Source organism: Notamacropus eugenii, chromosome 6, assembly GCF_028372415.1.
Source record: "Notamacropus eugenii isolate mMacEug1 chromosome 6, mMacEug1.pri_v2, whole genome shotgun sequence".
Taxonomy (NCBI): Eukaryota; Metazoa; Chordata; class Mammalia; order Diprotodontia; family Macropodidae; genus Notamacropus; species Notamacropus eugenii.
In genome coordinates this window covers 303,053,658-303,193,503 of record NC_092877.1, presented here as the reverse complement: position 1 = coordinate 303,193,503, position 139,846 = coordinate 303,053,658, and the positions used below count along the sequence as shown (strand labels likewise).

The following is a 139,846-nucleotide window of genomic DNA, read 5'->3' as shown; positions in this document are numbered from 1 at the left end:
CTAAAAACAATTAGGTGCCCATTGATTAAAGAATGGATAATAAGATATGGTATGTGAATATAATGAAATATTCCTGTGCTATAATAAATTATGAAAACAAAGATGTCTGAAAGACTTCAATGAACTCATATAAAAAGAAGTAAACAAACCCAAGAAAACAGTATACACAGAATACGACAATCCAAACTGGATGTTGCAATATTCTAATGAACAAGTTAGCCTCAAGGAATAAATATGAGAAGACAATGCTCCCTGCCTCCCCACTTTCTTTACAGAGAATCATAAATGCCAAGCACTGTATATCATGTCAGATTTTTTAGATAGGTAAATTAGTTTGCTGAACATTTTTCTTTCTTTTTTTCTTTTATTTTACAAAAGGGGCTCTCTGGGAGAAGTTTGGGGTAGAAACAGTGGAAAATGTAAAGGATGTTAAAAAAAGGACACCAATAAAACTTAATTTTTAAAAGATGTGTAGAAGATGGAGCGAAGGCAAAAAATAATTAACAATCATATGTTCTCTTCCATGCATTCTATTCCATGCATGCACTCCAAGCAAAATTTAATACACTGTATTGTATGTTTTGGGGGAGTTTGTCCCCATTGCCTGAAATGCATTCTCTCTCTACCTCTCGCTCTCAAAATCCCTGGCATAGTTAAATACTTATGGATGTACATCCATAGAGGCAGGTTTTTCTAATGCCTCTAATTGTAGCATTCTTGCTGTCATTATTTTGTATCTATTTCTCTGTGTATGGGCCATATCCCCTTTCCGATATAAGCTGCTTGAGGGCAGATAATGCTTTTGTATTTGCCTCTAGTGTCCGTGCTTTTTATAGAGTATATACATTTTATAAATGGTAATTTTATTGAATATAATGTTGAAATCTAAGATCAGTAATATGATAATATAACCTTTATGTTCTTGATGAGTTTAGTCACTACAGCTCAGAAAAATCCATCCCAGTATTCTGAAAGAAATAATGGATGGTATTGATTCGTTGCTTTTAAATCACGTTTGCAGAATGGGAAAGGTTTTAAGAAGCACTAATGTTCTGCTGATTTTTCAGATGAGTAAAGAGTGGAGTCAGCAAACTTGAGACCAGTGAGTTTGACTTGGATTCTTGGTAAAATTCTTGAACAAGGCTTACTATTGGACATTTAGAAAAGGACGTAGTGATCACCAAGAGCCAGCCAGCACTGTGCATGATCAGCCAAACAACTAAAGAGAGAGAACAGCTCATGCACATATTTGTAGCAGCTTTTTTGTAACAGCAAATAGACTAGAAATAAAATAGGTACCTATCAACTGGGGAATGACTGAACAAACTGTGATATATGAATATACTGGCACAGCTTGTACTTAAATGATGAATATGGAGAATTCAGAGAAATGTGGAACAACGTGTGCAAAGTAAGTAAGGCAAAGTAAAGAAAACCAGGAAATCAATATGCAGAAGGACCACAGTAACGTACATAAAAAGAACTCAAAAAGGAATACAAGATTTAGTTAGTTGTAATGACCCATTTTGGTCCTAGAGACAGATAAAGAAACATATCTCCCTTCTTTCATGAGAAAGGAGAAGGCTATAAGGATATGTTGTATGCATTAGAAATAGTCACCTTATTGGTTGTTATTGAGGTATTTCATTGGGGGGAGGGGAGGGGAGTATGGGAGAGGGCAGCAAAGTATATCTGGAAATTACTCTAATGAAAAAGCAGTAGCATCATTAAAATTTAATGTAAAAAAAAGAGAAAGAACAAGTCATTTTAAAATCACCTAATTTTTAGGAAGTTTGAGGAGGGGGTATTTACAGAATTAGAAAGGAATGCTTTTGACCTACTATATCTTGATTTCAGCAAAGCATTTGACTAAGTGTCTTATGATATTCCTGTAGAAAAGATGAGCAGATGTACATAGGTAGACAACAGTGCAGGTAGGTAGATTCATAATTAGTCAAATAAGTAGTCCCAAAAAGTAGTGATTAATGGTCGATTGTCAACTTGAAAACTGTTTCTAGTGGAATACCCAGGGACCCATCCTTTGTTCTGTGCTGTTTTGACATTTTTGTCAATGACTTAGGTGAAGGCATAGTTCCATTTTGCAGATGATACAAAGCTAAGAGAGATAGTTAATGTGTTGGAGGACTGTCAGGATCCAAAAACAGGCTAGAATATTGGGTTGAATCTAATAAGATGAAATTTAATTGGGGTAAAGTATTACACTTAGACCCTGTGAAAAAATCAACTTCACAAATACAAAGAAAAGTATACCTAAAAAGCAGTTTGCTTGAAAAAGATATGTGGGTTACAGTGGACTGCAAGCTCAGTATCAATCAACAGTATTCAGCAACTATAAAACCTAATGTATATCTCAGGCACACACTATTCAGTACAATAATTATTCTGCTGTCCTTTTCTTTGATCTGATCATATTTGAAATATTGAATTTAGATTAGGATGCCACATTTGAAGAAAAACATTAATGAGCTAGACAGTAACCAGAGAAGGATGACCCAGGATGAAGAAAATTCTCAAGATCATGCATTCAAGAATCTTTTGAATTGGGAATATTTAATCTAAAGAAGAGAAGATTTAAGAATTACATGATAATTGTCTTCCAAGTATTTGATGAGTGGTCACAAAGGAAAAACAACTTACAAAGTTAAGTAGAACTTGATGTAAATTCAGTGAAAGCAGGATCTGTTGAGTTTGGTTTTTTTTATCTGTAATATCCTGGTACTGAGCATAATTCCTTAAATATTGTAGGTGCTTAAAAACTTAAAAATTGACTCAGAAAATCTTAAATTCATAACCCTCAATCTGGAGGACCGCAGGAATTCATAGTATTCTCCACTTCATTTTAGAGCCACAGTCAGGGGGCTCTTCTTTGGGACAAACTCTAACTCCATTAGGAGATTCAACAATCTAGTCTACAAAACAGAAGATATATTTTACCTCCCTCCTACAAAAAGATCAGATTCCTCTTCCACCTTATCTGTCTCTGACTCCATGGTTCTCCCAGTCCCTGAGGTTTGAATTTAGCAGTCACCTCTGAATCATCTCTTCTCTTCATCCACCCTATCTAATCTGCCAATTCCTATCAATTTTTTCCTTCCTATGTCCTACAGATTAATCCTTTCCTCTCTATTTGTGTGTGCTCTCAAGTTTAGCCTTTCTTCCTCTAATGTTGAATCCATTCTTTATATTATCACCTAACGAATCTTTAAGCACCACATACCATATTCAAGCCCTTCAGTGTCTTTCTGTTTTCTATAGCATAAAGTCAAAACTACTGTAGTGTGCTTACTTTTCAAAGCTGACTAAAATCTGGCCACACTGTACCTATCTCATTTCTCAGCTAACATGCACTCTCTGTTCTAGTCAAACCAAACTCTTCATTGTGCCACAAACATGCAGTGTTTATTTTCACTTCTGTACCTATACAGGGGATCTTAAGCTGGAAGGGAAATTGAAAACCATCTAGTCCAAAGCCTTCATTTTACAGATGAGGAAACTGAGGCTCCAGGAGAAGAAGTTTCTAGCCTAAAATCACTCAGGTGGCAGAGTTCAGTCTTTCCATTATACTGCCTTGCCTCTCACAAGAGAGTTTCCTAATCACTCTCCTAGGCTGAAGCACCACAATATCTCTCTCACCCACCCTCTTCCCAATATTTAAACTCAGACTCAACATGTCCAAAATAGAATTAATTATCTTTTCCCCAAAACCCTTCACTCTTTCCAAGGGTACCATCATCTTCCCAATCACCCATGCTTTTGCCATCTTGGTGTCATCCTAACTTCTCACTTGCACTAACCATGAATATCCAATCTGTTGTCAAATATAGTTTCTACCTTCACAATATTTCTTGTTTATGTCCTACCTTCATCACTTCTCAGCTGGACTCTTTCAGTAGTCTCTTGCTTGGTTTTTCTGCTTTAGGAACTCTACATTTCATACCGTGCCCCATTCAGCTGCCAGTGGAATTTTTCTAAAGCAAAGATCTTACCATACATATCACTCCTCCTCATTAAATTCTGTTGACTCTCTATGATCTCCAGGATCAAATACAAAATATTTGCTTTGCATTTAAAATCCTTCACAATCTGGGATCTTCCGACCTTTTCAGGTTTACCTTCTACTAGTGTTTTACCCTCCACTACCTTCTACACACTTTGCAACTCAACTGCACTGATTTACACGCTATTCTTTGCACACTACAATTCTTCTCCCATCTCTGGGCCTTTGCATTAGCTGTTCCTCATGCCTGGAATGCTCTCTCTCCTCATCTTCAACTCCTAGCCTCCATGGCTTCCTTCAGTTCAAATCTTACCTCACCATCTCAAAAAGGCCTTTTCCAGTCTCTGTCCCCTCCTTTCCACACATACCCCAAATTTCTTCCCTCTGAGGTTAACTTCCATCCATTCTGTATCTACCTTTCATACACATAGTTTTTTATGTTTTCTTTCTCATTATGTGAGCTTTTTGAAGGCAGGGACCATGTTTTTACCTTTCTTTGTACACTTAGTGCTAGACAAAGTTATGGGCACATAGTAAGTGCTTAATAAACATTTGGTGAATGACATTCATACAGCCACCACTGTATTTTAAAGCCTCATTACCTGGACTATTATAATCACTACCTAATTATTCTCCCTACTTCCAGTCTTTTTCCTCTGAGAATTATAGAGGAGAAACAATTCTGACAAACTGATATTCTTTAAAAAAAAAAAAAACTCTGATCATGTCAAACATCTTGATTGGCTTTCTAGTTTCTCTAGGATAAAATATAAAATCCTTAGCCTGGCATAAAACTCTCCAAAATGTGGCTTCCACTCAGATTTTTTTCTCCACCTAGACTTACTTTATTTTGCTTTATATTGTTTCCTTCATGCACTCTCCAGATTTATTTTATATTGTTTTATATTGTTTCCTCCCAGTTCAGTCAATGACTGTTCCCCTTATAAAACATTCTGTGCCGTGCTTGAGTACCTACCTGTACACAAGCTATGCTACTCAGTAAATGGAATGCGCTCTTAGAATCCCTAACTATCTTCAAGGCACAGCTCAGAAACCACCTCATCATCTTATCTAACCCACTTCATTCCCAAACTGTTCATTCTCTCCCCTCTTGAATTATTTTGATTTCCTTTAAGTTACCTATCTGTGTACAGATTTGTATGTGAAATTTATCGACCTTGATATTCTGGCTATAAACCAGGATATTGAAGTTAAATGAAAGGATGGCTCATGGGTAAAGGAGTTGGTACAGCATTCTTTAATGGAATACTTGATCACCATGTACTACAGTAATAATGATAAGTATTTGCTTATGTATGAACAATAGTTGCTGAGGATGAAAAAACGAGAGAGGAATTCTATAAAGAATTTGCTAAAACTCTCCAAATCAAACAAGCAATAAACTTTGGTGCTTGTTTACTTCAATCCAAAGTTTAAAAAAAAAAAAAGATGAAGGAAAAGGGGAAAGGCGAGGGTTGGGAGAAATATATAAGGAAGTATGGTTCAGGAAGGAAGAATGAGAGAGACCAGAGAATTGTAGATTATACAGAAGCTTCACAGCTCCCTATCATGATTTCTTTCTTAAAAAAAAAAAAGTCAGTGGAATACAGGAAGCACCAAATAACACCATAAACATTAACTAGTCAACTTGTCAAAGTTAATATCACAATTAATTTTTAAAAAACAAGAAAAATAAATAATAATAAGGCAAAGATGGTGTATAATTGACAAGACCTTACTGAACTTCTCAAATAAGTAACTGAAAAAAATGGGAAATGAATGACAAACTCTTACTACAAAGCATCTCCCATCCATTCATCAAAATCATTCAAGATTCCTTGGAAGATAAAACAACAGAAATAAGCCTGTTTAGTAACTCTCTAATTATAAATATATGATTAGGAATAAAACAGGGAGATGCGTGCTCACCAAAAGGTTTTGCCGCTGTGATGGAGGAGATCCAATGTGGATTCCAGCTCTAATAGTGATTCCCTGCGGATGGTGAAATCTTGTAGATACTCCTGTTTTCAGATGACGTTGTGCTGAATCCCGGAACATTTCAGAACCTCCTGAAAGAAATTTTTAATCATTACAAAGTCTGTCCTGCCTATCCATCTAGGTAAGACCAAGTAAATGAAGAACATCTGTTATTTGGATTTTGCCATGCATTTGGATGGACACCCTATAGAAATTGTCCAGCAATTTCTATCTGAGAGAGACAGTTCAGATGAACAATGAGTTGAGCCCAGAGTTGAACATGGCTGGATGGATTTCAGAAAACAGTGCTAAGTTCTTTTTCTTCCCATGAAAGCAAAAAACCATCTTTTCAAAGCTAACATTCTACTGGTATTGCTCCCTGGCAGCAACACATGGAACACAACTACTTCTGTACAACCAAATTACAGGACAATGAAGAGGCTCATTACAAGTGGAAACAGGGTACAACATACAACCAAAGAAGGACTGAAAAAGAGTAAAAGACATTATCAAGAAATCATATGATAGGAAATTTGTCTAGCTTACCAACACTTACTTGTTTTAAGGGAGGGTTTGGGGGAGAAAAAAGAATGGTTAATGATAGTAATCCAAAAAAGAAAGAAGAAGAAAAGGAATTGTATGATAGGAAAAGAAGATGATCACATGGCAAGAGTGAGATATGACTTGTGAAATAAACAAAATGCGCCATTGCTGCTTTTTCAGGATAAATTGTGGAAAGCCTCCAGCATACTAAGTGGTCTTTCTGTGTTGAATTTCTAAAAGAACATGGACAAGAGTAGCACAGGATGAGCAGGCATGAATAAGTTGAGATTTGCAATTTTGGAGAGAACCAACAAATGGTTGAAATCATGGATCTATTTGATTATCACTATCCTTGTTGTGTGCCCCAATAGAATGTAAATTCCTTGAGGTCAGGGATTATTTTGCTTTTTATAAATTCCTTACATATAGGAAGCATTTAATAAATAAGTGTCATTTCATAATTTAATATAAAAATATATATTAATATAATAATAATACTTTAATTTAATAAATAGTGTCATTCCTAACCCAATTGCTCAAAATTAATAAGTAGCAACTTTTTCTCATGGTACAATATAAAAACATAAAATGTGCCACAAGTAAGGCATATTTACCAAACAGAAAAAAAGAAATTGTTTCCTAAGTTCTATAATTTGAGTTTTATTTCCTTTTGACATCTATAGTTTAAATTTAAACTGATAACCAACTACCTTCCCATTGAGTTCCTTAATAAAAGAAACAACACAAAACTAGGTCTTGGGAACACAAAAGCAAAAAAAAGAAACCACCCTGCTTTCAAAATGCTCTTACAGTTAACATGCCATGCCAATCTATTTGCTGCCATTCTGCCTCACCAGTCCCAATCATCCATTCTCACCACCTTACATACAATTATCTGTCCTCTACTATCTTCTTCTGAATCCTCCTTGCTCCTCCCAGGGCCCACTCTAAGCAATCAGGCTCACACCTAAAAAACCATCATTTTACACAACGATACCACCTATAATATCTTGGACTCAATCACATTTTCTAATCACAATCTCCTTCTCATTCCACCTTTCCCACTCCCTCATTTACAATAAATCTGTCCTTCACCTTGACCATGACCTCTGTTGTCTTCTTTCCTTCCTGTTCACCTAATTCATCTCCCCTATTATGGCTTCACTTGCCTCTGTAACCCCTCTGAGCTTGCCATTTTAGTGAGCATTTCCATGGAAACAGGAGACGCCTGGGAGTATCTATGGCAACTGAGCAGGCTTTTACCCAGTTTTCATAGGATCTGTTATGCCGAACTTGGAGGAGAGGACTCTGGGAAGAAGAAGGAGGCGGAGAATCCATCTTGGACCATGGTGAGGGACTGGGGGAAGGTGGCAAGTGAGCGACGCGGAGGGAGGGAGGCAGGCAGTAATTCAGTGTTGCTATTGACCCCCTGGTCACGGACACACACACAGCTGTTCAAGTTACTGTCTGAAACAATAGGAGAAAAGGCTCTGAGTCACAAGGGACTGAATGGGGAATAATGCACACACCAAGTCCTTGACATCTTTCCTCCTTCTCCATCCCCAGGCAGCAAGTGGCCCTCCCTTGGCAGTCTAAACTATTTGCCTCCTGGTTCTCCTTCCTCCTAAAAAAGGGGAAGGTTTAAGGGATAAAAACCCATTTTCTTCCCTACCAGGTACAGACACAGCCAGTCAGCATTATAAATGATTGTTCTCTGTTTAATCATCTTTTGTTACTTCTATGTTTGTTCTCAGTGATTGAAAAGAAAATCTAGTAGCCCTGATGGACATAATTTAATGATGATATTTTCAGCAAGATTTGGAAAGAGGATTTGAATGAGAGAGACAGAGGGAGGGAGGGAGACAAAGACAGAAGAATAGACAGAGAGAGGGAGTGTGTGTGTGTGTGTGTGTGTGTGTATGTGTGTATGTGTGTTTTAATTGTCACTATACTACAGACACTTTTAATAAGAAAAACCATTGAGGCAAATATGAGCCAGAGAGGAGACTTCAGTCAGAGTGAAGGCTGCAAAAGGAATACTGCAGTTACCGACTGACACTGTCTGACTTTGGATTGATGTAGCTAGTCAACTGGTACCAAGAGAACAGATAAATGTATTATCATTACACTCAGGCCATCATTACTATTACATATAAGATCAATCAAAAATAAGAATTCTCTTTAAACGTAGGAGTCCATCCTTTACATTCAAAAACTTCTCTTGGAAGAATAAATGTAGAAAACCACATGCATATACTATACTACACATGTATATTTATTATACTATTATATGTATGTCTATTTATTATACCTCTACACCCAGACTTGATCCCATGATTTTCTGCTTTAATAATTCGCTAGCCAACCATCCTTGAATCTTTTCTATCCTTGTCTTTTGCTATTCACAAACCACTAATTCTCATTTCTGAGTAATTCCCATCACCCACGTTCTCTGCTCTAGGTCCCGGCATTATGGGCTTCAACATATAATCATAAAATTGAGATGATTTCACCCGATAACCTAGTCTCCTCACCATAACTCTGCAATCCTCCCAATGTACCTTTTAAATTTTTTTTACTTTATTTTTTTAAATCAGCAAAAACCTTCTGAGTCTTTCATTCCCCCCACCTCACCCCAAGTGAAAAATAAAACCCATTACAAACATGCATGGTCAATTAATCACTGGCCACATCCAAAAGAAATTTTGTCTCATTTTGCGCTTTGAATCTTTCTTTCACCAATAGTCCTCTGGAACCACAGTTCCTAGTTCTTTCCCAGTTGTGTACCATTACTATACTGTTGTCATGGATAAGTTGTTCTCCTGGTTCTCTTCACCCTACTCTGCATCAGTTCTTACAGATCTTTCCAGGTTTCTCTGAAAATATTCTCTTCATCATTTCTTAGAACATAATTGTATTCTATCACATTTGTAAGCCATAGTTTGTTCATCCGTTCTCCAATTTGTGGGCACCTCCTTGAATTCCCATTCTTTGCCACATCAGAAGACCTATGATTATTTTTGTACATCCTTGGAGCTTGTTTGGTTTAGAACTAATTTCTCCCTTAATCTATTTTCCTCCGAATTTCTTCTCCCCCTTTTCTCCTGTATCCCTGTTGAGTGAAATTTATTTCTGCTTTCAACTCTTTGTGGTGTGTGTGTGTGTGTGTGTGTGTGTGTGTGTGTGTGTGTTTTCTTTCCTTTAATCAGTACAGGGGAGAGTGGGCAGCTAGGTGGTGCAGTGGATAGAGCACCAGTGCAGGAGTCAGGAGGACCTGAGTTCAAATCTCACCTCAGACACTTAACACTCACTAGCTGTGTGACTTTGGGCAAGTCACTTAACCCCAATTGCCTCATCCTGGGTCATCTCCAGTCATCTGATGAATATCTGGTTACTGGATTCAGATGGCTCTGGAGGAGCCCTCCCTCACTCAAAACAAAGTCAAGTGCAAGTCATGTCATCATTTCCCTGATGGCATGGTCTTCTTTGACAGTGAAGGATGAACACACACATACAGGTGAGAATAAGGTTGAGGTGCCAGCTGCTTCCCTCTTCATTTGTTTCTCTCTTACCCAGGAACCCTGAGGGTCTTCTCCTCTCAGTTTGATTTTTTTTTTATTAAAGGGGCCATCCCTTGAGCAACTACTTAAAGAAGCCTGTTCATTGAATGGGTGTATCTCACTCAAAAAGAATGCTGTAAGACCTTAGCCTGAAAGGACCAAGGTCTCACATTGCATCCTGGGCCATCTCCAGCCATCCTGATGAGTATCAGGCTACTGGACCCAGATGGCTCAGGAGAAAAAAGTGAGGTTGGTAACCTCGCACAGCCCTCCCTCGCTCAAATCAAAGTCAACTGCAAGTCATGTCATCATCCTCATGTCATGGTCCTCTTCAAGAACAAAGGACCAACACACAACAACCACATCATTTGTATAGTTGTGCACCACTATCATGTGAAAGACAATTCTCCCTAACCTTCCTTTTTCTTCTCTCTCCTATCCTAATGTATTCCATATCTCTTCTTTTTCTGTTCTTCTCTTAAGATCATCAAGACCTAATAGAACCACTCCCCAGCTTTGTCTAATTAGACCTCTCTATGACCCGTGAAGACTATAGGGTTCAGAGAAACATATGTATCATCTCTCCATGTTATGATGTAAGCAGTTCATCATTGGCTAGTCTCTTATCACTGCTAATTCATGTTTATCTTTTCATGTTTCTCAGCTCCTTCGTTTGAACTTCAAAAATTCTATACAGCTCCAATCTTTTCATCAGGAATGTTTGGAAGTCCTTAAAGACACATTTTTCCCCTCTTAGCATGGTATTCAGTTTTGCCTAGTAAGTCATTCTTAGGTGTAAGCACATATCCTTTGCCTACTGTAATGTCATATTCTAATTTCTCCACTCCTATATAGTGGTGGCTGCTAAATCATGTGTGATCCTGACTATGGCTCCTCAGTATTTGAATTCTTTCTTTCTGGTTGCTTGTAGTATTTTTTCTTTGATCCAGAATCTCTGGATTTGGGCTATAATATTCCTGGGAGTTTTCATTTTGGATTTTTTTCAGGAGGTGACTGGTGGATGCTTTTCTATTTCCACTTTGACCTCTAGTTCTAAGAGAGCCAGACAGTTGCCTTTTAAGAATTATTGAACTGTGCTATGTAGGATTTGGGGTTTTGGTGATGGCATTCAGAGAGTCTAATGATTACCAATTTTTTTCTCCTCAATCTGTTTTCCAGGTCAGTTGTTTTTGCTTTGAGATACCTTACATTTTCTTCTATTTTTACAGCTTTTTGACTTAGTTTTAATATTTCTTCCTATTTCATGGAGTCAAATGTACCATGACTTACTTTTAAACTTAATATGCATTATTAGAATTTTCTTCATCACTTTCTTAAGTCTAGAAAATCGATAAAACAATAACTCAAGCCCTGATTTTGTAGCACTTGCTGATCTCCAACGTATAAATGATCATACTGATCATTTTAACAGTTGCTTTTCCCTAGCCCCATCAGTTCTGGCTTCAGCACCACCCTTCCTAGAACCCTGAGAGAGTGATGAAGCATGTCTGACCACATCACCCTTCTATTCAATAAACTCCTGTGACTCCCTATTACTTCTAGTATCAAATATATGTAACACAGACCACCCTGACCCCACCATCTGAAGGACAAATAAGTTAGATTCCACTCTTATCCTAGGGTTCTCCAGTACCCTTAAGGGGATTGGGAATGTCTAAACTCTCTCCCCATGGCTCTAGCCCTTATCAATGATACTCCCTCTGAATGTAGCGGGTGGTCCCCTTATCTGATTTCCCTTTCGCCACTAACAGTCAGATTAGCTTTTACAAAGTAACGTAGGCCTCAAAAAGTAAAATCACGAAGATACAAATTTGTCCACCACCCCCCCCCAAAAGGTGGGAGGCGTACTTTCCCTCTCCCCCATACCACCTCTCTGGGGAGAGTAAGATTAGACTCATGGGTTAGCTCACTTCCTATAGAGCACAGTCCCAGCTTCCAAGTTCAAAAATCCCTCTCAGGCTCAAGTGCCAAGTACCCTGGCTTCTTCGGGCTTCTATGCCAGGTTGCTGACCACACCATCCTCCCTGCAGTTTTGGCTCCAAGGTCATCATGGCTCAAAATCCCAGGTCCCATAGGGATCACTTCCAGCACCTGAAACTAGGGAGGATATAGAACAGTAACAAATACCCATTTCTCAGTCAGGGTAAAAGGGTAATCAGGGGAAGTAAGTCCTTCACCTATCTCCAGTTTAGTTCATGGCACTCCTGCCATGGGTGAACTGGGATAGTCATCTTCTGGACACAGGAACAAGGAAAGACTGAAAAGAGTGATTAAAAAGCAAGCAATGGGCTCAATCTCACCAGTTGTAATGGTGCAGTCAGCCAATCAAAGTAGGCTCCTCTGACTCATGGTAGGGGACACATTGGCCATTAGGTTAGGCAATCTGTTCATGCTCCAAAGGGCTGCTGTTGAATGCACATACCCCAAAGAGCCTGAGTTGTAACTATAAAATCCTGTCTAGTTTTTGAAGTCCTTTATAAGCTGGCCCCTTTCTACCTTTACAGTCTTCTTATACCTTATGCACTGCCACATACTCTGTGATCCAGTGACCTTCCTTGCTGTTTCTCAGACAAGACACTCCATCTCCTGACTGAGCATTTTCACTGGCTGTTCCCCATGTCTGGAATGTTCTTCATCTCCTTTTCCTGACTTCTTGGCTCCCATCAAATCTCAAGTAAAGTCTTACCTGCTGCAAGAAGTCTTTCCCAAGTCTTCCTTGATTTTAGTGTATTCTCTCTGAGATTGTTTCCAATTTATCCTGTATTTATCTTGTTTGCACATAGTTATTTTACTATCATCTCCTCCATTATACTACGGTCTCCTTGAGAGCAGGGACTATTTTGTGTGCGTATGTATGTATGTATGCATGTCTTTTGCCTTTACTTGTATCTCCAGCACTTAGAACAGTGCTTGACACATAGAAGGTACTTAATAAGTGCTTCTCGACAAAATCCTCTGCTCAAAAAGTCTGCCATGGTTCCATATTGCCTACCAAATAAAGTTCATACTCCTTTGCCTCACATTCAAGACTCTTCCTCTTTTGTTGCAACCCTACTTTTCCAGTCATATCTCATAATATAATGCTACTTGCAATGTACCCTATACTCTAGAAATATTAGCCTATACTCTTTACTCCAAACAAGCCCTTTTCTTCCTCTGTGCTTTTTGTTTACACCATGCCCTATGCATTAGCTGTATTCCACCTACCATTTGCTCTCACATATTGAATTCCTACATATCCCTAAAATTAACTATTAGCACCTCTAGGAAATCTCTCTGGATCCCTCCCATCAGTACTAGCTTTCCTTCCTTGAACCTCACATAGATTCATGCTTCACATCCCATGCATTCAAAAATCTATTATTTTACAGTATATTGGAGGCAGAGCAGAACAACAGTGACAAATGGCTCTGAGATGCACTGAGGGAATTATAAACAGAAGAGTTCTGAAGAAATGAAGCCCAGCTGGTTGCTAGGAGACAGAGCCAGAAGAGGGGTTCCTGCCATGGTGCAACCATTCCTTGTCTCAGAGCTTGTTAGGGAATACATGGAAGCCTAGACTTTGAATGTGTATGTGGTTTTTTTCCTTCATTACTTATTTATTTACTTTGCTATTTTGTCTCAGTTAACTACTTCGCTATTTAAATTATGGTTCTTGTCAGCTCTGCTAATGGAAATTGGACTGGATAAGGACCAGAGTCATATTTGCATAATTATGATTAACCAAAATATACTACCCTGAACCTCAAAGAGAAAAAAGTTCCAGAACAGAGAGAGATCACTGGTGTATTTATAGGGCCTCGCTTCGGGCTGCTTATGATTTTTAAAGACCTGAAGCAGCCCTGCTGCCTAGACTAGAAAATATACCCTGGAAGCTTTAACCCTTTATTCTCTGCAATTTCTGCCCTGGGGCCCTACTGTCCTGACTGGTGACTTACTTACCTTGCCTACTTTTTTGGAACCAGGCTTCACTTCCCTCCATATCGATCTTCTTGACATGCTCCCCAATAACCTTGCCACCTCTCCAAAACATACCCTTCTGTCCATTTTTTGGAACCAAATCAACTCTGCCATTGTTTTGGGAAAGGATATGTCAAGTATCCTGTAATTTCTTAATCCCTTTATTCCCCTATTACCTTATACACCATCCCTGTAGCTTTCTGGAGAAAATAACGCCCTTAAATGTGTTGTCACTCCCTTTTAAAATGTAAGCTCCGTGGGGGCTTTTGTGTTTTCATCTTCAGAACTTAAAGCAATTCCTGCCTTAATAAATGTATTTGTCATTCATTTATTCATCTCATGATGTTGAAAGTTACCTGAATTTGTATTACTAAAATTTAATGAGAACATTTTTTCCCTTCAAGATCTGAACTATAATTTGGCAGCATTTTTTTTTCTAAAAAAAGTTTATGACCTAGGAGGTAAGTTGATTCAAACTTCTAATGTAGAATTGTATTGAAATTTCATTTAATTTTGCATACTCATGTGTTGGAATTAATAAACACAGTCTATTCAGGAGAACTAGCATTCAGGGGTAGGGTTAGACCCTTAGAGGAAAATTGATTAAGACTTGTGAGTGTGATGGAATTGCCTCTCTAATACCCAGAACTGATCCACTCAGTCTGGAAAGTAGAGAAAGCATATAGACGGATAGAATGCTAAATCAATAGCAAGTTTCACAGGATCCAGACAATCTCAAGTGTCACCCACTGAGACTGAAATAAAGGAGAACCTTGTGATGCAACCAAGATTCTTGTCTGACAGGCTACTGTTTAAAGTCGTTCCTTCCAGTGGGCCAGAGGAGGCTTGGGTTTAGATGATGAGGCAACCCATCTCAAGAACCACAACAAGGGACAGATAAAGAAACTGAGTTGTATTTGTTTCAGCTGTGAATAAAATATACACACATATCTGAGAGGGGAATCCAGCACTTCTAGATTGGCATCAATAAATAAAATAGTGCCAGGGATGGGACTGCCCCAGATCCTTAAGAGATTAATCCCTGATTAAAACCTTTCTGGGTTTGGTTTTGCTTCCACCTTGGTTCACAAGACCACGTCATAGAAATAATGAGAGTCCTGCTACACTGGACAATGGATTCCAAGGGATCATTATATTCTAGCTATTTCTACTGGATTAGAACAGCAGTGGTAAGGGGAATTTTCATGTGGTCATGTCTTATCCTCCTTTCTGAACTGTAAGATATCTGAGGGAAGGGGTCATAGAATCATTGATTTAGAACTTTAGGGACTTCAATTTTGGGTTTTACCAAGTGCCTTGAATAGTATTCTGCACATGTGAATTGAATTGGGAAAATAAGGTGAAAATACCACACAATAATGACAAAGTACCAATAACTGATGGAGATAATAAATACTTTGGAAGTTCAATGGGAGAAAAAATGCTGATGGAAATCACAGATAGGATTATTTAGAGCTAATATACATATATATATTTTTCAAATCTTCCTAAAAAATAGGACTCTCCAAAAGTGAAAAGGTTACCCTTTTGCCCTTCAGGCATACTGCAGAGATGCTTTCTGGTCAGGAGGTGGTTGGAGTAGATATCCTCTGAAATCCCTTCCAAATCTGAGGTTCTGTGATCTTGTCATTTTTAGCTAAGGTTGTTAGGGAGGAGTAGAGGGCAGATTTCCATGTAACAGAGACAGGAATTTTGGTGAGGGAACTTGCTAGGATGGGGAGGTGGATAAACAATTTGGGGAGCAAAAGGACAGAGAGAAAGGAATATAAGACATACCCCAGAGACAGTGACTTGCTCCCTTTAACAAAGAATTCATGTGTGTGACTAGTGAGAAATAAGAATGGAAAGTCATGGTTAATATGGGGTGGAGCCTTCTGAAGTATAATTTTGGTAACAGAGTTCTAAATTATTTCTTTCACTACATAAAATGTACATACTTTGGAAGGAGTCCTGGTTCCCAAATCTAACGCAATCTCACATCATAGGAATGGTGAATGGGCTTAGGGATGATTATCCCTGAAGAAATTCAGGTTTATTTAGAGATTAGTTGACTTTTTGTAAGGTAAACCAAAGTTTTTAAATTAAAGTATTTTCTTTAAATCTTTCTTTTCAAAAATGTTGTTGTATGTTATTTTTGTGATATTTTATAGCCTGATTAATGGAAAATATTTGAACATTATGCCTTTAGATACTTAAAGGTACATCTGACTTGAACCACAATCTTTGTTCTTATTCCTGTACTACAAAAGAGGAATTGTCACATAAATCACTGTAAAAGTTTAAACAAAGTATGTTTTCCTTGGCCTGTCCAGGGGCCAAAATCCATATTCTGGAGAGCTGCCTAGAAAGAGTGGGAGGTAAACGGTGGAAACAACTGGAGATTCAATGGACTATAATGTTTAAACTCAAAACATCAGTTCTATCATTTTATTTCAATTATGTAAGTGTGAAATAAGTAACATGTTAGTGTTTTCCAGTGTTTCTTTGGCTTTAACCCAAAGACATGAAATTGAAAAATATGTCCAAATCCATAAAACTGTTATAAGTTAGAATAACCAGGACCATAACTTGTGTCTGGCAAGTGGAAGGGAAAGAAAGCAGCGTGATCTAGTGAATGAGCCCTGGACTTCGAGTCAGGAAGACTTGAATTCATATCCTGCCTCAGATATTTAATAGCTGTAATGGTTCTGGGCAAGCTTCTTGTAGCAGGTGATAGATGAAATGACTGAAAGAACAAAGAATTAGTCTTCCAAATATATCAATTTATTAAGCAATGAATGCTAATTGCCTAACAAAGTGGGACCAGACTTCCTCAGCTTAGGCCTGACCCTAGAATGTAGGAGAAGGAAAAGTTTTGTAGTCAAAAATAATTAGTTCAATAAAGCCAATCAATTAAAAAGAAACAATACAACATTAGATAATCTGATTTCAAATTAGATGAAAGACTGGAGATTTTTCAAATTGAGAGGGAGTACAATTTGCTGAAATCAGAAGAAGAGGTATCCCACTCCCTCCAAGTGTCTGTAGACAATCAAAGGAACATACTGGTTGATCCGTGTGGGGCCAGTTTTCAGATAAGACATTTGGGTTGCTTGAAATGGACAGTTGAGAGAAAACCCCTTGCATCAGTCAAGTTTTTGGTCAGCATGACGTTGGTCCTTGGTAAGGGTGTCTAAGTAGAACAGAGAGTAGTTCACTTTCCTGGTCACTTAGGACTAAGTTCAAGCAATACGATAATATTTTCTCCCAATTCCCACAACTGAAAGTTTTCTTACAAAACAGAAATTGGCTCGGACCCATAATTGAATAGAAACTAAACTAGCTTCTGAACTGAGTCACAAGGTAGAGTCAGTGTGGGTCACTCAATTCCTACACTTAACCACTCGCTATCTTAATCCCCTCAATTCCCTCAATTTCCTCACTCTTAACCTTTCAGCTTCCTTTTCCACATCTGCAAGATGGGGTAGAATAAGAGCGTCCTCTTCGAAGAGTTATTGTGAGCGTCAGACAATGTATATAAAATGATTTGCAAACTTTAAAGAACTATATACATTTCTGCTATTACTATTATGAAAATGACAAAAACAAAGGAAGGAAAACTGAGTTTCACAATCAGCATATTGTTGCTACCCTCATCTTAATCAGCTCATCCTTTCCCAGTGCTCTGGACTGCCCTAAGATCTGATTGGCCCATCTCGTACTGTCTTCTCCTTCCCTCCAACACATACATAGGGCACACATATGCATACACACATACACACACAGACACATGCAAAGGACTGTGAGTCAGTGGCAGGGAAAACAACCTAGCTATTTATTAAGAAAATAAAATATTTTGCATAACTTTACATGGAATTCTTATTTTTTGTGAAGAAAAAAATCGAGGAATTCCAATATAAATATAACTCTAATTGGAATAACAGGTGACAAGTGACAAAAAGCAGAAAATTAACCCTGATTCTATTCTAAATATTCAAAGTTCTCAGTTTCTAATTCTATAGTCATCTCTACCCCTGAAGAGATGTAAGTATTTCACAGTAAGACAGTACATTTTCAGAGTGTCAGGTGCTACTCCATCTCTGTAAGACAATCTAAGGATTGGGATACAGGAACAAGTCTACAAATAGCCTGTTTTACCCCAATGAAAATGTACATGCTTAGAAGTAAGATCAGTCAAAAAATAAACATTTATGAAGAGACTACCATGTGCCAAACATTGTGCTAAGTGCAAGGCTGCTTGCAAAAAATCTTTTAGTAAATATCTATGGGTTTTAGAATCTGTTTGGAAGCTCCACCTTTTCCACTTACTTAGTATGCCTCCTTTCAAAAGACTGTAAGCTTAACGTATATATGGACTTTCTAGAAGCGCTAAATGCATCAGTATCTATGTAAACTATTGCCCAAAATACTTCTGGACTCTCACAGACCTGAATTCAGGCCTGGGAGCTTCTCAGTAATTGTACCAATTGATTCTAACTAACATCTAGGTTTTTCTTTTTTAGCTCTTTCCTAGGGTCCTTCACTTTATGCCATCAGTGGTGGCTACCAAAGGATTTAAAATTGGATTATTCAGGAAAATAGTGATCAGTAGAAGGACTAGAATCCCAGCCACTTTAACAAAGAAACAGTTCTATATTCCACCTCCACTTAAATGCCATTGATTCCTGCCTCCCTTTATTCCTCTTCCTCCAGTAGCTCAATCTAGGTCTCCACAAAAGAGCACCAGTGGAGTATATCTCAGTAGGATGCACTGAGCAGAAAAATTAACCCTAATTCTATCTAAATATTCAAAGTTCCTATGGCAGGTTCAGGTCCTTCATTTCCACTGGACGTTCACCTCCTTTTCAGAGCTTTCCGTATGTACAGCAGTCCCCACCAATGTCTGTCTTCTTATGGATCCCATAACAATGTTTCTATCTTCTGGCAGTCTTCAATCTCCCCTGCTTTGTAGATCTTTACTGCTTGTCTCAGATACTTCTGACCACTCTACTAACTACAGCCATTTCTCTATTCAATAGTACACTACTGCTCCACCTCTCAGAAGTCTCCTCCTTCCCAGAACTACTCAGTTTCTAGAAAGCTTTGTTGCTGTATTTTATGCATGGACATCACCCTCATGATGTCACTGGGTCCTCTTTGAGAGTGAAGGATGGACAACAATGGCAACAGCATGTATCTCAGCCCTCAGCATTATGGGAAAATAAATTCTTTTCCTATCAGCACATGGGCCTTCCTTCTTCCTTCCCCTAGTTCTCATAACAGTAGGAGTATGGAGGGAAAAGAAGGAAAAGCTAAGCTAACTACAGCTGGCTCTCATGCATGCTTGATACTTTTACTTTAACAGATCTGTGATCTCATCAATGTGGACATTCCTTCTATCCATGTAGATCCTAACCTATCCACAGCCTTTCATTTGTGAAATTCTTGTCCATGTTGTCCCACTGGTCTCAAGGACTTTTTAAGTTTTTGTGGGTACTGTCCTAACTGAAAGGTAAGGGACTAAATATACCGAATGATATATATTTGGGGGCGTGGCCCCTGTGGGAATTTGTTTTGCTTGACTATTTATATTGTTTACAAGGATTTTCTGTGTCTATTTTTTCTAGTAAGAGGGTTGAGGAGTGGGGTGGAAGCAAAAGACAAATGCTTATTAATTGAAAAAGTAAAATTTAATTTAAAACTATCATGGATACCAGTGCAACACTGTAGTGCCAATTCAATATTCACAGTGCCCACAGCAGCCATGCATATGACCCCGCAATTCAGAATCACAAAATACCAAAGACTCTCCACATGGATGGCAGAAGCAAAACATTTATTCAGAACCAAATCCATCACAGCAACATGTTAACAATGCAGAGGACAACCCCATCCCCAAGCCTTCCCCCTGCTAACCAGGTCCATTACACTCATCTCAAGTAGGCTCTCTTAAACAAAATCACAATCACAAAATCACTCACGCTACTTCCTAGCTCTGACTACTCTCAAGACTAACTTCTTCTCCTTTCTGCTCTAGCTCTGCCTCTTCCTTCTCCACCCATTCGGCAAACTCCTCCCACCATAGGTTCCCTGTGACTTAATGGACCTAGTAATGAATAGGAAAGATTTTCCAATTCAAATTACCATTACACTCAGCCCCAAGATCTTTCATATTCATTACATAAGTTGGTGGGGCAACTGGTGTCAACACAACTTTACAACAATATAACTGGGATCACACAAGATGAGCACATAAAACATATCTTAGGGTGGGGTTTGAGCGCAAGCACCCCATCTTTCCCTTTCAAACAAATAGAGCCCAAAATCTTGGGGTAAGGGGCAAAGGTCTCTTCTTCCATTGCTACTTACCAGTGAGATTGGACATAGAGCTGTCCCTGCCTCAACAGGTCCCATTTGAGGGGACAGTTCTTTAGCTGGTACTCAGAGCTTGGTTGACTTCAGGTCCAGAGATGACACAGCACAGTCATGGATAAGGGGTGACATCCAGCTTAAGTGATCAGGCATCCGCAGGTGGAGGATATTAAGCCTGCATTTCTGCAAAAAAAACCCCAAATCTGACAAACAAAGTGATTAACAAGAAACCAGAAAGAAACAAGGAGACAATCAGCAGAAGCAGGGTAGATGTAGGGTCAGCCATGCTTGTGGAGTCCATGAACCTATTATCATAGCCTCATTCACGATTGTTTCCTGTTTTCCAATTTGCAGTCCCCGGGGGAATTATTCTGGCTAGAGGTACATCGTCTTTAAGCTGGAGGGGGCCCTGGTGCCCCCCATTCTCCCTGCAGGTGTGATGAACCTGGATACAATGTTTCAGAATGATCTACAGGGGCAGCTCCTACCTCCCTGCTCAGTCTAAAATCAAGCCTCTTTCCTCGATACATTTTATATAGTTCATTAGTTGAAATGCCATCTATTCTTCCAAAATCTACCCCTGCTCAACAGAGCAGCAAACAATTCTTTTCTTGTCAATCCACTCTGACCCTGAATCCACTGGCTATTCTTTTCTCTCGCCAGAAAACCTGTCTTTTTCACTAATTCTCACCATCCAAGGTACCAATGATTCTCCCCTCTTTTGTCTGAACCAACTCAAAAACATCTGTGACCTTCTGCTGAACAAAATCCTCTATTACCTCCCCAAACACTATGGGGGGCCCCCTGATTCCTCTGCTTCCTTCTTAGTACTGGTCAAACCTCATCCTCCTCACTTGTTTCATTCTCCTCCCACACAACCTCCTGGCCTGTGTTGAGGCCCCAATCAAGCCCGGCCTGAGCAAGGGCTGCATTCACTTTCCTATTGTTAACTTTTAGCCTCCTGTGAGACAAACCAACAACAACCCTCTCTTCTACCCCCGAAACTCTCCAGCCTGAACACTGCAGGACCAGAAGCCTCTCCTGCAAACCAGTCAATTCTCTTTACGTCTGGGCCTTCTCCTCCAGCAGCCCATCTCCTCATTGATATACAATTCAAAGCAAAAATGGCTTTTTCTTTTCTGAGTCTCCCTGGCCTTCACTGGGTCCTGGTTCATGAGGCTCCAGCCATCTTCTGGGGAGCAAGTTCTTCCTCTATCCAGAGCTTAGCAAGGCCCAGCCTCTCCTACATAACCCTGCCATCTCTTTCCCTGGTTCCATTGTGATTCTATGCAGACATCTTTCTAAGTCTCTAGGTTCTCCCTTCTGTAGCCTCGGTTTCCAGTTTTCACAAAGCCCTGTGCCTTCAGCCTATTTCTAGGGAGAACAAAAATCCTCCCACCCTGAGATATTCATTTCTTCCTCTAGTCTCCTCTGCCTTTCTGTCTCCAAATAGCGGTCTGATATTTGACTATCCCATCCCTGTCACCATTTGTAGTGCCAATGCAATATTCACAGTGCCCATGGCAGCCATGAGTATCATGGCACAATTCAGAATCACATGGAAGGCAGAAACGAAACATTTATTCAGACCCATATCCATCACAGCAACGAAAATCTGTATGATGGGGTGCTTGGGTACATGTACTTGGGCCCCAATTCTAAAATTACATTTGTCTTTAAAAATCACATTTCTCCCTTGCCTTAAAACACTATCCCAGGCAGTTTCTCCCCAACCCCAGGACACTGCCTGCCCCAGCAACAACCTTTATCTCCCTTCCTGATAAAGCAGCCAGCTGTACCTATAGAACTTATTAGTCTGAACCAGCTGTGTACTGACTGAGCTGGCTGTGTACTGGGTCATAATGACATTTACTACTCACTGGCCAATCATATGTATCCTAAACTTAGATATACATATGCTCCTTTACATTCATCTTGTCCAATGACATTGATGAGAGAAGCCTGATTTTTCCTGGTCAACCCTGACCATTGGTTGACTTAGTGACATTTCAGGTCTAAAACCATACCTCCAGGTAGCCTCCCTTGGGCTATTTTCTGATGAACTCTGGGTAAAATGCCTGCGCAATAGATACCAAAAGTGCACGTTCCTTTAAGAACTAACCACTCCCTAATCCCACACCAAAACACCTAGTTAGCATATTTGGCACAAGCGATACTATAGAATATCCTATATAAACTTTAGGTTCCCAAAGAACTCTTGCCCACTGAAAAGTTGATAAGTCTTTACCTTGACCTTAAGAATGCTTGAGTTCGAGAATCCATTCCAGGAAACCTGCCCCTGATACTCTGGTCTTTGTGGGGGTCTCACCCCCTCCCCCTTCCAGCCCTCATCATATACACAATAACAATGCAGAGGACAACCCCATCCCCAAGCCTTCCCCCTGCTAGGCTTCCCACAGACTAGGTCCATTACACTCATCACAAGCAGGCTCTCTTAACAAAATCACAAACAACCACAAAATCACTCATGCTACCCAGGAGCCTGCATCCTTCCTAGCTCTGACTGTTCTCAAGACTAACTTCCTCTCAGCTCTGCTCTAGCTACTCTTCCTACTCCCCTCATTCAGCAAACTCCTCCTACCACAGGCCCCATGTGACTTAATGGGCCTATTAATGATTAGGCAAGATTTTCTCATTCACATTACCATTACAAACACTTAACCTGTCCATCTTGTATCTCTTACTGTAGTGTGCAATCAGCCCATCTTCTTTCCCAATTATTCATTTCCTGATCATTTCTTATGCATAGGTCATCCTTGGTAATATGCTATAACCTACATTGCCTTTCAAGTCATCAGCAATTTTGATTTTTCAGAAACTGGTATTCCAAGATTCACAATCATACAGAATACTAGGAGAGAAATGGTGTTAAAAAAAGACAAATGTTGGGGAGCAGCTTGGGATATTTAGAAGCATTGTACAACTTCCCAAATTAAATCTAGTCTGTTTGCTCCAGTTTGATTCTGACATGCAGTTAGTGTATCAGTAGATATATCTAGGATGGACACAGGGCTGTGGTAGGAAATGTAAAACCATTGACTCTCCAAAGTAGGACCCATTTTAAGTTTAATCTTCATTGTTAATGTTTGCTCCATCACTGTCTTAAGTATACACAAAACAAATTCATTGCTGATTTGTGGCCTTTGCAGACTTCCAAGTTTAAAGTCTCACACTGAAATTTTAACAATTGACTTTCTGACAGGGTGCAAAACTCCTAGGTAAACACCATACATGGACAGTTATCTGAGTCACAAAGGCTGTAGTAATGTATTTAACTTCTTGAGACAAATCCATATGAAATGTCTAACTCACTTGTTTTGTAAACAGATTACTGGGTGGGCTGAGGGCCAGAAGACCTTGGTCCTAGTTCCCACTCTGATACTTACTAAGTATGCCAATTTCAGCATGCTATTTAACTCTTATAGAAAGTAAAAAAGATAACATATCTGAAAATGTGTTCTGAACATGTCGAAAACATTACCTATTATAATTATATCTGTATTTTATATTAAATTCTTTCACGTACCCAGGATTCACATCACACTCACACCTACCGTCATTCTTTCTACCAACTTTCAGGTTATTAAAAAAGAAAAGCACCCCTTTATTATTGTTTGATGGCTGCTTAAAAGAAATTGTCTCATTTCCATGTCCAGTGTTATGATAAAGGACATGCCTATTTAGCCTAAAAATAGTACTGGCCTGTTTTATTCTCATAGTATGATGCAGCATGGCGTCATGGAAAGATGATTGACTGGCCTAGGAATCAGGAGGCTTAGCAATAGCATGAGATAAGGCAGGAAAGGGAGGGCAGCACAAGTTTATGGAGAGCAATCAATGTCAGGTTAAGAAATTAGACTTTATTTGACAGGCTGGAGAGAATGATTGAAAGGTTTTGAACAGTGGAGTAAAGAACTTAGATCTTTGTATAAGGAAGATTAATCTGGAAATAATGTGAAAGATAGATTTGGAGCAGAAAGAAACCAGAAACAGGAAGACTAGTTAGAAGACTGATACTAATGAAAACCACATACTATGGTAGTAGTGCCAAAAGTGATAGAAAAAATGGGGCAAATTTGAAGCATGCATTAAAAACTGGAAAGGACATTCAATAAAAGGTAATCTAGTCCAATACCCTGATTTTATAAATAAGGAAATTGAGACCCAGAACTCATTAAAGTGACTTGTGCAAGGTCACACAGGGAGTATGTGCCAGAGCTGGATTTCAGGCTCAGATCCTTTAACTCCAGATCCAATGCTCTATAAACAACAGGAGACTTGAGAAGAGTTAAAAATGCCTCTGAGGTTTCAATTTTGTGTGAGTGGGTTAATCACTCAGGGTATCATCTGTAAAAGTAGGAAACTGAACCTGATGATATCTGGAATCCCTTCCAACAGTCTGCTTCAGTACTATCACTCCAAAATACAGTTCTCTATGATTCTAGCCATGAAAGTACAACGTAGTGACATGGGTTATAAGAGCAAGTAGGTTCATTGCATGAAATAGAAATGTATTACTTGGGGTATCCCTTCTCTCACGCATGGGCTCTCAGAATAGTTACTACAGGTTCAAAGTACTCTGTGGGGCCACATCCATTTAAAACCATAGCTTGTGAACTCCTACTGAGATATTTACTTTTTTTTCTACTCAGAGGATGCAATGAGTCCAAAGAAAGATATTAATGGAACTACCTAACTAGAAAGTACCTAACAAGAAATTTTTTTCTCCATAAACGTAGTCATATTATCCCAGGAGTACACAGTGGAGAGAGTTGTATGCATAAGGGTCACACATATTAAACAGAGTTGGAAAACAGGGACAGGGCACATGAGCAGAGGCACAATTCATGCCTTTGACGCTGTAGAACCACAGAACTGACAATGTCTGTTATTATGAAGCTCTAAGTCGCCTCCTCACTGAGTATGGCATTTCCACTTGATGTATCCTCAACTGGTGATGGGCATGGAGTCCATCTGGATCATGCTTCACTTGTTGCTAGTTGTCTCTTGGTGGCTGCTGGGAACAGAGTCTCTTCTGGAAATGGCTCCCTGCTTCTGGACTCCATCTCTTCAAAGCTACTTGTGACTATTTCAGCTCAAGTCTACTAAGGTATAGTAGGTACGACTTTTCTCTGGCAAGGGTAAACCAACAAGTCTTTAGTCAATGTCATTCATATAACTAACAAAAGCCATATAGTCTACTCACATGTGAAAGGCTAAGATGGTCTTTTCTTTTTTACGCTTTATGACTAGCAGAGATGATAGCTCTTTGTTCCAGATAACTGTATCACTTAGGGTTAGACATTAACAGGTTCCTCTCTTGAATCTGAGCCAAAGCAAAAGTTGAACTGAGGAAGCATGGTCATTCTTCTCTGCTTATGAACTCCATATTCTTCACTTTATTATGTAGATCTGTTTCCAGAAAAATTTAGTTGACTTGTTGCTATATTTTGACCAAAAGAAAAACAAAATTTGTTTCCCTGTGGAAATACTGAGACAGCATTCTTGATATTCTACTCAAGAATAGCCATGGAAATTGTGAGAAAGGGACTTGTTAGGTATTTAATCTCCCTGAGTTTTAGGCAACTCTTTCTAAGGCAGTTTTGCTCAGCCTTTTTTTGCTCATGGCACAGTCATCTTTGCCACAAGGAAATGCAGCACACTGAATGTTTATATAGGAAATATTACAGGAGACTTGGGAGACTTAGGCATTCATGGCTTTGTTTTAGCATAAGCAGTCATTTTTGCTGAATTCTTTGCAAATTCAAGGTATGATATGTTTTGAGGTTAGCGTGTAAGTATAATAGTCAAAATATATTTATTTTGCAAATGATATGCTTACCATATTATATAACATAGGTAAGTAAAATTTATATTAAAAATTATTTACAAATTTTATTTTATGTGAATATCCTTTAAGAATCATTCTTTAAGAGTGTATTTTTTCAATAACAACTATTTCTCTATCTTCCATTGAAAAAGAAAATAAGAAACAAAAAAAAAAGACATTTTTGCCCATTTATCTCCAATGCCTAGCCTGACACATAGCAGGTGCACTTAGTAAATGTTTGTTGATTGATAATAACAAGTCAGTTGATCAATAAGCATTTATTAAGTACCTACTAAGTGCCAGGTACTATACTAAGTGCTGGACAAATCAAAGATAACACCAAACTTGAATATGAGAGATAAGGCAAATGGCAGTATTGTTGATAAAATAGTGAAATCAGTAGAAGGATCAGTTTTTGGTGAAAAGATAATTAGCTTGTTTTTCTACATTTTGAGTTTGAAGTGCTAGTGGGCCATCACCCAAAGTACCCGCATTTCTACTTTCTGTCAGTCAATAAGTAGTTATTAAGAAACTGTAAGAAGTGCTAAATATTCAAAGAAAGGCAAGAACACAGCCCCTAGCTACAAGAAACTCAAATTCTAATGGGTACAACAATACGCAAATAACTATACACATATAAGACAGAGACGGTGAATGAAAGGCAATCTCAGAAGAAAGGAAGGAGCGGTGCGAGCAGATTAAGAAAGATCTCTTGTATAAGATAGAACTGGATCTGTGTCTTGAGATGCAGGTGTGACATTCAGAGGAGATATCGGGATTGGAAATATTGATTTCAGAATCTTCTTTGTAGAAAGGATAGTTCAAATTGTAGAAGTCATTGAGCTTGCTAAGGGAGAGAATATAGGCAAAGAGCAGAGGAGAGGCCAAGGACAGAAGGCATGACTTATAAGGAAGGTAAAGGAATCTGAAGACAATAGCCGGAGTTCCTCAGTGGCCTTTTTGAAATCACGCTCATTTCGAAATCAAGTAGAGAATTCCAGATGGTGGTTAGTTGTCTCCATGTTTTTCACTTTGTTTATGCTGTCCATTTTAACTAGTCAGCCTATGTAAACCCACAAAAATAAATGCAGGGTATATTTAACTTTTCAGAAATGTAGCTGTTGCATACATCAGAGCACACCTGCACTTCTATTTCAGGCTGTCTACTTAATAAGCTTGACCCAGAGAGTCATACATCAGGCCCTTCTTGAAGAACATCAGAATTTAGACTTAATGTTTCATTTTCAAATGTTGTAGAAAAACACAAGTACAAGTATTCCCTCTAGGGACTGGTAGGGGACATATCTTTGAATGCAGGAAATGTTTTCATTTTATTTTTCCATAAAGTCTAATTAAAATTTTTCATTTAACAAGTAAGTTAAAAAACTTCTTAGAAACCAAAAGGGAACACAACTTTGGACTACATTACTCTTTAGATCATTCTTGACTTTCTGACTCTTCTGCATCCTTTCTCCCTAAAAAAAAAAGTCTCCCTTCAATATTAGGAAAACTATTAGCATTATCGATCACATCAACAACAAAGCTAACAAAAAAAAAGTCTCTTCTACTAAATCCAACATTTTTGTTGTATTGTAGATTTATGAGATCATGTCCCTAGTCTCCTGCCAGGTCTAGTTTGTAGTAGAAACTTACAAGTTGCAAGATGATGGGTCATGTCCCTGGATGTTTCCAGCCAGCTGTTTTTCAATTTGTGGTTTGGCAAAATTGTACCACATACTACATCCTGCCTTTTAGATTAGGATGAGAAAATACATCCAGTCTCAGATAAATTTTTTAAAATGTCAAAATGTCAACAACTGAGGTAAACGTAAACAATTTTGTCTCCCTCAGTGATCCTGAATTTGCTGCAACATAGCTGCACTGCAATTAATGGATTAAGAGTTAGGTTTGGTTCAGGTATTTTGAGTTGTTACTGTAGTTTTTTAAACAATATAAGGTGATCTAGAAGGCACCATTGGTTCCTGCTGTTTGACAGAAAGCATGCCTGAAAACCATGTCTAAATCACCAGATGCAGTTACTAATTCAAAACAGATGCATCTTTTCAAATATTCTGAGCACTATCCAACTCCCATATGCAAGAATTTCAGGGTTCTGATTATAGACCCTGCTCTCTGAGTAACTTTTTGTCCATTATTTTCATACGATGGACAAAGTTCTCAAGCTGAAAGTATAGCTGAAAGAAAGAATGACAGAGAGACCCACACCTGTGAAGACTTCTTTCTTCTCCGTCATTCTTCTAGTAGCTTCTCTTGAGGTGTCTTTAAATGATGGAGCTTCCTAGGTGAAGGTAATGTGTATTGAGATGTCTGGTTAAGATCCAAAAGGCCAGTGTTAAATTGAGCTCAGTTGTAGAAGATTTTAATAATTTCTCCTTTTTGTAGCATAGATAATTCTATTAAAGAAGGAAAAAGGCCAGGATACAGCTTATTTTCCTCTCGTAACTCTTTTAACCCTATCACAGATAAGGTTTATTTGAAGGGCTTAGAGATCCTCTTCACCAGACAGTTCTGACTGAGTTAAGGCCTCTCTTAGGTTATGGTGTCCTGAAGACTTTACAAACCTCTGACTTCTGGGAAGACAGACCCATCCAAGAAATACTAGATCAGAATGACTTAGAGTGCACTAATTGACCTGACCATTCCCCTCCACGTCTGAATGAACCAGTCATTTCAACTCCATGTCAGTATAATATCCACCTGGTGAAGCATGTGATATAGAATAATATACATACAAGTACATGAAAGCCCTGTACAAAAGACCAGGTGTGATGTATCTGTTTCCACGCTCAGCCATCACCTACATTGAGGACCATGACATCAACCTGAAAGAGAGCAAACAGAAACAAAGGGATTTGGAAAATGAAGGAAAATGCCAATAGTAACAGCTACCATGTATGTAGCACTTCAAGGTTTTCAAGACACTTGATCTGTTATCTTTTTTGTATCTCGGTACTTAACAAAGTGCCTGGCACACAGTGGGTGCTTAATAAATGTTTATGGATTGAGTTATTTGATGCTCTCAACTCTGTGAAGGGGGTACTAGTATACTTTTTTCTGTTGAAAAAACTGAGCCTGCGAAAGTTTAAGGGACTTACCTAGGGCCACATAGCTAAAAAGTACATAAACAGAATGTGAATTCATATTTTCCTCACTCAAAGGCTAGAACTCCTTCGGTTACGTACTTTTCTATTTTTTTCCACCTTCTAACCCTTCCCTGAAGATCAGTAAATTAGTTTTGTTTGTGACTCTTCTTTTCCCATTATTATCCTTCTCCTAACCACTCCCCTCCCCTCCACCATCCCTCCTTATTTCCCTGTTTATTTTGATGTAAATCCAAACTAAACTCTGTATGTTTGTGTCTGTGTGTGTTCATCCCTTATGCCTTGATCAATGACTTCAGTGTCTCATTCAGTCTTTTTATCTAACCCAACTCATGCTCTCATACTAGAGGACTTTAAGATACATATTAATTCTTCCACAAACACTTTAATTTCCAAGTTCCTCAATTTACTTGGTTGTAAACCTATCTCTTTTACCTTTTAAAATATTATACTTGAAGGTTTTCTCTCACTTACATTAGCAACCCAGGTTTTGTGTAATCCTGATTGTAGTTCCTTGGTACTTGAACTACTTTTTTTAGCCGCATTTTAATATTATTTAGTATTTTATTTTTCATCAATTACCTGCAAAAACAATCTTTTACATTTATTTTTGATAAATGACTTCTTTATGAATGTTTATAGTCTTTTTTCTTTGACAAGGAAAATTTGGATTTTGACTATAACATTCCTTTGAGGGTTCCTTTCAAGTAGTGATAGGTGGATTTTTATTGTCTTTACTTTACCAGAGTTCTTATATAGCTGGACAGTTTCCACTTATGATCTTTTAGAATTAGTATCTAGGCTTTTTTTTTCAGTCATGGTTTTCAGGGGGTCACAGTGATTCTTAAATTTTCTCTCTTCCTTGAGATATCATCCAGGTTAGTGTTTCTGATATTTGATATCTTACATTTTCTTCTATGTTTTTTTCAGTTTTTAGATTTTGTCCTGATATTTCCTGCTGTTTCATCAAATCGTTGATTGGTTTAATCTAGTTCTCAACCAAGCTCATATTCTAATGGGGGAAATCACATACACACAACTATGAACATAGTAAATATAGAGAGAGCAAATTCGAGGTAATCTCAAGGGGATGGTCATTGCATTGATCCAAGTTCTTACAGCTTTCAAAGCTTTTTTGTCTTTAAAATGTTATTGTATCAACTAATCTCCTGGTTTGGTTCATTTCATCCTTCATTAGTTTACAGAAGTCCTAAAAACGGATTGGTTTACAACACTGATATTATAGTATAAATTGTTCTTCTGGTTCTGCCCCATTTTACTCGAGATTGGTTCATACAAGTCCTTCCATGTCTATTGGAAATAATCTATTTCCTCATTTCTTATCACACAATGAATTTGTAATTCGGCTAGTATTGTCCTGGTAGTGAAAGGTACATTGGAGATATGCTGGGTGCCTTAGGTTGTTTCAGGGAAGAAAGTAAATAGCATTTATTAGACATCTGCTCTACCAAGAACTGCATGAAATCATTTGCAAATATTGTCTCATTTACTGGAACCACCCTAGGAGATAGACACTATCATTTTCCCCGTTTTACAGTTAAGGAGACTGCAGTAAACAGATGTTAAGCAACTACCCCAGGGTCATACAAGTAACTGCCTAATTTATTCAAGGACCATCTGTAGAAAAGAACATCTTGAAATTTTGTCCAAACTTCAAGTTGGATTCACTGTGTATTTCAACAATCCCTGTAGAAATTTTCAAGTGTCCTATATTATTTCAGGGAACTGTAGCATTATGGGGTGAGGGAAGGGACATTTTGAGAATTTGTCTTGACCTCCAGCTGGATTCACTCTGTGATTCAGGGATCCCCGAAGAAAATTTGGGTGTCTTATGTTGTTATAAGATCCCAAAGGAATTGTTTGTGAGGTGGACCCAGAGCGGAAGGGAATCCCATAGTGGAAGAATGAGAGGGCAAGTACCCCAATGCCCCCTGGGATTTAGTACTAGTTTGTTGTAGCACCTGGCACTTGACAGTATGTTGCTACACAAACAAGTCAAATATGTTTGGTTTCATACCTTAAGGTAAAGAAGTAACTTCCAGTAGAACCCAGGTCCTAAATCCTTGTAGCAATAGCTCCATATGTTGAAAAACTCCGTAGGGACCAGGTTTGCTTCTAAATGAATGAAGCATTTAAACTATGTACAAAGTACTGTGCTAAGCTCAGGAGATACAAATAGAAAAGCAAGATGGTGCCTGATCTCAAGGATTTCACATTCTAATGGGGAGACAGCTGCCAGTCAGATGGAAAGGTTCAACTGTCCTTAAGGGGCAACAGCAAAACAAATGTTAAAGCTTCTTCTTTCATGTCATTTCCACTGGAAAAATTTATCAGTTTCTGATATTGAACCAAAGTGCCAAGACCTTTTTTTGGGGGGTCATTCATAGCTATGGCTATAGCACCTACAGCAACAGTTGCCAGGCCACATCAATCTTCACAGGGCTTGTTTCCTGATATGATGAAGGAGGGCATTCAGCTGAAAGCATTGCTATTCCCAATGCTCTTGAGTTGAAGGCCCTGGGCTGTTTCCATAAATGGGGAGGGGAGATGATGGTCAAAGTGGTGGTGGTGGTTCAACATGCCTGGCACACATGCTGCCTTCTCTCTCTCTCTCTCTCTCTCTCTCTCTCTCTCTCTCTCTCTCTCTCTCTCTTCCTTCCCCTTTCCTCTCCCCCTCTCCCTCTCCCTCTGCTCCTCCTCCTCCCTTGCTGCTTCATCTAGGAATCTTGATTTTCTTTTTGGTTGTTTATTTTAGTTGCCTTTGATTTGGGGGATGCTCTTTTAAGCACAAAAGACAGTCTCTTTTAAAATACTAATCAAGCAGTAACTTCTGATAAAATTTTGTAAAATATTCTTTGTTGATCTGTCTAATTCTGTATTTGGAAACAATTGTAAGTTCATATATATGTAGGACTATATAAGATCTGCACCATATTGATATTGAATGATATGGGGGAGTACATGAAAAGACAATGCTTATGCCTTCTTGGGATGCCAAAGAACTGTTATGGGTTGGAGAAATGGACACTGTGTTCTAAATGTATGCCAGCATATTTGCTTAGAATGACAAATTTTTTTTAATGATGGGAAGAATATAATGGGGAGACTAGTCACTGAGGATCCATTCCTTTTTTTTTCTTAGAACATGTGCAGTATGCCTTATGTTAGTGTCCATAGAAAGGCTTGATGAGCCTGCTTCTGGAAATAGATAATGAAGGGGTATAGAGCATGAACAGGTATTCCCTGTTTCTTGGTAGCTTACTGACTGGTGACCAAAAGTCTTTTAATTGACTGCTGAATTGAAATTGAGTGTGCAGTTCTTTCTTCCCTGGTGGTAAAGAAAGGAAGATCCTTTTTCAGCCTCCCACAGGGGGAGGGATCACTGTCACCCAGCTGCCACATGGCCATGAATGCATGGCACTTATGTTGCCTCCGTCTCTGTTGTGCCTGTTCTTACTTAATCCCAGATGAATATTAGAATCATATGGGCCAGTTTCCAACATTGTAAATTGTCAAATATTTTTAATTTAATTCAATTCAACAAGCATTTATTAAGTGCTTCCATGTGTAATGCACCATTTCTGGCCCTGGAGATACAAAGACAAAAAAAGTAGTCCTTGACCTTGTGAAGCTTACCTTCAACTGGGAAGGGAGGGGAGAGATATTTTATGTATACACACACATATATATATGTATAAAGATGTATACATATATAAATATGTATCTATGGAGAAAGTAATTTCAAGAGGGATTGAATTCCAATAAGTGGAGGAGTCAGATAAGGTCGTACAGTATAGGAAGGTACGACATCTGTGCTTTCAATGCAGCCAGGGATTTTATGAGGCAGGGGAGATAAAGGAGTGCATTCCAGATATGAGAGATTGCTTGTGTAAAGGTATAGAGTGGAAGAAAATTCGTATTTATAGAAAGCAGTAATCGGCCAGATTGATTAGGACAAAAACTTCAAGAAGCGAGGGGTTTAAATGCCAGGGTGAGGATTCTTCTGTTTTATCCTAGAGACAGTAGAGAACCATTAAAGTTTTTAGTGCCTTACCGATGAACCTGGGAACCCAAAATGTGTGTCTGTGCTTCATTTTTTCTGGTCCTAAAACAAAGTTGATTAACTTTTCTTTAGAATAACTTCTGATTATTTTAAATCTGCCTGAGTCTTAGAAAAGGAATGAAAATAACTTGCCAATAGAAAGGAATAAAAGAGAAAATGTTTGAAATATAGAATTCCTAATAGTTAGTAAAGAAGCTATAACTGGTCCTAATAAGGAGGAAAAGGACTTGGCAATTCAACAACTCTAGCAGTCTAGGTATAACTCATGTTCAGAGTGAAACTTCAATTTGTTCAAGCAACAAGCAGGTAATTAGCATCTCTAATTATAGATGTTACCCCCTTCTTTACTCTGAGTTTTGCTTACTAAAATATCAATTGTTTGAACTCAAGACTATCTTTTGATTCTTTATAAGGAATTATTATGTATTCTTAATAAAGACATCTCATTCTTGAAGCTCATATACCCCTTCTCAGAATAATTTTAAATGCATAAAATAAGACACTAGATTCCAAATGAAACCACTTACATTGAAATCGAACTTTAAAAAAAAACCTGACAAACACGAAGTTTAAGAACTCCCAGGTCAAGAACCCCTGTGATCATATTAGTTCTACCTCTTAACCTTCTCCCAGGATCTAAATAAGCAATCTGATATCCATTAGCTTATAGCAATTAATAATTTGATCTTTAGATTACAACCAAGGTATTACAACAGCTTCATCAGGTGATTTACAAATAATACAGAGTAGTCATTCTACTTCCTAACGCACATCAACCCTTTTCCTTCAGGATCCAAGCCTCAAATTGCTTTCTTCTCTCATCATTATTTTTCCATTGAAGAAGGAACTAACCTGACAAAATGAAAAACTTCCAAAGTATACAACTGTCCTAAAAGTTAGTGGAATGCCCTGGGAGAGAGTAGGATCCTCCTCACTGAAATTCTTTAAGGAACACACTACCAAAACCATGATTGACTCTATAAGTCAATCTAAAGTCACTGATGAGCCTACTGAACAATTACTAACAACCACTTTATCATTTATTTATCCTAACTGCCCATTTTACATAAATAATATAGACCAAATGATAAACATCTCAACCACCTTTTTTTTTTTTTTTTAACAGAATGGAGATCCTTAGGAGAAACAAAATTTCAGGGTTAGTTATCCAAGTTGTCTGAATCATGCCGTTCTTAGTGGGGGAGAAAAGGCTTTCAATTAAGTCCAATAGGACTTTGGACTTCTCAGTCATCTTCTACATCTTCTTCTTCCTCTGACCCAACAGGGTTGTCCAAAAGGCTCCCAATGACCCCTTCTCATCAGTTTAGCCTCTCAAAACTCTGTTGCAATGGGGATTACTGGTAACTTTGAGGAGAGCAGTTTCAGTTGAATGATAAATTTGGAAGCCAGATTGCAAGGGGGTAAGATGAGAGCGAGAAGAGAAGAATTGCTTATTGAAGACCACCTTTTAGTTAAGATTAAATCTATTCTTTCCACTCATTTTTTTGCATGGTATAGTCTTTAGATAGCTGTCTTCCAGTTAGAAGATGTTTAATTTCCTTTTAAACCCCAGATTGTTGATTTGTGTCCCTCAGATCCTATCCAGCAACTCTACACAATAAAACTGAGAGATTGGGGTGAAGGTCCCTTCAAGTTTCATATTGTTTCCTTACTGTTTGTTGGTGTTCAGTTGTTTGGTTGTTTCAGTCAAGTCCGACTCTTCATGACCCCATTTAGGGTTTTCTTGACAAAGATATTAGAATGTTTGCATTTCCTTGTCCAGCTAATTTAACAAATGAGGCCAGCCGGGTGAAGTGATTTGCCTAGGGTCACACAGCTAGTATTTGGAACCAGATTTGAACTCAGGAAGATTAGTCTTCCTGACTCCAAGCATGGCACTGTGTCCACTGAGCCATATAGCTGCCCTCTATCTCATTGGTATAAAAATAGAAGCAGAGGCAAAAACAAAAGAGATAACTGAAGGCTGGAGGAATATGCCACTGCCCTGGAATGGAGATTTCTGCTTTTATTAAGCCTGCTCCTGGTTTGCAATAACAGTTGGATATTTAACAAGCACCTTGGCCAGAACAAAAGTTATTGCAGATCAATGAACAATGAGTTTTGGTGGTTCTTGGTTTTTCTCACCTGATCCCTCACCTACTCATGCCTCTCACAACTCACAAGACATGTTGGAAAAGGGGGGGAAAACAAAATATGAACATCAAATTTGTTTTTAATTAGTGACCATTTCAATCCACGACTCGAGAAATACTAAGACATGAAAATCACAATTAGCTCTAGTAATATAAATCTTACCCAAAAGTTGTATGTAAATAAAATTAAATCATATATTTTCATTCATATAAATTTTAGTTTTAGAAAGGATCCATTCTAATTGATTTTCACTTAACAATACCTTCTTTCTGACTGTAGTCTCATCAAAGAATGTTTTAAGTCAAGTCAAAAAGTATTTGTCAAGCACCTCCAGCTAGGTGGTGAAGTCATTAGAGTGCTGGGCCTGGAGTCCAGAAGACCCAAGCTCAAATCCAACCTCAGGCAATTCCTAGCTGTGTGACCCTGGACAAGTCACTTAACCCTGTTTGCCTCAGTTTCCTCAACTGTCAAATGAACTAGAGAAGGAAATGGAAAACTGTATCTATGACAAGACCACCTCCCCCCAAGAAAGGGGTCCCAAAGAGTGGACACAACTGAAAACGACTAAACAATACTCTGGCAGGCATTGTACAAAGGGATACAAAGGCAGAGAGATACAAAGAAATGCAAAAGACAATCTTTGGTGTCAAGGAATTCCCAGTCTAATGGGAGAGACAATATGTAAATAGCTATGTACAAACAAGAAATGTGTGTGTGTGCATGCATATATATATATATATATATATATATATATGCATGCACACACACATATATATATAATGAGTTAGAGATAATTTCAGAAGGTAGACACTAAAAATAAAGAGAAATAGGAAAGGTTTCTTGCAGAAGATAAAACTTTCATTGAGACATGAAGGAAGCCAGGGAATCTAGAAGATAGAGATGAGGAGAGAAAATTGCAGGCGTAGGGAGTAGCCAATGAACAAACCTGCTAGAGTCTGTAAATATTGTGGGAGGAATGTAAAGGAAGCCAGTAACACTAGATTGCAAAGTACCTAGTGAAGTGTAAGATATAAGATCAAAAAAGTAAGAGGCTGGTTGTGAAGAGCTTTGAACGCTAAGCAGAGGATTTTATTTTTAAAAATTATTTTATTTGTTTTCAGTGTTCTACAATCACTTTCGTATATTTTAGATTCTTTTCCTCTCCTTTCCTTTCCTTCCCCCCTTCCTCCCCCCTCCCTCCCTGAGACAGCATACAGTTTTATATAGGTTCTACACACGCGTTCCTATTGAATACATTTTCACCTTAGTCATGTTGCACAGAAGAATTAAAATGAATGGGAGAAATCATAAACCAAAACATAATGCAAAAGAAAATGATCTGCTACCTTCTGCAATCGAATTCCATAATTCTTTCTCTGGATGTGGAAGGCATTTTGCCTCAAGAGACCATTGGAAATTTTTTAAGTTCTTGCATTGCAATGAAGTACTAAGTCTACCAGAAAAATCCCTCACATACTGTGGTTGTTGCTGTGTACAAAGTTCTCCTGGTTCAAGCAGAAGATTTTATATTTGATCCTACAGATAATACTGAACCACTGAAGTTTATTGAAAATGGTGGTGATATGGTCAGACTTGTATTTTATGAAGGTCAGTTAGACAGCTGAGTGGAAAATAGACTAGCGTAGGAAGAGCTTTGAGGCAGAGATACCAACCAGCACGTTATTTAATAATCCAGAGGATCGATGATCCTATTATCTTGACCAGCCAAGGGCAGTTTTCTTTGGTTGATATAGTATTCTATAGCAGACTCCATCTTTAAAGAAAGTTATAGGGAATACAAAAGCCTACTGTACTTATTGTTTGTTTGCTGTCATACAGAAAGATGAGTAATTTTTTGGCTGACAGAGATATACAGCAAAAATCACCCGTGCCACCTGGCCCTTTTCAGCATCACTCCTGAGCTTTTTCAGTATTTTCAGCATACTCCTTTTTACTCCAAGCTACTCCACTGTACAGCCAGGACAAAAATGAGTTTAGAGGAATCTCTTCATCACAGTTCCATTCCATCCTTTATAATTTTGCTAAACAGAATCCATGGGATAATTTGAAGGGGACACAAATTTGTGATTGGAATTCTAAACCATAACTCAGATAATAATTTAGGCTGGGGTACCTCCCCCCCAAGAAGCAGAAGGAGGAAGGGAGCTCAAAATGCAGGCTTAAACAATTCTGTAACCAGCTGACTGGGTGCAGCTGGCTGGAGAATTTATGTCACCAAGGAGTTAAAGATGTCCTCTGGAACTATCACACTGAAGAGCTGTCTGGATTGCTCCCGTTGAGAGAACATAGTGGCCAATGACCAGCAGATGGTACCAGAGAGCAGCAGTATTAGAGTTAGCGAGGAAGAGTGGTGTCCAGCACCAGTGGATCCTTCCAGCCAGAGTAGTGCCACAGAAATAACAGCTGGGAACCTCAGCTCAGCAGAAGCAGCAGTCCTAGGACATTCCCAAAGGACAATGGCAGTTCGGCAGCTTCAGAGAGCATTAGCTGCTGCTGCTACTTCTCTGTGTAGCCTCAGAGGGAAGGATGCCTAGTATATGTCCAGAAGCCCCAGAGAAAGAGAAGATATACAAAACTCTTAGATATAGGACTGAGGGATTGGTTTGAGAACGAAGGACCACAGTCAACCAACCCAAAGGCATCTCAAACTCAACTCGCAGAACTTGGGGTTACAAAGGAAGGCAAAGGACAGATCCTGACCTCAAGTAGCTCACAGTCTAAGGGAAGAGACAACACTTTAAAAAAAGATTAAAAATGGAGGTAGGGAAAGATATCCAGCATGGGGACATAATGAAGTCCATGAGTACAACTAGGTAAGAAAGTATGCAATTGCATTCTTCTCAAATGGAAACTTGGGGAAAAACTCTCCACTGTCCATTCTCCACCTCTCCAATTACAGGGAAGGGAGGACCCTAGGAGCAGGGGTTACTATGGAGGTTCTTTCAGGGTTGATGCGATCTTGCAGGATGAAGAGTGCAGAGGGCATAAGGAAGCCGGGAGTGCAACCAGGTAGGAAATAAAAAAAGAGGAGGTTACACATATCCAGGAATGTGTATGAGATTGTTTCCTTGTTATTTTATTTTTTATTTTAGTCCTGACTAAATATTTTCTTATTCTAATATTAGCTTTTTTAAAGTCCTATTAGCAGCGTAGGCAACTGAATATTTAGAATGACTTTAGGAGTTCCAGTTTTCAAAATGGGTCAAAAGAAAAAAATCATAAGAATGAAGCATTTGACAAGCATTCACTAAATGCAAAGCACCATGTCAAGAGCTGTCAGTACAAACTGAAAAGGAAGACAGTTCCTACTTTCAGGGAGCTCACAGTCTAACAGGGTGAATATGAGAAGAATTATTCCCATGATTTAAACCTTAATAATCCATGTGAGTCCAGAGGTTCACAGCACATAGATTATGCAAATCAAGAGGATTTATTCCCCCTATCAAAGAACTTCTCCATGATGGTGGAGAAGTGCCCTGGATTTCTAAAGGTTATGGCAGCAGCAGAAAGGCAGTATGGCCTAGAAATGAGAGTTGGCCTCAAGTTCAAGAAAACATGGGTTTGAATCCCACCTCTGATGCATACTGGTTGAATGACCTTGGCCAACTCACCAAACTTCACAGTGCTCCAAGCAACTCTTGAAGAGTAAGAGGCAGAGCAGATTTTGTGCTGCATCAGTAGGGGAAATTTCTCCCTGGAAGCTCCCTACATTGATGAAATCAAAGGTCTAGTCCTTCAGAAACAATCCCAGTGGCATGGCATACAAGCTCTCCCAGTTCCTACCAAACCAGAGAAGCCTCAAGTATCCTTAAGAGAAACAGAAAAGTTTAAAAGAGGGATAAGTTTTGGGGATAATATGATGAGTTTCATGTTTCTTGTATTGAATCTGATTTGAGAGGGCAGCCTGCTGGGGATGTCTAGTAGGAGGTTGGCAATGTGGGGCTGGAAGTCAAGAAAGAGGTTAAAACTGTATATATATATGTGTATATATATATACTGTGTGTGTATAGATAGACAGACAGACAGATAGATAGATAGATAGATAGATAGATAGATAGATAGATAGATAGATAGATAGATAGATCGATCTGGGAATTATCTGCATAAAGATGATGATTGAATCCATACAAGCCAATGAGATCAAGGGGAAATGTAGGCCAAGAAGAGAAGACAGCCTAGGAAAAATGTTGGGAAGTTCCCACGTTTAGTGAGGAGAAGAAGGTACAACAGAGGACACTGAGAAGTACCTGTCAGATAGATAAAAGGAGAGCCAACTGTAAGTGGTGTTACACAAGCTACGAGAAGACAGAGCATCCTCAAGAAGGAGGTAATTGATGTGTTAAAAGCTATAGACCGATCCAAGTTCTTTCCACTACTCCTGAATTTGACCATTGGCTTAAATGATAATGGAAACTGTTTATCATGTGATAAAACTGTTTTTATTGAGACTGTGATTAGAATAAAAATCTACTACTTGTCTTGTATGCCTCCATTATGTAAAATAAGAAGTTGTCTAGATTACCTGTAAAATAGTTTTGCCTTTTAAATTTCTTCAGGAGTATTAGGGAATAGAGAGTAGAAAACACTGTATTGTATATTTTAAGAATTTAACTTTTCATAAGCACAAAGGTTGAAACATTTCCCTATGTGTAGTAAATTATGAAACACTTTCCAAACACGGGGAGAGAGAGGAAGCAAGAGCTTCCAAGATTCATCATCACAGAAAAATAACAATTTCTCTATTTTTCTTCAAACAGTCAGTCCCAGGATGCAGCTTATTTCCTAAGTGAAAATAAAAGTTTTCTTTATTCTTCTCTTCCTACATCATATCATTTCCTAATTGTACACAGGCCAATAGTTTCATCGTTGCTTTTAAAACAAAGAGGAAGCATTTATTAAACCCTTACTGTGTGAGACACTATGCAGACACTCATTCTTTTGCATTGTTAGTTGTCACGTGGAATCTTCCTCTCAATGTATTTTGCTATTTCATTAACACACACATAGACCTTCTTTGAACATTGCTTATCTCCAAAACTTTGCAATTAATTTGACATTATTTGACAAAATTTCTCCTCCAGTAGTTCTGATTCTAATTAAAGAGGCAACCCAATGTGGTAGGCAGAGGACCACTCTTGGCATCAGAAAAACCTGGGCTGATGTACTGCCGCTGCTACAACATTAGCTATTGGATTGTGGGCAAATCATTTAAATTCTCAGTTCCCCCCCTCACTCCGTTGATTCCCTAAGACTCCAAGTTACAGAGGGGTTTTCCATTTGCAGCAGGGGATGGAGTTTCCACACAGAGAGTTCTTTACATCAGTGGCAATTATAAGTCCAAAACAACAAAGAAAACCGCTTCTGTTATCACTGATGTTCTAATGAAGTTCTAATTCTACTTACTGGTTGGAAAGTGGTCCTGGACTATGACAGGTAAGAACTGAAGCACATGACATGAAACTAAATAAAGCTGTCAATTTTTAATCCTCTTCTACTTTTTCTCAAGATTAGTAACTGAATGCTACTTACAACTTGTATTCTGGGCTTATGTTATTCATATCAACACTTCTACTCATTTCTTTATTTGCTGTGACTTTGGATCTATATATAAATAAATTTCTTAGAAAGATTACCATAAATGACAATCTTTTCTCACTGCATTTTACCAGTGTTGACTGAGTGATGCGAACATATCTACTCCTCCATGGAAACACTACTTCACTGAAGTATAATAATATGGACTACTTTAGCCCGGCAGTCTGAAAAAATTCTTTTGATGTTAGTTCACTGGGTAGTACTTCTGGGTAGAACTTCTATTATTTATTCTAGAGAAGTGATGATGTCTCACCTCCCACCCATCAGGTTGTCAAAGAGGACAAACAAGGAAAATGGAAATTATTGGAGGAAATATGGGAAAACAGGCATATTAATGCACTATTGGCAGAACTCTGAATTACTGGTTCAGTCATTCTTGAAAGCAATTTGGAGCTCTACTCAAAAAAAACCCAAAACCAAAACTAAACTGTGCATACTCTTTGACCCAGTGATAGATACTTGGCCTAGGCCTCAAAGAGACCAAAGAAACAGGGAAAGGACTCATACCATACAAAAATATTCATAGAGGCACATTTTGTTTTTGTAAAGAATTGGAAATGAAGGAAGTTCTCATCAATTAGGGAATGACCAAATAAAGAAGGGTATATGAATGCTATGGAATATTATTGCTCTACAAGAAAAGATATAAAAGGATTGATGCAGAGAAACTAAAAAAGACTTGTATGAAATGAAAAGTGAGAAGAGCAAAAGAACGATTTATAAAGAACGTACAACTCTGGACAAACTCCTCCAGACATATCTAGAAAATGCACAGACTGGATCCTGGTGGGGAAATCCAGAAGAAGACACAGTGAGTTTTTTGTCTCTCCCCACTTGACACAGGAAGACAGACAGGGAGGTCTGGACAAGGTGGGCCCTGGAGATGGGTAAGCCAGAAGCACTCTGTGTATACAGAATATTCCAGCATCCAGAAAGATGCAGCATGCCAGATACAAGAGGAGATCCTGGGCCTTTACCAGGGGCAACCCCATACCCACACTGGGGCACCATGATAAGGGCAGGTCCCAACTGGCAGCTTTGTTGCCCACTACCCAGTTCCTGATTATAGCTCCAGGGTGGAGTGAAAAGGGACTTGCACAAAGGTTTTTGGTTAAGGAGGCCCTGAGTGGTGTATGGAGAAAGGAGGAGGGAGCTTCAGAAGCCAGAATCAGCAACAGTGGTATGTGGCTCAGACTTCAGGCTCACAGCAGATTCTCATTTCCAACTTCTAGCCCAGACTGCAGAGGAATAACCAGGGCCAGAATCCCAGACCAAAGGGGAACCTACAATTCCTGCCACTCTGAGCCAAAAGAGCTTTCCAGCTGGTTGTTACAGACAGAGTCCAGCAGCCGTCTACTCTTGCACAGACCTAAATCCAGGTCAGGAGCTTGTAGAGCTCATTCCAGGGGGATAGCAAGTAGTCTTTGCCCTGAATCAGACTGCTTTGAAAGCCTGCAGATCTCCAGCCTGTATCTCAGGTCCATGCTTCTCAGGTCCTGAGATCCTGGAATAACACAATGCTCAATACCACCCCCACCTCACCCTAATCAGTAACAGACCAGTCTAGCCCTTTATCTGGAAGATCCCCAGAGCCCAGCTCTGACATCAAGTCTAAAGTTAGGAAGTAAGTTGGAAGAATGGGCAAATAAAAAAATAAATTCCAGCATAATGATCTATTATGGTAGACAAAAACCAGAGAATGAATGATTCCAAAACATCAATAAGCATTACCACAGGGAAAAACCGCTTGGGCAGAAACGCAACTAGAATTCCTGGAACACATGAAGCAAGAGCTCTTTTTTGAAAAGTTAAAATGATTTTGTATATTGAATGAGAGTGCTTATGGAGGGGAAAATGGAAAAGAAATGAGAGTCATGTAAGAAAGAATTGAAAAAGGAATTAACAGCGGGGCACAACAGGTACAAAACTTTGTCCAAACAAACTCTTTAAAAATTAAAATGGACCACATAGAAGCCAGTTATGTTGAGAGTCAATATTAAAAACAAAGCCAAAGGACTGAAAAAAAATAGAAGAAAATGTCAGATATCTCATAGTAAAAACAACAGATGTGGAAGAAAATTGAGGAGAAAAAAATGTAAGAATCATTGGACTATCTGAATATCATAACTAAAAAGCAAAAGGGCCTAAACATCATATTTCAAGAAAGCTGCCCAGATTGCTCTGAACCAAAGGTCAAAGTGGAAATAGAATCCACCAGTTATCTCCTAAAAGATATCTCAGAATAAAACTCCTAGAAACATCATGGCCAAAATTCAGAGCTTCCAAGTCAGAGAAAAAAAATACTGCAAGCCATCAAAAAGAAAAAAAATCCAAGTACCAGAGAGCCTCAGTGAGGACCATGCCTTATTTGGCAGCCACTATTATAAAAGAGTAGAGGACCTGGAATATGATATTCCAGAAGGCAAAGGATATGGTCTTACAATCAAGAGTAAATCAACTTAACAAAAGTGAGTATAATGCTACAGTGGAGGAAATAGACTTTTAAATAGAGGACATCTAAGCATTCTTGATGAAAAGACCAGAACTATGGAAAAACTTTGAAGTACAAATACAGAAGTGAAGAGACACGTAAAGAAGGTAAACATAAATGAACAGTGATAAAGGACTAAACAAGGAAAAGCTACTTACAATCAAATATGTAAATAAATGTGTCCCTTCTGATCCACATCATCATCAGGATTCATAGAGAGAGTCCAGTTAGACAAGGGCTAGAAGTGATTCTGATATATCTTGATAATCTTAAGAATGGAAAGAGAGGAAGAGCTAGTGATCATGATACCAAAAGAAGGAAATAAAGAAAAGAGTATATTTAAGCATTTTTAAGAAGCACAGAAGAGAACAGAAGGAAGGTGAGAGAGAGAAACAGGCAAGCAAGGTAGTTTTGAAATTAACATGTTAAATTTATTAAATTTTTTAAAAATACAATCTCTACGTAATAGAGATTCATGGTTTTCTGTACAATTCTCTTTTTTGCTGTTCTTTATATAATGGAAATATTCATGTTTATTGGTATTCATAAAGTTTATGATAACCAAAAAGAAAAATTACAAAGAAAAAAAGACAGCAAGGGGGTAACTTGTGAAGAGTTTTAAATGTCAAACAGAGGAGTTTAAATTTGATCCTAGAAGTAATAGGTAGCCACTGGAATTTACTGAGATGGGATTTTATATGTGTGTAGATATATATATGTATATACATGTATGTACATATGTGTGTGCCTGTACAAATGTATGTGTATATGTGTGCGTGTATTATGTGTGTGTATTTCCCCCTGCTGAATATATTTACATGTATGTGCTACCTTTTTTCTCCTATTTCACTGCTGAGTAAAACGTATTTCTGTGCCTGAATCAGTGTGTGTATGTCTGTATCCTTCTCTCTTTTGACCAGTTCAGATGAAAATGAGGTCAGATATCTAGTTTAGGAAAATCACTTTAGTAGATGTTTGGAGGATGGATTGGAGTGGGGAGAAACTTGGAGCCAGGAAATTGATTGGTGGCTATTCCAATAATCCAGGAGAGGAAGGATGAGGGCCTGAACCAAGGTAATGGCTATGTGAATGAAGAAAAGATGTTGCAGTTGCTGTATGTTGTAAATAAAACAATTTAAAAATTTGGCAATTAATTGGATACATAGAGTGCGAGGGAGGAATTGAAATGATGCCAAAGATGCAAACCTTGGTGACTGGGAGAATGGTGGTACTCTTGATAGGAATAGGAATGTTCAGAAGAGAGGTTGATTTGGGGAGAAAGATTAATTCTGTTTGAGATATTCTGCATTTAAGACACCTGTGAGATATCCAGTTCAAAATGTCTAGTAGACAAACAGTTGGTGATCTGGGATTGGAACTCAGAAGAAAGACCAAGGTTGGACACATGGGAGTCATTTGCATAGAGATGATAACTGAACACATGGGAGCTGACGAAATCACCAAATGAGGTCATATAAAGGGAAACTAGAAAAAGGCACAGGCCAGAATCCTAGGGGATACTCATAGTTAGTGGGAATGAAATGGGTAAAGTTCCAGCAAAGGAACCATATGAGGAGACAGAAACAGACAGTGATGGAGACAAAGAGAAAGAGAGAGTGTCACAAGTATCCAGAGAGAAGAGAGTCTCCAGGAGGAGAGTAGAGTCAACATTGTCAAAGGCCACAGAGAAGTCAAAAAAGATGAGATTGAGAAAGGTCACTAAATTGAGTAATTAAGAGATCATTGCTGTCTTTGGAGAGTACTGTTTCAATTGAAGGATGAGGTCAAAAGCCAGACTGAAGAGGATTTAGAAGAGAATGAAAAAAAAGTAGAGGCATTGAATATGGATGACTTTCTCAAGGTGTTTAGCTCTAAAGGAATGTGAAGATATAGGATAATAACTGGCAAATATGGTAGGATCTAATGACGATCTTGTTTTTAAGAAGTGGGAAAACAGATATTTTTGTAGACTACAGGGAAGGAACTAGAATATAAGGAAATATTAAAGATTAGACAGCTGGGATGATAATGATTTCAATCTGCTGGAGAAGGGACACAGGATAGGATCAAAGGTATTGGAGAGGGGCTAGTTTTAACAAGGAGAAAGACCACTTCATCAGAGATTGAAGAGGACAGGTTATAATATCAAAGGGGTGATGAAGATGAAGGTGAGGGAAAAGTGGGAATTCTTGAGGAAATGGCCTTGATTTTTAACTTGAAGTATGAGTTAAGGACCTTAGCTGAAAGGATGGTAGGAAGGAATGTTAAGGAAGGCCTATGGAGAGAAATGAAGATCTGGAGTAGCCACTTGCAGTGTAAATTTGGAGTAACCACAAATAGTCACAAGTGAAAATTTGGAGTAGCCACGATGTAGTGAATGGCAAAAAGAATCACTTCAGGAGAGGAAAAGGGATTGTGTTGCTGCAGTAAAGACCCATTCAGAATTAGCTAAATAAATGGTTATTGACTGACCGACTGACTGCCTAGGGCCCATGGACACCAAGACATTAGTGCTCTACAGATTTTCCTCCCCTTTCTGTTCCCTACATTCCCAAACCAGAGTCCTCAAAGCCATCAATGGGCAAATATTTCTGTTAACTTTGAAAGGATCCAGTTAATTGCTTATCTTTCAACCTAGCACAATTTAATTCAACAAATGAGGCACCTGTTCATTACAAAACACTGTGTTAGATGTAGGGATGAAAGGAAAGGAGAAAGAGAAAGGGAAAGGAAAAACTGAAGAGGAAAAATCTCTGCCCTCAAGGAGTTTATGTTCAGATGCTGTGGTGGAGAATATGTCATGTACAGAGATGAGCAAATATAAGAGAATTTGAGACGAGAATAAATAATCAGGGAGATCAGGAAAAATATCCCATAGAAGATGGTCCCTGAACTGAAACTTGTGGCCACTGAAGACTTTGGAGCTTGGTGGAAGATATATTAGAGGGTGGAGAAACTAGTTGTAAGGAGACCAGTTCGTTGGTTATTACAGGAAAAGTCTATTCATTGCTATGCATTTATAGGGTTACTATTCATTTTTTAACAGAAATGGCTACAGGATTTTCTCAAAATCTTTTTCTACAACTATTGATATAGCATTTTATTATTCTTGTTATCAATATGTTCTATTGTATTTATAGTTTTCCTAATATTGAGTCAACTCTGCATTCCAGGTATAAATCTAATCTGGTCCTAGTGTATAATCTTTTTGATTGGGTCCTGTAGTCTTGGCCATTTTACTTAAAATTTTTGTGTCAGTGTTCGTTAGGGATGTTGATGGATAAGCTTTCTTACTCTGTTTTGACTCCTTGGTTTTGGTAGGAAGGACATATTTGCCTCATAAAAGGATTGTAAGATTTATTTTCCTATTTTTGCAGAGTTTGTATGACATTGGAATTAATTGCTTTGAAGATCTGATAGAATTGGCTTGTAAAGCCATCTGGTCCCTGGGTGTTTTTCTTTGGGATTTCATTTATGGTCTTGTTAAATTTCTTTTTCTGATATTATTTAAAATTTCTATTTCTTGTTCTGTTCATCTGGATATTTTATATTTTTTAAATATTCATTTCATTTAAGTCATCAGTTTTATTGGCATAATAGTTTCTAATAATTTCCTTTATTTTTTTATTTGTCATGAATTCTTTTTTTATTACTGATACTGGAAATTTGGTTTCTTCTTTCTTTTTTTAAATCAAGTCAGCTAATCATTTACTTATTTTATTGATTTTTTATAGCCAAAAAAAGGAAATAATCTACATTTCCAACAGTACGGAGATGGCTGAATCAATTGTAGTCTACTAATATAATAGAATTCTCTAGCATGATAAAAGAAATAGAAATATGGAGGAATATGAAACAGAAAAAAAATGGATAGAGAACTGACCTTAGAGTTAGGAAGACTTGGATTTAACTCTGCCCTCTACCACATACTGCCCATATGATTGTGGGTAAGTCTCTTAAGGTGTTAGTGCTCCAAGAAACTCCTTTAAGACTATAAGTTGCAGCAAAGACACCTATCTGCATTGATAGAAGTTCCTCACTGACAGTCCCCAATAACCAATAAAATTATAAGTCTGATTCTATCTACCAGCACCTTCAGTAGAAAAGCATACAAAATAATGCAAACTAAAGAAAAAAATTGGAAAAATGTGTATACACATTTAATATAACTATATTTTTTAGGTGCTCATGAGTACAAATGGACAAAAGAAGAGAGAAGGAAGAGATTTTGAAGAAATAATGGAAGAACTGTTATTACAAGTTCTGAAAATTGAAAATAGCTTTATGCATTGTTTCATATTAGCTTGCTAAGTGTAAAAATTAAATTATTCTTTTAAAAGTGTTATCTGGCTAAATCAAAATTAAAATTTAATTTGCTTTCATGAAAAATAAAAAGATGTTTTAGAGGACATAGAGAAGTAGCAAGATTGAAAACAAGCGGTGGTGTGCTGGACTCAGCTTGAATTGGTTCGTAAGAGGCTGTAGTTAAATTTTTAGCGTGAGCATTTACACCTCAGACATGAGCAAACACTGTATATCAGGGCTTGATCTATTGTTTTTGATTGAAGAAGATAATGGAAAAACTGGTAATAATGCACATTAAACCTAAAACGTTCCCAGCTACACTTTCCCCCATGGTTGTTAACATTGATATTATCAGCACTCCCCTTTAGATCAGTTTCTTAAATCTGATAGAGGAAAAAAGAAAAGATGAAAAAGTAACTGCAAGTTAGACTTTTACTTAGGACCTCCAAGACATTTATTGTGTTTTGTATATTTCATACAAATGCATTATTTATATTAGGGCTTTGGCAGGAGTCTTTACAGACCAAAAAAACTGAGCCAATTGGATTCATATTACTAGAAAAGCCAGGTAAACCCTCTATAAATAATGCCTTACTTAGGAACTGTCCACCCTGGTTAGCAGGCATAGCAAAGAGCCAGTTTCCCCAACACTTCTCTATGAGAGTGATCCATAAGAGCTACCAACAATAGGGACAAAAGACCTAGGATCTCATTTTTTATCAAATATGAAGTCAAAGGGTTATTTTTCACTGACTTTGTGAATGTGATTTGCTTGTTTTTCTGCTAATGACAAGTAAAAACTACATAAGCAAAGGCCAGGTTGGTCTCTTTTGGTGAGATAACTGACAACAAAAGAAGACTCGCAAACTATTAACAATTATAAGAAAGATTGCTCCAAATCACTAATGATCAGATGAATGCAAATCAAAATAACACTATGATCTCATATCACATACTGGAAATTGCAAAGATATAAGATGGGAATAATAGTTCGACAGGAACTGTGGGTAGAGCTGTGAATTGATCTAACCATTCTGGAAAGCAATTTGGAATTATGCTGAGTAACTAATATGCCTATACTCTTTGACCCAGAGAGCCATCCTACTCTTAGAATTATACAAAGGACATCAAGTTAGGTACCATATACAACAAATTATTTATAGCAGCATACTCTATAGCAGCAAAAAAAAAAACCAAGTACCTACCTAATCATTGGGGAAAGATTAAACAGATGGTGGTACACAAATATAACGAAATATTATTGCACTGTAAGAAATTATGGATATGAATACTATAGATAAGTATGTGAAAACATATGAGCTGATGCAAAGAGAAGTCAACAGAACCAAAAAATAATATACACAAATAACTTTGTTGTTCAGTCATTTCAATCATGTCTGACTCTAGGGGGGGTTTCTTGGCAAAGATACTGGGGTAAGTTTGATACCTCCTTCTGCAGCTCATTTTACAGATGAGGGAACTAAGAAGTGACTTACTTGGGTTCATACTTCTAGTAAGTGTCTGAGGTCAGATTTGAACTCAGGAAGATGAGTCTTCCTGACTCCAGACCTGGCACTCTATGTACTACACCACCTAGCTGCTCCTACACAATGACTACAACAATGCAAATGGAAATAACAAGAAAATGAACTGAATGCTATGTAATTCTGATGGCCAAGCTTGGCCACAAGGAAGAGATAAGAAAATGTAACTTCCTCTCTTCCTTGCATGTACATCTTTTCAGGGACTATAGGACTTAGTTGATGTGATGTTTGTTTTTACTCAACTGCTTCTTCCCCTTTCTTTATAACAAAGGATGGCTTTCTGGGTAAAGGAGGGTGGAGGAATGTATTTGGAGATGAAAATGATGCTAAAACAAAATACATCAATGACATTTAAAAATAGAATAATGACACAAGTGATGAAGGTCAGGATCGTCTAAAGTTGGGGATGGACAGTAAGGATAACAAAAAAGAGGTTTAGTTGTGTTTTCTTTTTAACCTGTGTTGAAGGAAAGAGCAAGATCAAAGAAGTGACATTACCCCTGCACTAAAACAACGTGTGAAGCTATAACAGATGACACAGACAGAATTCTTGAATTTCATCTAGTGTCTGTTTTCTATACCCAGAAGAAAAAAATAATTTTGGACTAGGGACGAGAAAGGAAAGAACAAAAATGATTAATAAAGACTTGAAACTCCAAGGTAAACAAAGAGATTGCAAAAGAACAGGCCATTAATTAGCTTGAGTCACCAGGTCCAAATGAACTTAGCTATTGAAAGAAACAGCAGATTGCTGGAAAATCAGGAACACAGGATGACATAGATTTCCTGCTTCCTGACAAAGAGGTGGCAGCCCCAAGATTCAGGATGAGACATACATTTTTGGACATGGAAAGTGTGGGAATTTGTTTTACTTGAATATGAATATTTGTTGCCAAAGTTTGATTTTTCTTTATTTCAGGGTGGGATGGTGGTAGGGAGAGAAAAAATTGCTTTTAATTGACAAAACTTTAGAACAAACTTTTAAAAAAACTAAAAAAGAAAAAAAGGAAAAGTCATGTAGAAAAGAGGTGTCATCGAACTAAACAGGGGTAAATGTTCCTTTTTTTAAAAAAATGGGGGGGGGCAAAATGAATGGAGTCAAATTGTGAACTCAACTTGGATTCTGGGTAAAATTTTAGAAGCTATCATAAACCACATAATTCAGCTGTGGATTCAATGTGCAGGTTTTTTTCCAAGTATAAGTATACCTCCTTTATCCCAGCTTAGTTGGGAACCTCTAATATCATCTGACCTCAGTTCATATCTAACTAGCAGACTAAACAAGGAATATGTATTGTGACAGGAAAACATCTATTGGAGACTAAAACAATTAGCAAAGAAGTTGTTTAAAAAAACAATACACACACACATACACTATGAGAGTTAGTGCTTCAATCCCAAACAGACAGTGGAGAAATTAATATCCTCTGATACTCATGCTCTAGTGTGGGAATGGCATGGCAATAGAAAAATTCACTCATATTTTCTCTGTATTTCTGCTCAGGATGTTCACTATCTTATCCAGACCAATCACAGCAGAAGATCTTCTGTCTCTCTTTCAGCTTTTCTCAGTAGCCAGAAGCTGTGTTACTGCTGTCTCCCTTTTTGTACCAGGTACTTCCATAATCATTCTCTCCACATACTTACTCTACCTTCCTCTGTTCCCTAAATCTGTCTCTCTACTGAAGCAATCACCCTGAGACACATAGTCTCATGGGAAATGAAGTTCTAGGAACTTTATTCAGATCCAACCTTGAAGCCTATCACATTCTAGAAGATACAGTTCTTTTACCTCCAATGTTTCTCTATTGCAATATTACTTAAGAAATAGGTTATGAGCATTTGGAAAAGGGAGTAATGATCAGTAAAAGCTACCATGGCTTCATCAAGAACGGGGAGATTACCTAGCTTGGTATATTACCTATAAGAAGGTAGCTGGGAGGAAATCCAAGGACCAGAATAAGGAAACATGATAGAAAACATTTTGGTGAAGATCATCAGAGACAGAAAAAAAAGAAATTATATTGTCATTGAATATACTACAGACCACCTAGACAGAAAGAGGAAATAGATGAGGAGTTCAAAAAACACAAATTTAACTCAGAAGCATGACATAATAGCTCTGCAGGATTTTAATTATCTAGACATCTAATGGAACCCCATCATTGTCCTCTTGGGTTGTTGTTTTTTTCTTTTATTCACCTTAATAACTAATTCATTCTTCAAAATATAACAAAGGAAAATCCTATTCTAGATGAATGTCTGATCAACGAGTTGAAACTATTCACTCATATACGAATGATGGCTATAGTAGAGAGAAGTGACCACTATAGCTAAGAATTTGTCTTATAGAAGAGAAAAATAGGGTATGGTATAGGATGCACCCTATATTTGAGAACAGATTTCCAAGTGTTCAAAGAAAGTATAGTTAGGACTCTATGAACTAAAAATCTAATGTGAGAGCTCTCAAGAATAAACTTCTAAAGGCATGACTAGAAACAATTCTAATGCAAAGAGAAAAGAATTGCCTAAAGAGACCAATGTGGATGAATAGGGAACTCATCAGCCAACTTAGATTTTTTTGTTTAAACACATACATATGGAAGGAAGATGGGTAACCAAGACATGAAGACAACAGCGTGACTTGACCCATTCACTTCTCTTCAAGTTCTTCTGCTTTATCTTATTTTTTCTGCTCCTATTTTTCCTTTTCCTCTTTTGTCTTCACTTTCCCCTTCAGTACAATTTTTTCTTTTGTTTTCTTTAAACTTTTCTTCTCCTTCAACTTATTTCCTTCTTCAATTTCTCCTTAATACCTCCAAAATTTTCCTCCCCAAATCTAATTTCTGATCTTCTTTGCAATTCCAAAGCCCTTCAAGCTACTTTCTTGATTTGGTTTTGTCCTTCACTTTCTCTTTACTTCAACTCAAGTCATCTTATTCTTTTCCCATAGAAACTAGAAGAAATAGGGTGCCAAGCAAGATTTTATAAAAATCATGAAGTAGTATTTGCCACTTTCTCCAGGAAAAAGATCACTGATATTAAGCTTTGATCCTATGTGGTCATTTGATTATTCTCCTTACTTGGCAGTCCTACTTTGTCTGTTGAAACCCACCCCTCCTTGATGATTAGTTATAAGACTTTGTGTTTGCCAAGATAGAGTAGCATACCAAGGATAGAACACGTTGCCATGGATGCCCACCCAGAAGGTACAGTCATGCTTTGCCCTGACTCTAGCTATGCTCTCATCCTGCTTGCTCCATAGGTATTACTACCAGGTCTGGCCTACCATAGGTGAGGGCTAGGCTTCTCTGAGGGAATATGTAGGGCAAAGGTCCTAAAACCTCTGATTGGACCATGTAGAACACATATCTGAGCTGTGGCCCAATCATAAGAGAGTGGGTAGGGGTCTCATTCTAGTACCAAGTCTATAGGAATGAATAGTCCAGACTTGACCTCAGTTGATTACAGTGGGGATGTAGATGGTAATGATATTCATATTTTAGAAGGTCCTGAACCTAAGTACAACTCAGTATTATAATTTGGTTGATAACTTTTAAAAACAATTAAGTATTCAAAAAGCTGACATTTTAAATCATTACTTTGGAGGGGAAAGAAACTGGTGGGGCAGCACCTTGTTCACTAAACTAGCCTCCAGTAGGGAATCACTGGTGCTCTAAAGATGGGATTTTTCTTCTTCCTACAATTCATTTCCTCAGGTATCCTTTTTGTCCCCATCAGCCAGACTATCATCTCAGCCCTATAATTTGTGCCTCATATCCTAATGGTCTTTGGTGCAATGGAAATTTTTTTTTATTCACTAGGCAATTTTCTGAAAATGGTGTTTATTGCATAGTTTGGTGGGGTTAAAACTTCAAGAACAGAAGCACAATGCTAAACAGACGCTTGATTTTAAAGTACGCTAAATTTGTATCCACTGGAGACATTTTGTTCATTTTAACTGAGATTACATGTTCCCGATGCTGTTGCTAACTGCTTCCAGGGAGTGCAAGGCAGGTCATTATTATTCAAGTTCAATCTGTTCATAAATCAATGCAAATTCCAGCATCCAGATTCATGGACCTCTGTAAAATCAAATGGAAAATAGTGGCCAAACCAATAGCAGAGCCACACCAAATAGCATTCTTGGCATTGCTTTGAAAAGTTGAAATATGATGGTTTGTTATTTTAAATGTCTCATTATAGTAATTACATTTCATCAACTGTGCCTGAATCTTCCTATCACATCATTATCTAATTTTATGGAAAAAATTTTCTAAATAGGATGCTGACACATGATCCCAGATTCTATGTCTATGTGCCAATTTCTCAACCTATAAACAAAGTCTAAGCAACTATGGGTTAGATTTTAGTTATAGTTAAAGAATTCTGAAACTAAAAATTGTCGTAGCTGATCATATGAAATCAGATTTTAACTTTTTTATTTCAGCTTGAGATTTCATCCTATAAAAAGAAGACTTAACAAGGTGTTTTTATGTCCATTAAAATGGTAATAAAATTTTCATGTTCAAGGTAACTTCGTATCAGTGGAATGAACATATTATGGTATGTCATTGTCAAGAGGAAAGCCTAATTTTAAGGCCAAGGGTTTTCATTCCTAAGATCATAAGTTCTCAAATTTTTTGATCTTAGGACTCCTTTACATTGCTAAAATGTATTGAGGACCCTAAAGAACTTTTGTTTCTAGTCATTGTATCTATTGATATTTACCATATTTAAAATTATAACTGATAATTTTTAAGATTACTTATTAAATCGTCTTAAAATAAGAACAACAAACTCATTACATGTAAGTAAAAATAGAATATTTTTATGAAAATAACATTTTTAAAAAAACAAAAGTAACTTAATGAGAAGAATAGCATTACTTTACATATATCTGCAAATCTTTTTAATGCTTGGTTTAATAGAAGACAGCTGAATTTACATATTTGTTTCTGCATTCAATCTTTTGAGCTGTACTGTTCTGGTTGAACTATATTATGAAAACAACCCAACTTCACACAGCTGTGTAGTTGGAAAAGGAAGGAGTATTTTAATAGTCCAATAACATCTCAGTATTATTATGAAAATAGCTTTGACCTCACAGACTCCCTGAAAGCATCTTAGGGTCACACTTTGAGAACAACTGTCCTATACCTGTCAGTCATGATCATGCTAAAGAATTTTAGTACCATATTTATAGCAGCTTTTTTATAGTGACAAAGAAGAAGAAATTGAGGAATTCCCATCAATTGGAGAATAGTTGAACAAGTTGTAACATGATTGTAATGGAGCTCTACTCTGCTATAAGAAATGATGAACAAGCTGACTTCAGAAAATCCTGGGAAGACTTATGTGAACTGATGTAAAGTGAAATGAGCAGAACCAGGAGAACATTATACCCAATAACAGCAATACTGTATGATGATCAACTATAAATGACTTAGCTATTCTCAGCAATACAAGAATCTTAATCCGAGACAATTCCAAATGATGAAATTCCATAATTAAAAATGCTGTCCACTGCCAGAGAAAGAACTGATGGAGTCTGAATGCAGATGAAAGCATACCATTTTTACTTTCTGTGTTTTTTCCTTTTGTGTCTTCTTTTACAACATGACTAATATGGTAATATGTTTTACATGATTGAACATGTATAGTCTATATCAAATTGCTTACTATCTAAGGGAAGGGAAAGGTAAAAGATGGAAGGAAAAAAATTTGGAACTCAAATTTTTTAAATATATTCATTTTATTTATTTTTAATGCTTTATAATCGCTACCATAAAACTTAGATTTTTTTCTCCCTACCTACCCCCCACCACCCTTCTCTCTCCCCAAGATGACATACAATTCTATATAGGATCTACACATACGTTCCTATTGAATACATTTTCATTATAGTCATGCTGTGCAGAAGAACTAAAATAAATAGGAGAAATCATATAGCAAACCAAAACATAATACAAACATACACAGACACACACACACACACACACAAAATGATCTGCTACATCCTGCGATTGAATTCCATAGTTCTTTCTCTGAATGTAGAAGGTATTTTGCCTTAGAAGACCATTGGGAATTTTTTTTTTAACATCTTTGCATTGCTATAAAGATCCAAGTCTACCAGAAAAAACTCTCGCACACTGTGGTCATTGCTGTGCACAAATTTCTCCTTGTTCTGCTCCTTTCGCTCAGCATCAGATCATATAAGTCTTTCCAGACCTCTCTGAAGTCTTCTTGTTCATCATTTCTTATGGCACAATAGTATTCCATTACATTCATATACCATAATTTATTCAGCCATTCCCCAATTGATGGGCATCCCCTTGATTTCCAGTTTCTGGACACTACAAAAAGTGCTGCTATAAATATTTTTGTACATGTGGGACCCTTTCCCATTTTTTTGATCTCTTGGGGATACAGTCCTAGAAGTGATATTGCTGGGTCAAAGGGTATGTACATTTTTGTAGCCTTTTGGGCATAGTTCACCAACAATGAATTAGTGTTCCAACTCTCCCACATCCTCTCCAACATTTATCATTTTCTTGTTCTGTCATGTTTGCCAATCTAATAGGTGTGATGTAGTACCTCAGAGTTGTTTTGATTTGCATCTCTCTAATCAAAAATGATTTAGAGCATTTTTTCATATGATTATAGATATCTTTAATTTCTTCCTCTGAAAATTGTCTGTTCATATCCCTTGATCATTTATCAATTGGGGAATGACTTGTGTTGTTGTACATTTGACTCAGTTCTCTATATATTCTAGAAATGAGGCCTTTATCCCTGAGATTAGCTATAAAAATTTTTTCCCAATATACTACATCCCTCCGAATTTTGGTTGCATTGGGTTTGGTTGTGCAAAAACGTTTCAGTTTAATGTAATCAAAATTATCCATCTTGCACTTCATAATGCTTTCTATCTCTTCTTTAGTGAAAAATTCTTCCCTTCTCCATAAATCTGATAAATATACTATCCCTTGCTCCTCCACTTTGTCCATGATATCAATCTTTATACCTATTTGTACACCCATTTGGTACTTTATTCTTGTGTAGGGTGTCAGGGTCTATGCCTAGTTTCTGCCACACTGTTATCCAGTTTTCCCAGCAATTTTTGTCGAACAGTGAGTTCTTATCCCAGAAGCTGGAGTCCTTGGGTTTATCAAACAGGAGATTGCTATATTCATTGCCTACTGTGTCTTGAGAACCTAGCCTATTTCACTTGTCTACCCTTCTGTTTCTTAGCCAGTACCAAGCGGTTTTGATAACTGCTGCTTTATAATACAATTTGAGATCTGGTAGTGCTAGGCCACCTTCCCTAGCATTTTTTTTCATTCGTCCCATTGATATTCTGGACCTTTTGTTCTTCCAGATGAATTTTGATATTATTTTATCCAGCTCTAAGAACTCAAATTTTTTTTAAAGAATGTTAAAATTATCTTTACATTAGTTGGATAAATACTAAAATATTATTTAAAAATATCTTTGGCATCTGTGGCAAGATTTCTAACAGTCACATAATTCTTTACAAGAAGTGCCAAAATATGTTTACATCTAACATATATGTATATGTGCTGGCCTCAAGTCCTTAATCAATTCTATCCCTTTCTCACTTCTGTCTTTCCTCATTCCTTCACAGTCTTGTTCCTGAGCTCCTTCAGCCATCAGTCCTCAAAAACACTATTTAATAATGTTGTCTTAACTAGGGTCAGAAACTTATATAGGTCAATTGACTGCATGACCTGTGGGAAAATGTTCTTTTTCTGAGAATAGACTACTGTTAGCTATTTCTCTCACCTGGCAAACCCTTCTCACCTATCTGAAGTCTACCTATTCTCCCAGGCCCAGCTGAATTTCTGTTTCCTCTAAGATTCTTTTTCCAACCATTCCAGTTCATAATTCTGACCTCTTCCTATAACTTTTGTCATCCTGAATTATCCCTTAACACAACATAGACTATTTCTTACTGTGAGTGTCTTGTTTCCCCAACTAGATTTGCCAGTCCAATTAATTTATTTTGCAATTCATTCAGTTGCACTTATTAATGAACTATGTACCACAAACATTAACTTAGTATCTGCTTTGTGGGAGACACTCTGATTGGGGCTAGAATCATATAATCCCAGAGTTGAAACAGACCTTGGAGAACATTTGGGTCAGTCCCTGGCTGAGGGATATATTCTCATGGATGATACAAAGAATATTCTAAAATCTTATGTATAAGATATAATCCCTGGTCTCAAGGAACTTAAAACTTAGATTGTAGGCATAGTATTGTATAAATAGTAGACATAATCATATTTTTTGGTTAATAAATTATGGAATTATGGGGATTCAACTGGTCTACTAGTGGAAGTGGTCTGACTGGCTATAGTGCTAAAGAAAAGATAATATTCCTACGGTCAGGAAATCGGCTCAACTAGTTGAAAAGAGGCAGGGAGGGAGATAGTGAAGATTTATCCTTTTAAGACAAGACAGAGAGTTCTAGCAAAATAGAATGAGTGTCAGAGAACCTAGACTGTCTTCTGCCTTTATGGTTCACTTGTGGAGTTACTCTGACCATCCCTTTGTGGCACAGGTCTCCTTTAATAAGATGAAAATGAGAACAGTTTTTATTTTATACTGAGGGCTTTGTGATGAAATTGTACATATGGACTTCCCTCAATAATACATACCATGTCTAAATCGTTTCTGTATATCAAATCATATTTTATATACCATATTATCTCTGGAATGCCTTGTTCATAGATTATAATCTAGCTTTCATTTAAACTTTCTCCTTTCCCAGGACTTCTATCTTCTTGCACTTATGACTTTCTTGACCTACTCCTTCCAGAACTGGTTACAATTTCAGACATACCTGTCTGACTTACTGGTCATAGTAGGAGAGTTGGAATATGCCTTGCTCCACATTGCCACTTCTAGGTTTTCCTTCTCATTTAAGATTCCTTAAATCCACATTTATCACCCAATCAAGATTCTGGTGACTGTTTTGTACCAATCTCTAAGATGTTCTCCTTCCATCCTCAACGAGTTCAGTGCCTGGTTCACAGTCTTTCTATCCTTCCCAGTTCTTGCCCTCATACTAAGGGACCTCCATGTACATGTTGATATTCCCTCAAGTATTCTACCCTCCAGGTTCCCTAACTTACTCATTTTCCATGACCTATCCCTCTACTCCACTTCAGTTACACACAGAAACAGTGACACCCTTGATCTTGCCATCACCCACAAATGTATCACTTCCATGTTTATACTTATTGGTTGCATGATTTTAGACAAGTCACTAACCTCTGTTTGCCCCAGTTTCCACAACTGCAAAATTGGAATAATGATAACAGCACTTACCTCCAGGGGTTGCTGTGAGAATAAAATGAGATGATACTTTTAAGGTATGTAGCACAGTGCCTGGCACGTGTTGAGTGTTATGTCAATGCTAGCTATTATTATTCATCGTAATATTTTTGTGAATTTGGAAATTCCTTTATCTGATCACAATCTGTTGTCATTCCACCTATCCCTCTATCTTGCAATTCCTCAAATCTGGTCTTTGTGCTCACTGTGACCTCCTATCACTCCACCTCCTCATTTCTTTCCCAGGCCATCACTCCAGCACTGGCCACACTATTCTCCCTTTAACATCTTGTCAACTTGATGAACTAGTTCAATTCTACACCATCCTCTCCTCTCCATTCCCTTGTCCCCTTGTCTTACCAAAGACCTTACCCTGCAAAAAGTCAGCCTTGGCTGAATCCCACCATGTGTTGCCTCTGATCCTTCTCACACTGCTGGATGTAAATAAAGACAACAATGAAACTACTAAGTAGGCCCACTACGTATTTATATCGTATAAGCTTAACTGTACCTTCACTGCAGCAAGGTGATCCTTTCATTCTTCTCTAACTAAATCTCTACCCCACTCATCATAGGAGCTTTTCCAAACCTTTCATCCTCATTGAAACTTCCCACAGCTCTCTCACACCCTACTCTCTTAACTGAAAACTTGCCTTGTATTTTACTGAAAAAACTGGAGCCATTTGCCAAGAACTCCCTGTTGTTCCCTTCTCATATCACATCACTCAGATGCCTTCTGTCACTTTCTCCTTCTTCATCCCCATCTCTCATGAAGACGGGTCCTTCTCTTTGCTAAAACAAACCCCTTTACTTGCACAAGTGAAAGTGAATCTATTCCATCCTATCTTCTCTAGCAGATCATCCCCTCTGTCATACCCACTCTCACTTTTCTTCCATCTCTCCTTGTCTACTGGCAGCTTTCCTAGTCAACAAACACTCCTATGTCTCTCCCATCCTCAAAAAAAAGTTCAGTTCATCTATGCATCTTGGCTAGCTATGATCCTATATCTCTTCTCCCTTTTGCGGCTAAACTCAGCTAACTCAACTCAAGGCCAAAACAACTCATCCAAGTAGCTATTGCTCTAAAGATTTTGCACATGAGAAACAATTCACTTAAGTCGGGCAAGAATACAAGAAGAACTCTGTTCTCACTGAGAAATAAGAGCTTTGTGGTACTTTAGAGTTATAATTAGAAAGTTATTGAATTTTGATAAAGAATGTCCAGTAAAATGCATTCCTACCGACTTCCCTCACACCTCAGACACTTTTTCTGAGAGAAAAAGGAACTAGTAAATAAAATCTAATATTATATTTGATAATACATTAAGCGCACTTTGTAAAAAATCTCATCTTCCTGATGCTGTGTTTCCGGAGGCATGAAAACTCCAGTGTGGAGTTGCTGGCACATCTCATCCCCACTTCACCCCCTCCACCTCACTCCCAAATCCCAAGAGTTGCTTTAGTCATTAGGGCATTACAGTGCTGAGGAAAGTCTTGGCATCAGGCCAGTACCAGTATTCAGTGGGATAAAGACCTCAAAGTCTAGCTTCCTGACCATGCCTGCCCTGAAGAAACAAGGCAAAGAATGGCACTTACATAATGAGGTAGTTGTCCTGCTGTTGTGCCAGGAGAAAAGAAAGAAGTCATTTTTTTCCATTTTGACAAACCCTTTAAGATAAAGATAGTTCTTTTTTTTTTTTTATAAAATGATCTCTTATCCCATGTATAAATTTATGCCAAGTACTGAAGGTAAATAAACAGGAAAAATGGAAATGACTTTCATTAATAAAAATAATTTAACCTACATAAGTATTTCTGTAATGTGATACAGGTTTCAGGGCATTTTGAGGAAGAGTATTATTTTAGTGTTGAACAGTAAGAGGGGAAAGTAATGATTTATTTGGGATCAATATACTGAAGCAAGAATTAGCAGGGGTTCAAGAGTGGAGGGTCAAGATGCAGCCCCCATTCTTCTTTCCCTTGGAGGCAGAGTCTGGACCAGTCTGGACCAATGCAAGGGGTGCAGAAAATATTCCCCACCTCTAAAATATTCCCCATGCATATTGTCAATCAGAAAAGTGCTATGATACCAACCTCTTCTTTAAAATATTCACACAATCAAAGTTAAGCATGTCAGCTATTTCACACCTTAGCACTGAATTACTTGAATCAGATACTTAGGTTGTTTTTCTAGCAAGATCAGCTACATAAAATACTGGAAGATTTAATCATGGGGAGACGAGAGAGAGAGAGAGAGAGAGAGAGAGAGAGAGAGAGAGAGAGAGAGAGAGAGAGAGAGAGAGAGAGAGAGAGAGAGAGAGAGAGAGAGAGAGAGAGAATGAGAAGCAAATTTGAAGCATGGGTTAGAAGACAAGTTTGGGTGGAGTGCCAGAGTGGGAGGCTGTGAATACCCAGAGGGTAACATGACAGCATCATGGGAAGAAAAAGTACCTGGAATTACAGATAGGCTCAAAAAGAGAGGATAGCAAACATACAAGGTAGGAAAAATTATACCACCTTCGGTCTTTGGCTCAGTTTAGAATACTTTCTCTATCACACTTAAAAATTTAGATTAAAATTTTAAAATTTAAATTAAATTAAAATTTCAGATAAAATTCTGACAAAAAAAACCATGGATATATTCTCGTGTCACATCTATGGCTCCAAGATCTGTTCAATCATAATGAAAAATGAGTCTCAAGATAAAATTCTCCTAAGAAACACATCTCTTTCCTTTCTCCCTTTCTTTTCTTCTTTTTTCCATTCCTTTTTACCTTTCATTTCTTCCTCTTTTCCTTTCTCCCTCCCTCCATTAGTCAGTAATAGTATGAGAGATATTTCTGTGTGTGTACGTGCACATGTGTTCAGGACTTTGTTTCTGAAATCATCCCTGAATCTAATTTTAATATGAAAATGAATTTCAATGACCCATATAGAAAAATAAATAAATTAGTTTTGGGGAGAAGGGTGATGGTATATACATTGGTGCTAATGCGTTCACACTAAGAGAAGGGTTTACCTGGCTCTTACTGATAAACTGGTGGAATACTACAAGGTAAGATGAAAGGATCCCCTCAGGGAGAAAGGATACCATCTCATTGGATGTCACACCCAGGGGCAAAGCTCCATTTCCACAGTCTAGTTATGGCTCTGGACTCAGGGCACAAAAAGTTGAATCTGCATGTTCAATATGAGTTTCCCTTTGATTCCCTTAATCATTGACTATAGAAAGGAGAAAAGGATCCAAATGAACAAAAAACATATTTATGGAAGCTCTTTTTGTTGTGGCAAAGAACTAGAAATGAAGAGAGTGCCAATCAGTTGAGGAATTATTGAACAATTATGCTATATTAATTTAATGGAATACTATTGTGCTGTAAGAAATGGTAAAAGAGATAGTTTCAGAGAAGTCTAGGAAGATTTGCAAGAACTGAGGAAGCATGAAGTGAATAAAACAAAACAACTTACAGCATAATAGCAGCATATAAAGAAATACAACTCTGAAAGACAAAAAAAATCTCATTAATCCAGTGATCAATCAGAATTCCACAGGATCAGTGATGAAGTATGCTATCAACCTACTGACAGAAAGATAATGGACTCAAGGTGCAGAATGAGATATGTACTTTTGGAAATGGCCAATATGGGAATTTATTTTTTGTTTGATTATAAATTTTTTGGTTACAAGGCTTTGGTTTTTCTATTACTATGGTAATGAAAGGAAGGAACAAATAGTTGTTAATTAAAAAAAGAAAAGAAAAATATTAACATTAACTATCAATCTCTAAAAATGAATCTGGCCTATACTTTTTAAAAACCTATTATCTTAAAAAAAAAAAAAAGCCTGACTTTTGAAGGAAAGAATGGATTCTTTTAGGTCAATGCAAACAATATGATAAAGATGTGTCTTTCTATTAATTTATTAGTTAATAGATTGTGGGTTCAAATACTTAGATGGAAACAGTCACTCTTCCTGTTTGAGTTTTTGCCTTCTCATCTGTTTACAAGGTCACCAAAAAGCAGGAAACAGGAGATGTTCTTTTTTTTTCTCTTCACAAAATTCAGAGAACACACATGCAATTTAGGTAGGTTGTCTTTGCCTATAATGGAGTTCTCTGACTTGACTTTAAGTACCTATAATGGAAAGGCTATGGAGCTAGCATTCATTGGAGTAAAGCAGAAGACATTAGAATCCTAGGAGACTTGTGCCTGGATGATGGAATTACGATAGGAGGCATAACATTGGAAAGAAGACGGAAGTTAGCAAAAAAGGGAAACTACAGAGAAAGAGGGTGTTCCTAAGCTGCCCTAGATAAAGTGCTGAACTGGAGCAATATGTTGTTGTGGGACAAAGTGTCACGAGTCAGAGAAGATAGCATTTCAGCTTATGTTCTGCTTGTTTGTGCTTTGGTAATTACAGAGGGTGGGAACTCAGCAGATTTATTCCATATGAAAGGAGCTAGTAACCCAGAAGCCAGGCCAAAGAAAATATATTCCCCATTAGCTGTATTGGATCTTCTTGCTGGTCATGGAAAGTGACCAGCTAAGAAGAGGTGGGGAAACAAGTGACTTTCCTTTTCCTGTTCACCAAATTGCAGGAGGGATAAAGTTTTCCTTGAGATTTTTCCTCCATTCACCACCTCTGGAAATGTAATTGTTTGTGCCTATGTATAAATAGGGAGCTAAGCAAATCTACTGCCTGATTATTTCCTTTCTTATCTATTTTTAATGTCTAAAATTCAATGTTTTAATAGTGAATTTGGGCTTACTTAGTCTCTGAGTAGATAATATTTTATTGATGGGGGTTCAGGTCATGATTTCTGTGACTGATGACTCAAATATCCCACACTGAACTTGAAAAAAAATAGCAAGAGTTTGAGTGTAAAATCAGGACTACAGTTAGTAGCTTGGTAATTTAGTCATAGATACTAGGATTGGATACAATAGAAAATTTGGTCTTATTTCTAGGTAGTGTTTTCTTTTCTAGTTCTCTGCTTTCTTTTTAAAAATAATAATTTATTTCTGTAAATCACTATTGATTAGAGAAATGCAAATTAATACAACTCTGAGTTATCACCTCACATCTATCAGATTGGCTAATATGACAGAAAAGGAAAATGATAAATGTTAGAGAAGATGTGGGAAAATTGGAACACTAATGCATTGTTGGTGGAGTTGTGAACTGATCCAACCACAACAATGCCCAAAGGGCAACCAAATTGTGCATATCCTTTGATCCAGCAGTAACACTAGTAGGTCTGTATCCTAAAGAGATCATAAAAAAGGGGAAAAGACCCACATGTACAAAAATATTTATAGCAGTTCTTTTTGTGGTAGCAAAGAATTGGAAATTGAGGGGATGCCCATCAACTGGGGAATGGTTGAACAAGCTGTGGCATATGAATGTAATGGAAATCTATAGTGCTATAAGAAATGATGAGCAGACAGATTTCAGAAAAACCTGAAAAGACTTATATAAACTGATGCTGGGTGAAGTGAGCAGAACCAGGAGAACCTTGTACACAGGAATAGCAACATTGTGCAATGATTAACTATGATAGACAGCTCTTCTCAGCAATACCATGATCCAAGACAATTCCAAAAGATTCATGATGGAAAACACTCTCCACATCCAGAGAAAGAACTGTGGAGTCTGAATGAAGATTGAAAAATACTATTTTCACTTTTTTGTTGTTTTCTCATGGTTTTTCCCCTATTGTTCTGATTTTTCTTTCACAACATGATTAATGTGGAAATATGTTTAACATGATTGTACATATATAACCTAAAATAAAATAAGATTAAAATTTATTATAATCTTAAGGTAAAAAACCAATTAGACTTGCTTCACAACTATTTTAATTTGAAGAACTTAATTTTAAGGTTCAAAACGTCATAACTTTTCAGTCAGGATTCTTTGTCCTTTCATTTCTATATTTATTTTTCCTCTTACATAGTCATATTTCTTGTGTATTCCATTCTCTCATTCTTTTTCACTTTGCATTATTTCATAAAACTTTTGTATATTTATTTGTATTTCTCATACTTATGGATATGAATCAAATGACAGATAATATTTCATAAATTAATGTACCCCAGATTTATTTAACCATTCCGTGTTATTGGACTTTTAGGTTACTTGTAACTATTACTTGGGACTGACAGATTATTTTCAAAAAAGGTCTACTAGCTTGCAGTTTTACCAACAATGACTTCTTTTTCCACAACTCTATCAGTATGAAGTTTTTATTACTTTTGATTAGGTGTGCCACTTCAATAGTTGTGAAGTGGTACCTCAGTGCTATTTTCTTTGATTTTAATGAAATTGAACATTTTTTCCATGGCATTGCTAACATTGTACTTTTCCTCTTTAAAATTGTTCATACAGTGTCATGTCATTTAGTGATTCATTAAGGAGACTGGATCTCTCAATAGAATCAAAAGGGAGAATGAGGTAAATAATTATTAACAATCAACTATTAATATGAGGGGAAATCCAGTTTTTTTTTCATTTCTATTTCTTCATTTAGTTACTAAAGTCAGGGTCTCTGAAGGACAGAGCTAATGATGAAATTGGGTTCAATCACACTCCCTGTTTAGTTCTGATTACAGGGTAGGGATCATGTTATCTAGGTGAATTCTAGCCCATTGTTTAACTACAAAAGTGATTTGGGTGAATAGATCCTTTTGTATAGATTGCTGGAGGCAGAATCATCTGAGTGGAGATAAGTCTCTTTGCCCAAGAGTGACATAATTGGTAATCCCCCAGTTTCTCATTAAAATAAACCCACCTCTCTTTATATTAATCATTCTCTCATTAATTGTTAACCCATCAGAGTTGCTTTCCATCTATCAAAAACACCCACTCTTCCAAGGATATTTATGAGCATTCAGGGGACCCCAAGGTTTATCTTTGCTTTACAAGAAAAAGACACTGACTTCTATTAATTATTTGCTAACCATAATTAATAAATTGTTTATTAATTACCTAGAAAAAAGAGAAATTGTTCATAACTTTCAAATATTTATCCATTATAGAATTATAGTTTTTAATAGCCCTACAGCCTACAACAAATTTCCCCTATAACTGATTCTGGTTTTTAAAAAGCCTCCTTTTCCACTTCATCCCTAGCTACAGATTTACGTGATTAAAGTGAAACAGAGTCAAACAATTTTGAACTTAGGAAATATGGATAATTCACAACAATAACAAAAAACCACATCTTCACGGCCTGAATCATTTAATCAGGGCTTACTAACCTTTTGGTGTGTCAGGTACCTTTTTTGGTAGCTTAGTAAAGCCAATGAACTCCTTTTCAAAAGAAAGTTCTTAAATGCATAAAATGAAAGATATAGGATTACAAAGGAAATCAATTATATTAAAATAGTTATTAAAAAAAATTCAAGTGCATTGACTTGCAGGTTAAGAACCCCTGACCTAGAGTGACTGATGATGCTATACAGCTTAGATACAATGGGTAAATGCCCAACTGTACAGCTTGCTTCGTAATAGTAGATCCTGGGAACAATCAATGATAAAAATAATACCTTTGTTGTAGCCCTTCTCTGAAATCCCAAAATATTTGAAATCTTCCTTGCTGTAATTCTCTACTGAGGAATGTCAATGATTGATGGCTCCTTGCTTATGACATCAGAGGTGATGCCCTCCCATCCTTCCCTATAAGATACCTTTGCTGCCTTGGGTATCCCCAATTAAGCTACTTGGATCAGTCAGTGAACAGTGCCAACAACAAAAACTCCTTCAAATTTCATCATGCCCCCAGGAACCTCATCATTCAGCCTTAATGGTACCTCACCAATACCCTCAGTACCCTCTAACTGGAGGACCCAGCAGAGAGCTCCTCCCAAATCCTCCACTTAAGGAATGCATAGGGCAAGCCATCTGTTTTCCATCCAAGTGCACTCTTCTGGATTTCTCCATCCTGCCTTCACACTGCATACCTTTTCCCTTTCCTTTCAGCTTCCTTTTGGATATTGTCCTTCTCCATTAGATTATAAGCTCCTTGAGGACAGAGATTATTTTTCTTCTTTGTGTTTGTATCTCCAGTACTTATCACAATGTTGGGCAGATAGTAGACATTTAATAAATGTTTATTGGCTGATTAACAAGCATTTATTAAGCACTTACTATGTATCAGGCACTGAGCTAGATAAAAGGGTTTATTGCTTTCAGCAATGGTTGGGTTGTCTGGTTCCATCTGGTCCTTATAACTGACCAAATAGCTGTCAGCCTTGTAATATATATCCAGCCTACTACTTTTACCACTTTCTTTAGGTTAATATTTTAGATATTTAGATTTTCTTTCTTACAAAACAATTACAAAGCACAGTGCCTGACACACAGTACAGGCTTAAATGCTTATTGGCCAACAAAGGTACTGAGGTCCTTCCTTTATGGTAAAGGTAGTGAAAGAACAGTCAGTTTGGTATCAGAAAACCCAGATTTGAATCCCAGATCTATGACTCATTACAAACATGACCCCAAACAAATCACTTAATTCTGACCCTCAGTTTCTCCAAAGAACCTTAAAATAAAAAATAAATTTATTATTGTTTCTATTGTTAGACATTTGTAAAGTAGGCATAATTATATTGGCACTCCCTACCTTATAGAAATAGTGTGAGGATGAACTGAAGTAATATGAGCAAAACATTTTGCAACTGTGGGTGCTATACAAATATGAGTGGTTATTATCATTAGACCCCCTAGTTATCTTTAAAAAAAATGTTCACAAAAACCCTCTAGTAAGGGGGCTCAGCAGGGCCAGTGCTCCACCCCATCTTACTGCAGACAGATGTGCTGGAAGGGTAGGGATGGAGGTGGGCATGCTCAGCAATGAAAAGTGAAGTTTCAATTTTTCCAGAGCAGTAAATCGTCCAGATCGCCCAAAGCTAGTCTTAAAATACACAAGGCAGTTCCCTAGAAATGAAACCATTTCTTGCCCCTATGTATTGGCATTCTTTCTCCAAAGAACCTTAAAATAAAAAATAAATTATTATCCTTGTTTCCATTGTTAGACAACATCCTAGAGACAGATAATTAACAAAATTAATATTTCCTTTACTCATTAATGGAACACAAGGAAACCCTAGACTTGGTTGGGAAATCTGTAGGTATATTTTTATCACTACCTAAAACAACATACCTGACTTAGAAATGATTTCCTGCGATCTGCAACTATAAATAAAACTCATTTCAAAGATCATTTGAAAAAGCCCTGTCTGGCCTTTCTAAAACACTTTGCCACCTGGTTACTCCTTATGTAATGTGATTTTTTTCAATGGTTCCATACATATATGCATAAATGTATGAGTATGTATACCTACATATCTTTTCCCCAAACCAGAAATGCAAGTTAAAAAGGGAAACTTTCTCCCTAGTTTAAAACTGCACTGTGTAGCCCACAATGTCAATTTCCTTTCAGAAAGTAAACCAAGGTTACTCATATGCACAGGCACCCTGACCAAAATTATTCCATTGTGCAATATGCGTGCTGCCTGTCTCCCAGCATAGATGATTATGGAGAGCAGCAGGGGGGAGGGGAAGAACCACATTCACAGCTAGTTCCAGAGAATTGTATAAAAGCTGCAGAACTAGCATCCTTCCTCATCCACGGTGTCATTTCAAAAGCCAAGTGAGGAGGCTGGGAAAGCTGTGCACTACTGTTCTTCTGAAATCCACACTGTTTTTCATTCTGGACTCCAGAGGTTACACCCAGGATCACAATAACCTCTCTTGCTGACACAAAATTAACTGGTAAGTAGGTTCATTCTTGTACTTTCTTGTTAGCTTTCTCCATAAGTTAACACATTTGCATTTGATTTGATAATGACTTTTGGAGACGATTTATTTACCTAACAGGATTAGAATGGGTAACAGCTGGCAAAAAAGGGCTCATGATACTTAAAAAGAAAGAAAGAGAAAAAAGAATTCTCTGTTTGCAAAATCACTGCTCACTCATACGCTTGGTCTTCTGTCAAAAGTGTTAAGAGATCACACAGGGTTTGCAGCAGCTGGAAATTAACTCCGAAATTTCAGAAAAGAAAACAATACAGCAAGGAGAAGAAAAAAATTACACTTCAAGCCATTTTCTCAGCCTTTCCATAAGTAAGAAGCCTATAAGTTTAGATTTAGAATACTTGAAAGCCCAGAAATAGTCAGATAACTTTTGTAAAGCTTATTGTTGTAATGTTTAGCACAATTGTTCATCTTCACTAGATGATAAAATAGCCAAGAATCTAAATCCAATTAGAAGGAAGAGGTTTTCCAAAAAGACTTCACTTATATTTCTTTCGGCGTACCTGGATTTATTAGATCTTACAATTAATAGCATGCTGAAATAATCATGCATACAAATGATGTGAGTAGTTCAAGTCTAGGTTCTTCCTAATGAAGAGCTAACAGTTAATTATAAGATCTTGGTTTATGGGGTTAGCTGAAAGTTAAATCATTTTTACATCCAATTCAGTTAAACTCTACAAACCTCTGTGGCCTCACTGTGTTCAAGGCATTTGCAAGTAGTTGCCTCTTCTTGGTTATAAAGCAAGATTTCACCTGTAATTTCTCACACTCTTTCCAGGTGAAGATCTGCTTTCCCAATGAGGAATCCACAGACTTGTTACAAAATTTCTTTCAGGATATTTTTACCAGTATACCGGTCTATTTTTTCTTCTAAAATCCAGTGAACTGCCACTTTCCTGTCTTAGCTCTCAGCAATAATTCCCTTCTGAATAGTTCAAAATAGTTTTAAGTCATTAAATGGCTTTTAAAAATTCTCAGAATCAGATGAAAGCCTACAAGCCTATTTAGTTCCTAAGAGAGCTTCAAGCATTTTTCTTACCTGCCCTTCTTTACTAAATAAAGCTATCCTGTCACTCTTCCAGGGCTTTACAACAAAATATCTCAACACCCTCCCATCAAAATCTGTCTTTCTGCATGCTTTTCTCTTTTAGTGCTAAAGTTCCAGCCTTCAGGTCCTTCTGATGAGGAAAAACATAATGGGAACTTTCTCTAGTCTAGACTTAATGTTCATTGAACCACTCAGACATTAAACCTTTAGACTTGAGTAGACGTTTCAGTCCTAATTCACTTCTACTTTTTTCTGGATGACCCTTTAAATCAGCTCTTTGTAACATTTATTTAATCATGGAACTCTGGCAATATGGTGTAGTCTAGGGACCCTTTACATCAGAATCATATTTTTAAATACCTAAGAGATAAAAAAATACATATGTAAACTATATAGAATTATAAAGGAAACCAATTATATTGAAATACAATTATCAAAATATACATACATATGTTTATATGTATACATACATATACACATACATACCATATACACACACATACAGACCTTATTGGAGTACTATGATATATATGCATGTATATGTATCTGTGTGTATATATGTATATATAATACGGTGTATAATATCATATGTGTATATACATGTATAAATACATATATGCATAAAATACTGCTCCAATAAGACCTGCTCCCTATTCTTGTCTGTTGGACATATGGTGTGGTCCAGTTTCAGTTGAAGTCCTTGATTATAGCTCCTTCTGGTCCTCAAAAGAAGAGCAGACTCTGCAATACACCAAGGCTTAAAAAAATAGCTCTCAGAAACAAAAATAATAACATATAATTGGGGTGAAAATATATTAAGTTAGGGGGGAAAAAACAAAAATATCTCTAGCCATGGATCCAAAAGAAGTCCCGAATAGGAGGGGGGAGGGAACCTTTCCAGTTGTTTTTCCTTAAGGAGTGGCCTGTATTGACTCCTGAGGTCCCTTACATCTCCAAATCTATGACCCCATACTGTCATTATGGACCAGTTGGAAAGATGTGAACCAGATGCCAATACAGTGTATTAGCTTTAAAAGTGGTTGATTGATTGAATCCAAAGTGAGTTAACAAATGAATTGATGCCCATAGGGACTGAAGTCTCTAGTGTATTGCCACAACACCCTGCCCTTTATATCATTCAACAATTTCATTCAACAGATGGCATATTTGTCAAATTTGTAAATGAAATGAAACTGGAAGTACTAGATAATATATTGTATCTGAGAAGAGACATTTGAAAGAATATTGACAGGTTAGACTGAAGCTAATAAGATGAAATTTTTTCTTATATGTAGGTTTTTAAAAAAAACCACATGCACACGATGGGAAAATTGTGGCTAGAAAGTAATTCACATAAGTTTGGAACTGAAATGGTCTTTGGGATTGCTTAGTCCAACTTTTAAAAAAAAGTGACATCTTGTTCCTTTCAGAATCTTGGCTACAAGACCTTCTGTTTCCAGCAGAAGATTATTTGTAGCAGGTGCCAAACTCCCTAAAACATAGAGCAAGATTCACCCAGCTGGTTGATACCCTCGGGTTTAAATTCCTAGAGCTAAGGTGTCTCTTTTGTAGACCTCACTTAGCTTAGGTTGGTTATTTCTTGGGTAACCAGACTCATACTGAAATCTGTTGTGTTTTGTGTACTAACTGCTTAGGCATAACTTAGTTGAGAGAATTGTTTGTGCAAAATTGTGTATATAAGTAAAGGACAGAGTTGATGAGAGAGGTTTAGGGAAGAGGAGAGGGCATTTATCTTTGAGAAAGGAAACAAGGTGCCAGACTCGTTTTAGGACCAACTCTAGACATATGAAGAGAGAAGAAAGATTTTGGAAGTTGCAGACATGTAAAAGAAGCCACCTCCTCAGTACATCCTTGATTTCCTCCTATTCCCCATTCCCACCCCAACCCAGAGATTTGGGGAATTTTCTTCTTGGGTGAGATTATGATCTTTAGCTTGGTATCTCACTCTGTGTATTTTTTTATATGCTCTAATATGTAACTGCTCTGATTTCTGTTAGTTATTCTGTTAGTTATTTGTTTGAATAACAGGTTTACTTGCAATCCATTATTTGTGGTGGTTTTCTGTGTAACCAGGATTTGGGTAGATGTATGTAAGAAGGATTTTGTTATCTTTTTAGTTTAGTTTTTTGGGATCCATGGCCATGGGAATGTCTAGTTTCCAGGTATTTGATAAAAGCTCCTAGAATAGTTCCAAGGATTCTAGATAGTAATTCCCAGAATTGTAGTAACAGACAGTCCTACTGAGGCTGCTATGTGAGATAAGGGGTGATGTAATTGATATTTACCAGGTTGTACAGAATGACGATATTGCTAAAGTTACCTGTGAGTTTAGTTGTTGGCAAGATACCTTCTTTGTCTATTACTCTGTAAAGCAGGTGGGCACTGGTCAGTGAGTGAGAAAAACCATGGGGAACCCATAGGGGTATCTGTGTGTGCCTCAACCAGCCCCCATTGAAGCTTCAGGGGATTCAGGGGTGTGCACAAGCTGTGCCTGTCTCGATTGACCCTATCGAGACATAGGGTTAGTTGTCCCCCCTTCTCGCTGGCCTCTGTGAGAAGGGTAAATAGGGAATGCTGTAGGAGCTGGTTCTCCCACAACTCTTTGAGAAGACTAGACTAGAATAAAGCTGATTATTAACCCCTCTGAAGCTGTCTGCCTGTCTGACTAAATCAAAAGCGAACCTGTTAGAGGCTGGAGTCCGGAACCTTCAGTGTCTCCTGTGTGTTATCTGTGAGACAGTAGGAAAGAGTTAAACCTACAGGTATAAGCTTGGGACAACCTTTTCCCTAAGATTCTTAAATGCATCCAGGAAGCAGCTTTTGTTTTGAATCAGTCATTCCTCTAGACTAGCAATATGTATGTGTTCATCCTTCGTTGCCAAAGAAGATCATGCCATCAGAGAAATAATGACATGACTTGCACTTGACTTTGTTTTGAGTGAGGGAGGGCTGTGCAGGTCACCAGCCTCACTTCTCCTCCAGAACCATCTGAATCCAGTGACCAGATATTCATCAGGACAACTGAAGATGACCCAGGATGAGGCAGTTGGGGTTAAGTGACTTGCCTGAGGTCATACAGCTAGTGAGTGTCAAGTGTCTGAGGTGAGATTTGAGCTGAGGTCCTCCTGACTCCTGCACTGGTGCTCTATCCGCTGCACCACCTAGCTGCCCCAGACTAATAATATATAGATGGACAAATAGATACAATTCAGACTTCAGGTGGATATACGTATCTTACATGAGCACACAGTACACACACCTTTCAATCATGCCTCCCATTTTTAACCTCTGATGACAAGACTGCACTTAGCCATCTCCCATGCCCATAGGGCCTTTATTCTTAACAAGTTGCCAAGGATTCTGCAGTTGCTAAGTTTGTCAATTCCAAAATCCTTTCCGCTCCCCCATACCAATCAATGGGTAGGGAGAAAGGCAGAGAAACAAAGCTAAGCCCTGGGAGCAAAGATATTATCTCCCTCCAGCCTAGTTTTTCTTGACTTTTTATATGTATGTATGCACATATGGAAAAAATATATATACACACATATGACATATATCATAAATATATCACATACAGACATATATCATATGTGGATATATACTGATATACATCAGTAAAGCCTTAAAAAGCTTTAAATCTCCAGCACAAATAGGTAGGATTGTTTCCAAATGTGCCCCCAATGCTCTTTTGACTCTCTCCCACCAAACTTTGCCAGTCACTATCTTGTCAGTTTTACATCAATAATCAATAAATTGTATTGATATTACATATGTAAGTTATATATAATCAATAAATTACATCAATCATCACTTACATCAGTGATCAATAAATTATATTGATAGAGTATACATAATATGAAAGTTATATATCAAATCAATAAATGACATCAGTGACTATGTCTGTTCCCTTGTCTCAGTCCACACAAATGCCAACACCCTGGTGGAGCCCCCATCCCCTTTCTCCAGGACTGGTCTCCCAGCCCACAGTCTCTTTCCTCCCCAATCCATGCTCCCCACAGCTGGTTGGTAAATAGCTGTTCTTCAAGCACAAGTCTGGTCATGTTGCTCCCGTACTCATGAAGCTTCAGTGGTTCTTAGGATAAAATATAAACTCTTTTGTTTGCCATTTGAAAGCTCTTTTCAGCTTCACTCCAACCTATCTGTCTAGACAGATTTCGCATTACTTCCCCTCCACGCTCTACCTTCCAGCCAAACTGGTCTTGTTTGCTTTTCCCTCTGCATGATACTCCATCTCCTGCCTGCACGTCTTTGCCTCCTCCCCTTGCCCTTTTTGTGGGAGGATCGTCTTTCTCACCTCTGACTCTTGGAATCCTTAACTCATTTTAAGGCTTACCTTAGTTCTCCCCTGCATGAAGCCTTTCCTGGCCCTCTCTCTTGTTATGCTGCCCACCTCTTTGAATTTACTTTGTAGTTATTTCTCTGTGTAGATGTCCTGCCCCCTCCCACCCCTCCAAAACATGGCAAGCTCCTTGAAGGCAGTTAGTATGGGGCCCAGCATGTAGCAGGTCATCATCATTGATAACATTAATGTGAAGCATTTTAAGGTTTACAAAGCACCCGACCTATATTATCTCATTTGGTAGTGAATACTTACTGAAAAATTTCAGTGCACTCTCACAACTTGTCATTTGGTGTTACAATGTGGCATCATTGGCATCGTTCTTACCACCAAAACAGAACTCCCAATATGACATGGCATAGAGGAGAAAGCACTGAATTAGTGGCTGTGTGACCTGAATTCTAGCCTATATTTTGCCACTTGACTAAGGTGTGTCCCACCTCTGACATACTAGCTGTCACTGAGCTTCTCAAGGTTCTAGGCCAGTAACAAACTCAGAAATTTGTGTTGTTATTGTTGAGTCATTTCAGTGTGTCTGACTCTTTTTGAACCCATTTGGGGTTTTCTTGGCAAGATAGTGCAGTGCTTTGCCATTTCCTTCTCCAGCTCATTTTATAGATGAGGAAACTGAGATGAACAGGGCTAAGTCACTTGTCCAGAGTCATATAGCTAGTAAGTGTCTGAGGCCAGATTTGAACTCAGGCCTTCCTGACTCCAGGCCTGGCATTCTATTCACTATGCCACCTACATGCCCTCAGATTGAGACGAGGGTCACTAAACAGTACATAAAGATCCCTAAGCCATATATAAGTATTTCTGAAACTGCATATTGATTTAGAAAATCACATATTAAACATTATCCATGTTCTATTGTATTTTCATTTATTTAATTATTTCAAATTATATTTTAATCTGATTCAGCCTAAACCTGGAAGTGTTGTGGGCCACAGTGTAGTGTTTGATACCTCTGCTTTGGGAAGCTCTCTAATGCTGTAAAATATAGAGAAGATGCTGACCTTCACTGGTGGAGGGAGTTTCCTCCCCTGGGAGTTCCCATACCAGTGAAATCACAGGTCTGGTTCCTATCTCTATAAAACAAAGGAACTAAATTGGATAATCTCTGTGGTCCATTTCAACTCTAAAATTCTACATTTATGTTGGTCTGTGTGAAAATTTTTTGAAAATAACAAAGTTACCAGGGATGGGCAGAAAAGCTAAAGGCCACAGCCAGACTTGAAGACTCTTTGCAAAGGCCAAAAATAAGGGAAGATCTGGACTGATAAAAAATAGAGCATTTCTACCAAAGCATCTTTGTATAAAGCACTCTTAAGTGTGGCTAATTTTAAGCGATTTTTAAAGTGCATTATTGAGCTTGCAATGACTAAGTACAAAACAAAGAGCATTGTAACGTTGTTGATTAAAACTCATAATATTGTCCTGCTCTCATCCAATTTCACATTAATCTTGAGATTCTTGTCATGATTCCTATGCTTTTTAGATATTGATCTTTTACTTTGGTAAAGAAATTTGGTATGAGGAATACAATTTAGTTTACTTTCTAAATTTTATAGCTTTGGAAATGAACATGTAATTTGGTTGCCCCAAGAGAAGGAATTAAAAAGGTACTCAACGTGCAGCAGATGTAAGGGATGGGTATTTATTTCTTCACACAAAAGGAATGATGATAAACACAGAACATTCCCAAGATGAAAACCAACTTAAAACAGGTTTCATTAACTTATGACTACAATTGCAATTCCCTGGGAAGATACTTAAGCCTTATCAGCGCATAAAGCCATTTGTGAATACTGATTAGGCATTTCATGTCTGCTCTACACTGTCTAAACTAGCAGTCAACAAACTATGGCCAGACAACCAAATTCATTTCTGTATGGCCTGATAGCTAAGAATAGTTTTTTTTATATTTTTAAATACAATAAAACTTTATTTAAAATTGTTTTTAAAAAAAATCCTTAACTTCTGCCAGCTGTTCAAAATCAGGTAACAAATTGAATTTGTTTTTCAATGCATGGACTAAACAACTCTGGGTACATGTTTGCTGGAAAAATAAATAAATAAAAGACCAAGCTAAAGCTAATCCCGATGTAAGTGTCCATGTTTTCTAATTAGGAATCTTTTTCTGCTAATTTGCTGTACTTTCTGGACTCGGGACTTACAGGACTCTCAAATTTATAGAGTGACCTTCAAACCTAGTTGAAAAGGCAGCCCAGAGCCCAGGAGCAACTCAATAAATTCTGTGGGAGCAGTGGTGGGATTCCCTGACCAAAGGTATTAGTCAAAACATACAACACCATAGGTTGTAGGTGGAGGAAAAGAGCACAGCCAATGTGCTCTCCTCCCCTCTTGGAAAGACTGGAGACAAAGAACTTTACTTGGTTTGTGGGTGAGCAGAATCAACAGAAATCGAGATGGAAGGATTCTCCCCTTTTAAAAGGTCCACTGAGTCATCAGCTCCTTTAGATCAGCAGCCAATGATTGTATCATGACCCCAAAGTACCTACGCCCTTTGGCACTCAGCTAGCACAGGAAGCAGCCAGAAAGAAGTTCATCATCTCTTATGTGCCCAAATACTGAGTCATTTTATCCTCAGAGTCCCCAGAAGTTTCCAAGCGATACCCTGTTAGATATCTAGGAGGGGCCCTATAGGCCAGTTCAACTCTGCAAAATGGTATTTTAAGATGCATTTGGCAGCTGGGTATAAGCTGGAGGATGATATGGTGTTGCAGGTAAAAACAATTTAAATTCTTTTAGGCAAGCAAAATGGGAAGGCATGGACCTCCCGGATCCTCAGAGGCATGCTTCTACTACTAAGCAAAACCAAATTACCCCTTGGATATATTATCGTTGCAGATCCCTCACTTGTTCCATCTCAATATGGCATCCTCTTTCATAAATCTCTTTTTAGGTCTAGGCAGAAGTTTCTGCCACAGCCCACAGACTTCCACCCAGCTCACCATCTTACTCTTCTCCTTCCCTGGTGCATCTCTGATGCACCTATCTGATTCAGCAGCCCTCTGCTTTGAATGCTGTTGGGGTCCTCAGCCTTGTCTTTTCGGCTATTTGCTTCACTGACAACAACCTATAGTGTTGTGTTTTTGACTAGCCTTTGGCCGGGGAATCACAGAATCTCACAATTGAAAAAGACTTCAGAGTTTGTGAATTCAACCCATGATTCACATGAAAACCTTTGAAACACTCCCCAATACACCTTAACAGCTGTAATTGTTAGGAATTTATTTTTTTCCAAAACAGTATCATTAAAGCTGTTTCTTGCAGTTTCCACCCGTCTTTTCTAGTCCTTTCCTCTGGAGCTGGGCAGAACATGTCTAATCTCCTTTCCACGTGACAAAATACTTGAAGACACCTGTCGTGTAACCTTCAAGACTTCTCTTCTCCAGATTGAATATCTTTAGTTCCTTCAACCAACTGATTCACAAGTGACATAGGTTCCAGTACACTCTACCCTCTTGATTGGCTTCTTTCAGAAATTGCTTATCCTCCTGAAATGGGATGTCCAGAAAATGAATATAATATTACAGATGTTTTTCAACTAGAGCAGAACACAGTGGACCTATGATCTCTTCTCCAGGCACTCTTTTAATGTAACCTAAAATCACATGAAAAGCAAAATGAAGGACTAGTATCTGACATTGGAGTGGAGAAGTCTTGATGTGCTAGGAGCAATGTTCTCTGCCTCTCTCACCCTTAACTTTTCCTAAGACCCTTCCCCATGCAGAGGAGGCTAGTTTCTCCTTACTGTTGTTATTTCAGTCGTTTCAGTCATGTCCAACTCTCTGTGAACCCATTTAAGGTTTTCTTGGCAAAGATACTGGAGGGTTTCTCTTTAAACTGTATTAAAGCTATCCCTAGATTGGGTCAGGGGAATAAGGCTCAGCAATTTACCTGGCTTCTTGGTCACCCAAGAGTATATTAGAAGCCTGCCAACAGGAAGTAAGGGTCTGATACATTTGGCAGATATTCCCAAGTTACACAAATGACCACACCCTTCCCTACTGACCAGATTCTTGTCCATATGGAGACCGGATGGGCCTCGTGTACCCAAGCTAAGTGTTGTATTATTGTGGTATATCCCTTCTATGCTATGGCTAAGTAAATTTTTTGCTAACCTATATTGTGTAGCAGAGTTCATCGTCTTGGGAGAGACATATCCATCAGCAAGGGTATGATGGCCATGGATCAGAAACAGGAAGACAGACTGAAAATAAAGAGATTTGTTAACATCTTAAGGGATCTGCTCTTGCTGGTAACAAATTCAGATTTCTGGATTTGATTTTTACAACCTTTCAGGCAAGCTTGGAATGCACAGCCAATCAGCAGCATTCAGTGGCAACTTGGAATGGAAAACTAAAGCATTTCATAGGAGAACGATGGGTGACAAGAAAGGGGAACCAGACAAGGTAGAAAAGGAGAGTATTTGAAATGCAAGTGGCAAGATTTATAAGCATATAATAAGAATAAGAAGAATAAGAATAAGAAAACATTCCTTGTTAAAGGGCAGACAAGGGACAAAGACCAAATACTTTTACAATTGTGAAAGCAGCTCTTTTATCCAAGGACAGTAAGTAATAATTAAAAACAGTGGATAAGAGATCCCCTTTTACTCTGTCCTTGCATAGTAATTGGGGACTTTCTAATATTAGGCCAGTCAGTAGTTGGGGGAATTTTTACACTGTTAGTAAGTACATTAAGACATCACAAGATAATTGTAGTTCCTATTTTACCCCCAGAAGTGTCTCTCTTTTTTTTTTTTTTCTTCAAATTCACCACTATCAGGCCTAAGCTACCTGGAGACTAACCTAAATCAGGCCTTTGTTAAAATACCTGGGATTCAATTCCGACTCTGGTATATACTATGTGTCCATGGGCATTAACTTCTCAGTACCCTAGCAATGCTCTTTTTTTTTTTATTAAAAAAGTATATTTGATTAACAGAAAACTTATTTTCACTCCCTCCCATCTCTCCTCACTCCATTGGGAAAAAAAAAAGAAAAAAGAAGTCTTTGTAATCGATAATAATAGAGAAGCAAAACAAATTTCTGCGTTGGCCTTTTTCAAAAATGCATGTCTGCCTCTGCACCATGAATCCACACCTACCCGGCTAAGAGGTGGGTGCTCTGTCACTGGTTCCCTGGAATCATAATTGGCAATTGCAACGGTCAGAATCCTTAGATGTTTCAAAGTGGTTTGTCTTTATAATATTGTTACTATATAAATTGTTCGCCTGGTTCTGCTCACTTTACTCTGTGTCCATTCATGCAGGTCTTCCCAGGTTTCTCTGAAATTATCCTTTTTATCATTCCTTACAGCAAAAAGTATTCCATTAAATTTATATAGTATAATTTGTTCGGCCCTTTTCGAATTGATAGACATCCCCTCAGTTTCCATTTTTTGCCACTACAAAAAGACTTTCTTTGTTTGTTCATGTGGATCCTTTTCTTCTTTCTTTGGTCTCTTTGGAGTAGAGGACTGGTCACCATATCTTAGCGAGACTCTTTAGGGGAAAAAATAAAAGATGCTACTGATGAGTTATGGATCTTGTTATCAGCAGAGGGAATTCCCAGTTGGATGCTGTACTAACAAAGATCATCAAGCCGGGCTATCCCCCAAAATTATATTAGCTCACCCTGTTGGCTCATATTGAGATTGTAGTCCTCTTAAGAGATAGTATTCATAAAGCATTTACCACAGTGTCTGGAACAGTTATTGCTGTGTTTGTCCATTTTTGAAGAAGACCATGACATCAGAGATGTGACAGGGCGTGCATAATAAAATACTTATAAAAAGCTTGCTTTGCTTCTATTCCCTTAAGAAATACAGATCTTTATTAGGTAATCCCTGTCTAGCAGTGCCTCCCAGCATTAAGCTTATAAAATATACTTACAAAACAACAACAGCACTTATGTGGGACTTTACGTTAGCATTTGTTAAATGTCATCTTTTTAGATCTGGTCTACTACTCTAACCTTTTGGAATATCTTTGTATCCTGACTGTCATATAGGATGTCCACTATCCCTCTTGACTTTGTGTCATTTGCAAATTGAACAAGAATGACATCTTATATTAAATGATATAGGGGCAACCATAGGTGTCTGGGTACTTCCTTCCATATTGGTATCAAGCTATTAATTTTTAAATAATATTTTATTTTTTCCAAATTATATGCAAAATAACTTTAAATATTTTAACATTCATTTTTTTAAATTTTGATTTCCAAATTCTCTCCCTTCCTCTCTCTACTCCCCCCTCCCTGAGATGGTAAATAATTTGATATAAGTTATACATGTGCAATCATGTGAAACGTTTCCATATTAGTCATTCTGTGAAAGAAGAAACAGACACACACAAAAAGAAAGAAAATGAAAAATGGTATGCATCAATTTGCATTCAGACTCCATTAGTTCTTTCTCTTAGTTCATCATGAGTCCTTTGGAATTGTCTGATATCAAGCTATTAATGACTACCTTTTGGGTTTGGCCATGAAACTAGGTCCAAATCCCCATAGTTGGACAATTATGTATCCCCCCTCTCTTCACTGTGTTCGGCCACATTCTGTCTATGGTACTGAGGTTAGTCTGCCATGACCTATTCCAAATGAAGTCATTCCTGGCTCTTCATGATCACTACTTGCTCCTTTGGCCATTCAGTAATCATCCCTTTAAAAATACATTCCAGAATTTTGCCAGTAATCAAGGCCAAGTTCACTGACCTATATAGTTTACAGACTCCACTGTTTTCATTTTTTATTTTTGAAAATCAGGACATTTACTCTTTCTAGTCCTGTGGCTCCTCTCCCATTCTCTTCAACCTGGCAAAAAATCACCTGCTTAGCAATGACATCATTACATTCAGAACTCTGAAATGGATTTTCCTCTGGAACTGATGACTTCAGAACATCAAGGGTAGGCTGTCTCTTAACTATTACTCTCTATTATCTATTTTTGATCTTCCCTATTTAAAAAGTAATTCTCAGAGGAGGAAAAAAAAAGGAAAATAAGTGTTGAATAGTTCTACCTTTTCACCATCATCTTTTATCATTTTTACCTCTGTTTCCTCACATATACGTTTTCAGGTTCCTTTTGTGAATTTGCTTCCCTCTATTAAAGTACAGTCTTTTTGAAGGCAGGGACTACTTCTTTCAGTTTGTACTTCTATTCCTGCCCCTAACACAGGGCCTGGCACATAGCAAATGCTTAATAAATGTTTATTAACTGTTAACTGTTGTCATCATTCTCTTTACCCTAAGAGGTCCAAGCCCCTCTTCTTCCCAAAATAACTAAAGGAATGTCAGTTTTGCTGACCTGAAAATTCATTTTCCACCCCAGTTCATTCTAAAATTTTGGTGCTCCTAATACTGTTCTTACAGAGATTTCCCTCTCTTTTCTATTCCTCTATTAAAAATTAAAATTGATCTCCATGTCTCTTTAGATAGTTCCCTCATTTCTTCTAAAATGTAATGATTTATTTTTGTGTTCTTACAGTTTCACTCTTGAGAGTTTCTACTCCTTGTTATGCTTAGGCCATGGGGTGCTCCAGGAAAGGGAGCACGGTAATGAACTGTTAATAGGGTATTGAATTGGTCCAGCCATTCTGGAAAAGCAATTTGGAACCATGCCCAAAAAAGCTACTAAACTGTGTACCTCCTTTGAGTTATCAATACCACTTCTAGGCCTATGCTCCCAAAGAGATCAAAGAAAGAGGAGAAGGACCTATATATGCAAAAAGATTTTTAGCAGTTCTTTTTGTGGTGGCAAAGAATTGGAAACTAAGGGGATGCTCAGCAGTTAAGGAACAGATGAACAAATTATTGCACAAGAATATAATGGAATACCATTGTGCAGTAAGAAATGCTGAAAGAGATAGCTTCAGGGAATCCTGGAAAAACTTACATGAATTGATTCAAAGAGAAGTAAGCAGAACTAAAAAAAACACTATACTATAGCAACTTTGAAATTCTTAAGAACTCTGATCATTGTGATTCCAAACACAGATCCAGGGGACAATTGCTTGGAGTATGCTACCAAATTCCTGATATAGAGATAATGGACTAAGGATGCAAATTGAAGCATATATTTTTTTAAATTATTTATTTTTAGTTTTCAACATTCACTTTTATAAGATTTTAAGTTCTAAACTTCCCCCTCCCCAAGATGGTATGCAATCTGATATAAGCTATATACGTACAATCATATTAAACATATTTCCATGTTAGTAATGTGAAAGAAGAATCAGAATAAAAGGGAAAAAACACAAGAAAGAAAAAAAGAGAAAAGAGTCTGCTTCCGTCTGCATTCAGATTCCATAGTTCTTTGGATGTGGATGGCATTTTCCATCATGGGTCTTTTGGAATTATCTTAGATTATTGCATCGCTGAGACAAGCTAAGTTTATCAGAGTTGGTCATCGCACAATGCTGCTGTCACTGTGTACAATGTTCTCCTGGTTCTGCTCATTTCATTCAGCATCAGTTCATATAAGTCTTTCTATGTTTGTCTGAAAGGCAAGACATATACTTTTAAAATATGAACAACTTTCTTCAATCCCTTCTAACTCTAGCAAACTGTGATTCTTTGAATTGTCCCTGTCTCTAAGAAAAAATAATTTTTGTAACAAATTTTGTTGTTTAGTCATTTCAGTTGTGTCCAACTCTTTATGATCCCATTTGGGGTTTTCTTGGTAAAGATGCTGGTTTGCCCTTCTTCAGCTCATTTTATAGATAAGGAACTGAGGCAAAAACGGTTAAATGACTTGCCCAGGGTCACACAGCTAGTACTAGTCCAAGGTCAGATTTGAACTCAGGAAGATGAGTTCTTGACTTTAGGTCTGGCACGCTATGCACAATGGCACCACCTACCTGTCCCTTATAATAAATAAATCATTAAAAATGAAACCAGATTTGTGTAGGCCTATCAGTGTTGATTTAGAATATGTTTTAAGAAGAAACATGATGATGGTGTAGTAAACTTTCATGGTTAAAGACCAAAGAATTCTGGTTAACTAAACAGTCTGCTTGCCTAAGAGTAACCATAGGCAACTTTCATAGATTATCAATGTCAGAGAACAAAAATGCAAGGAAAAATGCAATGTTACGATAATACAATGGAAAAAATACTGAATTTGGAGTTAGGAGATTTAAGGTATGATACTAGCTCTCTCACTTAACCTCTCCGGATCCTACTTTCCTTATCTTTAAAATGAACTTGGGAAATATGGAAAATTCATAATAAAAAAAATTGCTTCATGGGCTGAGTCATCCAAGTAAGTGTCATTAACCTTCTTTGCATGATGGACTCCTTTGGCAGCTCAGTGGTTAGACAGCTAGGCCTGGAGCTGGGAAGACCTGAATTCAAATCCAACCTAGTTGTATGAACCTGGGCAAGTTTCTTAACCTCTGTCTGTCTCAATTTCCTCATGTGTAAAATGGAGATAATAATAGTATCTAACACTCAGGGTTGTTCTGAGGATAAAATGAGAAAATATTTGTAAAGTACTTGGCAAACTTACAAGTGCTATATAAATGCTAGTTATTATAATTGTTGGTGTTGCTATTGATAGTCTGACAAAGCCTATAAACCCTTTCTCAGAATAATATTTTTAAATATAGAAAAATAAGATAAATCACATTATAAATGAAACCAAATATACTACAATATTGTTATGAAAATATTTTTAAAAAATAAATTCACAGATCCCAGATTAAGAATCCATGCTCTAGATAAATCCTACATAACTTAATCCACCAGAGATCTTTTAGTTCTTTTTATATTTCATGAAAACAAATGTAACATTTAGCCATCTGATATCCCTCAATATGTGATTGACTCTTCTTCCTTTCTTAGGCTATGCATGTCCCTACTATTTTTATGGTATCTTTTTTGTAATTGCTATCATGGTGAATATGAAACAGCCTAGTCACCCCAAGTTTCACTGACAACTATGATTCTTTTGAGATCATGGTGCTCCCCACTTTGTATCTATATAATATCTCCAAGAGAAAATTTCAATTAACAGTGGGAATTGATGGAATCAGCAGGTTAGGACCATTGAAAATGCTGTGCAGTTTAGCAGATGTGACCTGGATGAAGGTCAGGTGGTAGGAGGAGAACCTGGAGAGAGAAGTACTGGAAAACCCTAGAAAGAAGGAATGTCAGGGAGAACAGTTATCCACAGTGTCAAAGGCTACAGAGAAGTCACAAAGGATGCATCCTGCTATCTTGGTCCTATTCAATTCTAGGCTCAACATATTATCTGTCTATAGGTCTTATCCAAAAAAATACACATTGATAGACTAACCAACTCAGTGGGTCACCCATCCAAGTGCATGTCATACTCGGCACAACATGTCACTCAGTAAATAAGCATATGCTAAACCGGTACTATGCCCCAGGCATTGTGCTAAGCACATCAGATCAAAAGACAAAAACATGGTCCCTGTCCTCAAGGAGATCACATTCTGATGAGGGAAACAACATGCAAAAAAAAAAGTGTACATACAAGACAAATATAATGTAATAGAAAGTCATGTGAGAGGAAAAGCAGTTGTAGTAAAAGAGGGGTAGAGGCAGATATCCAGTAAAAGTCTCTTGCCAAAGGTGGAATTTTCTGGGTCTTGAAGGAGGCCAAGGAAGCCAGGAGACAGAGGCGAATAGCATGGGGGCAGTCAAGGGATAAGTTTTTACCTCTTGTTTTTTCCTATGTATATGGCTAAACTAGTCTCCATCCATAATACATGAAATGACATGAAAGGATTTCTGCTTAACTAACAACAAAAGATTGTAAATTATTTGGCAAACGTATTAATATCAGCCTAGTAAGATGCCATCCTCACTTCTCTCCTAATAATGATTGCCTCTGGTTAATAACAGTTCTTGAACTAACTGAAGACATGTAAAGAATTAGCACATTTCTTTGGAATGAGAGATAGCTCTTCTCAGTTCTCAAAATTCTTTTACCACCTTTTAAAAAGAAAGGAAGTGAAAACAGAAAAAAATTGTATTTGATAATTAGTATTTTCTTATTTTCTCTCCTCAAAATCTCTGTCAAAGCTTTGGGAGGTGTGTCTTCAGATAAAAAGGAAAACAAGCAGTTCTGTCCATATGCCCAAGTGCGGTCTTTCTGAGCTTCTTCACCTGGGTCCCCACACCTCAAAAATAACTATTCACTTCAGTGACAAAAAAACAAACAAAGGTAACCCCTGTTCCAAAGCCTGTTGGTGTGAGACTATCTCACAAACAAAAAAACAACCCAATAACCTGATCATTTGGAGTCAAATGCCCAAAATAATAGATTGACTAAAATTTTCACTTTTCAACTTTCTGGTTTTTTTTTTAATATGTATTTATTAAACACCTACTATGTTCCAGCTAGGTGGGCAGCTAGGTGGTGCAGTGAATAGAGCACTGGGCCTGCAGTATACCTACTAGCTATATGACCCTAGCTATATCACTTAATCTTGATTGCCTCAGTTTCCTCATCTGTAAAATGAGCTGGAGAAGGAAATGTCAAACCATTCCAGTATCTTTGCCAAGAAAACCCTACATAGGGTCACGAAGAGTCAGAGATAACTGGAAACAACAAAATATTCCAGGTGGTATCATAAATCTTTACAAATTTTATCTCATTTGATCCTCACAACACCCCTGGGAGGTTGATGCTATTATTATCCCCATTTTAGAAATGAGAAGATTGAGGCAGACAAAAGTTCAGTGACTTGCCTAGGGTCACACAGCTAGAAAGGGTTTGGTTTTTTAAAATTTTTTAATTTATTTATTTTCAGTGTTCCACAATCACTACCATACAACCTCGATTTTTTCTTTCCCTCCTTCCCCCTCCCTTCCACCCACCTTTTTCCTCCCTCCCCAAGATGGCATACAATTTTATATAGGTTCTACACATACATTCCTATAAAATACATTTTCACTATAGTCATGTTGTATAGAAGAATTAAAATGAAAGGAAGAAATCATAAAATAGACCAAAACATAATACAAAAGAAAATGATCTGCTGCAATCTTAGATTGAATTCCATAGTTCTTTCTCTGGATGTGGAAGGCATTTTGCCTTAAAAGACCATTGGGAATTTTTTAAGTCCTTGCATTGCAATGAAGTTCTAAGTCTGCCAGAAAAATTCCTCGCACACTGTGGTCATTGCTGTGTACAAAGTTCTCTTGGTTCTGCTCCTTTCACTGAGCATTAGTTCATATAAGTCCTTCCAGGCCTCTCTGAAGTCTTCCTGTTCATCATTTCTTATAGAACAATAGTATTCCATTACATTCATATACCATAATTTATTCAGCCATTCCCCAATTGATGGGCATCCCCTTGATTTCCAGTTTTTGGCCACCACAAAGAGAGCTTTACAAATATTTTTGTACATGTGGGACCCTGTCCCATTTTTATGATCTCTTGGGGATACAGTCATAGAAGCACTATTGCTGGGCCAAATGGTATGCACATTTTTGTAGCCCTTTGGACATAGTTCCAAATTGCTGTCCAGAATGGTTGGATCAGCTCACAGCTCCACCAACAATGCATTAGTGTTCCAACTTTCCCACATCTTCTCCAACATTTATCATCTTCCTTTTCTGTCTAGAAAGGTTTTGAGGTAGGATTTGAACTCATGTCAGCTTATTCTGTAGCACCATATGGTTATGAAGTGCTTTCAGATTCAGTACCTCATTTAGTCCCTGCATTAAACTTGTATAGCTGGAAAGTATTTTATAGACGAGAAAATTAAAACTGAGAGGTAAAATCACTTATGCAAAGTCACACAGCTAGTAAGTGATATAGTTTGGACTCTAGCTTTGGTCTAACTATTCTAGGGACCATTTTAGCATACCCTGCTATTTCCTATGCAGTCTCTCTGGGTTTAGTTGTCATTCTCCACTCTTGCATGACTTGCATGGAGAACTGGAAGAAACCAGAGATAACTGCTCTTCACAAACAAGTCACTCATTTCTGCCTTGATTTCCCTACCTGACACTAAAAATGTCAGTCTCACTCTTTAATCCCAGATATTCTCTAACATGACTAACCATAAGGTTAAGAAACAGATAACAAATCATGAGATGTGAAAGTTCTTGAATTTGGTGATAGGAACAGATCCACCATGTTACTGCCATTTTAGAGTTTTCTTTGACACAAAATGTCTAAAACTGCCAAACCACCTGGAAGGGTTTCAATGTTTGTAACAAAACTTCTATAACTGCCAACCTATCTGGAATGGTTTCAATAAGCCTGAAATTACATACAAATTCTTAATTATCTTATTATATTCTCAATTGTATAAAATTCTTAAAATATAAGCAACAACCCAAAGTACCTTTGGGCTCCCACGGATGGGACTTATTCCTGAGGGTTTGGGAGTAACTATATAATGATTCATTCTGCTCTCCTTCAGCCTTTACCCTGGGAACATCAGAATTTGATTCATACCACCTCCCAGGATGGAAATAGAATCTGAGCTATGTTTTTCACTAAAAGGACCCTTGAGCTCCCCAACAAGTACTAGAGGGAAAGAAAAGATCTTAGTTTTTAGTTAAGCCACTTTTCATAAACGGTTTATACGTGAGCCCATAAACAGTCAAGAAGAACACCCCTTTTCTCTCCAGTGGGCCTCTCTCTATCTTTCCCCAGGGACTTAATACACATATCCAAACTCATTAAACTACCTGAGGGAAAGAACTCCCAAACTTCTGAGGGGAAAAAAAACTTATGGTTAATCTCTAAGCTTCAGTTTCCTCTACAAAATAGGACGGTAGTCAAAATGGATAAGGTTTTCTTTTCACATATTTTCATTCCCACTTAAAACCAAATCTGGTTCTCCCCAAGGCACGGCAAGTCCAAAGCAGAGTACAATATTAAATCAAAGGATTTTATAGAACTAAAGGGGACTTTTGAGATCCCCTATCCCAGTCTCTTCATTTTACGAATGAAGCTGCTGAGATCCAGAATAGTTAAAAGAGACTTCATTAAACTGTGTGCTTCTTAAGAGCAGGAACTGTCTTTTCCTTTTGGGTTCCCAGCACTTCAGCAGAGATGGGGCACATAGTAGGCACTTCCTAATACTTATTCACTGTCTGACTTATCAGGTGGTCTAGATTTACTCTTAGTTATTTTTAAATTTATATTAGCTCCCAAAAATATTAAGAGAATAATCCATTTTTTTAAAAAATAGACCTATTTATTTCTGTGCCAAATGGATCAACTCTTCAAGTAGCTGACTTACCAGTTTCTTAAAAGATGACAATTTTTGCCTTAATCAGTCTTCAGCAGGTTAGAAAACAATTCCTTCACCAAATTAAAAAGAAAAAAAAAACACCTCTGAACTTTTCTGAAAAAATACTTTCTCTCATTGGAGCTGACCTGTTCTGTCTTACAGAAGGTCATGACAGTAAAAAACAAACCCAGCTCCTATAACACCAAAAGTCATCAGGAAAAAGGAATAAATCTACACAAATCATTTGGTGCAAGATGAATAAACTCTCCTTAATAGGAGATAATCAGAGCATCATTACAGCTTACTTTGTAAAGGAGTAAACATAGCTTCAAGTTAGCAGCAGGAAATAATGATCCTAATACACTTGGAGTGGTATTAATCAGTTGACATATCTTTTAGTAATAAACACAGATCCAAAAACATTATCTAAACTAACTACAAATAGCGTTGTAAAATGAGATCTTGGATTACAGCTGTTGACCATTAAATAAGCTGGATGCCCAAAGGAGTTGCTACTTTTCAACAAAGACATCTGTCAATGGTTCCCCTCTTCCTGCAAGGCTTTTTTTAATAATAGATCCAGTTCAGAACATTATCAGCAAAGTAAAATCTGTGTTTATGTTTTGTGTTTTGTTTTGGGGTTTGTTTTTTTCGTCTGTGCCTTAAGACCTGCTCTTGCTTTGACAGCTCTGGATGAAATAAGAAAAAATGTTGGGGGAAGGATATGGTGATAGTGCAAGTAGAAGGAGAAAAAATGTAGGAAAAGAAAATAAGAAGAGTGAGGAAACAAGATGATGGTGGGTGAACTGTTAAAACTGAGGAGGAGAGAAAATAAAGGAAAGAGGTAATTGTTAACTGGTATACAAAAACCCATAACCTGGCAAGGAACTCTTTTCATCATGGGGCTCCAGCATTCAGCTCACAAAGACCAGATTCAGTACTGGGAGTGGCTGATTCCAAAGAGAAGGGTCAGGCATATTCTCACATACTCTGGTGTATTATGCCCCCAACCCACAGCAGAACTGGGGAGGGGGGAACAGGAAACCTATTTTTAAAATGGATTACTATGAATAAGAATGACTCGTGTCTAGACTATATCCAAAAGGGATAAAGAGGGTCCTCTCTAGTAAGGTCCTTAGTGTACAAAATAATTCAGGTACAGGGTAGTTGTTTCCTCTGTCTCACAGGAAATGTTTAAAATGCAAAAGGGTCAACGTTCTTTGAAAAAAAAAATCCTTAAAATATGATGCAGTAACCCATCATACATTAAATTCTCCCTAAGAGGTTGACACTTAAAACACTAAAGCATGAAACACTTGGTGGGGCTGCTGAACACGTATTTCAGTCTCACTTCAGATCTGTACTGTCCTAGCAATTCACGTAAGGTCCAGATTTTCTGGGTTGAGATTTCTTAGTCCTTTAATTTGTGGTATCATCCTGGTGGTATCATCTTCAAGAACTTGTGGACATCACCTCCTTCTGAAGAACCAGAACTTGGACTCAGGAGCTCCTTTCTTCTGAAAGTCATAATGTCACCAATGTTAGGAATAGTTATCTCAAGATTACTGTGTGCTCCCCAGGGCTCAGCTAAAGAAACAAAGCAGAACAACTCTTGAGACCCAATCTCAGGTTCATCTAAATAAACACATGGATTTATTACCATGTGTGAAAAGCCACAATTGCTACCATGGGAATAGGATTGGAAAATCAGGCTATTAACTCAGGTATATGATAGGAACTAGAAAAAATTTCAAACCATAATTCAGGTAAGAGTTTAGACTGAGAGAGTTGGGGGAGAACAGGAGAAAAGGAGATCCAAAGATCAGGTTAAACCATGGAAGGACTTCTACTAGTTAGGTTTTGCATCACAAAAAGAGTTTAAGATTCAGAAGGTCCTTCCACCTACATATGCAGCTATAGAGAACTCAAGAAAGAAAGGTGCCATATTGTATCTGATAACCAGCAGAGGGCAGCTCTATGGAGAGCCCATCTAAGAGTAGCCTGATGATATCACCAGAGAATGGTAGGAGAGCATTGGAGGTGTCAGCTCTCCCAGTCACACATGCTTGCTGGCCATAGTGTGCGTCCACATGTGTTAAACCCAAGTCTTCTTGACTTCTAGTCTAGCTCTCTCTTCTACTCTTCTTCATTACCTTGCTTTCTTAAAAAGTATTTGCTGTAATTTATGTTGTTATTTTAATGGAGAAAGCTTAAAGGACTAGACACAGGCTACTCTGTTCTACCTTAGCAGCTACCTAGATTGCAGATAGAGTGCCTAGAAAGAATTAATCCCCTCTTCTAATACTACTCTTGCAAACACATCTAAAGGCATCATTTTTAAACTGTTTTTCAGATATGAAATAGTGATTAGATAGATAGTAACTGTTGAGATATTGTTGTAGCCAGAATTTTATTTAGGATTTTTGCATCAATATTCATTAGCGAAATTGATCTATAATTTTCTTTTTCTGTATTTGCTCTTCCTGGTTTAGGTATCAGCACCATTTTTGTTTCATAAAAGGAATTAAGTAGGACTCATTCTTTGCCAATTATTCCAAATAATTTGTTTAATATTGGAATTGGTTGATCTTTAAATGTTTGGTAGGATTCATTTATAAGTCCGTCTGATCCTGATGCTTTGTTCTTAGAAAGCTCATTTATAACCTATTCCATTTCTTTTTCTAAAATAGGTTTATTTAGATATTCTGTCCTTTTCTATTAATCTGGACAGCTTATGTTTTTGTAAGAATTCTTCCATTTCACTTCAATTGTTAAATTTGTTGGCATATAATTGGGCAAAATTACTCCTAACACTTGCTTTAATTTCATCTTCATTAGTGGTGTATTCACCCTTTTCATTTTTAATACTAGTGATTTGGTTTTCTTCTGTTTTTTTAAATATATTAACCAATGGTTTATCTATTTTATTGGGTTTTTTCATAAAACCAACTCCTAATTTCATTTATTAACTCTGGTTTTCATTGATCCTAAAATATTTTCAAAATCATATGATGCTAATAGAACAATGATTACTTTGTGGGGAGATATGAAATATTTTAATGTTTTATAAAAGCCTCATAAAAAGGTTTGCGGTTTAGTGCCCAGATTGCTGGACTGTAAGTCAGGAAGACGTGAGTTCAAATTCCCACCTCTAACATTTGCTAACTGTATGACTTTACCTCTTAGAATTTCAGTTTTATCATTAGTAAAATGGTGATAATACCTATAATAATAATAATAATAAAGTGCTTTACAAACATTAAAGTGATCTATGTAAATGCCTGCTATTGCTATTATGAATCATTGATCTCATGGATATAATTCAGAAACACTCAGAAGATGTAAAATGTCACTGCTAGTAATAAAGTAACTTCTACTTGTTGGAATAAATGAATGCATTTTATCAAATATATAACCAGATCAAATGAGATAGCATAGGAAAAATGTTCTGCGAACCTTAAAAGCACTGTATAAATGTTAACTGCTAGGTTAGGAGCTCCACTCAATGACCACTCCAAGGCTTCATTGTGGAACTGCTACTGCATTTTGAAAGGTGATGCCAGCAGATCACAAGTTCTAACAGGTCTTAACAAACTGGCCCGATGACAAACTGTGTATCTGACATACAAAGACTAGCCATTAGGACAAGCACTGGTCATACAAGTCCTCACCAGGACTAAATGCTGAGATGCCTTTAGCCAGAAGGCTGACCACCAGCTAAGGATTGTTTTTAGCCACAGTAATTCAGAAATACATTAAGTTATAAAAAGCTTAGTGGAGGAAGTACCCATACCGGTGATATCACTGAAAAGAAGTAATACATTTAGAAGTCAACTCAGTTTTTATGCTTTTAATTCTTGTATTTAAATTAATCTCCGCAGCAAATCCCGAAACCTAATCTATTGAAAGTCTTTTCTTTTGCTTCTCTCTTCTTTGTAGAAGTAGATATAAGTGATCCTATAGAATTTGGCTAATTTCATTCCATTAATCCACAAACCTGGTAATATCCACTCTCACACACACAAAGAAATGTTCGACTTCTTCATACATTTAAGACTAAGTGGTAAAAATAAGATCTCCCTAATCCTTAGATAGATGGTACTATGTTAATGTCAAATAGAATCATTTTGTAATTCTTAGTAAGATTTTTGTTCCACAAAATGTGACATCTTTATTCTAAGAAGTTTCAACGGCTTTAAAAATATTAAGTCATTCACTATGATAACAGCCAAAACGGGGGCAGGTTTCTTTCCAGCTTATTATGAAATTAGCATGCTTAATAAGCTTCTGTACCTTCCATGAAACTCCTGGACTCCATGCTTTTTCATTGGCTTTCCCCCATGCCTGAATAACTCTCTTTCCTCTGCTTTTCCTGGATTCCCTGACTTCCTTCATATATCAGTTCAAATCCCACCTTTTAAAAGAGGCCTCTCCTGTCTCCCCACCCCCTACAGCTCATGTCTTCCATCTTCACCTCCCATTTATCTTGTATGTATCTTCTATGTACAAAGTTATTTGTACGCAGTCTCACCAATTAGAATGTGAGCTCATTCAAGTCCACAAGCATTTATTAAGTGCCTACTATCTGCAAGGCATTGTGTTAAGCACTGGAGACACACACACAAAAAGGTAAAAACAGTTCTTGCCCTCAAGGTGTTTATAATCTAATAAAGGAGACTGTGTGTGAATGAGATATGTACATGATAAACCGGAGAGAATCTCAGAGGAAAACTAATGAAGGCAGGAACTGTGTTTTGGCTTTTCCTTGTATCTTCCGGCTTAGCTCAGGATCTGGTCCATAGTAAACACTTAATAAATGCTTACCAACTGTTACTGATCATAGAAACATAAGATCAAAAAGCTAGGAAAACTCTTAGAAGTTTATTAGAACTTAGATGTTCTAAAGACTTCTGAGAAGAACATAGAACTTAGAAGAAAATCAAACTTCAACACCTCCATTTTCTTTATTTTATTAAATAGATGCTTTATTTATAGTCTTTAAAAGATCACTGGCCCCTCCCCCCATGCTTGAACCTTCTTTTATAACAAATATAGTTAAGCAAAACGATTGAACACATGGTCATATATGATAACTTATGTCTGACATTTCATCTGTAGCAGCTTCTCTCTGATGAAAGGTTTTACTATTCATTTGAAGTCAAGATTGATTAGAATTATTATACATCATAATGCTGTTTTCCTTTATATTAATAATATTAGTAGTAATATTTAATTAATGATTAATCATTACTTATATGTAAGTAATGTTATTAATCTGTGGTCATTGTGTTCATTGTTCTCTTGGCTCTTCTTTATTTCTACATCAATTCATATAAATCTTCCTGATTTTCTCTAAATTCTTCACATTTGTCATTTTTGAGTGCAATAATATTCCATTGTATTCATATACTACAATTGGTTCTACCATTTCCCCAATTGATAGGAACCTGTTTTGCCCCAAGTTTTTGTTATCATGTACATACATAAATGCTGTTATAAATCTTTTTTAATATATATGGAAACTTTTTCTTTGTGTTTGACCTCTATAGGGTATAGGCCCAATAGTAATATTGCTGGGTCAAAGCGTATGTACCATAGAGTGTTTCTTATAGTCTGGTTTCAAATAATTTAGTGTGCTTACCAGAATGGTTGAATTTTTCAATGCCTCTACCAATAGTCTACTAGTGAGCCAATCTCCCCTAGTCCCCAGTGTTTATCATTTTCACCTTTGTCAATCTCCTGAGTATGGAGTGAAACCTCAAAGTTAATTTAATTTTATTTCTCTTATTGTTGGTCATTTGGAGTCTTCTTTTACATGGTTGTTGATAGTTTACATTTTTTTTTTTTTCAAAAATTGCCTGTTCACAATTTTTGGAAGAAGAAATTAAAGATATCTATAATCATATGAAAAAATGCTCTAAATCACTATTGATTAGAGAGATGCAAATCAAAACAACTCTGAGGTACCACATCACACCTTTAAGATTGGCAAACATGACAGAACAAGAAAATGATAAATGCTGGAGAGGATGTGGGAGAGTTGGAACACTAATTCATTGTTGGTGGAGCTGTGAGCGCATCCAACCATTTTGGAGAGCAATTTGAAACTATGCCCAAAGGGCTACAAAAATGTGCATACCCTTTGACCCAGCAATATCGCTACTAGGACTGTATCCCCAAGAGATCATAAAAATGGGAAAGGGTCCCACATGTACAAAAATATTTATAGCAGCACTCTTTGTAGTTGCCAAAAACTGGAAGTCAAGGGGATGTCCATAAATTGGGAAATGGCTGAATAAATTATGGTATATGAATGTACTGGAGTACTATTGTGCCATAAGAAATGAGGAACAAGAAGACTTCAGAGAGGCCTGGAAGGACTTATATGACCTGATGCTGAGTGAAAGGAGCAGAACCAGGAGAACTTTGTGCACATCAATGACCACAGTGTGCGAGAGTTTTTTCTGGTAGACTTGGAATTGCGTAATAATGCAAGAACTTCTTAAAAAAAAAAAAAATCCCAATGGTGGTTCTCTAAGGCAAAATGCCTTCCACACTCAGCGAAAGAAATATGGAAGTCATTCGCAGAATGTAGCAGATCATGTTTGTGTATGTGTATGTTTTTGTGTATCATGTTTTGATTTGTTATATGATTTCTTCCATTTATTTTAGTCCGACTACATAGCATGACTATAGTGAAAATGTACTCAATAGGAAAGTATATGTAGAATCTATACAGAACTGTATGCAGTCGTGGGGAGGGAGGGGGGTAGTCGGGGGCAGGTGTGGGGGGGATAAAATCTCAATTGTATGGCAGTGATTGTTAAACATTAAAAAATAAAATTAAAAAAATTGCCTGTTCATCTCCTTTGACCTCTTATCTTTTGAAAAGAAGTAGTCATTATGAATAGTTAGGTCATACCAATGCAATTAAAAATTATAATATTACCAAAATTAATTTTAAAGTGTTGTATCAAACTACCAAAAGTTTTTCATAGAATTTTACAAAAGTAATAAAATTCCCTTGGAGCACCAAAAAGTCAAACTCTTGTGAAGGAAAATGAAGTCAGGGGAAAAAGTGACAGAAAACAGTAAGAATGAAGAGGGCCTAGAGGAACTTAGAACCTAAGGGATGTTTGAAAAAGGAAGGAAAGTTATTGAATATTTTGCTTTAAAAATAAATAGTTTTGATAGAATTTGAATTTTAGAATAGTCACAGGGCCTATTCTTAGACTCTTTGGTCCAAATATATTGAAAGGGAATATAATATTTAGTCAAGGAAGCTTATAGATTCACAAAAACTTGGCTTTATTCTTTTTACCCTGAAAGCTAAGTACCCCTATCTGCATACTTTTTGCCTGAAGTCATGGACCCACCATTCTACAGGAGGCCCTGCCACTTTCAGACTCCATGCACAGTGCTCGTATCATCTTTGCAGAGGTCACAAACTATGGTCCCAGGAAGGGAGGAATAAGCATCCCAAGACTCTCAGAATATACCTGTGAGCAAGCACATATCCATATCCATCCAGTTCTTCAGCCTTCTCAAACAAATGAGGTCATTTCTCCATTTGGCCTGTGGCCCTGCAACCTGTCAAACTGGTCCTGAGGGTGAGGTATAGTCTCACACACAAAGGCAAAGCCAGGGACAAGTTTTAACCTTTCTCTCCCAATAAGAATTCTGTCATTTTCTTCTTCCAAATTTGTCTTCAGTGTTGTTATAGGAGGAAGTTTCCTACTCTACTTATTCAGTCTCCTCATCCATTTCCAGCTGCAAGTTCCCCTGGACTAATTCACTGCTCAGTTTCTCAGCAGTTTCTTTGGAAAGGTGAGTTCTGCCAAAAGGCAGGTGTAATGACTTATTACTACTCATGATTATGTATATTAGTACCTCCTCAGACATCCAATTTCTCAGTGTTGCTCTATCTGTGGTCCTTTCTTATTCTCTTGCTAAACCATCCCTGGCCCAGACTCTTCCTTGAGGCCCCATCTGACTCAAGGCTGTTATCAGCTGGATCAGCTGGAGTCAAGGACTCTATTGTCTACAAGCCACAGACTTATTACTCTGTGTCAGAAACATACAAATCAAATCCAAATCTTGATTATTGAGGAGGGAGGAATCATTTACTTTTAAAACACCTAAATTAAGGGCAGGATTTTTTGCTGTAGTATTGCCCTAGTTTTACTAAGGTCCCTCCTAATCTTTAATATCCTCATCTATAAAACAGAATGTTGGAAGTGATGATTTTTGAAGTAGACTGGAGAATTAAGAGAGGAACAGAAATTATAGATGGAAATTCAAGGACAAAAGACTTCTATGTCCTTTCCTCTATTTCAGAGGCATTAAATATCTTAACTCTATGCATCTCTCTCTCTCTCTCTCTCTCTCTCTCTCTCTCTCTCTCTCTCTCTCTCTCTCTCTCTCTCTCTCTCTCTCTCTCTCTCTCGTCTGTGTGTGTGTCTCTCTCTGTCTCTCTCTCCTCAGTCTCTCTGTATGTCTCTGTCTCTGTCTCAGTCTGTCTCTGTCTCTCATTTTGTCCTAACAGTTCTGAGCTTCCACACCAGCCCCTGTGGATCAAACCTCTTGTTTCTCTAGAATAAGAAATGCTATCTTATCACTCCTCTATTTGAATTTAAATAAAATACACACTTAGGTTAGCATTTGTAATGACCCACAGGGTTTTCCAGTAGGTAAATGAGATCTTAATTGAAAGCAACAGATAAAAGAATTCACTAACTTGCACACTTGGCTAGTTAGAAAGGAAAGAAATAGCTTTTTCTACGAAGTATGAGGGGTCCTCATCCATTCCATCCTCTGTACCAACTTTCCTTCTCTCCCAGATGTGAATCCTTAGCACTGATACTCCCACAAGATTTGAATTCCATTATACTGATAGGCTCTCATGCTCACCATACCAGTCCCTCCTTTCTGTTTGTCTGCCTCTTGGATTCTCCTATCCATAACTCCTCTTTCCAAAGGAAGGGAAGGCAATCTTGCATGTCAAGATGAATCCATCCGAAGGTCAGCCCTTCCCCCAAGCCTTTCCTCTCTAAGGAAGTTTTGCCTTTCTCCCCAGAGGCAGAAAATATTTTAGTCTCTTGCAAAATCAATAGTGGCATATTTGAATTCTGAAAATATGGCAGGACAAGTAGAAAAGTAACCATCATCACTTAAAAACCAATGATGACTATCCCAGGTGATCATCTCAGGGTGCCATTCACAGCAAATACACACCCACAGTACCTGTAAGGGATACAGCAGAATGCAAAGCAGTACCTGACAGGCTGCTTCAGTGACTACTGGTCAAAATTACGTAGAGGAATTGATTCACGGACATATCCTGACTATATAGGTATACATAGAACACAAAAAGCACCAGTGCAAAACAATGCACACTAGTGCTGCCATATCAGTAGATCTATAAAATAGCAGAACATGCTAAATTAAGCATTAGAATATATGCAAATAAGCAGCAACTCAATGCATAATGGACAAATGAAGCTACAGTGCTTACCTACCACTAACACAGGATCAAATACACCTAAATAGCAGCAAAATTCAAGGCATGCGGTAACTAACATGTGTGTCACTCAACAAATGGAATTGCATACGGGGATCCTGTTAAATAAACATGAGGATTTGTCAAGGTACATGTATAACCACTTCCTGTAACCTCATGAGGTTAACCTGGACATAAGATGGATAGATATGGCTCCCTTGTGACCTGCTGGTCTACCTGCCAGGACGTTAGGTAGCACAGTGGTGGGTTTGAGGCCATTAAGACCTGAGTTCAAATCCAGCCTCAGAAACTTACTACTTAAGTAACTTGTCACTTAACCCTCTTTTCCTCAGTTTCCTCATTTATAAAATGAGCTAGAGAAGGAAATGGCAAACTAATCCAGTATCTTTGCCAAGAAAACCCCAAAAAAGGATTTTGACAAAGAGTCAGACATGACCACCAAACAACAAATTCATAGGGTTGTTGTGAAGATCAAATGAGATATCTGTTAAGTGTTTAGCAGAGTGCCTGACACTTAGTAGGTAATTAATAAAGGCTAATTCCCTTCTCTTTGCCTCTGTATCTGAACAGGTGATGGCATGTGCTCATCACAGTGGCATAATCTACCTCAAAGGCAGGCTTCATATTGAATTAGAATTTCAGAATTTGAAGGAATTTTATCTAGACTGATTGAAAAGTCTATTTTTAGAAACCTGCAAAGAAAAAGAAAAGGTCTTGTTCCTCTCATTCCTTCCAGCACCAATACCCCCCCCAATAAAAATCAAGTCAAGTAAGCAAGCATTTATTAATCACCTACTGTCTGCCAGGTGCTTCAGATATAAAGAAAGAGAAGAACCAAAAAACATCTCCTGCTCTTAAGAAAGTTTGTAAAATGCTGGTTTAATTTTTTTTTAAGAAATAGGATAGGGCACTCAGTAGAAATAGATCTGTAATAGAATGGCTGAATTAGAATTCTTTTTTAAAAAAATATATAATTTATTTATTTTTCAGTTCTCAACATTCACTTCCATAAGAATTTGAATTCAAAATTTTCTCCCCATCTCTCCCCACCCCCCACCCCAGAACAGCATGCACCCCATCCACCCCTTCCTCCAGTCTGTCCTCCCTTCCATTACTCCCCCACTTCTTCCATCCCTTTCCCCTGTAGAGCAAAATAGATTTTTATATTTCATTGCCTGTACATCTTATTTTCCACTTGCATGCTAAAACAATTTTTAACATTCATTATTAAAGCTTTGAGTTCTTTCTTCTCTCCCTTCCTCCCTCCCCACCCACCCTCATTGAGAAAACCAGCAATTCAATATAGGTCATACATGTGTAGTCATGCAAAATACTTCCATAATAGTTATGTTGCAAAAGACTAACCATGTTTCCCTCTGTCCTGTCCTGCCCTTCTTTATTCCATTCTCTCCCTTGACCTGTCCTCCCACAATAGTGTTTGCTTCTGATTATCCCCTTCCCCAATTTGCTGTCCTTTCTATTCTTATCTTCCCTCTCCTATCCCCTTCCCCCTGCCTTCCTACAGGGCAAAATAGATTTCCATATCCAATTGAGTGTGTGTTATTTTCTCCTTAAACCAAATCTCATGAGAGTAAGACTCACTTATTTCCTTTCATCTCCCCCCTCTTCCCCTCCATTGTAAAAGCTCTTTCTTGCCTCTTTTATGTGAGATGATTTTCTACATTCTACCTCTCCCTTTCTCTTACTCCTAGTTGTTGTTTGTGTTTGTCCTTTGTTCTCGAAGAGGACCATGACATCAAGATGATGACATGACTTGTAGTTGACTTTGATTTGAAGGCTGTGCAAGGTCACCAGCCTCACTTTCTTCTCCTGAGCCATCTGGGTCCAGTAAATTTTATTTTTTTAGGTATTCTCCCTTCATATTCAGCTCACCCTGTGTTCTCTCTCTCTTTCTATATATGTGTGTGTGTGTCTGTGTGTGTATACATACATACATACACCCATGTATATATACATATCTATACATATATAATATATCCATAATACATATCCATACACACCTACATATATATTCCCTCTAACTACCCTAATACTGAAAAAGTGAAAAACTCTCATGAGTTACAAATATCTTCTTTCCATGCAGGAATGTAAACAGTTCAACTTTAATGAGTTCCTTAAGGCTTCTCTTTCCTATTAACCTTTTCACGTTTCTCTTGATTCCTGTATTTGATCAAATTTTCTATTCAGCTCTGCTCTTTTCAACAAGAATGCTTGGAAGTCCTCCATTTCATTGAAATTCCATTTCTTTCCCTGAAGTATTATACTTACCTTTGCTGGGTAGGTGATTCTTGGTTTTAAGTCTATCTCTTTTGATTTCTGGAATATCATATTCCAAGCCCTTCAATCTCTTCATGTAGAAACTGCTAAATCCTGTGTTATCCTGCTTATATTTCCACATTATTGTTTCTTTTTGACTGCTTGTAATATTTTCTCATTGACCTGAGAACTCTGGAATTTGACTACAATATTCCTAGGAGTTTTCCTTTTGGAATCTCTTTTAGGAGGTGATTAGTAGATTCTTTCCACTTCTATTTTACCCTCTGGTTCTAGAATATCAGGGCAGTTTTCCTTGATAATTTCTTGAAAGGTGATGTCTAGGTTCTTTTTTTGATCATGGTTTTCAGGTAGACCAATAATTTTTAAATTATCTCTCCTGAATCTATTATCCAGATAAGTTGTCTTTCCAATGAGATATTTCACCAGAATTAGAATTCTGCATGTTCACCTAATAGAACAGCTACAAGAACCAGGCAACCTCAAGCAAATAGTATTAAAATGAGATCATGGACCTGGATAGATTGTACCTGAACAGGTGTTTCACCTGTAAAATTTAGTGTGTAAGTTTCTATAGGTCACTAACCCTCTGAGCCCTTAGTGAATAATTTACACTGGTTAAAATGCAATAAGAGAGATGTGGTTGAGGAAGGTGGAGACCCACCTACACAGAATGCAAGGAAGCATAGATCAGAGAATTAGTTAATTGTGTGTGTGTGTGTGTTACCAAATGCCTCTTGGGAAAATGTCCAGAGCTTGCAACCTGATTCAGGAACATCTCTCTGCCACGTATATTCCAAATAGGGGAACTTGTCAAAGAAGGAGCAGCTAGAGACACCTCATTATACTAGATATAATGCTACAAGAGAACTGATTACAAAGCTTTTGAGGAGAAGGAAAGAATGATAGGTATTGTCTGAAGAACTTTTGGGGTGCCTTTGTGCTGAATGAATCATATTTCCCAGTCATTGTGGTAGCAATACATATTTAGAGATTAAGAAAAATGACAGTTCTAAACATTTCTTCTCATAAAACTTTCATCATCTTGGGATACTTGGACATTTAAAAAAAAATTTAACCCATAATAGACCTTGTAATTGCTATGCTAGCTACTTTGGAGGGTGGTTTCAGAGTCAAAAGATGAAAAAATTAACTATTTCCTTGTAACAAATTGTCAGACAGCCTGTTGAACTTAGGTACCTGAGAAACCGGTTTATAATTCAAGCTTAGTGCCTTTCTCAATTCCGAGTCTTGTGCTTTGCCTTGTTAGAGAAAATGTTACAGACTGAAACTGCTAGAAATTGCTCTAATATTTGAATTCATTTTTTTAAAAAACATTATTGGACAAGATGACTTCTTTTTACTGAGTTCTTTCCAAAAGTCAGTTCAACCAGGATATAAAATGTTTGTATTTCATTTCTACCAAGATGCGCTGTATGGTTTGTGTAGGTGACAAGATCTCTCTAGGCAGTTTCTTGAGACCAGTGACCAGAAGAACACTTAGCATTTGGGCTGCCCCAAGCCCTGAGGCCATTGGGAACAAGTCAATTACATGACCGACCATTCATCCCTCTCTTGAGTATCCACCACCATAAACTATTCACATTTGAAGGTTCAAAGTCATAGTTCTTTCTTGGACATGGACTATAATATTTGAAGTGAAAAGAGAAGAAAAGTGAAAATTAAAATGATTTATTCTGAGAACCTGGACTATTATTGCTACATAACCTTTTCTCTTTGCCAACTATTTGCATAGTGGTGGGCCAAGAGAACTCAGAATTTTCATTCCAACCCCTGATCAGAAGGAAGATAAACGGAAGCAAGGAGGGATGAGAATAAAACATGGAACTATAAAACAATTGGTTTAACCATAGGGAAGAGAGTCTTTAAATATCAGACTTTTACAAATTCAACTTTTTACAAAATAGACCAGGATTTTTTTCATTTGGGAAAGGAGAGAAAGGGAGGAAAAAGCAAGATTAGTCAGTGTGTCCAAATATTTTCTTTCCTTGATATCCAGCCAATAAACTTAAACATTAAAAAACAATTTAATTGGTAAGAGGAAATTCTTTTGAGTATAATTCTGCTCTCTTTCCAACTATTTTGGGCACCGCTGCATGTTTATAACCTTTTCTTGCAGATGTTATATTTTATGAAAAGTGAGTCACCAGGGTGGTACTAGTATCTTCTGTACAGAGCGCAGTCCCCTAAGGGGATCGATTGCACAAGCCTGCTTCTCGAAAAACCTGAAATATCTGCGGGAAGTATTCCTGGAAAAGCAAATGTGTGAGAGGCAGCATGGTATAGTGAGTGGATGCTGCAGCCGGCTCAGTGGAGAGACCCCGACCCGCGGGAGGTCTGGATCTCAGGCACGCAGTGATGAGGTGGGAGACAAAGATGCTACAAGCTCCGTTTATTATTAGTAACTACAAGCCTTATATGCTGTGCAGCTCCATACTCAGGGCAAGCTTGTCCTGTGATTACTTTCACCAGCCCTCTTACATTAACAAACGCCGGTCCCAATGACTGCCTCAGGATGTTTGTCAAATACTAAGATGTTTACCTAAGACCCGAAAGCCTTGGGGCTATGAGATCCTGGAGGGCTGAACCAATAACCTTTGCTCTATTAGCACAACAGAGTGGGCTTATCAGGCCATCAAGAACTCATGGAACTGTTGTGGTCCTCCACCGCTCCCTGCAAGTGGATAGAGAGCTGACCCAGGAGTCAGGAAGGACCTGACTTCAAGTCCCATCCCAGATACTGCTGGCTGTGGCTTACCCCTGAGTAAGTCATTTAAACTCTTCAGTATTCCCACTAGCCCTCCACAAGTACAGTTGGCAATATGCATTAGTAAGAGGAGTTTCCTTATCTAGAGTTCCCTTTTAGAGATGAAATCACATGGAGGGCCAGGGTGAGGAGCTGGGAGGATAGAGAGGGACAGAAGACATAAGCAAGCCTTGTCTTGCTTGTGTGACTGAAGAAGGGGAGGAAGGCTGCCTTATCTATTTTTATCTAGGTAGAGGACAGTCATGAACACTGCGTCTGCTTGGTGAGGTCTGGTTTTAGGTTTGCAGAATGTTTTTCACTGGTAGATCTACTTTCTAGAGGTTTTGGTTTCAATGTACGAAAATCAGCTAACAAATAATTCTCAAACGCATACTCCTTCTGTGACCTTGGGTAGTTCTCTGGGAATCAGTTTCCTCACCTGTAAAATAAAGGGGCTAAACTAGATGATCTGTAACAAGTCTTTGTGTTCTAAATGCTCTGATTCTGTGAGCCTATTACATGTGAACTTGTAATTAGGTATGGGGGGTTGCGTGTGCATGTGTGTGTCTGTGTGTGTGTTCAGAGTATGAGGAAAGAAGAAATCAGCTAATAAAAGACCTAGAAGAAGTTGTTCCTTTTTCCGAAACTTGCTTGACATATGGTTGAGTAAGACCAAAGACAGAAATGAAGACTTATAGCTAAAAGGGAATGCAGAGGTCATCTCATACAACCTCTTCATTTAATAGCTAACATGAAACACCATAGGGGCTGGAGCACTATGCCCTTTATTCACTAAGAAGCCCCTCTCCTCTGAACCCATGCATGCAGCCTGGACTGAGTTCAGTCCTGGAGAAGCCTGACTGCTCATAAGAATGTTAGACATGTTTTCTTACCCTCTGGCTAATTACATACCTCATTTCAGAGGTCTAAGGAAAATCACTTAAAACTTAGATTGGAACTCGTGTTTAGGGTCTCCCCCCAAAAAATAATAGAAAAATAGTCAAGATGTGATACCTGATTTCAGGTATGGGACAGCTATTTATTTTCTACACATAAAAGAAATGCTAAACATAAAACAGAAGTGAACATTGTCAGAAAGACTTTAAAAAGGATTCAGTAAATTATAACCACAATTCTACTCTCCAAGTAACTAGATGAGAATGTAAATCAATTTGCAGGATTGCTATATTTTTATCCTTCACCTCAGTTCTTTGTGTCCTCTCAAAATCCGTGTCTATTGGCCATTTAGACCAGGGTTTGAGTTCTACCTCTTATTGGTGATCTTTTTCTCTAATTAAAACACTACCAGGATATTTCCCCTGATTGGACCAAAACCTCTAGACTTATTGACTGTACAAGCTCACCACCAAGTCTATATACACTTCCATTTCAGAGTTGCAATCCAGTCACCTATACTTAGGAAAGACACCCAAAGCTAAAAAAAGAACTATGGCTCTGAGATCTAGTCCCAGGCTCACATAGGCAGGACATGTACTTTAGTAGCCATGTGCTCATGGCCATGTATTAACCAGGATGGAGGACAAAACCAAGCTACTCATCTTCACAGGAAGAAGTCTCTTGCTTTGCTCAAAAGAAGGAAGGAGCAAAAGACAGCCAAGGGATGATTGCTTCCTTTTAAAGGCCTCCTGCATCATTGGCCCCTTCCTGCTCTGTGGCCAGTATGGAGACTGCTTTGTCATCCTCAACATGCTCCTTAAGGCCTAGTCACACATGACTGGGCAAAAGTATTGTATTCCCCAGAATAATCAAGCTCCAAGCCAGAGTATGTGGCTGACCACAGTCAGGTGGGGAAGTTCCATGAATGCTCCATGCAGACCCCATGTGCATACAGATAAGGAAACTAAGTGCCCAAATGGGAAAGGGATTTATCCACGATCACAAAGTTAGTTAATACCAAAGCTGAAACCAGAGCCTGGTTCTGCCAACACCCAAGTCACTGCTCTTTCCGCTACACTACTCTGGCCAGTCTAAGGACAGTCTCACAAGGTCTCAGATCAAATGTCTCTTTTAGGTAGAAAGAAATGGAAACTATCTGCTTGGTTAAGATGAGTGCAAAACGGATCGAGTAGGTTTCTGGTTTCCACCTTTACCAATAGAACCTTGCATAGATATAGAATAAGCTGAACATTTGGGGATCCTGAAAACTCTTGAAAGTAACTCACGGATCTCCCATCACCTCTTTGTAAGGAGCTAACCTGCCTCTCTTTTTTTTTTAAAAAAGGAGGTTACTGAGAACATGAAGCACCTGGGTAATGTGGTGGATACAGTGCTGTGCCTAGAGTCAGGAAGAGCTGAGTTCAAATCCAGCCTCAGACACTTACTAGCTGTGCAGTAAGTGCGCTTCAGTTTCCTCATCTGTAAAATGAACTGGAGAAGGAGATGGCAAACCACTCCTTTATTTTTGCCAAGAAAATCCCAAATGGGGTCACAAAAAGTCAGACATGACTGAAATGACTAGACAATCGCAACAGCAACAGCAAAATACTGAGAGCATGGAACGGTCGTTCAGTCAATGAACATTTAGTAAGTACTGCTCTGTGCTGGATACAAAGCAAGGTAAAAGCTAGTTCTTGCCCTCAGAGAGAGGTCACAATCTACTGGGGGAAGACAACACGCAGATAATTATGTATAAACAAACTATGTACGAGATAACTTAGAAATAGGTTATAGGTCCAATTCTTCCTCCCCGGCAGCCTCTGTATGTACCCGTTTATAAAAATGTTTTCCAATGCTTGATAAGGATTCCTGTATTGACCTTCCGTAAATAATCCAGGCTAGCCTAATACTCTGTCTCTCTCAGATCAGTGACACTATATCAGTAGATTCCATCCAAAGGTATGGATGTATTTCTGGTTGGTGTCCTCCTGCTCTATAGAACACAAAACTCATACAAATGAACCACTATCTGGCAACTTAACACAATGAAAATCTTTCAGTTTACCAAACTACTGACCCCCAGAAACAACAGGGAAAAGAAGATAGAGGACATAGAGGATATTGTAGTGGTATTACTAGGATTACCCATCAGATCATATTTGTTCATCAGGCTAATTAAATTAAGGCCAGTGCTCCGTTTCACTGATGCATTGGAGTAGACTGAATCAATCCCAAGTGGATGGTCCTACTTTTGGATAATAGAAATGCTTTATGACAAGTGGGTCAATCTCAAAATGTTAGAAGGTAGTATAGGAATATTTCTATAAAAAAATAGGCTAGTCTTTGAATTTCAAATAAAGGCAAAACAGACACAAGGCAGGAAGGTAAATAGGCAGACATTTTAATGAGGTGTTTTACAAATGGGCTATAGGAGAATCAGGCAATGCTGTTGACATTGGTAGCAGTCCTGGCACAGTACAAGATATGACCTTGAAAATATCAGTAATAACCTTAGGAGGAGAATAGATTGTGATCTAGCCATTGGACTTGTGAGATCACTGTGGTTCTAAGTTATCCATGTTTGGAAGAATGTATAGGCAACACAATGTAGCAGAAAGCATATAGGGGATAAAGACAAGAGTTACCTCAAGGGTGTTAAAAGAGAAGATGTATGAAACACACTCTGTAAACCTTAAAGTGTTATATGAATGTCAACCATTATATGACAGGAAAAAAATAAAGATGCTCTGGAACCACTGTGGCTAAGGGATGATTAGGCCACAGAGAAGAGGCCGAAAATGCAGTGTTCTAACCCTGTTGGGAAGCTCCTTCTCTTAAGTATACCAGGAGAAGCAGGATACTAAGGAAAAGTATTACTTTCTCAACTCATATTTGTACTAAGAAACACTGACCTTAAAATTTTAAGAAGAGTCTTCCTGAGATAATTGCTGTAAAATTCCAGTGCCAAAAAAACTGATGTTATTCACAGGAATATTATATCTGAGTTTCAAAGATCAAGGAGAAAATATTACAAGTAACTAGGAAAAAACAATTTAAATATTGTGGAGCTACAGTCAGGATAACACAAGATTTAGCAGCTTTTACATTAAACAACTAGAGGGAATGGAAAATAATATTCTAAAGAGAAAAAGAGCAGGGTTTGCAACCAAAAATAACCTACCAAGCAAAGCTGAGTATAATTCTTCAAGGAAAAAAAAAGTAAATTTAATGAACTGAAGGACTTTCAGGTATTCTTGAGGGAAAGACCAGAACTGAATAGAAAATTTGACTTACAAGAATCAGGAGAAACATAAGAAGATGAACATGAGTAACTAAATAATTTATTAATAATTTAATAAGTTTAATTAATAATTTAATAAGTTTAGACTATATGTCATAGAGGAAAATAATATTTGTAACTCTTAAGATTTGAAAGAGTATACACAACTAGTAATTATAACTTTGAATGTGAATAGGATGAACTTAACCATAAAACGGAAACAGATAACAGAATGGATCAAAAACCCAAATCTGACAATATGATGTTTGTAAGAAATATATTTAAAAATGAAAGATATGCATATAGTAAAAATAAAGGGCTAGAGCAGAATTGACTATGCTTCAGTTGATGTAAAAAACAAAAGGAGGGGAGCAATCATGATCTCAGACAAAGTTAAAGCTAAAAAATTTACTTAAAAGAGATAAAGAGGGAAACTACATTGTGTTAAAAGGTACCATAGATAATGAAATCACATCAATATTAAATAAATATGTGCCAAATGCTGTATGTAACACTCAAAATTTTTAAGGAAAAGGTAAATTAATTACAGGTGGATTTAAATCACAAAACTATAATACTGTGGAATATCAAGCTTCCTCTTTCAGAACTAGATAAATCTAACCAAAAGAAAAAAAAGAAAGGACTCAAGAAGATGAACGAAATCTTGAAAAAGCTAGATATGGTAGACATCTGGAAAGAAGGGGATGGAATTAGGAAGGAATGTGGTACCGTGGATAGAATGCTGGGCTTGGAGTTAGGGAGACTTTTCTTCCTGAGTTCAAATCTGTCCTCAGACACTTACTTAGCTGTGTGACCCTAACCCTGTTTGTCTCAGTTTCCTTATCTGAGCTGGAGAAGGAAATGCCAAGCTACTCCAGTATTTTTGCCTAGAAAACCGCAAATGGAATTACAAAGAGTCGGATACAACTGGAAAATGATTCAATAAAAATAAGAAAGGATATGTCTTTTTTCTCTGCAGTATGTGGTACCTTTACAAAAACTGACCATAAGTTGGGTCATAAAAGCTTTATAATGAAATCTGGAAAAGCAGAAATATTAAGTGTAACCTCAGATCACAGTGCAACAAAATTACATTTAATAAAGGACCATGGAAACACGGATTAAAAGGTGACTGGAAACTAATAACCTAATCTTAAAAAATGAGTGGGTTAAAGAATAGGTCATAGAAACAACAAATAATTTTATTAAAGAGAATTATAATGAGACAACATATCAGTAATAAAAATGAGAAGGGTGAATATACCACTAATGAAGATGAAATTAAAGAAATTATTACGTTATTTTGACCAATTATATGCCAATAATTTTAACAATTTAAATGAAATAGAAGAATAATTACAAAAATATAAACTATCCAGATTAACAGAAAAGGACACAGAATATCTAAATAAACCTCTTTTAGAAAAAGAAATTGAACAGACCATAAATGAACTTCCTAAGAAAAAAGTATCAGGAGCAGATAGATTCTACCCAACTTGCAAAGATTACCTAATTCCAACTTTTAATAAATTATTTTGAAAAATAGGCAAAGAAGGAGTCCTACCAAACTCCTTTAATGAAATAAATATGATACTCATATCTAAACCAGGAGGAGTAAAAACAGAATAAGAAAATTATAGACCAATTTCACTAACGAATATTGATGCAAAAATTCCTAAATAAAATACTGGCTAGGAGAGGACAACAATATGTTACAAAGATTATAAATTGTAACCAAGTGAGATTTATACTAGGAATGCAGAGCTGGTTCAATATGGGGAAAACTATTAACATAATGAATTATCTATAACAAAATAAAAATCACATGGCTATCAATATATGCAGAAAAAGATTTTGACAAAATACAACATTCATTCCTATTAAAAATACTTGAAAGCACAGTTACAAATAATAAGATACATCTACTTAAAACCATTGGCAGGCAACCTTCTCAATAAGATAAGAAATGAAACAAGGATGCCCATTATCACCAATATTGTTCAGTATTGTACTAGAAATGCTAGCAATGACAATAAGAGAAGAAAAAGAAATTAAAGTAATCAGAATGGGCAAGGAGGTAATAAAACTATTGCTTTTTGCCAACAATATGATAGTATACTTGGAAAATCCTAGCAATTCAACCAAAAAGCTAGATGAAATAATTAATAATTTTAGCAAAGAAGCAGGATATAAATTAAAGCCACATAAATCTTTCATATACCACCAACAAAGCTCTGCAAGAGATGGTAAGAGATAGTTCATTTGAACTAACTATAGATAATATAAAATACCTGAGAGTATACCTGCCAAGACAAACCTAGGAATTATATGAACTTAATTATAAAACACTTTTTATAAGCTAGATTTAAATAATTTTTATATTTATATTTCATGGGTAGGCCAAGCTAATATAATAAATAATAGAATAAAATATAATAAATAACAATAAAATATAATAAAAATGACGATTCTACCCAAATAATTTTATTCAGTGTTATTCTGATTAAATGACCAAAAACATAATTTTATTGAGTTAGGAAAAAATAACAAAATTTAATTGGAAGTAGAAAAGTTCAAGAATTTTAGAGGAACCAATGAAAAAATTGTAAAGGAAGGTGGTCTAACAATGCCAGATCTTAAACTGTATTATAAGGTTGTGATTATCAAAACTATCTGGCACTGGCTAAGAAGCAGAATGGTGTATCAATGGAATAGGGCAGGTTTACAATACACAATAGCAAGTGATTATAGTAACCTTGTGTTTGATAAATGTAAAGATTTAAGCTTTCTGGATAAGAATTCACTGTTTGGTAAAAGAAAAACAACAAAACTTGGAAAAACTAGAAAGCATTCTGGCAGAAACTAGGTATAGGCCAACATCTTATACCATTTCCCATGGTATGATCAAAATGTATACATTGACATTAAGGGGGATATCATAAGTAAATGAGAAGAATGTAGAACATATTACCTATCAGATTTATGGATCAGAGAATTTATGAATGAACAAGAGATAGAGAGCCTTGTGAGATATAAAATGGATGTTTGATTACATTAAATTACAAAGTTTTGTACAAATAAAACCAGTGTAACCAAGATTAGAAGGAAAGCAGAAACTTGCGGGGAGGGGAGGAGGAATTTATAAACAGTTTCTCAGATAAAAGCCTTCCTATCTCAAATATATAGAGAACTTTGCCAAACGTATAAGAATATGAGTCATTCCCTAATTGATAAATGGTCAAAGGATATGAACAGGCCGTTTTTCAATGAAGAAATCAAAATTATTTAAAGTCATAGAAAAAAATGCTCTAAATCATTATTGATTAGAGAAATGCAAACTTTGAGATGCTATCTCATACCTGTGAGATGAGCTAAAATGATAGAAGGGGAAAAGTGACAAATGTTGGAGGGGATGTGGAAAAAATGGGATACTAATACATTATTGGTAGAATTGTGAACTGATGAAATCAATTTGGAGAAAAATCTGGAATTATGCCCAAAGAGTTATAAAACTGTGTATATATAACTGAGCAATACCACTACTAGGTTTGTTCTCAAGATGATCAGGGAAAAAGGAAAAGAACCTGTATGTTCTAAAATACATATAGCAACTCTTTTTGCAATGGCAAAAAACCAGAAATTGCAGGGATGCTCCTCAGTTGGGGAATGGCTGAACAAGTTGTGGTATATGATTGTGATGGAATAGTGCTGTGCTGTAAGAAATGATGAGCAGGTTGATTTTAGGAAAACATGGAAAGACTTGCACTAAATAATGAAGAGTGAAACAAGTAAAACCAAGAGATCATTGTGTATTGTTAACCACAATATTGTTCAAAGAGTAAATGTGAATGACTGAGCTATTCTGAGTTATATAAATATTCAAATCAGCAACAAAGGACCAATGAAGGAAGATGCTCTCTACCTCCAGAGAAAGACCTGATATATGGAACTATGTATTGTATAGTTCCACATTTAGATCTGTTTCAAATAGTGGCCTTCTCTAGTGCGGTCTTGGGAGATAAGGAAGGAAACAGTTTAGAACTCAAATGTAACAAAAAATAAAATAACTAAAGGAAAAAAAGACTGCTGGGCAGAAAGATAAAGATTTTGCTTTATCATTTTACCCAAACTTCAACATAGAAAAATTAATGTTAAGAGCCAATGATAATGAATGTAATACAAATAAGGGAATATATATATATATAATGTTTGGAATATAATATGACTCTGCAAACTCCTGTGACTCTTATTAGTAAGCAATCCAGATAGAAATGGATAATAATAACTCACATTTACATGGCATTAAATGAATTGTCTCATTTGGGCCTCACATTCACCCTCCCTGTGAGGTAGAAGCTACAACTTCAATTATCCTGTCTTTAAAGATGAGATTAACTGAGGTTCAGAAATACCAAGAAATTTGCTCGTGTCTCACAGTTCTGGTTCTACCACTATACCACGCTGCTTTCTGTAAAATAGTTGGCCTGGAGTCTGATGATAATTACAACAATAATACCGTAACAATAATATAATAGCTAACATTGAGATAGCGCTTACCATGTTCCAGGTGCTGTGTCAAGCATTTTAAAAATCATTATTTCATTTAATTCTCACTACACCCCTGGGATATAGGTGCTGTTATGGTCCCCATTTTACAGATGGGGAAACTGAGGCAAACTGGGTTAAGGGACTTGTGCAGGGTCACATAGTTAGTAAATGTCTGAGGCTAGATTTGAACTCAGGACTTCCTGACTCTCTATCCACTGCCCTGCTATGTTGTATTCTATTCCAGACTTGGGAGGCAGTGCAATCTTTTGGTAAGACAGGTCATACAGGGTCGTATCCCAAAAGTGTTAGTGTAGTCTTAAGCTATGACAGCTTAATTTTAACAGCTCTAAAACAGATGAGATTTTTCACCTAGGTTACTGTCATTTTCAAGTGAAAAAAAAATCTAATTAGAGTGGTATAAGCCATTCCCTCGTCAATATTACCAAAGAATTACTGTGTGTGCAAGATTGTAGGTCCCACTGTACCACTTGCTAGCTGGGTGAGCTTATAGAAATCATTAAAAGTCTCTGAACCTTGGCCTTCTCATCTTAAAAAAAATAGCCCTATCTGCTTTATAGAGTTGTTGTGAAGATCAAAGGAGATAATATGTTTTTGTGAATTGTTAGATAAATACATAACTCCTGGCTTGAAGGATTATTTGTGTGCTGGGAAGGGGTTCAAGCCTTGGGTATAAAGATTAGGACCTACCCTTTGCAATCAGGAGTTTAGCTTGAACCTAAATATTACTTCCCCTAGGCTAATAATATTTAAGGGAGCAGATAGATATAATTCTAGATTGGTACTTCTTCTCCTTGAGAACGGAGTGGCCTGGCCCTGGCCGCATCCTTCTACTTCCCCTCTTGGCAGGAATCAAAGGCTCCTTGAGAGAAAGGTAAGGAGAGGAGATCCATTCTTGCCTCCCTGTAAGCCACATTGACACAGTCACGCTATATAAATAAGGAGTTATCATTTTTGATAGTAGTGCTAATTATTATAATCTGACATCTGTTGGATAAAAATAAGGAATTAGTAGTATCGCCCTTAAAGGAGTTTGGTAGTTTGATGCCTGGTCTTTCAGATGTAGTTAAGAACAACCATACTAACCCAATCCTTCTCTGCTACTGGCTCATCTCCTTATTCATTCCTTCTTTCCAGGTTCAAATTTAGTCTAGTGACTGTGCTTCAGGAAAATCTCATTAAATTACCCAAATTGCAGAAACTCTCTAATTATCTTGGTTTCCACTCCAGAATAAAACTGGGGAAATCTCCTCTCCCATGGAAGTTTCTCCTCTCTCAATCTCAAATTGTGAACTTATAGGCTTCAGAAGAAGCATCATTAATGACTATGTTATATTTTATAGAAACAAGTAACATAAAAAACACTGATAAACATTCAAACAAGACTTGTGATAACCTGCAAGACTTCCATTAACTTTTCTCCCAGATAATCCTGAGGGGATATTGCTGAACAAAGGTCTGAGATTTAAACTGGTGGAAATTTTCCCTGCACTGTGACCTGAGAAAAGTAGGGATCTTTCTTGCCAAAAAGAAAGGAGTTGGTGACTAGACTTCACTCTTACCAAGTCCTGTAACAGCCAGGTCTTTCTGGTCTCAATGCAATGACATGCACATGTCTTCACCCTTCTTGCTCACTTATCTATGTATTTATCTGCTTTTATCTATCACTTCTCCACCTCACCTGCATAGCACCCCAAAACTCAAGCAGAAGTCCTTTCCTCAAGGCCCAAAATAAAGAATCCCAAAACAAGCAATTGTCCTAAATGCCAATAAACAATCTGGCCTCAATATTTCCTATCATCTCAGGATGGTCCTCCAAAATCTTTGTGTTTCTAAAGTCTCTGTGATCTCAAGGAGGTCCTCCTGAATCATTTTGGGTTTTAGCACCCTGGAGCTACAATAGTAATATCTATATGACCACATATTTCCAGACATTTCCCATCCTGCCTTTCTAGAGCCATCATGGGAATCAGGCAGGGGATTAAGATGCTGCACCTAAATAAGTATGCTAGTAAAGTCACAGACAGCTGTAAATAGTAATAGATAAATAGATAGATGTATGGATAGATAGATAGATAGATGGATGGATGGATGGATGGATAGATAGATAAGAGTTTAAAATTTTTTAATCCCACTTACAGGCCCTCTTACTACCTATATATTCTAGCTGTTATTATTGGGGCAACTGGGTAGTACAATGGATAGAGCACCAGGCCTAGAATCAAGAAGACTCATCCTAGTGAGTTCAAATCCAGCCTCAGACACTTAATAGCTGTGTGACCCTGGGCAAGTCACTTAACCCTGTTTGCCACAGAGCTGGAGAAGGGAAATGGCAAACCATTCTTGTTATCTCTGCCAAGACAACCAAGTGGGATGCAAGGAGATGTATTATTACCTTGAACCTCCTTTGTGCATGATAGAACACAAAGAAAATGTTCCCAATGGGTGCTTACAATCATGTTTGAAGTTTGAACCTGAAAGATTCACAAAATCAAATTTAAATCTAAGTCCCTTTAGACACTTCTCCTTGCTTTCCCACCTCCTGCCCTAGCAATTATTTGTTTTCTCTGTTTACTTCAGTCAGAACAAATGTAACAGCTGCATATACTGATCCAAATGACTGGGGAATGGGCGTGGACTTTCTGAATTTGCTCTCAACCCTGTCCTCTTTCTTTAAATTTTCAAGTGCATAGTGATTAGACATGCACAGCAATGTGTATCCAAGGGCCTTTTCTGAGAAGAGCCTTCTTTCAGAATTATATCACTAGAAGTTAATCTCAACAACCCTGAGGTTCCTGCCCCTCCCAATGTGATTTATCTATTTATTTTCTTCTTTTCTATTAAAGGGGCCATCCCCCTGACTACTTTTTTTTAAAAGTCTGTTCACTGAATAGGCATTTCCTTACTTTAAATGAGTACCTGAAAAGGCCTTAGCCTAAAAGGTCAAGGTCTCCCATTGCATCCTGGGCCATCTGATGAATATCTGGTGACTGGATCCAGATGGCTCAGGAGGAGAAAGTGAGGCTGGTGACCTTGCACAGCCCTCCCTCACTCAAAACAAAGTCAAGTGCAAGTCAAGTGAAAGTCATGTCACCATTTCTCTGATGTCATGGTCCTCTTCAAAAGATAAGGACAAACACAACAACAACTGGAAGTTAATCTAGTTCCACCCAACCTACAAGCAAGTGCCAACTATCTCATGACAAATTAAATCTCTTCTGCATCTTTCCTCCTCAGTGAGGGAATCACAGTTACTTAAAATTTAAAGAAAATAATTCTATGCCCAAATATTAGCCCAGCACTCTCTGTTGGAATTAAATTTTAATGCCCAGTTAATTGAAGGATATAGTAATGTGACCACACAAAAAATTGGCCATGTCTTCTAAAAGGGTATTTAGTATTTGTCATGGGTGGTGCAGTGGATAGAGAGCTGAGTGTGGAGTCAGGAAGACCAGAGTTCAAATCCAGCCTCAGACACTTACTAGCTATGTGACCCAGGGCAAGTCATTTACCACTGCTTGCCTCAGTTTCCTCATCTGTAAAAGGAGCTAAAAAAAGAAACAGAAAACTACTCTAGTATCTCTGCCAAGAAAACCTCAAATGAGGTCACAAAGAGTCAGACACAACTGAAAATGACCAAACAACAACATTATTGTGGTATTTGTTGTTTTTGTTATGATTCTCTGTAGCCCCAGGACAGGGCTAGTCTAGTAAGCTCCATATTGGCCTTTATCCCAGAACCCTATCTATGGAATTACAGATATCTTCACTCTTAACCGCAAACCAATGTTGAAGAAGGCTTCAAACCCAGAGTCTCAAACCCAGCTTGCCCCCTTTCTTTGTAAGTGAGGGTAGAAAAGCCCAAACCAAGACTTCTTGTCAATCAGAGCATCTTCTCCCTCCACAGATGAATTCCTTCTACAACATCCCTGACAGATGGCCAGTCTCCGTCAGGGGACAGACAGTGAGTTACTTGATAAGGCAGCTCATCTTGCTGTTAAGCAGTTCTAATGTTAGAAAATTTTTAAATTAAACTAAATCTTGAATTGAAATCTACTTTCCTATAGTTTCCAACCATTGAACTTTCTTTCTAGAACAACGCAGAAAAAATTTACTACAATTCCATATAGTAAGCTTTTCAAACATTTGAAGGCAACCCCCAACTCTGAATGTCCTTTTCTCTAAGCTCTATACACCCAGGTCCCCAACTATTCTTCAAATGATGCAGTTTCCAGAACCATCATCATCATGGCCATCCTCCTCTGAACATACTCTGCATATTTGTCAATGTCCTCTTTAATGTGTGGCACCCAAAATTCAACACAAAGATTCAGATGTTGTCTGAGTACAAAGACACTACTACTCCCCTTTTATCATGGACATTATAATTCTAATAATGTAGCTAAGTTCAAAATAGCTTATTTTTAGCAACCAAAGCCTACTCCCTGCATCACTCATGCTGTATAGAATGAGGACCAAATACTTCTCCTCCTGCAAGAATGACAAGTACCTTTTTATCATTATCTTAGAATGACCTTAGATCAGTTTCCTAGGGGACAAAGATGTCTTTTATCCTCCTGTAGCTGCTGAAAACACCCTCAAAAAAACCAGAACCCATTCTGTGATCACTGCCTCTAGGTGTTCAGTCACCATTCAGCACACTTCAAGAATCATGAACAGTCGACAGGGTCATCATTATTCTTTGGAAAACGTGCGGTTTGGTTTTTTGTTTTGCTGGGTTTTTTCTGACAAATTGCCTTGAAACCTAGCACTGTGTAAGAAAGAGCTAGAATTTTAATTCCAGAATGATAAGTAGAACTTCAGGAATCTTAATCATATAATTATGAAAGCCATCTAACAGCACCCTGGCAAGATCATAAATTCAGCATAATTGAAATGAGGTCATATGGGGTAGTGGAAAGAACACTGGATGAGGAGGCAGAGAACATCAGTTTTTTTTTTTTTTTTAACAGCCTCACCCATATCTAAAAGTGTGCCAGTAGCTTCCCTTTCCCAGATCTCAGTTTCTCCGTCTGTAAAATGAAGGTTTTAGATTAGATCATCTGTAATGTACCTTATAACTCTAAAATACTCTTGTGTGATTCATCTCTGTGGTACCATGACCTGAGAAGCACAGCTAACCAGTTAATTATCCTGTAGATTCCTTAGCCAGGTTAAGTTACTAAAGCAAGTTCAAGTCAACTGTCATGAATATGGGGTAAAAGACAACTTTGTTTTTTCCTTAAATTTCAAGTGTGATTCAAGATGCAGACTTTCAGAGGTGATTTCTAAATTTGAATCAGTCTTCATACTGAGGACTTAGGTTCTCCAGTTAACAGAATCATTTGAACTGGGAGCATTCCTGAGGCTGACATGTGCAATATTGCATATAGACAGTTTCTGGAATGAATGGAAAGACTGGAGAAAGAACTGTCTATTGGATAGACCTTAGACACAGGAAGGCTTTTCGGAGTATGGTCACTTTTCTTGGTTATTGACAGCCATTAGCCTTAAGATCCTCCCCTTGCTCTGAGCTGACCATTTCCAGCTGCATGGAGTAGTCACTCCAAGTCACTGGCGAGAGGAGAACAGCCTATAGTAGTGAAGCATCCAAATCTAGCTCTGCCACTTCCTGGCTATGTGACCTTGGGGAAATTATTTAACCTTTTGGGTCTCATTTTTTTCATCTGTAAAATGAGGAGATCCGACTCTAAGACTGCTGCTGACTTCAAACCTAGGATACTTTGAGTTACTTTAGCACAGTAAGCCTCAATTATTTTATCTATAAAATGGGGACAATAATGTTTTTGCTGCCTATATTGAAAAGTCATTATGAGGAAAATGCTTTGTATATTGTAAAAGGCTTACATTTGAGCAGAATATAAGCTCTGAGAGGGCAGGGGCAGGCAATTTTTATTTTGTCTTTGTATCCTGGGTGCTCAGCCCAGTGCCTGGAATATGACGGGCACTTTGAACTGAATTGCTATGTAAATGTGAGCTTCCCCCTTCTCCCCCCACCCCAAGTACTTGTTGCCTTTGTCTTCCTTTGGAAATTCACGCTCACCAATGTAGAGTGGTAAGCACCACTAAGCATGAAGGAAATTAGAAGTGGCACATTCCCAGCCATTAGCCTGAATCCCAACTTGCTGACCAGCTGTGAATAAAGACCACATTTTAGCACAGATGATACCACCACAGGCTGGCAACCTCAGTCCTCCATGGCCCCACTGTGCCATTTGTCTCACTGATAGACATAGAATGATATGCTATTGACTGGACTGAGAGACAGAAAGCTCTAACGATCAGAGACATGAAAGACTACACAATCGCTGGGTTGAGGAAATACCCTTTTCATTTCAAATAACTTAGATACTGACTACTAATCAGAAGTGAATTGTAAACCCATTTTACAGGATCATAGAGCTGGAAGCAACTCAGAAGTCATTTAATCCAACACCCTGTTTTACAAATGAAACTGAGACCTAAAGAAATTAAGTGACTTGTCCAATGTTATACAGGTGATGTCAAAGATGGAATTTGAACCCAGGACCTCTGACTCCAGAATGCATTTTCTTTCATCGCCCTCCCTCCCTTGTGTGGTGGCTAGGGAGGGTGTCCTTATAAAATATTTCTCTGCCTCTGCTCCCTCTGGTAATCTTTCCCTCAGGACATAACTCCAAAGAGAAATTAAGGTTATCATCGATGCCAAACATTTTGAGTATGTCCTGGGTGGGGCAGCATTTTATGTTCCACATCAAGTGAAAACATCTAATCAAGCCCCACCCACTGCTCTTTTTTAAAGTAGGTCAAGCTCGCTTCCCCAGGAAGACAGACAGCTCTTAACAAAATAAGCCCTCCACAAAGTTCCCTAATCAATTATTTTCTGTCCTCAAAAATGAGGTTCTTTGTAAATGAACCAGAACTGATATTTAGCAAAGCTTCTCTCGTACATCTGTGTATTCGTCATACCCATTCTCACCATTCATATTCTGAACTCAGTAGTCAAAAATCCTTCCCTATAAGTCGTTGGTCATTTGTTTCCAACTCTCTGTGACCCCATTTGAGGTTTTCTTGGCAAAGATACTGGAGCAGTTTTCTATTTTCTTCTGTAGATCATTTTATAGACGAGGAACTGAGGCAAATAGAGTTTAGCGACTTGCCCATTGTCACATAGCTAGTAAGTGTCTCAGGCTGAATTTGAACTCACAAATGAGCCTTCTCGACTTCAGGACTATCCTGTAGTTTTATCCGTTGCGCCACCTAGCTGCCTCTTTAAACATAGCACAAGAGACCAATTTCACACTTAGGAGTATGGTATAACCTGAACATTCTGGGTTTTTTAAAGTTTTGTTGCTTTGACTTCTTTTTACATTACATATATTCACAATTCACTTCTGCTTTGTGAAAAGTCTTTTGTAACAAAATAAAACAAGTAAAACTAATACTATAGTGACCTCATCTGAAAATGCATGCATTTCACATCTATAATCCCCAACCTCTTTATTTAAAAATAAATAAATAACTGAAATCCATTTTTGCTCCCTCCTACTCCTACTCATTTGAAAAAACACTATTTTTTTTGAAACAAATATGCAGTCAAGCAAAACAATCTCTCCCAAGGAGTATAAATACAAAAAATACGTGTCTCATTCTTCATCCTTATTCTGCCTCGTCTCTGCAATGGATAGTGTGACCCTTTAGGGGTATCCTATTGTCCCTACCCTGAAGTGAGAAGGAGATCATTTAAAACAATTCGCCCTGTCCTAGATGGGAGTCAAAGTCGATGACCTCAAGTTGTGGAAAGGGAGGAAAAAAAATATAGCCACAGCCTAAGCCATTTTGGATAGTTCTTAAGTGAAACCAAAGGCATAAAGAAGATTAGATCTAACAACAGACTGATGGCAGGTGGTTTGGATGGTATAAAGCTAAAAAAAAAAAAAATACCAAAAAACCTAAGCAGTTCTGGTGCTCAGGAAGCCTGGGGCTACAGTGGCAGAAAAGAGATGTGGGGTCAAATATAGCTATCGAAACAGCTTCTGAGATTGACAGCTGTGGAAATGGCAGTTAGAGATGGCCATAGAGAAGCAGAACTGTAACAATTGAAGAGCGAAGGGTTTTTACAACTGACAGCTGGGGAGGTAGGGCTTTGGAGAGGACCAGCTGCAGAGTCAATTTCCCCCAGATGACCCTGGTGGATGGGCAAATTCAGCAGGTGACAGCTGAGGATGCCGCCCTGATAGGCCTGACAGCAACAACATGAAGTAGCCCTCCCTCTAGTGTCCACTGAGTGGAAGTTCATCTCAAGTTGGGTAATTCTTTTCCATTTCCACCGTCATGGAATACCAAGGAAATTGTCTACCTACCAAAAGATTGAACTCTGTAGGACTAGAGCAAAATGATAACCAAATTTATCTGGAGGTAAGAAAGGTCAAGAATTGAAAGGGAAATAATGAAAAAAAAGTGAGAAGGAAATAGCCTAGCAGTATCAAACTATATATCAAACTATACTACAAAGCAGAAATGATCAAACCAACTTGGTATTGACAGAGAGAGAGGAGACAGAGAGAGGAACAGATCAAATGTACCACATAACATACAGAAGAAAATGAACCTAGCAGTCTTGTGTTCAACAAACCCAAAGATTCCTAAGAGCTCATTATTTAATAAAAATGCTAGGAAAATTGGACAGTGGTTTGGCAGAAATTAGATTTAGCCTCACACCTTATTTCTCCTTTGTTCATGAGGGGCTGACAATTTTATTACATAGTTTACTCATTATTTTTACTTTGTCATTCTCAATTAACTGATTTGATTTTAGCCTTCTGGTGACTTGCCTGGTCTTTGGGTATAGTCTTACTGGAGGGGGATTCAAGCTATATATTCCTCCTCCTACATTAAATCCAAGTAGCAGGTTGAAGAGACACCCATTAGATTTAAAGAAATCTAGAGGGGAAGCACACTTGTGAGAAAATGCACATGAGAAGGTGCGTAGAGAAACAGAAGTGAACAAGAGGAGTATATCGAAAGGGGGATATTCTGTGAAGGAGACGAGACTCCATAGCTAAGCCTTTCATCCCATTTCCTCCATGAACATGTTCCATCAGGCATTTCCTTTCTCACCTCCATTTTCTCCCATTCTACTGACTTTCTCCTTTGCCTGCATAGTTTTCTCCTCAATTCTAAAAAAAAGCCTTTCTTCTGATGCTGCTGATCACTCAAGACATATTATGTATATATAAAATGTTATATAATCATATAATATAATATATTATTTCTTGTATATAATTATATATAACATGTATAATTATATAATATTACTTCTTTATTACTACTTTTTATTGTTACTTTATATTTATAATATACCTTATATATATTCTTCCCTTGACCACTGCACTTCTAAAAATAATAGCATAAGTTTGCTGCTTCTACTTCATCGCCCATTCAATCTTCAACTCCCTACAACCTCGTTTGTGTCTGACCACTCAGCCTTTTGTAAGCAGAATTATCCCTTTGGAGGTAAGATGTTGTGGGCATAACTCCTAACTAGCTACTTTTTCAAAGCCCTTTTTGTTCTTTCATCTTCTGTTTCAGGTGACCAACATTTGAAATCTGCTTCTGCTACTTTCTACCTGTATAACCCTGGCAAAGTCACTTAACCTCTTTCAGTCTCAGTTTCTTCATCCCTAAAAATTCAAAGAGTTGGTCCCTCCTAGTTCTGAAATTCTAGGGATTCATTCATTCATTCATTTCTTCAATAAGTGCTTATTCAGCATCCACCATGTACAGGGCAATGTGTGTGCACTACTGTGGAAAATACCAAGATTTATATAACATAATCCCTGATCTCAAGAATTTGCACTTGTAGTCTTAAGTAGATCATAAATTATTTGCATACAGAGACAATGTCTTCTTTGTTATCTCTTCCTATATAAACATTAAGCACCCAAAGGCTGTTTATTGTTAAAGCCTCTGAACCCAACTAATTTAATCTGAATCAGACTCTTAGAAGAACTGTCTAGAAAACAGTGTAATAAAGTGATGTCCATTTAGAGAATCTTAAATATCTTTTAAGTAAAAAGCCTTACAATTTCTCAAGAAATTAAATGAATGATAATTATGTTTTCCCAAAGGGAGGCTAAGGAAGGAACTTTTCTAAACATGGTATTTGTATTGCTTAGCATAGTGCCTGCTCAAAAAATGTGTTGACTTGTAGTTGTAGTAGAATTTGAACTCCTAGCTAGAAAGTAATGACACCATTTCAGGTCTACCATGATGAAAAGTGTTCTTTCACTTTTTAAAAAACTTGTTTTATAATTTTCCAATTTTCCAGGCACCAAGACATCATGGAAGAGTTTGACTATTTTTTTGATGAATTTGAGAATTACACCTATCCCTTTGAATATTCTCAAGAAGAGCTGGAATTGGAAGAGAAGGCTCACCTGGGAGCTGTGCAGTGGATCTCCCTCGTGTTATATAGCCTGGCATTTATCCTTGGGGTGCCAGGAAATGCCATTGTCATCTGGTTCACAGGATTTAAATGGGAAAAGACAGTCGCCACTCTGTGGTTCCTCAATCTGGCCATCGCAGATTTCATCTTTGTTGTCTTCCTACCTCTTTATATCTCCTATGTGGCCATGAATTTCCATTGGCCCTTTGGCACCTGGCTGTGTAAAGCCAACTCCTTCATTGCCTTATTGAACATGTTTGCTAGTGTGTTCTTTCTCATGGTGATCAGCCTGGACCGTTACATTCATCTGATTCACCCTGTCTTCTCTCAACGTTACCGAACGCTAAAGAATGCCCTTTTTGTCATTGGCACAATCTGGCTGGTGGCATTTATGATTAGTGGCCCTAGCCTATACTTCAGAGAAACTCTTGACCTTGTTAACAACCACACCATCTGCTACAACAATTTCCACCAGAATGATGCCAACATTATTTTAATGAGGCACCATATTCTGACCTGGATGAAATTTGTTTTGGGTTACCTCCTTCCCCTGCTCACCATGATCATTTGTTACTCACTTCTTGTCTTCCAGGTGAAGAGGAGAGCAACCTTAACCTCCAGCAAGCACTTCTGGACAATACTGGCCGTGGTGCTGGCCTTTGTGGTTTGTTGGACCCCCTTTCACCTCTTTAGCATTTGGGAGCTGTCAATTCACCACAACAGCCACTTCCACCACGTGCTTCAGGCAGGACTGCCCCTCTCTACTGGGCTGGCTTTCTTCAACAGCTGCCTGAACCCTCTTCTTTATGTCTTGATTAGTAAGAAGTTCCAGGCTCGCTTCCGGACTTCAGTTGCTGAGCTCTTAAAGCATACATTACGAGAGGTCAGCTGGTCTGGGACAACAAGTGAACAGTTTAAACACTCAGAGGGCAAGAACCTGTGCCTCCTAGAAATGGCACCATGAGGAAGGTTCCCAAAATTGAAGCGAAAACAAAAGAAACCCAAACTGACCATGACATGAGGCCAGTAAGAAGCCACTGGTAAAATAAGCGAGCCAGGCAAATACTGGCTAGTTAACAACTTTTATCAGCGAGCAATCCTCCTATTTTTCTGAGCAGTAAAGTTTTGTGTGTGGGCGTGCCCCCATGTGGATGTCTCCTAACTGGGATATCTTTGAATCAAATCTAATTACAAGATACCAGCGGGCCATTTTTCTGTCTGTTGACTGAGGCAGCCCCATTTAGGGTTGTCATCAATGTAGGAAGAAGCTTGATTAACCTAGTTCTTGCTCATTATACTATTCTGATGTGGATGCATTTTATTATTTTCTTAGGATAACTTAAAAGATTCTGGAGCTTATTATTAAAAATAAGGTAGATTCTCTTAAAGAATACTAAGGTATAGGCTGCGTCAAACATTTCTTTTCATTCTTGCAGATAGCCTCACAGACATATTCAAAATGTCACAAATAGATTTATTCTTAATTTTATGTAATTCATGCATTCTGCCAGAGAATGTATGCTATATTCATTTAAAGTTTATTACTACAAATATGAATAGATTCTCAAAGCTGGTATTATGTGTGTGTGTGAGTGCTAAGAACATCATAAATCCACAAGGTCAACATCTAAGTAGACAATAAACTTAGCCAAAAGACAATGAGATAAACATAGAATCTGGAGCCAAAAGAACTGGGAATGAGCTTTGATTTTGATTTCTACCAACTCTATCACATTGGACAAGCTACTTAACCACTCAGGTTCTCCATTCTTTATCTTTAAAATAAGAAAGTTGAAACAGAAGATGAAGGTTCCTTCTAACTGAATCCTATGATCCTATAATAAGTTCATACAATGAAGGCTTTGATGACACATTAGCTATTTCTTCATACTGTGACTTTTTAAAAAGTCCAAGCAATAATGCACAAGAGTCATCTTAAATAAAAACAATTTAATTCAACAAAGGAAATGCCTACTGTAGGCAAGGCATCATGCTAGGTACTGGGGACATAAAGACAAAAAAGAAATCAATAATTCCTGCCTTCAGGGAGCTTACATTCCACTAGAATGTTCACAAGTAAATACAATGTAACCCATGCTTTAAAGCATATTTATATGAGGTTCTCCTATTTGGTAGAGATTGATTACTCAATGATCTCCACCTGCCAAGAAGTGGAGTTGGTAAGAGCTAGAAAAAAATGAGAGGCTGGCCTTCTGGCTTTCATCTTCAAGAAAGAAGTCTTGCCATTCCAGAATCTCTTCAGGGTGCTGAAGAGAAAAAGACCTTCTGAGAAGAAGGTGACGTATAGAGGATCTGGCATTTCAATCATGTCCCTATTCCTGGTTTACAACACTAGAGACTTTGGGAAATTTCCCCTTGGATGAGATCTGAGATTCTCTTGGTTGGTTCTCTAAAGAGAAAGCCCATTCTTTCTGTGTATTGTCTGATATGTAATCTCATATGTATACTTTCTCTGACTTCTGATTACTATTTTTTGAATAAATGGGTTTATCGGCTGTTTGCTACATGTTCATTGTTTAACTAACATCTGATAGGAAAAGGAATGGAGCCTTGAATATATAGCTTGTAGTACTCCTTTCCCATTAAGAGACAGAGATCAGGAGTTCACTTTGAATTATTTCCCCTAGACAATATTTAAAAGAGCAGATAGATATAATTATAGCCTAGTATATAATCTCTCTCTCTCTCTCTCTCTCTCTCTCTCTCTCTCTCTCTCTCTCTCTCTCTCTCTCTTTCTCTCTGTCTCAGTGGACAGTCTCTGGCCCCAACCTCCTGCTTCCCCTCCTGACAGGAAACAAAACCTCCCTTGGGAAAGTATTGGGAGTTGCTGGGAGGAGGAGACTCTAGAATTCTTTTCCAGATTCCCTGCAAGCCACATCTAGACAGAGGGGCATGCTGCATGGACAAAACACAACCATGCACCCACACCACCTCTTATACAAAGTATGTACTAAGTAGTGAAATTAATTTCAGAAGAGAGAAGTACAAATAACTGAAGGGTGAGGGAAGGAGAGATGGCCTGATGAATGATGGAAGAGGCTATGTGAGACCTGGGTACTTGAGCTGAGCTCTGAAGGAAGCTAGGGATTCTGTCCTAGATTTAACTAAGGGCTTACTATATACCAGGTGCTAAGTTATAAACGTACAAAGAGAGGCAAAAACACTGTCCTTATTTTCAAGTAGCTTACATTTTAATACAGGGAAAACATGTGAATAACTACTTTTATATAAGATAAATACTAAGTAAATGAAAAGAAATCTCAGAGGGAAAGCAGTAGCAGGGTTGGAGAGGAAGGGAAGTGATGAGTGACCGGGAAAGGAAGGGGATTAGTCCAAGCTTGGGGGACATCCAGGAGTACAAAGGCAGAAAAATAGAGATCACCAAGTATGCCAATGTCGCTGGTCATAGAGTATGTGGAGAGGAGTCATGCAAGAAAGCTGGAAAGTTAGGAAGGAACCAGGGCTTTAGAGATCAAATAGAAGAGATTGTTTGATCTTAAACATGATAGGGTTGAGTAATGGGAGGGAGTGACAGGGTCAGGCCTATGCTTTTAGAAACATCACTTTTATGGTTCTACCATTCGTTCTAATTCTTCTACACAACACTACTAATGGGAAAATATGTTTAATAAGAATGTTTATGTAGAGACTATATTGGATTGTATGTTGTCTTGGGGAGGAGTGAGGGGAGGGAGAGGGATAAAATTTAAAATTTATGGAAGTGAATGTTGAAAACTAAAAATAAATAAATTAATCTATAAAAAAAAAACAACATCATTTTTGCAGCTGAGCAGAGGATGGATTGGAGTAGAGAGAGATTCAAGGCAGGAAGACTAGTTAGAAACTATTCTTATCAGGCAGGCTTGAAATGAACTAAAATTTCATTTCAGAAGTTGTCCCCAGACACAGACCATCAGAAAGTCCTGTGCTGAAAAAGAAACAGATAACAGAATTTCATGGTTTCATGTACTATCCTAGTTATCTGTTCTCCTTGATATTTGAAAAAGCTCATTTTTTTGTTTTTTGGTGTTTGTTAAGTTTAGAAAGAAAAAAAAAGTTGTTACAGAGAGCAGCCTGGCATAGTGGAAAGAACTTACAGATAGAAGCCCTGAATTCCACTTCTGTTTCTGCCACTAACCTAGCTGTGTGTTCTTGCTAGCCATATTACTTCTGCGAACCTCAGCTTCCTCTTCTGAAAAATGAAGGCTTTGGCCAAGTCGACTTCTAAGTTCCTTCCAATTGTGACATTCTGTAATTCTAAATAAAGTTTGAAAAGCAAAAAAAAAAAAAATCATTTTAAGAAAAAATATTCTTTGGAGCATGTCCTAAAAGTATTCATGCAGGGGAATAAAATTGGCTATGTGTTAATATTTTGAGGTTTACAAAGCATTTTCCTTGCAACAACATGTGAAGCAGAAAGTGCAAGCATTCATATCCCCATTTTGTGGATGATCAAACCAAGGCTCATGGAGGCTATGTGATTGCCCAGGATCACGACTGGTAAGGATCGGACATGCTTTGAATGTAATTTTCCTGACTCCATGTTAATAATTCTTTCCACTCATCTCACCCTGTCTAGAGAAAAAAAGAAAGGAAATTTTTAAAAATAAATTTTTATGTCAACATTTCATATTATAAAGTTGTTTTTCTATTGTTTCCCCTCAACAACTCCAATTCCAAGCTGTTTTAAAATGAAAGTAAATGACAGGACCCTCTTTTCTGATTGTCACTTCTATTTTGAAGCTTTGATTCCTCCAGCAGAGTTAAGAAATCAGAATTGACACCACAGTTCTGTTTCTGAGCAGTTTTACCCAAAAGAGTGTTGCAAATAAGCCAAATGCCAACATACATTAAACCATTTACTTAATGATTCTGAAACCCTAGATGAGGAGCACTTGCAGCATATTAGAGCACACTAACCTTCAAGTTAATAGACACCAACTCTTGACTTTTGAAATTCCTAAGTTTAAATCTTATTTTCACTTTCAAAAATACTCTGGGAGCTCTAGGGGCAAGTAAAAAAAAAAAGAAAAGGAAGGAAGAAAAATGTTCTCCATTAAGCAAATTAAATGAAAGCAGTAAATGCAAGGTCGAGAGTAGGAACCTCTAGATCCATAATTACAATCAAATCTTGTGTGACCTTGGGCAAGTCATTTAACTTTTCTGGGCCTTGTTTTTCTCATTTATAAGATGAAGAAGGTTGGACAAAACAGCATTGGAGATCTCCTCCAGCCCTAGCTCCAAAAGGCTATGAAAATGAACAATTATAGTTCGATGGGTCTGGAAGGAGCCTTAGAGAGCCTCTCTTTTTATCTCCTTGCTTCATAGAAGATGAAATTGAAACCCTTTATTACTCAGCTGTCTAATTCATCCAGTTATAGCCAAGTAAGCTCCATTGGAATCATCCTAAGTAAGAAAGACTGGTCTTACCTATAAAGATGAGAAGTAGGTTTCACCACCTTTTCTAGTGGCAAAGGCATTAATAGTAGAAATTCACATTTCTTCAGTAATTTGCAATTTACAAAGTGGATTCTTCACACAAATCCAATGTGGTAGATCTCACAGGTATTGCTATACCTATTTTGCAAATAAGGACAGAAAGGATCAGAGAGATTAAATAATAGCAATACAAGTCATCACAAAAACCCACAAGGTGTGTATCAGGGAAATTATTACTAAGAGAAGGAAAGAAATAAGTAAGAAGGGAGCACCTAGTTGGCCTTAATAAAGCCAAGATGACCTTCATTCTCAGGAACTAGACAGCTGTCAGATGTGATTTCTGGGCCTTTATCACTACTATTTGAAAGATCATATAAAACAGGAGAGGTGTCATAACATTGAAGAAGGCCAAGTTGTCTTGATTTTTATAAAAGAAAATAAAATAGAGTCTTTCAACTACATGCCAGTGAGCTTGACTTCACTTTCTGAGAAACTGGGTCACTAAAGGGATGGTATATGAACATCTAGAAAAGGGAAATAATGACTATAAAGAAAGAGAAAAGTGTGACCATTAAAGATAGGTAGTGCTTATTTCCTTTTTTGACAGGAATATTCAATATGCTATGGATATAATTTAGCTAAAATTCAGCAAAACTTTTAACAAGTTATTTCATACAATTCTTATGAAGAAAATGCAGTGATATATAGATTGAATGATATAACAATCAGGTTCAGAACTAGCTATATGACAAGAATCAAAAAGTAGTTATTAATATTAATCTGACAGGAGATCTCCAATAAGGTACTCTGGGATTCTATGCTTGGTCTTCTGCTATTTTTAAAATGTATTTAAAATGTTTTAATGTATTTTTATTCTAAACTTAACACACACCAAATAAAATAGATAATTTCATATTCATAATATTCATATTCAGAATAAGTGGAAAAAGAGGAATGTACATGTAACTATGAATCTCTGTTATGTACAACTTATATTTCTTTTTAAATATCTAATCCATTCAACGTGTAACTTTCAAAGCTGACTTTCTTGTCTGTGATTTTCTGACCTTTCTGTTCTCTTGCATTCTCAGAGCTTAGCACAATGTCTGAAACAGAGTAAGACTGCTTAATAAATTCTTGTCGACCGACTGACTGCCTCTTCTGAGCATTTTTTAAAATGCTTCAATTATCATCTTTTCTTTCTTTTTATTTCTTTCTTGGGAGGAAGAGGTTACCTTATCCCTAGTCTCCCTCTCCTTTCCACCTACCTCATGACTCCTCCAATAAGTATAATTTTCCTTTTTTTTGGGTCATTTTTGCCAATCAAGTCTGTGTTATTTAACATTTTTATCATTGACTTGGATAAAGGCATGGATGGTTTGCTCACTCAATTTGTAGATGACATCATGCTAGCAGGGGTAGCTAAGACACTGGATGATAGTCAGGATCTAAAATGCTAAAGCATCAGGTTAAATCTAATTAGATGAAATTCAAGCCTCTTTCACTTATTTTGCCACTGTGGTGTAAGTTTACCATCAACCTCCTCAGCATGTATTCCCATAGGACGTTTAAAAAAAAGAAAGTATCTTGCAAAGATACAGAAGCTAAATTGTCCCATCTCTTAATGGATTCACATGAAAATTGTCAGTAATATCAATCACAACTCAGAGACAATGGAGAAAGACCAAGTTGTCAGAGCAATGACATACCCATTTATTTTGTACCAAGTCCAAATATTTCACTATATCACCACCCCTTATAACAAGTATGAGCTTATCTGCTAAGGCACAAATATAAAGAAATTTATTGCTGAAGAGACTACTCATGCTCATTTGCTTCCTTGCAATGTGTGGATTGATTTAGTAATAATTGCAAATGTTATTTTTCAAAGTTGAAATTCAGTAAGAATAGTTGTAAAGTTCTATATTTTGGCACAAAAAGTCAGTTTTACAAGTATAGGATGAGGAAGATATGGTTTGACAGCAATTATTTTGAAAAGGATCTGGTGGACCTAAGGGACTGTAAGCTCATCTTGAGTCCAATGTAACATAGCAACCAAAAAAAGCAAACACAACATTGACTTGCATTAAGAGGGGCATCGCCTTCTGGAATAGCAAAATAGTACTGCCACTGCTGGGTCCTGCTTGAAACACCTCTGTGGGATTGTGTTCAGTTCTGTGGTTTAAGAGGGAGATTGATAAGCTGGAGATTGTTCAGGGAAGAATGTATCACTAAAGCAATATTCATAAAACTGATGGCGACTATGAATATGCCAACGTAGTTCTGAATCCCAAAGTATAACTGACTTTCCATATAGAAGGCAAAAGAAAAGTATTTATTCAGACACCAGAAAGCCAAATCTCAAAACCAGAAAGCCAAATCCATCATAGTAACCAAGAAGTCCATTACACATTAGCACTGCGGGGACAATGTCATTCCAAGCCTTCCCCCCCACTGCCAGGGCCTTCCCACAAGCAAATACTCACAAATACTCACAGGCTGTGCCTGCCTGTATCCTCTCTCCCCCCTTCTAACTGCTCTCACCAACTTTCTCCCGGTTCTGCTCCACCCTCCCTGTTCCACCCATTCATCAAGCTCCTTCCACCATGTGTGACAGTAATGGTAATTTGAATTGGAAAATCTTTCCTATTCATTAATAGGCCCATTAAGTCAGATGGAGCCTGTGGTGGGAGAAATGTGCTGAATGGGTGGAGAAGGAAGAGGCAGAGCTAGAGCAGAGCTTAGAGGGAGTCTTGAGAGCAGCCAGAACTGAAGGATGCAAGCTCCTGGGTAGAATGAGTGATTTTGTATTGTTTGTGATTTTGTTTAAGAGAGACTGCTTGCGATGAGTGTAATGGACCTGGTTTGCGGAAAGCCTAGCAAGGGGAAGGCTTGGGGACGGTGTTGTCCTCTGTATTGTTATTGTGTATAGATTTTCATTGCTGTGATGGATTTGGGTTTGAATAAATGTTTTCCTTCTGCCTTCCATGTGGAGAGTCTGTGGTATTTTGCGATTCTGAATTGTTCCATGATATTCATGGTTGCTATGGGTGCTGTCGATATTGCATTAGCGCTACAGTGACTTAGGCTTCCATGTGATTTAAGCAGGTCACATTAGCCTATTAATGGGTGGGAAAGATCTTCAAATTAAGCAAAAATACATTAACAATACACAGGACAAACAGGGCCTTGAGTCCATTCTTTTTTCAGCCTTTCCCCAAATGATGGGCATCCTCTTAGCTTGGCTATCACAAAAAAAGGAATTGCTATAAATATTTTAGATTATATGGGTTCTTTTCCCTTTTCTGTGATCTCTTTGGATTATCATTATAATAGTGGTATCACTATGACAAAGAACATTTTGGTACCAAACAGAACCAAATTGCTTTTCCAAATTTCTAAAAATCTTCACATCCTCAAAGGCACAACTCAAAGCCTACTTCCTCTACAAAACCATCCCCTTACTACTTCATCCTTTTCTGAACTCCAAGAACACTCACTTGGGCATTTAATCATATGCTATCTTTATTATTACCTAAATAGTAATCTGTATGTTTTACTTCATGAATGATAAAAAACTAATCTTACCATTGTCCTGGCACACCTCACAAAACACTGTGAAATTGTTCCCTTAGTGGATTCACATGAAAATTGTCAATATCAATCACCACTCAAAGAGACAATGAACAAGGACCACTCTGTCAGAACATTGACATACCCATTTATTCTGTACCAAGCCCAAACACTTTACCATACCACCACCCCTCATAAGAAATACGAGCTACATAGATAATTTAGTTGGTCGGCAAATATTTACTTTCTGCCAGACACTGTGCTAAACTTTAGGGATACAAAGAAAGCCAAACACATGATCTATGTCTTCAAGAAGCTCACATTCTAAAGAGAGAGATAATAAACAAACAACTTTGTATATACAAATATATACTGTACAGTAGGAGGTAACCTCAGAGGGAGAGTACTAGGAGAAGCAGAGGGATTTGAGCTGAGCCTGGATGGAGACCAAGGAAGCATGGAGGAAGAGGTAAGGAGAGAAAGGATTCCCATCATGGTGGATAGCCAGTGAAAAGGCAATCACACTCTTGATGAAGTAGAGCCAAACTTCATCACAGTAATGAAGTGCGGTCCCAGTGATGAACTGTGTACCTAAGTCAAAGAATTTTATTAGTTACCATTAGTAGTAAAACTAATAATAACAGCTAGCATTTATATAACACATAAATATTTACATAACACAGCCAGGCAGAGTGCTAAGTGCTTTACAAATAACATCTCATTTTATCCTCACAACATTACTAGAGGTAGCTAATAACATCCCCATTTTACAGTTGAGGAAAATGAGGCAGACAGAAGTAAAGTGACTTGCCCAAGGTCACACAGCTAGTAAGTGTTTAAGGTAGGATTTTAACTCCAGGCTCCACCTTCTATCTACTGCACCATGGAGCTGCCTAAAAAGATAGGCTAGTTTGAGAATGAAGAGGTAGGTAGTGTAGTAGGTAGAGCTCCAGACCTGGAATCAGGAAGACTTATATTCATGAGTTCAATTCTGGCAGTTACCAACTGTATGATCCTGGGCAGGTCATTCAACCCCGTTTGTCTCAGTTTTGTCATCTGTAAAATGAGCTGGAGAAGGAAATGGCAAACCCCAAATTGGGTCATGAAGAGTTGGACATAACTGAAAAAGTTAGAGCATAGCATATTCAACTGTTTTGGAAAGGAAAAAAAAAAAAGGTCCTTGCTCTTTATTTTTACTATAGAAACAAGATGCAATGTGATGATTCTCCTCCTCAGCCATAAATCTGAATACCAAAAAGGAAAAACAGTAGGAATTAAACAATAGGAAAAGTAACAGTATTGTGATCTAAAGGTAAACTATAGGGCTGGAATAGAGTTTAAAATAGAATGTTTAGTTAACTATGGGGAAGAAGTAGTGAAAACAGCAGTGAAAAGACTATGTACCTGATTTTCACCTAAGAAATTAAGCTTCAGGTTCAGACTTTGGCCATAACTGCTGCTCATAGTAGGATGTGATCAGTCATAGAGAAAGTAGCTCCCCAATAAAAAAAAATTAAGAAAAGGAAACTACAAAGACCTTATCCTATAAAAGGGTCATTGGATCATCAGTTTAAAACTGGAAAGGATCTACTTGTGTGACCATGGACAAGTCACTGAAATGCTTTGAACCTCAGTTTCCTCTTATGTAAAATCAGTTTGATAGCAATATTTATCTCCCAGGATCAAAAAAGCTTCAGGCACTGTAAGTGTTAGTCATGCTTGACAGTCTAACTTTCATTTTGCAGATAAGGAAAGAGGAGACCAGAAAGTAAAAGCCCAAGGTCATACAGGTCGATAGCACAGCAGAAGAATAGGGATTGAGATCCAGGCACTGGACTTGGCTCTAAGTCTAACAATCGTGGCTCTTCTCTGTCACTTGCTGGGAATATGAATGCCATCAATTTCTGTCACCACTTCTAGATAAGCTTTATTTTTTCTCCATTGAAATGTCACTCAGATGTACTATGGAATCAAATCTTTTGTGTGTTACTAGATCATTGGAAATTTCCATTGAAAGACATAGTGTTTGTTTATTTGGTTGGTTTTTGCAACTATACACAATTTTTTATTGAAAATTCAACAAATGTGGTTCAAAAGTACATGTGGTCTTTTAAGTGTCTTTGAATGAGATGCCCAAATACTTAAATGAATTAAGATATATAAACTGAAAGGAACTGAAAGGAAGATTAGGTTAAATCACTTAAAGATTCTGCCTTGCTATACTGCAAATTTTCTTCTCTTTTTTTCTAATCAGTTTTCTGTTATATTCAGTTCTAAGTCAAATTCTCACTCTGTTGTCTCACAACATAAAGGCTGCCCTCTGGTGGTTCTTAAGGTAGACTCTACCTAAGTACTATCAAGCTAAACTTTATATTAGACTGAATTTCTGCTTGCTTTGAATAATGGTGGCATAATGAATGGAATGATTTTACTTCTTTCATAAGCTTAAGTCAGAAAAATCCATGTTTTAACTCCAGAATATCAATGAAGAAACTAATTGAGAAAACTAATAGTTTTAGTAAAGCAGCAGGATACAAAATAAACAAGTAGAAATCATCAGTATTTCTGCACAATACTAATAAAACCCAGAAAAGATAAGAAAAGAAATTCCATTCAAAAAGTCACTACAAAACGCACAAAGTATCTGGGAGCTAACCAACAAAGATGCAGACAAGATTTGTATCAACGCATCTACAAATACATTACAAAAACAAATAATTGAAGAGATGTTCAGTCCTCCTGGATGGGATATGCCAACATAATATTTAGAATAATGATATTACCTTAATTAATATACAAATTTAATTCCACACCAACCAAATTTCTAAGAAGGTACTTTATAGAACTAGAAAAAAATTAAAAATTCATCTGAAGAAATGAAATGTCTAGGATTTCAAAGAAAATTTTTAAAAGAAAGTAAGAGTACTGAAAGGAAGTCAAGGACGGAAACAAAGGCCCAATATGCTTCAAAATATTTATAACAACATACTTTGTGGTAACAAAGAGCTGAAAGTAATGTAGGTGCCTATCAATTGGGAAATGGCTAAAGATCATGATACACTAACGTAATGTAACATTATTGCACAGTAAGAAATTATATGATGATTTTCAGAAAAATACAAAAGAATTTGTATAAATAAATGGAGAGCAAAACAAGCAGAACTAAGAATAATATGCATAATGAAAACAACACAAATTAAATCATCACTACAAAGAATTTGAATTCAGAGTAATAAAAAAAAAAAGAAGATCCTGGAAAAGAGATGATAAAAGAGATTTTCTATATGATAGAGGAGTGGGACTATTAGGAGAGAATACTGCATACACAGTCAGACCTGATCACTGTATCAGATCTTTTTGCTTACTTGGTTTTTGTCACAAGGGAGAGTTCAATCTGGAGTGGGATGAGTGAGAAATGATTGTGATTCAAGGACAAAAGAAATCAATAAAAGTATTTTTAAATGAACAAAAAAGTAGCAATAAAAGGTGTATAGTGTTATCAAACATCAAAATATAGCGTTAAAAAAGTTGTTCAAAAACATTTGTTTAAAATATGGAAATATAAATTAGTGAAACAGACTAGGTAAAGAAGAATCAGAAGCAATAGACTATAACAGTCCAGTGTTTGATAAGCCCAGGAATGTGTGCGTGTCCATCCCTCGTTACCAAAAAAGACCATGCTGTCAGAGAAATGATGACATGGCTTGCACTTAACTTTGTTTTGAGTGAGGGAGGGCTGTGCAGGTCACCAGCCTCACTTCTCCTCCAGAGCCATCTGAATCCAGTGACTTGATATTCATCAGGATGACTGGAGATGACCCAGGATGAGGCAATTGGGGGTTAAGTAACTTGCCCAAGGTCACACAGCTAGTAAGTGTCAAGTATCTGAGGTGAGATTTGAATCCAGGTCCTCCTGACTCCTGCACTGGTGCTCTATTCACTGAACCACCTAGTTGCCCCTAAGCCCAGGAATACCAAGTACTAGGAGAAGGATACCTTATTTGGTAAAGTTGCTAGGAAAACTAGAAAGCAGTTTGACAGAAACTAGGTTTAGACCAGGTCTGTTGTACAGTACGCTACAATGAACTCCAAATAGATATATGATTGACTATAAAAGATCTCACCAAAAACCTAGAGAATGGAAGGCAGTTATAGGGTCATAGATTAACAGCCATAAGGGATTTTAGAGGTCATCAAATAACAGTATTCAAGAGTTGGAAAGGACTTCAGTTACCATCTAGTTAGTTCTACCTATTCCTGGAGAGAATCACCATAAGACATATCTGACAAATAATCATCCAGTCTTTGCTTGAAGACCTTCAAGAAGAAGAGACCCTACCAACCATTCCATTTTTTAATTGTTAAGAACTTTCCAGCCATCAATCTGGAATTTGCCTCTCTGTAACTTCTACCTACTTCTCCTGGTTCTACTCTCTAGGGTAAAACAGAACAACTCTAATCCCCCTCAAAACCTTTCAAATGCAGCTACCAAGTTGTCCCTGAATCTTCTGTTCTTCAGACTAAACATCCCCAGTTCCTTTGGGGTATATGGGATGCTCAAGGAAGACAAACACCTCTGGTGTGAAGGCTTAACTGGCCCTTTCCAGGACTGTTCAACCACCTTTGGTGTCCATCTGATGCCCAGTTCTCAGCTGTGGCCCAAGAAGCTGTAGCACATGCTAGACGCTCTCTAGCTTACCCAGTTATCAATATCCTCCCTAGAATGTAGTGCCCCAAACTAAACCTAATACTCCAGATGAGATCTGACAATGTGTGGGAACAAAGGAACAAAAATCTCATTTCTCAGAGTTATGCCTCTCTTAATGCAGCCCAAGATCGTTCTACCATTTTTTTTTGCCATCACATGACATTGCTGATGCATACTGAACTTGCAGTCTAATTAAACCCTCAAATCTTTTTCAAATTGTTTTCTATGTCTCTGCTTATTATACATATGAAATTTATTTCTCGTGCCCCCAGTATAAGAGTTGGGTGATTTACCCAACCACTTCATTTTACAGCTGAGGAACATGAGACTCTCAGAGGGTTAAATGTGATATAGGTAGGAAGTAAGGAGAGCTAGGATTTGAGGCTAGTGTTCAGAAAGTGACTACATAGATTCCCAAATATTTTAGTAACTATTTTTGATAGAATTCTTTCTCTTGCTGCTGGTTTTATTGGCACTATATATGAATGGTGATGATTTCTTCAAGAACTGCACACCCATATTTCACCATATAATCATCTGTACAGCATAATCGTCACACCGTTGGGTTTTTTTTCCAGTCCCCAAAATTGTTTTGTAAACTTTCATTGTCACATAATATAAGTCTGTTTGTCACACCACTTAAAAGGTAAACAGAGCAGAAATGTATTTACTGGTGGTATATGGATACACGTTTATCTCTCACACATTGGGAGCTACAAGCCTAGAATTCTCAGCCCACATGAACTGTCAGTATATTTCCAAAAGCCGACTTGCATAGTTTGTTTAAAACACTATAGTACTCAACCCAATGAAGACTTGCATGGTTTGTTTAAAACACTGTAGTACTCAACCCAATGAAGAGCCATAGGTGCAAGGGGGGCAGGCAAAGCTGTCCTAAGTATGTCATGTGATACAATAAGACTTGCATCTTCCTGTGCTAGCTAAACTGTACATTTTGTCTGCCAGAGATACATTTAACATGTGAAGCATTTCTTTCTGATTATAGGTAAATATTCTGCTGAAAGTTTTTGTGTTCATTGAAAAGCATGGAAACAGAGATGCAGAAAGACAGTTTTCAGTGAGTGAAAAGTTGATGTGAAACTCGTGGAAACTAAAAGACAAGACTGGCTGGTTGCACCCCATTTTTTTGCAAAAAATATTGGCATACAATCTGTGACAATTATGGGGTGAAATATGGTAGATGCAACTACAAACCACTATTTACAGAAATGATGACAGCCCTTCTATCTATAATTATGTTTAAAAAATGCTCTAAATCACTGATTAAAGAAATGCTAATTAAAATAATTCTGAAGTACCACCTCACGCCTATCAGATTGGCTAATATGACAGAAAGGAAAATAGTAAATGTTGGAGAGGTTGTGGGAAAATTGGGACACTGATGCACTGTTGGTGGAGTTGTGAACTGATCCATCCATTCTGGAGAGCAATTTGGAACTGTGCCCAAAGGGCAACCAAACTGTGCATACCCTTTGAGCCAATAATACCACTACTATATCAGTATCCCAAAGAGATCAAAGAAAAGAGAAAAGGACCCACATGTACAAAAACATTTACAGCAGCTCTTTTTGTGGAAGCAAAGAATTTGAAATTGAGGGGATGCCCATCAATTGGGGAATGGCTGAACAAGTTGTGGGATATGATTGCAATGGAAATCTATTGTGCTATAAGAAATGATGAACAGCAAGGATTATACACCATGACCAGATAGGATTTATACCAGGATTGCAGGGTTGGTTCAGTATTAGGAAACTATTAGCATAATTGGCCATATCAACAATAAAACTAACAAAAATCACACGATTATCTCAATAGATGCAGAAAAAACTTTTGACAAAATACAATACCCATTCCTATTAAAAGCACTTGAGAGCATAGGAATAAATGGAGTCTTCCTTAAAATGATAAGTAGCATCTACCTAAAACATCAGCAAGCACTATGTGTAACAGGGATAAGCTAGAAGCATTTCCAATAAGATTGGGAGTGTTATTCAATATTGTACTAGAAATGTTAGCTTTAGCAATAAGACAAGAAAAATAAATTGAAGGAATTAGAATAGGCAAAGAAGAAACAAAGCTATCACTTCACAGATGATATGATGGTATATTTAGAGAATCCTACAGAATCAAGTAAATAACTGCTTGAAATCTGATAAAGGCTCCACTTATACATTCATATTAAATATATTTTCACATTAGTCACGATGAAAAGAAGAATTAGAACTAATAGGAGGAAGCATGAGAAAGAAGAAAGAAAACAACAAAAGAAAAGGAGAGCAAATAGTATGCTTCCATCTGCATTCAGACTTCCAAGTTCTTTCTTTGGATGTGGACAGCACTTTGCTAAAGTTTCAGGATATAAAATGAACCCACACAAATTATCATCATTTCTATATATTACTAACAAAGCCCAACAGCAAGAGACAGAAAGAGAAGTTATTTAAAGTTACTGTAGACATTATAAAATATTTGGAAATCTATGTGCCGAGAGAAACCCAGGAACTATATGAACACAACTACAAAACACTTTTCACACAAATATAGTCAGATCTAAATAATTGGAAAAATATCAGTTGCTCATGGGTAGACTGAGCTAATATAATAAAAATGACAATTCTACCTAAATAAATTTATTTATTCAGTGCCATACCAATCAAACTACCAAAAATTTATTTTATAAAACTTGAAAAATAATAACAAAATTCATCTGGAAGAACAAAAGCTCCAGAGAATCAAGGGAATTAGCGAAAAGAAATGCAAGGAAAGGTGGCCTATCTGTACCATATCTTAAGTTGTATTATAAAGCAGCAACAATCAAAACTATGTACTGACTAAGATATAGAGCAGTTGATCAATGGAATAGGTTAGGAATCCAAGACACAATAGTCAATTTCTATAATGATCTACCATTTGATAAATTCAAAGATTCCAGCCTCTAGGATAAGAACTATGGCAGAAACTAGGCATGGAACAACATCTTATTCCCTATATCAACATAAAGTCAAAATGGACACATGATTGAGATATAAAGACTGACACTATAAGCAAACTAGAAGAGCAAGGAATAGTTTACCTGTCAGATCTATGGAGAAGAATTTATTATCAAATAAGAGATAAAGAACATTATGAATGCAAAATGGATGATTTTGATTACATTAAATTGAAAAGTTTTTGCACAAACAAAGCAATGCAACCAAGATTAGAAAAGAAGCAGAAATCGGGGAAACAGTTTTTATGGCCAGTGTCTGATAAAGGCCACATTTCTAAAATATATAGAGAACTGAGTTGAATTTATAAGAATACAAGTCATTCTCCAATTGATAAATGGTCAAAGGATATGAACAGGCAGTTTTCAGAGAAAGAAATTAAAATTATCTATAGTCATATGAAAAAATGCTCTAAATCACTATTGATTAGAGAAATGCAAATCAAAACAACTCCCAGGTACCATATCACACCTTTCAGATTGACTAACATGACAAAACAGGAAAATGATAAATACTGGAGAAGATTTGGAAAATTTGGAACACTAATTCATTGTTGGTGGTAATGTGAACTGATACAACCATTCTGGAGAACACTGTAGAACTATGCCAAAAGAGCTATAAAACTGTGTATACCCTTTGACCCAGCAATACCACTTCTAAGGCTGTGTCCCAAAGAGATCATACAAACGAGAAAAAGACCCACATGTACAAAAATATTTATAGCCACTCTTTTTTGGTGGCCAAGAATTGGAAATTGAGGGAATGCCCATCAATTGGAGAATGGCTGAACAAGTTGTGGTAAACCAATGTAATGCAATACTATTGTGTTATAAGA

The 139,846-nt window shown here is 37.5% G+C and overlaps 1 protein-coding gene across 3 annotated transcripts; it reads left to right on the top strand.

The window, feature by feature from the left end:
* Positions 1-68,479: 68,479 nt before the first annotated feature.
* On the top strand, positions 68,480-124,778 carry CMKLR2 (chemerin chemokine-like receptor 2). Of its 3 annotated transcripts, none has more exons than XM_072617366.1 (3): positions 68,480-68,759; positions 96,261-96,317; positions 122,146-124,778. In XM_072617366.1, exon 3 carries the CDS (start codon positions 122,159-122,161, stop codon positions 123,224-123,226), a length of 1,068 nt encoding a protein of 355 aa, XP_072473467.1. In that variant the 5' UTR covers positions 68,480-68,759; positions 96,261-96,317; positions 122,146-122,158; the 3' UTR covers positions 123,227-124,778. The 3 variants fall into 3 exon arrangements, with proteins under 3 accessions (XP_072473467.1, XP_072473466.1, XP_072473465.1); XM_072617365.1 differs by having other exon boundaries at positions 68,612-68,759; positions 96,203-96,317; XM_072617364.1 differs by lacking the exon at positions 96,261-96,317 and having other exon boundaries at positions 68,612-68,759.
* Positions 124,779-139,846: the final 15,068 nt, after the last annotated feature.

What these genes read in the sequence shown, in the direction of transcription:
- CMKLR2 (XM_072617366.1), top strand. Translation starts at nt 122,159, where the DNA reads ATGGAAGAGTTTGACTATTTTTTTGATGAATTTGAGAATTACACCTAT.